Source organism: Capricornis sumatraensis, chromosome 19 (assembly GCF_032405125.1).
Source record: "Capricornis sumatraensis isolate serow.1 chromosome 19, serow.2, whole genome shotgun sequence".
NCBI lineage: Eukaryota > Metazoa > Chordata > Mammalia > Artiodactyla > Bovidae > Capricornis > Capricornis sumatraensis.
Window position 1 is genome coordinate 34,016,087 of NC_091087.1, and position 143,208 is coordinate 34,159,294.

The 143,208-nt window shown below is 49.1% G+C and overlaps 2 protein-coding genes across 2 annotated transcripts in view; one reads left to right on the forward strand and one right to left on the reverse strand.

Annotated features, from left to right (window-relative positions):
- The first annotated feature begins 52,714 nt into the window (after positions 1-52,714).
- On the forward strand, positions 52,715-118,337 carry CEMIP (cell migration inducing hyaluronidase 1). Its single transcript, XM_068991321.1, has 28 exons — positions 52,715-52,808; positions 55,391-55,537; positions 56,051-56,189; positions 56,919-57,155; positions 61,384-61,563; positions 64,773-64,843; positions 65,604-65,699; positions 66,303-66,424; positions 72,251-72,383; positions 73,188-73,379; positions 80,421-80,596; positions 82,741-82,950; positions 89,183-89,388; positions 90,146-90,215; positions 91,540-91,668; positions 93,192-93,277; positions 94,293-94,424; positions 95,635-95,670; positions 95,751-95,906; positions 99,265-99,445; positions 100,708-100,923; positions 105,820-106,031; positions 107,222-107,407; positions 110,515-110,719; positions 110,905-110,991; positions 111,897-112,054; positions 115,762-115,862; positions 117,971-118,337. Exons 1-28 carry the CDS (start codon positions 52,715-52,717, stop codon positions 118,096-118,098), a joined length of 4,086 nt encoding a protein of 1,361 aa, XP_068847422.1. The 3' UTR covers positions 118,099-118,337.
- A 23,977-nt stretch (positions 118,338-142,314) lies between these two features.
- MESD (mesoderm development LRP chaperone) overlaps positions 142,315-143,208 on the reverse strand; it is a 10,321-nt gene continuing 9,427 nt past the window's right edge. The window contains exon 3 of the mRNA XM_068991083.1: positions 142,315-143,208. This exon is cut by the window's right edge and continues 2,249 nt beyond it. The gene's annotated coding sequence lies outside the window, so the exon portion shown is untranslated.

The following is a 143,208-nucleotide window of genomic DNA, read 5'->3' on the forward strand; positions in this document are numbered from 1 at the left end:
CCAGTGTTCTTGCCTGGAGAATCCCATGGACAGAGGAGCCTGGTGGGTCACAGTCCATAGAGTCACAAAGAGTTGGACACGACTTAGTGGCCTGACACTCGTGCACACACAGGGGTTTCACAGTGGCTGGTGTAGACATTGCATGCAGAGATTTCAGCCAAAGGGTGGCTTCCAAACTCCACTGCCTTGTGAGAATTCCAAAACTGGTCCAGCGCTTATAAAGGATCACCCTACGTCTCTCTTGTTGCTGTTGTTGTTCCATTACTAAGTCGTGTCTGACTCTTTGTGACCCCATGGACTGTAGCATGCCAGGCTCCCCTGTCCTTCACTGACTGCCAAAGTTTGCTCAAATTCATGTCTGTTGAGTTGGTGATGCCACCCAACCATCTCATCCTCTGTCTCCCCCTTCTCCTCTTGCCCTCAGTCTTTCTCAGCAACAGGGTCTTTTCCAATGAGATGGCTTTTTGTGTCAAGTAGCCCAAGTATTGAGCTTCAGCTTCAGTATCATTCCTTCCAGTGAATATTCAGGGTTGATTTCATTTAGGATTGACTGGTTTGATCTTACAGTCCAAGGGCCTCAAGAGTCTTCTCCAGCACCACAATTTAATAGCATCAATTCTACAGTGCCTAGTCCCAACTTAAAATGTCTTTCTCCAATAGTTCAGCCTCATGCGGGCATCTTCATTCCTCTTTGGTGACACTGGGCGAACATCTTTCTAGAGACCCAGAGAGAAAGCCATTTTCTGAGTTTCCACGGGCTCTCCAGAAAGGCTACTCAACAACTCACCCAGCCAGTTCTTTTCCAAAAATACCCACTTGTATTTTTTAAAAATGGAGGATTATATAATCCTTAAACCAGCCTCACCCATTTCCCTTCCTGCAAAGATGCCGTGGCTGTCACTGTGTGGTTAGGACCTCAGGAAGCTGTGGAGCAGCACTGGATCTGAAATCTGTGGCCTTGTGAGCCAAGAAGTTGCTCCCATTCCTGGCAGGATTGGGTCCTATTCAGAGTGATGGTCACTCTTAGTGATGGTCCCAGATTGCCAAGCTGGGTTCAACTCACTTTACGTTTGCTTTGTTCAGGAGGCTAGTGGCTGTGATTTAAAAGTCCTTTTTCATCTGAGTCTTTTGCCCTACCCATTTATGTCTTGCTCATGGCAGGATATGACCTAGAGTAGGAGCCGAGGTGAGAGTCCTCAAATTTATATTCACCGGAACCACTGAAACACTTTGTGTACATTCCCTGCTTCATTCTACAGGGGTTCCCCACTTCAGGGATCTAATGCCGGATGATCTGAGGCAGAGCTGATGTAATAATACTAGAAATAAAGGGCACAGTAACTGTAATGCACTTGCATCATCCCCAAACCATCCCCTCGCCCCCAGTCTGTGGAAAAATTGTCTTCCACGAAACTGGTCTCTGGTGCCAGAAAGGTTGGGGACCGCTGTTCTATAGCATTTATGACAAGAAACTGGGGCATGAGTCATTGAGACTGACCATCTAGATTTTTTGTCAGCCTATTTTATTATTTTACGAGGGAGAGAAAAGGATCTTACAGAGAGGGTGGGGAGGGGAAGAGAGGAATATTTATTGAGTGCTTACTATGTACTATTAATAGGTCTGTGCAAGGCACATCTGGTACATTATTCATTGAGCCTCATAACAGGCTCTGAGCTGTGGGTCTCAGTTATTCTCTTTGGCAGATGAGGAAACTGAGGTTCATCAAGTTGAATGACTTGGTCACATTAGAGCAAGGTCAGGATTCAGAGGCATGTCTAGGACCCTGGGCTGGGAGCCTAAGAACTGGATTGAGGACATCCCAAACTGCAGAGCATGGTGGTGCAGGAAGAGGGGAGCTTCCTCAAGCCTGTCTCTTACTGCTATTCATCCTTCCTTCTCTAAAGTCACAGCTACTCTGGACCTTTCCAGAAATCTTTGGAGCTGTGCAAAAACATGCCACTTATTTTTTCTGTACGTGTGTGTGGTGTGTGTATGTTCCTTGTCTCTGATTGATTTTCCTTTATTTAATCTGGAATTCTCTTGGACAGTGGTATTTCGTGGTAGCACTGTTCCCCAGACTGTGTCGGAGGAAAGTGGGCAGCCTGTTCCTTATAAATACGGTGAGTCACATGTCTCCCCCGCTGCCAAAAAAATTCATGCTGAACCCAAGTCCTCCTTCCTCTGGCCTGCATAAATTTCTCAAGGGCTGGCAGAACAGTGCAGCCTTTGTGTTCACAGATTCCCACATTCTCCCGGGGTCTTCTTATCTTGGAAACCTGATTTTCCAGGGGTCAGTGTTCTTTCCCAGGTCCACCCAAACCTCAGTTCTGACCACTTGACTCAGGGAGTAGTGGTGGATCTCAGCAAGGGACGTGGAGTTGGGAGGCCTGGCTAGGCCACTCACCAGCTGTGTGATCCTGAACAACTCCCTAAACTTTCTGAGCCTCAGTTTCCTCATCTGTAAAATAGGGTAATAATTGTTACCGAAGGCATAGGCTATGGAAACAGATAGGTCTGGCTTTGATTTCCAGGGACTTGAGAACTAGGTAACTTTGGGAAACTCTCACCCTTTTGCGAACTCAGTTTCCCCATTCATAGAGTGGAGATTGCAGTAGTACTTAACCCATTAGTTTGTTGCACACAGTAAATGAATTAAAACATGGGAACACTTAGGACAGTTGTTGGTGTCGGCAACGTTCAATGAATGTTGGACATTACAATTTTACTGTTGTTATTATCAACTTTACAAGGTTGTGCTGCTGCTAAGTCACTTCAGTCGTGTCCAACTCTGTGCGACCCCAGAGATGGCAGCCCACCAGGCTCCCCCGTCCCTGGGATTCTCCAGGCAAGAACACTGGGGTGGGTTGCCATTTCCTTCTCCAATGCATGAAAGTGAAAAGTGAAAGTGAAGTCACTCAGTTGTATCTGACTCTTAGTGACCCCATGGACTGCAACCTACCAGGCTCCTGCGTCCATGGGATTTTCCAGGCAAGAGTACTGGAGTGGGTTGCCATTGCCTTCTCCTTACAAGGTTGTAGTGAGATTCAAATAAGCTAATGATGTAAAAGTATCTGATACAGAATCTGGGGAGCTTCACAGGTGGTGCTAGTAGTAAAGAATCTGCCTGCCAGTTCAGGAGACCTAAGAGACTCAGGTTCAATCCCTAGGTCAGGAAGATATCCTGGAGGAGGAAATGACAACCCCCTCCAGTATTCTTGCCTGGAGAATTCCACAGGCAGAGGAGCCTGGTGGGCTACAGTCCATGGGGTCACAAAAAGTCGGACATGACTGCAACAACTTGGCATACATGCACACACAGAGTATGGAATACAAGATTTCCTTCAAAATAGTTAAATTAAGGACTTCCTGGTGGTCCAGTGGTTAAGACTTGGCACTTTCATTACCACAGCCCAGGTTTAATCCCTGGTGGGGGAACTAAGATCCTGCAAACCACAAGGCTCAGCCAAAAGAAAGAGTTGAATTAGGTCTTCAACATAAAGATGTAAAACCTTTGAAAAAGTTGGAAAAAAGCTGTTCAATTTCCAGAGTTCTATTCAGCCAGTTGGATGCCTACTGTTCCCTGAGCTCTGTGCTAATTACTCAGAACTTAGTGATAAACCTCGCCCATCCGCTGACCCCTTGGAGCCCATCCTCTCACAGGGAAACAGCCATTGACCATGACGGAGAATGGAGGTGGCTAGAGAGCATGGAAGGGAGAAGGCAATGGCACCCCACTCCAGTACTCTTGCCTGGAAAATCCCATGGACGCAGGAGCCTGGTGGGCTGCAGTCCATGAGGTCGCTAAGAGTCGGACACGACTGAGTGACTTCACTTTCGCTTCTCACTTTCATGCATTGGAGAAGGAAATGGCAACCCACTCCAGTGTTCTTGCCTGGAGAATCCCAGGGACAGGGGAGCCTCGTGGGCTGCCGTCTATGGGGTCGCACGGAGTCGGATACGACTGAAGCGACTTAGCAGCAGCAGCAGCAGCAGAGCATGGAAGACCATATTCTTTCTTCCCTGGCTTGTTGTATTCAGGAAGCTTGGTTTCTATTTTATTCCTAGTGGTTTCATACACTAGTGCTGTGTTGCGAGTGACCAGAAAGGTGAGCAGAGCCCAGATTATAAAGGGTCATGCTACCAAGTTATGACCCAGAAGAGACAGAGCCATGGAAAGAGTTGGAGCAAGAGAGGGTGTGGCACATTTGCTTCTTCTTTTTTTCTTTTTTTTTGTATTTGGCCGTACAGCCTGAGGGATCTTAGTTCCCTGACCAAGGATTGAACCCATGTCCCCTGCATTGGAAGCATGGCGTCTTAACCACTGGACTGCCAGGGAAGTTCTATCACATCTGCCTTTTAGAAAGACAACTATGGCAGCCACCTGGGTTGGATGGGAGAGAGTCAATAATGGTAGGGACCCCAACTTGGAAGTTTTTTTTTTCTGTCAACCAGGTAAAAATAACAAGGACTCAAAATAGACAAATTTGAGGGCTCTGTAAGAGATTAAGTTAACAGGTTTTATCCAAGAAGACAGGATGACAGGTCTTACTAAGGTGTGAGGCAGGGAAGTGAGAAGAGTGAACATGAAGTCTTGTGGGAAGAAGAAGGGCACTTATATCCCCATGGGTCTCCTTTCTTTCTATGGAACATCCTTTCATGGGCTCCCTTTGACATGACCATGGGTCATGGGACAGAATTGAGGCTGAGAGCAGAGAACTAACCTGAGGTGGAGCTCTGGGGTCCCCTGAGGGGGCCTCTGAGGGGAATCCCCAGGTGGACATTTCTGCTTCACCATGGGATTGGAAAGGCTACAAGTCAGGAGCTCTTGATAACTCTTGAGCTCGCTAGAGACCACCATGTTGGAAGACTGTCTGTTATTGGGCCCAAGGAAAGTGACTTAGCCAGTTTCCTTTTCCTCCTGGTTATTGTACCTTGAGACTCTGGTCTGGTAACTGGATCGTATTTTGTCCTCAAGTGGAAAACCAATAAATGTGTACTAACTTATCAACCTGTCTCTGATATGGGATGGGTCTGAGAGCCCCTTCAGAAGCATCTGGTTGGTGTTGGCAGATGCTTCTAGACATGGCTGACACTCGACACTCCCTGTACACAGCTGCCCTGCTCCGAGAGGCCCTTGATCAGCGCATCTCCCTTCAGTCCCAGAGCCGAGCCCAAGGCCTGGCTCCCCGAGCGGTTCCTGGCTGAGTACATGTACTTCCTTGCTGCCTGCTCCTGGGGCCACTGCCTCTGAGCCCTCGCAGGAAGTGAGGGTGATTGATGTTTGTAATGACCTCATGTTGTTTTGATGGTCTTCTCGTGTGTGTGGGCACAGCTCTGCCCCTTTCCAAACCAAACCCATTCTGAGCCAGGCTTCAGGTCTCTGAAACGGAGGCAAAGTTCCCTTTGACGTGGGTCTCGTGAGCCTCCTTTTAAGCTCCCTCTGACCAGCTCTTGTGGTGACTGTTTGTATGAGCCCCATGTCTCCATCCTCAGTTTTCCACTGGAAGAACAAAAGAGACGGTGGACACACACAGAGCAGAAAGCTCTGACCGACATTGGCAGAGTCAACACCGCATTTAAAAGAGCCACCTGCCCAGCAGTGAAGGCCGCTGCAAGGGAGCACAGTGTTTGTGGAAGCACAGCTGCTTGGCTAATGGTCCAGTTTACTTCCTCCTGCCTTGCTGTTTGTGGCATAAAGTGAGGACATTTCCAGTTTGAGAACATCCCTCCATGCCGCGCGGTGCCATCTGGTTTCTGTGCCTGTATCCACTTCCATCTGCCACCACACAGGGCACCTCGCTCCTCAGCTTTTCAAACAGATGGTCAGGAAGCAGAGCCAAGTATGGGAAATTGTCAAACCCAGAGAGAACATGGCGCTGAGAGTTGGGAGCGGGGGGTCCGGAATCCGGCCTTGGCTGGGCTGCCAGCTGATGGTGTGACTGCTGGAGACTTGTGTACCCTCCCTGGGCCTCCCCGATCTTGCGCATGAGAACAGCAACAACAAGAGCAAACCGCGAGCGCCCTTCTTGCACATGTTGGAATGGAAGAGAGCAGGATTCTGGGAAGGGAACTGGGGAAAGCAGTTTGTTTGAGTTCCTTGTTGAAGTGAGAGTGTGCCTGTGTTTACGCCCCTGGGGAGTGCCAGCCCGTGTGGTTTTCCAGACGTTTGTATGTGCTAATTCCCGTGGAGTTAAGTACAAGCCGTTCCATTGACGGCAGCCAGCTTCAGACACGCTTGGACTCCCCAGAGGATTGACCAGTAGCAAAGCATCTACCTGTATGAGGACCTTTGGAGATGATACCCTCAGCCAGGGGACTCCAACCTGCCATCCCAGGGCCAGAGTTACTCAGGACAGGGAAGGGATCTCAGGATCCCACTGGCAACCACAGAGGCCTCCTGATGGGGACCCTGCTTGATTTCTCAGTCCGAGGCTGACTCTCCAGGAAGCCCCCTTCTTGCCCTGCCCTCTTCTATAATACACACACACACACACACACACACACACACACACACCCCATCACCTGGGGTCTCATGTTCTGGGACTAGACGTGAGGACTTGCGAAATGTGGGTTAATCATAGCAGGCTTGATAATTATTAAGAGGAGACTTCCCTAGTGGTCCAGTGGTTAAGAATCCACCTTCCAAGGCAGGGACTTGGGTTCAATCCCTGGTCAGGGAACTAAGATCTCACATACCATGGAGCAAGTAAGCCCAAGTGTTGCAACTAGAGAAAGCTCACTTGCTGCAATGAAGACATAGCACAGCCAAAAAAGACAATAACAATAATTATTATAAAGAGAAGGATGGAACAACTGAGAGAGTAGCACTGAAACATACACAGAAGTGGCAACTTACTCCAGTATTCTTGCCTGGAAAATTCCATGGACAGAGGAGTCTGGTGGGCTGCAGTCCGTGGGGTCTCGAGATATGACTGACTGGCTGAGCACAAAATAGATAGGTGGGGGAATTTGCTGAATGATGCAAGGAGCTCAAACCCAGTGCTCTGTGACAACCTAGAGGGGAGGGATAGGGTGGGAGGTGCGAGGGAGGTTCAAGAGGGAGGGGACACATGTATTGTTATTGTTGTTCATTCACTAAATTGTGTCTGACTCTTTGCAACCCCATGGACTGCAGCCTGCCAGGCTTCCCTGTCCCTCACTATCTCCCCAAATTTGCCCAAGTTCATGTCCATTGAGTTGGTGATGCCATCTAACCATCTCATCCTTTGCCACCCTCGTCTCCTTTTGCTTTCAATTTTTCCCAGCTTCAGAGTCTTTTCCAATGAGTTAGCTGATCATGGCTGATTCATGTTGATGTATGGCAGAATCCAACACAACATTGTAAAGCAACTATCCTCCAGTTAAAAATAAACAAAACTAAGAACTCTACCAAAAAAAAAAAAAAAGAGCAAGAGAGAGAGGGAGATGATAAGGATGCTCGGTGAGTTGTGTATTTGGTCTGAGGTCAGATGGGGGAGCCTCCAGAGGGGAAATGACGAATACAAGAAAAAGACAGCTGACCCCCTTTGAACATCTCATACGTGCACAACCAGCAGGCCAGGTGTGGGAATTCTCACGTACACCTGGGTTGTGTCCTGACCTCATAGAGAAGGAAGGGCCTGGCTGATGAATGGTAGGGTTGAAATTCAACCCGCAGTGTGTAGACAGCAAGATTCTAGTGTAGACGTGACACAGCTGAGGCCGATGTGAGCATTGACTCGGCACACACTCCCTCCTGTTGGTCTTTCCTCTAGGCCTGGGGTAGCAATCAGGTGTCGTCCTTCAGTATCAACTCAGGGGAGGATTGTGACAGCACCTTCGTGGCCCCTGGGAAAGGGTGTGGTGTTTGATTAGTGATGTCTGCCTGGCACTGGAGAAGGGAAGTGAGTGATGTTTGCTTTACCTCCAGCAGATTCCAGTCAAGTGTCCCGGGCAGGAGTTCACGGTTCGGGCTCGGCTACCCCCTCCTGCTGGTGTTCTTCCTCCTCTTGCTCCCTCTCACCTATTCTTGGCCTCTGGAGGCACTAGGTCTTTTCTTGTTTGGGCCTCAGGCTCTCATCTTTGAAGTTTCCAGTGGAAACTGCTGGCAGGCAAGACACCTCTGTCCATTCTGGCTGGCCTCCCTGCTGTCTGCCGTCAAGAATCCTGTGGGTCATGCCGGTCCTCTCCTCCTCTCCCTGCTGGCACTTGGAGCCATCTGTGTCCCCGGCCATACATCTGGAATGGCTGCCCTCTGTTTGTGTTGGGGGCTGGGGAGGTGTCCGCACCAGCCTCTGCCTCCATCCTGTTCTGACATCAGCAGCCTGGCCAGCTTCCCTCCCCAGGGCGGCTCTTACCCAGTCTCACTTCACTGATTTATAACTTCATTAATAATGGGAAAGACCATTACTACATAGGAAGGACTCACTGTCTTTTTATTTTTTTGCTTTGGGCCATTCTAGGTCTTGGTTGCTGCGTGGGGGCTTTTCTGTTTGAGGCAAGTGGGGGCTAGCCTCTAGTTCTGGTGTTTGGGCTTCCCATTGCGATGGCTTCATTGCTGCAGAGCACAGGCTCCAGGGTGTGTGGACTTCAGTAGTCGTGGCACATGGGCTCACCCGCCGGGGCTCCCGGGCTCACCCGCTGGGGCTCCTGGGCTGTGGAGCACAGACTTAGCAGTTGTGGTGCACAGGCTTGGTTGCCCCGAGGCATGTGGGATCTTCCTGACTCTGGACCCAGCCCAGGTCCCCTGTGTTGGCACACAGGTTCTTAACCATTGGACCATCAAGCGAGTCCTCACTGTCTTTCATCTTTGATTCTTCTGACCTCTTTGAGCTTGCGGGAGGTGAGGGGGCACTTAACATTCTCAGTTCCTGTGTGGTGAGTAGACCGCATGGGACAGAGTGAATCAGCCCACCTGCCCCCAGTTCAGAAAGTGACCCCCCTGAACCTCTGGGAGAAGCAGGTTGGTCCTACCTGTGGGCCCAGCTTTCATCACTTAGGTTGGGACAAGTAGTGTTCTCTTCAGAACACTAGGAGCTGGTACCAGGGAGTCTGAGTGAAGTGGCCACTTCTTTCTCCATCTGGGTTTGTCACCATCAGCTAGAGGAGAAGAGAGGACCCATCAGCACCCCAAACTATTCTCATGGTTTACTTTATGGGCTGACATGATGAACGTGCGATGTGGCTTTGAGATCCCTCTGTGTTCCCAGTGGCAGATGAAGGCTGGTCACTGAGTGTCTGCTCTGTACTGTGTGGGCATTGATGGTGTTGCCATGCTGTGTGTGTGTGTGAGCTCATTAAATGGCTCTCACAACTAACTCAAGGTGGCATTCCCTTCTGTTGACAAATGAGGCAACTGAGGCTCTAAGAGTTAAGTGATATCCCAAGAACACCTGCCCAGGGAACATTCCTGAGCCAGGATGAAAATGCCAAATTCCTAACTACAAGGCCTAAGCTCTTTCTCTCACCCTCAGTAAAGCAGGCATCATTTTCTTCTTATTCTTGGAAATGTTCATAAGAATTTCCAGGAGAGGGCCGGGCTGGGAAGGCCTCTGTCTGACCCTCTGTTTAAACCACTCCAAGTGCTGAGAGTCGGCCAAGCCACTGCATAAATGGCCAGGGTTCAAACGAGTAAGCAAGGCCATCGTGCCTTCTCATTAATATCTAGGAAGAGAACAAAAGTAAGAGAGCTCACGTCTCCATCAGCCATTGCACGCTGGAGCCAAGCCACAGGTGTCACTCCGGTCAAGGCAAGACTCATGGCTGACCCTTAGGCTTAATGGCTCTTCTTCCACTTCAGAGCTTGCAGACAGTCCTCCCACGAGGCCTAGACACATTCTCACCACCCTGACCCTGTGGGCCGCCTGAGGGTGCATCCGTGCCTGTTGTCCCAGCCACTCAAACATCTATGATAAAAGCAGAGACCTGGCCTTCCTCCCTGCTGCTATGAAAGGCAGAGACTCACCTCTTAGATGTTCCTGCCCCCAGGTGTGTAAGTCATCACTTGTGAACTCCACAGTTTGCACGTCTTTCTTTTTCCCCAGGAATACCTTCCATCACTTTCGTCCTTCGACGGTGAACCAAGCACCTTTTGTGAGTGAGTTCAGGCAGCCTGTGTGTGGTGCGTGCTCGCGTACTCAGTGGTGTCTGACTCTGCGACCCCATGGACTGTAGCCGGCCAGGCTCCTCCATCCATGGGATTCCCCAGGCAGGAATACTGGAGTGAGTTGCCGTTCCCTTACCCCAGGGCTCTCCCTCACCCAGGGATAGGCCCCAAGTCTCTTGCATTGGCAAGCAGATTCTTTACCACTGAGACACCTGGGAAGCCTGCCTATGCATGGTAGGAAAATTAAAAATACATATGATCCCACCTTCAAAGAGGAAATTCTAACTTTATTTCACATAATAGCACACTTTTTCCAGATGCTTCAAATTCTGCATTATTTATAAAACTCATTTGCCATCGTTACCAGTTGGGTGTGTTTGTCATCTCCTTGGACTTGGGGAGAATACAGCTCTGCCCTCCTAAGGCCATTAGTGGGGAGTTGGCAATAAATGAAAGGAAACTGGATATAAACAGAGACCGCCGTATAGCCTGACACTTGTTAACCTGAAGACAGTGATCTGAGAACTTTAAAAAACTCTTAAAGTTTGGGATGGACATGTACACAGCTATTTTTAAAATGGATAACCAACAAGGACCTACTGTATAGCACAGGAAACTCTGCTCAATATTATGTAACTAAATGGGAAAAGAATTTGAAAAAGAATACTGCAGGTGCATGTTTGTGTGTATAAGTAAATCAGTCTGTTGTACAGTTGAAACTAACACAACATTACTGATCAATATTCTCCAATATAAAATAAAAAGTTTAAAGAAACTCTCGCTAGAAAAATCCCACTCAAATAACCAAACAAATTATAACAGGAAACATCATTTGCTCCTGAGAATTGGGGAGCATGCATTCTTATACCTGAGAGTTAGACAGGTTTTAACAAGATATAGTGGAGTTCCTCTCCATCCCCTCTACATGGCTGAATCTCTAAGCTGACAAGATTCATTTACTATCAGTCGACTTCTTGGCATTTCTACAATAAATCTAAATGGTCCCCATCTTTTCTTTCCTGTCTCTGAAAGGTTTGAACAAAGGTCTACACCATCTCTGTGAGAATGCAAAATAGATAGGACCAGTTGAGATGTTTGAATGGAAGGCATAAAAGAGAAAGGCATTATTGAAGGGCTTTTTTAAAAAGCATTTTGTGCAAAAAAAAAAAAAAGCACATTGACTTCCTCTAAGACTTCTTCAGAACACAGAGTACCAGAACCTGGAAGTTAAAGCTCTGGCCCAAGTCTCAAATTGTCCAAAATAAATAAGGCTATGAACAATGTGAATAATTCCATCACTGAGCTTGATTTGAAAGACTTATCTTGAACACTGGACTTTACTCTTTCAAGCCACCCTATAGCTAATCCCTGGTAATATGACTCCCCTTTTTGTATCGGCAAACATTTTTCTGAAAATGTACATCTATTCTCTCTAGCTCAGTGATGAATTTCACCTGTGAGGTTTCCTCAAAGCAGGGCATAGCAGAATTGGATCTGTTAGGAAAAGTAGCAGAAGCTTTGAGATGACAGGTGATGGTTTTCTGCTTTTATTTCTCCCAGACTGTGTTGCAGTTTCTATAATTACAAATATGTTTTCAGGATAGGTGACATCACCAAATGGGTCTCTATGGGAGTGGTCTTGGTAGACTCAAAAATGGCACCCATGTTTTGGTGCCAGCTGAATCTATATGATCTGGGAATTGGGTCGACATTTACTAGGTGGCTCAGTGGTAAAGAATCAGCCTGCCAGGGAAGGAGACATGGCTTAGATCTCTCGGTTGGGAAGATCCCCTGGAGAAGGAAAGGGCAACCCATTCCAGTATTCTCATCTGGGAAATCCCATGGACAGAAAAGCTTGTCGGGCTACTGTTTATGGAGTTGCAAAGAGCTGGACACAGCTGAGCAACTGAGCATGCATTCATGCATGCACTAGCGACTGCAATTTCAGTCTGGTTCTTGTTTCTTATTTAAAGAGGGCCGTGAGCCAGCCCGCCCTTTCTTCCTCCACAGGAAGTGGTTTATAAAATTAAAGCGGAGAATGGCCACTAGGAGTCCATGCCGGGGCCCCACAGCAGAGCCTACACTTCGAGCTAACGGAGGCATTCTCAAGCACAGCTCCTTCTCTGCTCTGCCAGCACCCTGCCTGCCCTGATGGATGCCTAAGCCATCTGCCTGGGAGCCCTCAGGCATGGAATCCTGAAATCTCTGGCATGGTCCCACATCCCTGACCTTCCCTTAGGTCTCAGAGGGACCTGTCCTTCCCACCTGGGCGCCTCCCTCCCCCTCCTCCATCTCCTGGATTCCTGGCGTCTGGACACCCTTGTGGAATTCCTCATCCTTCTCCAGCTGCTGCCTTCTTTCCACCGATGCATCGGGGAATGAGCAGCTGACCTCTGCCATTCTCAACTCCCCATCACCTCATCCCTCGTGACCTCCTGCTGTCCCATTCCTGCCTTCACTGCCTTACAGAGATTGTTTCAAGAGCCCCCAATGTATTTCATTCTTCTGGACTGCCCTGCCACCTTGGGCACACTTTAGACCAGCAGTTCTCGAACGCTGTTCTGTGGAACCCTAGGACTGACATAGATGTCTCAGGTGTTTGGAGGGAAGGCAGTAGCCAGCTGCCCCGAGATTCCACTTCAACCAGTGTACCTCCATTTTTACCTGTAATTACTGGGATCTTGTGAAGAGGTTATGAGATGGGCCATGCTGCTCATGCTCACAGATAAAGTTTGAAAACCACACTTCTGCCCACTTGAAATGCTCCTGTTTCTTTTCCCCAGGTAGACCCACCTGAAAGGCCCACCCTGAGGCACTGTATTGCAGGTGCAGGGGTTTCTGCAGGTTGACCAAACACCTCAGTTTGTGTTGGGTGTTTGTACGGAGTTTGGGAAGGCCAGCAGACCACCATTTCCTTGATGGAATTTCCCCAAATTCTACTGTTCATGAATCTCCTCTTGCAAATCTCCATCTGTTATCTTGTCTTGAGAGCCTCTTGGGAATTTAATGCATCTGACAGAGCATAGCACAGGGGCTGTGTGTTTGTGTCTACTTGTGTGTGCCTCTGGGTGTGCGTGCGTTCTTCCCATGGGTAGCCAGGCTCCAGAGTTCTGGCCACTTCTGACCTGGTTTTCGTGTTCTTAGGGGATTTAGGACAGTGCAGCACAGAAGCCTGTTTGTCTTACAGTTCCATGTGGGCCAGGTTTCTTGGTTTGGGCTGATGGCTGGCCACTTTCACATCCGCCTGTAGACTTTCTTTGTTCAATATTTCTATTTGTCATTTGCTCCAGATTTTGTAATTTAGTGCTTCCATCTGTTGGCAGCAAATCACGATTCAGTTTCCTGCAGTAATTACTGTAATCAGCGTGACGCACCAGCCCATAACTAACGCTGATCGTGACGCCCTTAATAGCCTGTACCCACAGCTTTTTGTGCCTTGTCAGGGTCGCAGTGTTAGAGCGATGCTGTAGGGAGGAGACTCCTCTTGCTCAGGGACCTCCCTGAAGTGTCGTTCTGGTTCTAGAGCTGTGATCCCCTGACCTCCCCGTGTGTCCATGGCTGAGGCCAGCCTGGGGGGCCCAGAACCTACCAGGGTCAGTCACTATCCCCTCCCTCCTGCCTAGAGGGCAGTGTGGGCAGGGAAGGGGCCCGTGGAGTTGCCTTATGGATGAATGTCTTTAGTTTCTTTTAGGAGATTCCTTACAGTTTATTTCTGCCATCTGTGAATTCTTTGGAAGGCTGTGTTAACTGGGAACACAATCATCTTAATTTTTTTTTCTTTTGGAAACTGATGTCTTTGTATTTGGGGCTTCCCCCAGGGCTCAGTGGTAAAGAGTCTGCCTGCCAAGCAGGAGACATGGATTCGATCCCTGGGTTGGGAAGATCCCCTAGAGAAGGAAATGGCAGCCAACACCAGTATTCTTGCCTGGGCAATCCCATGTATAGAAGAGCCTGGTGGGCTATAGTCCATGGGATCACAAGAGTCAGACATGACTGAGCACACCCCACCACACACACAATTTGTATTTATTTATTTTGTGACTGTACCACATGGTTCCCAGACCAAGGACTGAACCAGTGTCCCCTGCATTGCAAGGCAGATTCTTAACCACTGGACCATCAGGGGAGTCCCTGAGCTCTCTGGTGCTCGACTGCTTCACAGAGACCTGCACTTCTGGATGTCAAGAGGGTTGCATGTTAGGAAAGCTTGGTGGTGAGTGTCAGGTGTCCCTGGGTTGACTGCCAGCTCCAGCTTGCTATCCCTCCTCCTGGAGGGCCTCTGGGCACAGCTTTTGGCCACAGGGCTCTTCTGAGGGTTGCAGAGCCACATCCCTCCTTCCTGTAGCCTTCCCCATGATGCTCTGTTTACAGAACTTCCAAGGAAAGGTGGATTTAGAAACTGACTGACCATGAGGGTGAGACAGAGATAGATTCTGTTGCAAGCATTTCCCATTGACTGTCATTCAGATGAGTCCTATCGAGCATCACTTGCTCTGGCCCAAAGGGATGAGGGTATGTGTGCAAAAGCAGTTCTGGATGCCTAGCATATGCTGAACAGAAGGCCCTCTTCCAAGCAGGCCTGTTTGTTTTGCAAAATCAGGTTCAAAGATGATTATGCCCTTTCTGCATTTAGAAATATTTCAATGGGTGTGAACTGATGGCAGTCATGGTCCTGACTAATTCCCTCTTTGATCTAAGTTGCCTAAAATTTACCATATCAGACACTACTTCAGGTTTGGAAAGCATTGGTTTAAAGTAAAGCTTGCGGGGGGTTGGAGGGGTGCTTCTTGAGTAATGAAGCATTGTTATTTTCCAAAATGGGGATCTATTTGTGTTCAAAGATTCTGGTTCCTGAAAGTGGTCCCGATGAACCTGCTTGCAGGGTAGGAATAGAGACGAGGCTATAGAGAACAGCATGAAGACTGCAGGGGAGGAAGGGAAGGCGGGGTGAATTAGAAGATCAGAATCGACATACGCCCCACCATGTGTCAGATGGCTGGCGGGAGGCTGCTGCGTAGCACAGGGAGCTCAGCTCAGTGCCCTGTGATCACCGGGGGGGGTGGGGTGGGGGTGGAGTGGAAGTTCCAGAGGGAGGGGACGTATGTGTACATGCAGCTGACTCACTTCATTATATAGCAGAAGCGACACAGCATTATAGAGCAAGTATCCTCCAATTTGAAAAAGAAGGTTACGTTTCTTGGACTAAAAATTATTCTGGATCCGCAGTCCACCTCCACCCTCCTGCCTGCCCCCTCGTATCCCATCTATGGTATTCTTATTTTGGTCCACCGGATTATTGTGTGGCTAATCTAAATCCCCCCAGGTCACCATGTCTTTGCTCCTACTGTTCCCTCTGCCTGGAATGTCGTTTGTCAAGGTGGCTCCCTGATAAAATCCTGCTTGTATTGCAAGGCCTAGGCCAAGTGTTCTGAGCACCCCCGTCCCCAAGCAGAATGAACTGCTTCGTCCTCGTGTTCTTGTCACACCATCCACCCTTGTATTTGTCACTCTCTGTCGAGGTTGGTTGTGTTCTAGCCTGTCTCCTGCTTAGGGTGTCGGGTGGGATTATGTTGGCAAACATTCACTGATTCACTCACTAATCATATCCTGAGGTCCTTCTTTTTTAATTTATTTATTTTAATTGGAGGATAAATACTTTACAATGTTATGTTAGTTTCTGCTATTCATCGTAAATCAGCCATAGGTGTCTCCCCCGTCTTAAACCTCCGACCCGCCTCCCTCCGCATCCTACCCCGTCATGTTGTCACAGAGCACCGGGTTCGAGCCCCCTGTGTCATACAGCAACCTCCCATGGCTGTCTGTTTCACATACAGTGATGTGTATGTCTCAGTGTTACTCTGTCTGTTTGTCCCACCTGAGGTCCTTCTGAATGTCAGTCCCTGTGCTGGGCTCCTGGATTATAGAGAAGACCAAACCATTCAGCCCACCCTCGGAGAGTTCACAAACACAGCGAGACACCCTCAGTACACGCGGCATGCCTGGTGATACAGGTGGACCCAGGGTTAGGGCTGGAGTGGGCAATGCCATGGGAGACTTTAAGGAGAACACCACACCAGTGCTGAGTCTGGAAGGAGGAGCATTTTTCGGCAGATTGCCTCTCATCAGTGCCTAGCCCAAGCAGACAGGGTGGGAGCTCCGTCAGCACTGGCTCAGCTGTGACATTTATAGTGTCCTGGGTCTACATGAAGGCCAGGGCCCTGTGTGGCCACCCTCACCCTCCGGGGGTGGCCAGCCTGTGCTGGTCTTGCTCACAGAAGGGCCCAGTTTGTCTCAAGCATGTGGAATCTTCCAGGCTGTCTTTGGGTGGTCTGAACCTACAGTGTGTCCACAAATTCTGGAAACAAATCCTATTTGATTTTCTACAGATGGGAGATGTCCATGAAGACATTGTGCATGTTCTCTTGTGTCTCTAGAGTTTGTGGACACCCTGGATTTCTCTAGGGTTGCCTCAGTCCAAGGGACCCTGAACGTGGCACTATGTCCTTCACTGTCTCCCTTCTCCTGTCCCTTTCTCTCTGTCTCACCCTTGACTGCAACCAGTCTAGACAGATCAGAGTCTTGTCCCGACTGGAACATGGCATTTTTGTTTTCAAAAGAACATAATAAGAATCTAGGTGAAAATGGAAATATCTCCATGTTTATTTTTAAGTGTCTTTTTAAAGATGTTAAAGTCCCTTTGTTGGGAAACATCAAAGTAGATCCATGTATAACTTGGTTTGCTCATAAAAAGTGGCTCCTACTTGATATATTTAGGGAGAAGTGATTTTTCATATAAAGTTTTTCTCTATTTTTCTTTTCAAACCAAAAAGGGCTTGGAAAATGTCTCCACCCTGTCCACCACTGGTGTATTTTCCTGGCTTCACAATGCTGGTTCGGTCTTTCGTTTCCTGAGCTGAAGAGTTAAAGACGCTCGGCTTTGACCTTCAGTTCTGCTTCTCTCTTTCAAACGGAGAAAGCATCTTTTGGGGGCAGGTGTTAGTCATGGCAGGGAAAGGCAGGGTTTGGAAGAGCAGAAGAAGGACTTTCTCTGTGAGAAATGAAGGTACTGGTGAAGTGGTTTTCTGACATGTAGCTGTCTCTGCCAATTATTGTTCAGTTGCTCAGTTGCGTCCAGCTCCTCACGACCCCATGGACTGTAGCCCGCCAGGCTCCTCCATCCAAGGGATTTCCCAGGCAAGAATACTGGAGTGAGTTGCCATTTCCTTCTCCAGGGGATCTTCCCAATCCAGGGATCGAATCCACATTGCCTGTGTTGGCAGGTGGATTCTTTACCACTGAGCTACTGGAGAAGCCCTGACTCAGTGCTTCCACCATTCCTGCTTTCTCACCGTGCAAGCGTCCAAGCCCTTTCCCTTCCTTCTTTCCTCCTGGATATTCTGCCGGCCACTCCCCTCTTCTCCTCCCCTATCAAATCCAAAGGCACTCCATCCTGTATCAGGCAGAAAATTTTGGTCTGCTATCAGATTCCAAGCCCAAATTTTCATTTTCCAGCCAATAGGGTTTTTAGCAAAAGGCTGTTACCAGAATCATAGCACTAGGAAGTTCAGGTAGTCTTTTTATAACAAGCCAGACCAATAAGGTAGTACTGGAAGGACCAAGCAGAGAAGTGCTAGAAGGATTTCAGAGACCCTGGCTGCACTGAGCCCTATTCTTGTTGTTTCGTCACCAAGTCTTGTCTGACTCTTTTGTGACCCCATGCCTTATAGCCCACCAGGCTCCTCTGTCTATGGGATTCCCCAGGCAAGAATACTGGAGTGGGTTGCCATTTTCTCCTCCCTGGGATCTTCCTGACCCAGGGATGGAATCTGCATCTCCTGCATTGCAGGCGGATACTTTACTGCTAAGCCACCAGGGAAGCCCTGAGCCCTAGCCCACCAGGCTCCTCTGTCCATGGGATTCTTCAGGCAAGAATGCTGGAGAGGATTGCCATGCCCTCCTTCATATTCTAGAAAGGTTACTTCCAGTTTCTCCCATCCTAGTTCCCAGCCTGCAGAGCTGGCTGGGGAATCACCCTCCCTTTCTCTCGTGACAGACCCAGTCCAGAGGTCCCTTCCTATCTGCAATCCTCAGCTGAACATAGGCTAAGGGACGGGGTCTAGTCTGAGCTGGGGCGCACCCTGAGGCGCAGGTGGTAATGCTATAACCTCAGAGCAGCACCAGATTCTCCTGACAGCCTGGGTCCTCGGGGAATCTGACTCGCCCACAGGATTCGCTTTATAGAAACAACAGAACTAAATCAGATACTTTAGGATGCTGCCAACGGAGAGAGAATGTTGCTGCACAGGATTCCAGGCTCGCCAGGCTGATGGACAGATGTGTAGATGGAATGGACCGAGAGAGACGGGAGGTGTACAGATGACCAGTGATATTGTCTGGAATCAGGTCAGCAGAGGGATTCCCAGGCTCTCGGGAAAGAGGCATTCAAAACAGCAAGACCTGAAAGAATGCTGAGCTTCCCAGGTAGCTCAGTGGTAGAGAATCCGCCTGCCAATGCAGGAGGTGCAGGAAGAGTCAAGTTCAATCAGTGGGTCGGAAGAGTCCCTGGAAAAGAAAATGGCAACCCACTTCAGTGTTCTTGCCTGGAGAACCCATGGACACAGGAGCCCGATGGCTACTGTCCATGGAGTCGCACAGAGTTGGACACGACTGAACACATCCACATCATCTCTTTGGACATGAGGCAGGAATTCCCATTTTATAACGGAATACACTGAGGTTAAGATAAATTGGGCAACTTGCGAGTAACGGTCAGAGTGAGTGTTGGGTGCGGCCTGCCTGGCTGCAAGATGCATGCTCCCCACTCCTGCCCTGCTCTCTTGGGGCACCCAGAGTGGCCTGTGCAGCTTTGGTGCCCAGGTATGGGGGCTCTGCTCAAGGGTGTCTGGCACACATGGGCTGAGGCATCTTGACTTACAGCTGAGCCCTTGGAGTGGGGAAGGAGTGGAGGCTGCAGCTGGGGCTGTGGGGGTTGTGGGAGGAGGGGGGAGACGCAGCTGACGGGTGGAGGGGGCAGGGACGCTCACTCACACCCACTCAGGTAAGAGGTGCCCTGCCCAGGGGCCTGAATGCCATTTCTCCTCAGTCAGCAGGAACCGCATTCCATAGCACAGCAGTGCTCTGTTCAGAGGAGGCACAGTCAGAAGTCAAGGCTTATGTGCGTGTGTGCGTGCGTGTGTGTGTGTTTTCTAGGCAGGCCTGACTTAGTAATGAGTTAAGGAAAATAAAGAATCTGCCTGCAATCCAGGAGACCCAGGTTCAATCCCTGTGTTGGGAAGATCCCCTTGAGAAGGGCATGGCAACCCACTCCAGTATTCTTGCCTGGAGAATCCCATGGACAGAGGAGCCTGGCAGGATTCAGTCCATGGGGTTGCAAAGAGTTGGACACAACTGAGCAACAAGCACTTTCAAGGAAAATAAAATAAAAGGGTGGGGGGAGAATGAGTTAAGGACACAAAAAAAGGAAAGGGAAGCTTGTCTGTAACTGAGGGTGAGTTGAGTATGGAACTTGAGGAAACAAGCTTCTGAATAAGTCAAGTGCAACGTCGCTGGTGTCTTTCTGTCCTGCTTTTCATCCCTCATCCCTGCCCCAGACTTGGCCTGCAGGGGTCCCCGCACCTCCTTGGGCTGCAGAGCAGGCCAGACAGCCCCTGGCCTCCTGGGCGGCAGAGAGCGTGCAGGGCGCCAGGCCGCTGCAGACTGCAGAGTGGGGAGGGTGGCTGGGAGAGAGGCGTTTGGCTTTGTGGCTTCTGCAGCGTCTACGTGGGCTGGGGAGATCAGAGCTGGCTTGTGAAGTGCTCCCACTGCTCTAGGTCACTCACCCAGAACTGAGAAAGGGGACAAGGATGAGAGGCCTTGCTGTACTGGCAACTCTCCAAGCAGGACTCTGAAGGCAGGGAGCACACAGGAGAAAAGCTATTTCCCTTATACACCGCCACCCCTGTGGGCTGTGTGCAGCCACAGCACAGAGCCAGATGCCTGTGGAACGCACTCATTCAGCCGTGGTTCATTGGAACTTTTTAAAAAAATGATTGTATTTGTGTATTTATTTTTGGCTGCGCTGGTTTTTCATTGCTGCGTGGGTTTTTCTCTGCTTGTGGCAAGCTGGAGTATTCTCTAGCTGCGGTGCACAGGCCTCTCAGTGCGATGGTTCCTCTTGTTGTGGAGAAAGGGCTCTACGCCAGCCAGGCTTCAGTAGCCACGGCGCCAGGGCTCCACAGCACAGGCTCAGTAGTTGTGGCACACAGGCTTAGTTGCTCGGCGGCATGTGGGATCTTCCCGGATCAAGGATTGAACCCTTGTCTCCTGCTTTGGCAGGCGGATTCTTTACCACTGAGCCACTATGGAAGCCCCATCCAGGCTTTTTATTTGTCCAGGCATCATGCTAGAGACTTCACATGTATTTTCATTGCTTAAAAATTGAAGTATAGTTGATTTACTGCATTGTATTAGTTTCCAGTGCACCGTATAGTTATTCAACATTTTTGCAGATTGTCCTTCATTATAGGTCATTACAAGATAATGAGTATAATTCCTTGTGTTAAATAGTACAGTGTATCCTTGTTGGTTGTTTCACTCTTTCTTGCTGTTGTATTTAATTATTGGAGTATAGTTGCTTTACAACATCGAGTTGATTTCTGCTGAACAGCAAATATCACACTTGTTTTCATCCTTCATGATCACAGCAGCCCTGCCAGGTGGGCACTATGAATCCCACTTGACAGTTGAGGAAACAGAACTGTAAGAAGAGGGGTGGGGTTGGGTCCCAGGTCACACAGCTGGTAAGGATGGGGTCTGGATTTGAAACTGAATCTTTTCGAATTTCCTCCTCTCAAGGGTTGCTGAGGTCAGCAATGGAAGAGAAAATCGTAAACGCACAATTCTGGTAGGAGGTGGAAAGTGGAAAGGGGGGTGGGTTCAAAGTCGAGAGAGACTTCAGAGCGGATCAGAGGCTGGGGTCCAGAGGGCTGGTGCTCCCCAGGGTCCTGGAAGGGAAGCTTGGTTTGGAAATGCAATAGAAGGGGGAGGATGCCAGACAGAGAAAAAGTAGAGATGACCCAGATTCTCAGGTTCCACAGGTTGATGCAGGGGCTCTGGAACTGGTGAGCTGGAAGCAGGCAGACCCTCTGGGAGCAGTCGGACCTTTCCTGACCCTCTTCCAGGGCCCGGACCCCGCCGCAAGGCCTGTTGTCTCTGCCCTCTGCCTTGGTGCTTCCTCTAGGACTGTGGAAAGATAGTCATCTCTAAATATTTGTTTGGATTTTTTTCTGAAAGCTCCTTGAAGTGGGAATGAAATTTCTGGTGATTCTGAAATAGGCTACCCATCAGCAGGCCTGGTTCTGGCAGGATCCCCTAGTGGCCCCGGGAGGGACGTGGGCCATACCACTGGGACTGTTCGGGGCCCCAGCCTGGGGCCCTGGGCCCTGAAGCCCCTGAATGTTTGCCCAGGTGCCCTGGATGCAGCAGCCTGGGCCATGTGAGGGAACGCTAGGGGGTCCAGGCCAGGAAGCCAGAGGTGGTTTTGGTTACATTAGAAATACCAGCAGGTTTCCTGAAGTGGACAGAGTCCTGTGGTCAAGAAGCAGGCAGGCTCAGAGGCAGGCTGGCTCCCCACGGAGTGGCTGCCTCGCTTCCACTCCATTAGCTGACAAAGCTGCCCTCTGTCCCCACTGGCCACAAATGGAGGAGGACACAGCTTGTGGAAACAAGCTGCTAGCCCAGACGCCAGCCCAGCGTGGCTGCGAAGCCACTCCCTTCTCTTACGAGACAGGGAGAGACCATGCCCGCCGTGAAGGAGCAACTGTAGCTCAGTGCCAGCTGATCGTTGCCATGTGGGAATTTGGCCCCAAGTTGTCAGATTTTCCAGTAAAGCTGAACATCAAAACACTTGTGTGAAATTTCTCAATTTCTGAAATTCTTAATGATGATGCTATGCAGGCTGAACTACACCTCTGCAGGCCAGACTTGGTCCCTCAGCTGCCAATTAGTGTCCTCTGCTCTTGGCCTTGAGAATCCAAGTACTACCTAAGCAAAGGATCCCCACGCAGGTGATGGGATGAAGGTGAGATGGAGAGGTTTGAAGAGGGGCCTTAAAGTCCACAGGCAAGGAATGCACCATGCTGCCTTCATTCCCCCATAAGGGTAGTGTGTGCATGCTAAGTTGCTTCAGTCATTTCTGACTCTTTATGACCCCATGGACTATAGCCCACCAGGATCCTCTGTCCATAGGATTTTCTAGACAAGAATAGTGAAGTGGGTTGCCATTTCCTTCAGGAGATTTTCCAGGCCCAGGGATCAAAACTGAGTCTCTTGTATCTCCTGCATTGGCAAGCGGATTCTTTACCACTAGCACTACCTGGGAAGCCCCCAAAAAGGCCGAAACTGCTCCAATTCTTCTGCATCTGCCATCTTGGTGCAGTTATAGAGGCAGAAGAGGGGGAATGATTTTCAGAACTTGAACCTTGTTTCTCTTTCAGGCATTTCCAGTGGCACTTGGCCTGACCTTCTGTGGGTTTAGCTGATAAGGTCTGCCAATGAGGAGGCTCTTTTCTCGCTCACTGCTCCCTTCTGTCCACAGCTTACATCCCATAGGTCTTTTTGGCCACCAGAGCCCTCCCCCCAGGAGGACTGGCCAATGAGGAAGCTGCAAGGCTGGTGGTCAACCAATCAGAGCAGCTGGCAAGGTTGCTGGGAATTAAAGACAGTTCAGCTTAGGGGAAGAAAGCACAAGATTTAGAAATAGACAGAACTGGAGTCAACTCACAACTCTTCCTTTAATGAGCTGCATGATCTTGAGACATTTACCAAATCTTCCGGCAACTCTCTTCCTTCATCTGTAAAATGGGAATAGGAATTCCTCCCTGGAGGGGGTTAGATACAAAGATTATGGAAGATGCCTGGCACAGTACATGGCACATATGTTAACAGCTAATCTATATTTGCCATTGATCTTCTCTCTCTTTTTAATTTGTTTCTTTATGGCTGCTCTAAATCCTCATTGTTGCACGCAGGCTTTCTCTAGTTGTGGTGAGCAGGGGCAACTCTAGTTGCCGTGAGTAGGCTTCTCATTGCGGTGGCTTCTCGTTACAGAGCATGCGCTCTAGGGCGCATGGGTTCAGTAGTTGTGTCTATGGGTTTAGTTGCCCCGTGGCATGTGGGATCTTCTCAGACCAGGGACCGAATCAGTGTTCCCTGCATTGAAAGGTGGATTCCTAACCACTGGAGTTCCAGAGAAGTCTGTCATAGATCTTGATTGAATTTTTAACAGAAGATACAATGCCATGTTCTAAGCAACCAACTTAAAAACACAATTTTGGAACAAATAAGTTGGATACCATCTGCTCATGTTTTATAGATGTATTTCCATTTCATCTTTTACCTTCCTCTCTTTTAAATGAAACCATGGTGGCCTGAAAGGTAATAAATTATGCATAAAATATGCTTCCACTTTTCTCCTCTTCCTGCTTGGCCTCTCTCCACCCACCAGGACCTTTCCTCTGGTCTCCTATGTTCACTGACTCATCAGTCCAGCAAATATTTATTGAGTACATGTCTTGCTCCCTGCTCTCCAGGGGCCCATAGCCAGTGAGGGTGGCAGGTGGGCAGATGGATGATTGCAACCAGGGGTGGGTAGAGGGAAGTTCATGGTGCTGGAGGAGCCTGGGGCAGGGGGGACGTCCACCAGTCCCTGGAGTGAGGCTTGAGAGAAGATTGGGGCTGTGTAGGCAGGGACGGAGAAGAGATGGAGGCCGGAGACCTGCATAGGGAGGATGAAGGGGATGCACTGAATGCCACGGTGCCAGGGATGAGCAATGAGAAGAGCCAGGAGGAACCCTGGTTTCTGTTTAGACGCTTGGGTGGATACCACCAACTGGGCTTGAGAGCAGCAGAGGAAAAGTGTTGCCCTGAGAAGTGTTAAGTTAGATGCTGCAGGGTGGCCTTTGAAATGTTGGTGTTCAGTTCAGTTCAGTTCAGTCACTCAGCCGTGTGCAACTCTGCGACCCCATGAATCGCAGCACGCCAGGCCTCCCTGTCCATCACCAACTTTCGGAGTTCACTCAGACTCACGTCCATCGAGTCCGTGATGCCATCCAGCCATCTCATCCTCTGTCGTCCCCTTCTCCTCCTGCCCCCAATCCCTCCCAGCATCAGAGTCTTTAACAATAAGTCAACTCTTTGCATGAGGTGGCCAAAGTACTGGAGTTTCAGCTTCAGCATCATTCCCTCCAAAGAAATCCCAGGGCTGATCTCCTTCAGAATGGACTGGCTGGATCTCCTTGCAGTCCAAGGGACTCTCAAGAGTCTTCTCCAACACCACAGTTCAAAAGCATCAATTCTTCGGTGCTCAGCTTTCTTCACAGTCCAACTCTCACATCCATACATGACCACTGGAAAAACTATAGCCTTGACTAGACAGACCTTTGTTGGCAAAGTAATGTCTCTGCTTTTCAATATGCTATCCAGGTTGGTCATAACTTTTCTTCCAAGGAGTAAGAAGAATGGGAAAGACTAGAGATCTCTTCAAGAAAATTAGAGATACCAAGGGAACATTTCATGCAAAGATGGGCTCAATAAAGGACAGAAATGGTATGGACCTACCAGAAGCAGAAGATATTAAGAAGAGGTGGCAAGAATACACAGAAGAACTATACAAAAAAGATCTTCATGACCAAGATAATCACGATGGTGTGATCACTCATCTAGAGCCAGACATCCTGGAATGTGAAGTCAAGTGGGCCTTAGAAATCATCACTACGAACAAAGCTAGTGGAGGTGATGGAATTCCAATTGAGCCACTTCAAATCCTGAAAGATAATGCTGTGAAAGTGCTGCACTCAATATGACAGCAAATTTGGAAAACTCAGCAGGGGCCACAGGACTGGAAAAGGTCAGTTTTCATTCCAATCCCCAAGAAAGACAATGCCAAAGAATGCTCAAAACTACCGCACAATTGCACTCATCTCACATGCTAATAAAGTAATGCTCAAAATTCTCCAAGCCAGGCTTCAGCAATATGTGAACTGTGAACTTCCAGATGTTCAAGCTGGTTTTAGAAAAGGCAGAGGAACCAGAGATCAAATTGCCAACATGCGCTGGATCATGGAAAAAGCAAGAGAGTTCCAGAAAAACATCTATTTCTGCTTTATTGACTATCCCAGAGCCTTTGACTGTGTGGATCACAATAAACTGTGGAAAATTCTGAAAGAGATGGGAATACCAGACCACCTGACCTGCCTTTTGAGAAACCTATATGCAGGTCAGGAAGCAACAGTTAGAACTGGACATGGAACAACAGACTGGTTCCAAATAGGAAAAGGAGTACGTCAAGGCTGTATATTGTCACCCTGCTTATTTAACGTCTATGCTGAGTACATCATGAGAAACGCTGGGCTGGAAGAATCACAAGCTGGAATCAAGACTGCTGGGAGAAATATCAATAACCTCAGATATGCAGATGACACCACCTTTATGGCAGAAAGTGAAGAGGAACTAAAAAGCCTCTTAATGAAAGTGAAAGTGGAGAGCGAAAAAGTTGGCTTAAAGCTCAGCATTCAGAAAGCGAAGATCATGGCATCTGGTCCTATCACTTCCTGGGAAATAGATGGGGAAATAGTGGAAACAGTGTCAGACTTTATTTTTTGGGCTCCAAAATCACTGCAGATGGTGACTGCAGCCATGAAATTAAAAGACACTTACTCCTTGGAAGGAAAGTTATGTTGGTGTTAGGTAGAGTGATCTTGTTAGTGATAATAGGGAACCTGCTTTGTGCCAGAAAGCAAAGCAACTTCAATGGTCTCTCTTACTTCATCCTCACCATGGTCCCAGGAGAGCCAGATTCACTTTTTTGGTGACTATATAGTGAGATTCAGAAATATTAGATAATTGGGATTGACAGGTGTACACTACTATGCATAAAATAGATGACTAATGAGAGCCTACTCTGTAGCGTAAGGAACTCTACTCAGTGCTCTGTGGGTCCTTGAATGGGAGGGGAATCTGAAAAAGAGGGGGTATATATATACATACAGCTGATTCACTTTGCTGTGCAGCAGAAACTAACACGACATTGTACAGCAACTATGTGTGTGCTCGATCACTCAGTTGTGTCACTTTTTGGGACCCCATGGACTGTAGCCCACTCCACCGTAGGCTCCTCTGTCCATGGGATTTCCCAGGCAAGAATACTGGAGAGTGGGTTGCCATTTCCTTCTTCAGGGAATCTTCTCAGCCTAGGGACTGAACCTGTATCTCTTGAGTCTTCTGCATTAGCAGGTGGATTCTTTACCACCACACCATCTGAGAAGAAACTATATCCAATAAAAATTAACTAAAAAAAATGTGTATGGCTAGTATAAAGTCAGTGATGGTATTCACTTTCTCCTCAAAAATATATGTTTTTTAAAAAAATCTAAAATTCCTTATAGTCCCCTATCAGGTATACTGTGGTTTATGTTTTGGTCCCTCAAGTTAAATTACCAAGTTGTAAAGCAATTCTTCCTCATAGAGATCTATTTTCTTAAGAACAGCTTATAATAAATATTTTTAAAAGAAAAAAGAAAAAAAGAAATGTCATCAGCTGATCCAGGGTCACACAGTGAGGCACCAATGTGACTCTGACTCGAGAGCCCATCTTCCCACTCGTTCATGGATTTGTTCAACTGCCATTTACTGAGCACCTCCTGTGAGACTTCCCTGGGTGGCTCAGATGATAGAGAATCTGCCTGCAATGCAGGAGGCCCAGATTCAATCCCTGGGTCAGGAAGTTACCCCCAGAGAATGAAACAGCGACTCGCTCCAGTATTCTTGCCTGGAAAATCCCATGGACAGAGGAGCCTGGCTAGCTACAGTCCATGGGATTACAAAGAGTTGGGCATGACTGAGCGACTAACCCTTTCACTTTCCTATGAGACTGGTATATTTTGGTGCTCCGGGTATATCAGTCAAGGGTATCTGCCCTTCTGTGGGTCTTGCACGTGCCCCCTGTGCTGGGAGGTGGCTAGGCTGGGTGTGTAGACAATGCTTCTTCCAGGCTGGAGGCACAGTGGGTGTGCCTGGACGGTGGAGACAGCCCATCCTGCAGAGACTCTTACCCTGGGTCCCGTCTACCTGTCTCCTAGCATCCCCTCGGGGGCACACCAGGAAGGAAAGTTACACTGCTGGTGGCGTGGCCCTGGGAAGGTAAGAGACCTCCCCTTGTTCTACCCGGACGGGGAGAATCACGGGGAGGAATCAGACATGGCCCATGGCCTCCCAGTGAACCAGGGACAGAGCCAGTGAGAACGCAGCCCTGTGTTTGCCTGCCTTCCCCTGGTTCAGGTCACTGACTCTCCACGGGGGCCTGCCCAGGGGGGAGCCAACCTCACATGCTCCCCTCCGAGGAAGGCAGGGCCCCCCAAGGCTGCCACTAGCAACCACTTGGGCAGGTTAGAGCAACCCAAGCCGACCTCCCTGGTACCCACAGCCTGCTCACGAGCAGCTGGTCAGTGGGCGTGGACTTCCTGCTCGAGTGACCCCAGCCGCTGGTGTACTGCCTCCCTTCCTGGAGCTGAGCCGCAGCTGCCCGAGCCCCCCAGGCGGCCTGTACCCCCTCCCTAAAGGCTCTGGGTGTCTCAGGCAGAAGAGCTGGCAGGGCTCCCTCCAGAAGCAGAGGCCGGTAAATAAGCCAAATGCCAGGATGTAGGGGCAGGAGGGGGTGGCAACAGCTGCGGGACCCTCTTCCAGATTTAGCTAGGCCACCGCTCTGCCCGCTCCTTCCTCTCTGGGCTTTTTGGGTGGCCCTTGCCTCCACAGTGGGGGTGGAATCCTGAGACCCACCCCCAGAATGACTCATGGGCTGGGGCGGCCTGGAGAGGAATGTCTGCTCATTTCAGTGAAGGCTTTTTTTTTTTTTTTTAAAAAAAAAGCTAGTTGAACCTGAGCAGCTGCTCCATGATGGGCTGGGGCCAGATGAGGCTGCCCCTCACTTCCTGGGTCCCCACCTCCCCTTCAGGGTGTGCCAGCACCAGGGAGCTTACCTGGTGATAGCAGAGAGTTTGCGGGTGATGGAGGCTGATCTGGGAGCCTGGTGAGGCTGGGGTGAGGAGCCAGTCAAGGCTGGGCTGGACCAGTCCTGGTGCGGGAGCTGGGGAGACACCAGACCCAGCTGCCCTGGTAGGCAGGGCCCAGGGCCCCAGAACCATCACATACCACGTCCAGTGCCTATTTGTGCTTGAGAAAGAATGTCCACGTCAGCTAGTCCACAGTGTCCCAAAGATGAGCGATTTATGAAATGATTTCAAACATGGACAGACTTTAAAACATTTTTGTAGTAACGAGTGACCTGACAGTGATTTATTAGAGGATGAAGGTATTGTTTGAAGAGGAATAGATTTAAGATGTGTATTAAGCAAATATTGTGTTCCATCTGGTAAATGTGCTATGCTGTTGCCTCAGTCATGTCTGACTCTTTGTGACCCCACAGACTGTAGCCCGCCAGGCTCCTCTGTCCATGGAACTCTCCAGGCAAAGATACTGGAGGGGGTTGCTGTGCCCTCTCCGAGCAGATCTTCCCAACCCAGGGATCAAGCCCACGTCTCACATGTCTCTTGCACTGGCAGGCAGGTTCTTTACCACTAGCACCACCTGGGAAGCACCGGCTAGTATATAATTATTTCATAAAGAAAAAACCTCAGGGATAAATCAAAGAGGAAATGCCGGAAATGCTGATTGCCATCTTCTCTTTTCTCTGGTTATCTGGTCTTCTGGTCTCCATCCAGGGAAGACAGGTGTCTGAGTAATGTTGCTATGAATTTGACTTTGGTTCAGTGGGACCAGGCCAGCACTTATTCCAGCCTTCAAGAGTTCTGTGGTGACTTGAGCTGTCACCTGCAATGGGGCAGGTGAGCCATAATGAGATAGAAAGCCCTGTCCGTGAGGCAGCTCGAGTCACTGGGTGTGACAGGCAAGGCAGGATTAGAGCCAGGAATGTGGGAGAAGGCCGAGGTCATGGAGGCTCACGCAGCTGCACGCAGTGACAGGGGAGCCAAGAGACGTTCCAGGGCTGGCCCCTCCCGCTTCTGCCATTCAGATCTGGGTGAGCCCTTCCAAAACACCTCATCCCACCCATCCCATCAACAGCTCAGTCTGACCGCATCCTAGGTGGGCACGCCCTCCGCTACACCAACCCCACCCCGAAACCACTCCTGGAAGGTGACAGGCAGGTGCCTCCTCTCCCCGCCTGCTCAGTCTGCATCACCACACGATCTTCCTGCTTCGGGCCACAACACGTGGGATGAGGAAGGACGGTTGATGGAGCAGTTTTTGCCTAATCCTTTTGCAGTATCAGTGGGGGCCTCCCCCTCCCACCCACTCACGCACACAGTGGGTGGGGGACCCGCAGTCACGTGCTCACGTCGTCACTCATCCCGCCAGAAGCACGCTTCCCCTCCTCCTGGGGCAGGTCGCCTGCGTCTTGCAGGTCTGGCTGTCCTGAGGCTCTCCCTGCCCACCCCCTTGCCAGCCTACATTTGTCTGTACTTCTGTTGTTCTCCTTTGGAGCATCCCATGTTTTCACTTCACGTAACTATGTTGTTTGTTGTTATGCACTTGATTTTTGTGACTATTTGATATGTGTTGGTCACCCCAAGAGACTGAACTTCAAGAGGATTAGGATCAAGGCTGTTTTGTTGAATGTTGGTTCCCCAGTGCCTGGATCAGAGCTGGACTATTGAATGAATAAGAGAACAGATAAATGGATGACAGACTTGGAGTGAGACAAGTCGAGATTTGAATCTTCATTCAGCTCTTGCCTAGGTGAGGGCCTGTGAGCATCTCTCTGAGCCTCATCTCCATCTGTGCCTACAAACAGAAGCAAAATTGTTCACAGAGCTGTGCTGTTGAAAGCATTATAGTGATGCGTGCAAATCACATAAGCCAAGTCCAATTTCAAATTGTGATTCTTATGTAACAATGATTGACGGCTCTAGTGTTTAATGAGTACTCATAAGTGTCCCATGATTCACAGGCACTCTCTAGAGCATGCCCATCCCCATTTTATAGATTAGAATACTGAGGCTGACATGTCCAAAGACATATGGAGAGCAAGTGACAATGCCTAGTGACAATGCTGTTTTTTCTAACAGTTTTAATTGAGATTTTAATTTACATGCCATAAAATTCACCTGGGGCTTCCCAGGTGGTGCTAGTGGTAAAGCATCCACCTGCCAATGCAGGAGACATAAAGAGACTCTGGTTCTATTCCTGGGTTGGGAAGATCCCCTGGAGGAGGAAATGGTAATCCATTCCAGTATTCTTCTTGCCTGGCTAATCCCATGGACAGAGGAGCCTAGCAGGCCACAGTCCCTGGCTCCACAGGGTTGCAAAAGAGTCAGACAAGACTGAGAAACCATAAAATTCATTTTTTTTGAAGTGGATTGAGATGGCCAAAAAGTTCATTCAGGTTTTTTGTAACATCTTATGAAAAAAAAACCCGAATGGACTTTTTGACAAACCCAATAAAATTCAGTAGTATTTACTATATTGACAGAGCTATGTACCCATCATCACTACCACTAACTATTTTTTGAACATTTGGTCACCCCAGTTAGCAGAGACCCTCCCCATTAGCAGTCGCTCTCCACTGTGCCTCCCCAGCCTATAGCGACCAGAAGCAGAACCTCCTCTGTCTCTGTGGACTTGCCTGTTCTGCTGCACTGGGTTTTAGTGGCTGCACACAGAATCTTCCATCTTCCTTGGCGCATGAGGGATCTTTATGCTGTGGTGATTGAACTTTCAGCTGTAGCATGTGGGATTTAGTTCCCTGACCAGGGATCGAACCTGGGCCCCCTGCATTGGGAATGTGGATGTCCACCTGACCATCAGGAAAGTCCAAGAGTTTGTATATTTTTAAATGCCCCAGATGGTAATTATGTAGCTTTTGTGAACTAGTGACTAGTGAACTTCGGGCTGTGTGATTAAAACTACTATTATAAAACAAACCTGAGCCAACAGAAGGCTTCCCGGGGTGAGGCAGAGCCTGGGCACTCCAGCATCCCCAGCAGCAACTGAGGACCACTTTGGGAGGATCCAGTGAGCTGAGTGCCAAGGAATTGATGCTTTCAAACTGGGGTGCTGGAGAAGACTCTTGAGAGTCCCTTGGACAGCAAGGAGATCAAACCAGTCAATCCTAAGATATCAACCCTGAATATTCATTGGAAGGACTGATGTTGAAGCTGAAGCTCCAGTACTTTGGCCACCTGATGCGAAGAACTGACTCATTGGAAAAGACCTGATGCTGGGAAAGATCGAGGGCAGGAGGAGAAGGGGACAACAGAGGATGAGATGGTTGGATGGCATCACCGACTCAATGGACATGGGTTTGAGTAAACTACGGGAGATAGTGATGGACAGGGAGGCCTGGCATGCTGCAGTCCATGGGGTTGCAAAGAGTCAGACATGACTGAGCGGCTGAACAGCAACAATAAGAGAGCTGAGAAGCCACTCAAGGTAGCAATCAGGCTTGGCAGTATCAGCTAGTTCCTCCCTTTCCTCTCCAGCAAGATGCACATCCTCTGCAGTTGGTGGCTGTGTGGTAATGCTGGTTGCCAGGAGCAGCAGCTGGCAGTGCCACTGAGAAGACAGGTCCTACTCCATGTGCTCACAAAGACCCATTCAGAGCTCATCTCCCAGCATGTCAAAACTGCGGGCTTGTTCAGAGTGTTACAGAGTGATGGGATGCTGAAGCAGGATGTGAGTGCCAGCCAACCACGTGGCAGATGCTTATCAGCCAGTCTGCCTAGACCAGAGGGACCAGAAGCAGCAAGTGCAGATAATGAGCTGCAGAGAGGTATGGCTCCTCCTGAGAGGCTCTCCGTGATTTTCCTGAGATGGTGATATCACCCATGTAGAGCTCTCCAGCCTGTATCCCCACCTCCTGCAGGGACAAAGGGGACTTTAACCCCAAGAGGGGGGCTGCAGAGCTCTCCAAACAATGAACAGGATGATCTTCAGACCATTAAGAGGAAGGTGACCCGGATAAAAGAGAAAATGGATTATTTAGCAGAAAGTTTGGAAAAATCCTGTGAGAGTGGTCTGGGAGAGCTGACGGGGAAATCTCTGATTCTGGCCTCCAGTAGCCATGTGGCTTCCTCCTCCTCCGGCCTCATCATCTGGCCTCCACCAGCATTTTCCCTCCGAGAATCCTGGAGAAGGGGCTGATGAAAGAGATTTGGTTCCTGGGCAACCACCACTCAACTGTTCCTGCCCCCGTGCTCTCAGCTCTGACACCTTGGGTTGGCCTCACACAACCTGAGAGATACCTTGTAACACATTTACAGGCCTGTTGGCTCAGGAGCAGCTGGTGGGGAGGCAGAGGCCCCAGCCTGCCAAGACCTAAGCCCCCGGGGCCCGTTTCTCCTTGGCTGGGACTCACGCAGCAGCTGGCATTTCCAGGGAGGGAGATGAAGTTCTGTTCACATCCCCTGTGGGGGAGAATCTCTTCTGGGGTTACTCTTTCAGTGAGTATCTGTAAGAAAGGAAACCACCCCCTGATATTCCTGGAGAGGATCGGAGACCCCTTGGAGAGTCCCATCAGCCTGGGGCCGGTGGGAGCTGGCAGCTGCAGGTGGAGGGGAGGCAGGCACCTGAGCAAGCAGGTGGTGGGCCTGGCTGGCGGCCAGGTGCTGGCGGGTGGATTGCGGGCCCCACACACAGGCACCAGGGGGGGACTTCAAATGCTCTGACGGCTTTGCTGGCCCAAAGGGCACAGGCTGCCCATGGACGGGAAGGCGCTGGGGGGCGGGGAGCCTGGGCAGGAGGATAGGGTGGAGGAAGCTGCTGTGCAGAAACTGGTTTCCCAGCCTCTGAAAGTGGGGCCCACCCTGCAGTGTGGGGTGAACCCACCTCGGAGGGGACTGGACCCTGCAGGGTCACCCCCGCTGAAGCCTGCTCCCAGGGCTCTCACAGTTCGTGTGGCCCCCAGTGAGCTCACACACCTTCCCCCATGGCTTTGGGGGCCTTTTAAAACTATCTACAGCCCACACTGCTCTGCTGATCCCTGGATTTCCCCTCCTCCACACACACAGAGCTGCCCGGTGCACGTTATACTCGGCCGTGACGGCAGCTCCAATCCCGCAGGCTTTTCCAGGCAGCTAAGATATCTGCACACCCTTCTCTTGGTGGGGGTCCCACCCAGGCCATGAACCTCTGAGTCATCCCAGTCTCCTCCCTCTGGCTTACCCCCCCATCCCCCTGCACACAACAGGATGTTACCCACTCTGCCGGTGCCTGGCTTCCGTGCAGGCAGGAGCCAGATAATTCTGGTGGAGGAAGGTCACAAAGGATGTGGAGGGTGTCTCTTAATTGGAAAGTTGGGTTTGGTTAAGAGGAGTGAGCAAGAGTTTATCAGGAAGCAAGGCGTCAATTAGGGTCATTGGGAAGTCCTCAAAGTGAGGCAGAATGGAAATAGGCAGAAATAAGCAAGATAATATGAGTGAGTGGGGGTACTTCCCTGAAAGTCCAGTGGTTAAGATTCCATGCTGCCACTGCAGGGGGCATGGGCCTGATCCCTAGTTAGGGAACTAAGGGAAATAAGATTCTGTATGCCTTGCTGCTGGGCCAAAAAAGGACAGGGGAAAACACACACACACACACACACACACACACATCTGATTTGAGCTTCCTCTGTCATATAGCAATTTCCCACTGTCTATCTACTTTACACATGATAAAGCATGTGTTTCAGTGCTACTCTCTCAGTTCATCCCACCCTCTCCTTCCCCAACTGTGTCCAGAAGTCTGTTCTCTGTGTCTGTGTCTCCACTGCTGCCCTGCAAATAGCTTCATCAGTACCATCTTTCTAGAGTCCATATGTTTGCATTAATATATGATATTTGTTTTTATCTTTCTGACTTACTTCATTCTCTAGAACAGGCTCTAGGGTCATCCATCTCACTAGAACTGACTCAAATGCATTCCTTTTTATGGATAAATAATATTCCATTTATATATGTACCACAACTTAATCTATTCCTCTGTTGATGGACATCTAGGTTGCTTCCATGTCCTAGCTATTGTGAATGGTGCTTCAGTGAACATCGGGGTACTCTATGATAACCTAGAGGGATGGGATAGGGAGGGAGGTGGAGGGAGGTTCAGGAGGGAGGAGACATATGTATAACTGTAGCTGATTCATGATGATGCATGGCGGAAACCAACACACTATTGTAAAGCAACTATGTCCCAATTAAAAATGAAATTATATTCATATATATGAAGAATAAGTGGGAAAGGCATAGAAAGTATCAAGAGGTGAGGCTGTGAGCGGCAGCTGTTGACCACTTCATGAGGGGCCTCAGACATCAAAGGCTTTACAAGGGTGTAAAGTACAAGATGCCATAAGACTATTCTGGCAGCAGTGCAGTGGATGGATCAGAAGGAGGAAGAGGCTGGGGAGAGCAGGCTGGTCAGGAGGCCACTGTGAATGCTCAGAAAGGCAACACAGTGGTTCATGCCCATAATTGAAGAGATGATACTGATGTAAGAGGTCACTGCAGAATGTATTGTGGGCTGGGTGGGCCGCCGACCAAGACTGGGAGGAGGCAGTTTGCTGGGCAGGAAAAGGTGCTGGTCTGGGAATTCCCTGTGGTCCTCCCAAGGAAGCATCAGTTCCTTATGACAGTGGAGCGGGCAGAACAAAGGGCTTCCCTGGTGGTGCTAGTGGTAAAGAATCCGCCTGCCAATTCAGGAGACCCAGGTTCAATCCCTGGGTCAGAAAGATCCCCTGAAGAAGGAAATGGCATCCCACTCCAGTATTCTTGCCTGGAGAATCCCATGGACAGAGGAGCTTGGCAGGCTACAGCCCATGGGGTCGCAGATTCGGACATGACTGAAGCGACTTAGCATGCGCACACACAGCCAGAACAAAGACAATGGCTTGAAAACCAGACAGTTTGGACCCTGGAAGAGACATATCACTTACCCATTATGTGAATTTGGACAAATCACTCAACCTCTGGAATATGGGAAGGGGTGGGCTAGTTAGCAAGTAAGTAAACAGCCCAACGTCTGGCACATAGGAGACAGTGTGTCATTTGAATCAGAGTCAGAATCTTTGGGATTCAGTGGCTGTTTTCTATATTGATTTTTGGAAATTGGAGAGGTACAAATAATAACTAATAGCAGTAATGGAATTAGTCAAGTCTTGAGGAAGGCAGTTTATGTTTATGGCACCAGAAATGTTCTGACTGGCTTACGGTCATTTCCTCTGGCACCATCTTCCTTTGTACTGAAACATGTGTTAAAAAAAAAAATCTTTTGTCCCATTCAAGGAAGGGCCTGACTCCTCCGCTTTCATGTCATAGCATACTCTGAGGAGTATTCTCATTCCCTTCCTTTTACCTTTTTGTGCCAGGGCCCTGGAGAAGAGCCAGGCAAGGTGGTGCTTATCTCATTTGCAGTCCTCAAAGAGAGAGAAGACAAAGCGTGTGCTGTGCTAAGTGTCTGGAAGCTGTTTATTTGATTTTTGGCTTGTCTTTGTTCCAACATGAATTGAACTGTAAACAAGTGGGAGCAGCTCCTAGTAGGTGCTAAAATAGCTGAGCAGTGAAATGCCCCCAATGGCCCTCACTCACGTCTGCCATCTGCATGAATCTTGCTAAGCTCAATCCTGTCCAGTCCTGAGATAGAGACAAACAGGGGGCATTGCATCCTCTATCAATGCAAAGTCTTGGCCACCAGCAGTGGGGTTGTAGCAGCACAAGAGAGTCAATGGGAATAGGGTAGAAATACATGCAGAAAACTGTGTTGTCTGCAATATTCAAGGCCCATTTAAGACCTTAGGAGGGCAATGCCAGATTGCTCTTTTATGGGCTGACAAACTAAGACTCTTTTGTTGCAAGTAACAGAAATTAAGTTGAGCTAAATTTAGAAAAATGAAAAAAAAAATCAGAAGGGTTGGATTTCTTGTAAGGACACAGAGGGTGTCTGCTAGAATCAAAGGCAGATGTAAAGCCAAACCTCAAGAAGGGACTGGACGAAAAGAAAATGAACCAGCTTAGCTTTGGTCAGTTGTTGTCGCCCCGCCCCCTCCCCACTGGTCCAATCAGTCTGGTCTAGGACCTGGGACTTCTTTTTTTATAATATAAATAATTTTATTTATATATTTAGGATGTGGCAGATCTTTATGGGGCTTCCCTGGTCGCTCGGATGCTAAAGAATTCACCTACAATGCAGGAGATGCTGGTTTGATCCCTGGGTCGGGAAGATCCCCTGGAGAAGGGAATGGCAACCCACTGCAGTATTCTTGCCTGGAGAATTTCATGGACAGAAAAGCCTGGCGGGCTACAGCCCATAGGGTCGCAGAGAGTCAGACACGACTGAGCGACTAACGCTGTCACTCTCAGCTGGATCCTCGCTGCTGCTTGGGCTTTTCTCTAGCTGCAGAGAGTGGGGGCCTCTCTCTGGTTGCAGTGCACAGGCTTCTCATCGCCGTGGGTTCCCTTGTTGCGGAGCATGGGCACTGGGGCATGTGGGCCTCAGTAGTTGTGGCACATAATAGGGACTGGATGCATGGACAGGTTGACTCATATGAAATTACTATTTCTGAGGTTCAATATGGTTTAATAGCACCAGTTTTCTATTGTTCAACTGAACAGAGACACGTGTATGTTGAATTGCACTGGGACCTGGCTTTGAATCTTCATGATGGAACTTGGGGCAAATCGTGGGTTCCATGGGTGTGAAGGTCCTTCCTGACTCCAAAGTGCTGGAAATACAACTTCCAGGTTGAATCCTAGGGGCAACAGTCGGAGGCAAGAAGAAGCTTAGCCATCAGAGAGCTCTGGGTCAGATGCCAGCCAGGCATGACCCCTGCTTGTGCAGGCCCTGGGTGAGTCAGGTAAACCTGCCCTGAGTTGATAGCACCACCTCCTCTCTGAGCCAACTCCCTCCCATTTAATGGTGAAAAAGCAAGGGGTAACTTTTTCCAACTGAAGCTTCTGGAAGATCTTAGGCAGCACAGCCAAACTGGGCTGAACCCAGGCCAGCATCCTGGGCTGCAGCTCAGCTCAGCAGAGGAAACCAGAGCCTGAGGTGAGTGTTCTTCCTGGCTGGGAACCAGATGTGGGCAGCAGCTGAGGGCCCAGGGGACATGTCAGGCTCTGTGCAGTCCCTTCCCTTAAACTCCATCTTCAGTAGCATCCATCTGGCAAGAGGCCTGGGACTGACCCGCACGCATGCCCGGGGTCCTGACTTCCCAGGGCAAGACTCTCAGAAGCATTCCATCTGAAAGAGTGTCCGCTGTTTTCAGCAGATATGAATCAGTCACTGTTCTGCCCTTTCTGAGAGCACAGCTAGGAATGGAGGGTAGATTTTACAGCATGCTAAGTGAAGAGCAGGGGCTCGCCGAAGCTCTTTGTGTACATTCTGTCTCTTAATTCTCTCAAAACCTCCTTTAGATAGGAGGGGCTAACAGCCTTGTGTGCTGGAAAGGAATCTTAGCCTAGAGCACTGAGCAGAGAGCATTTGAATGGGAAAGGGGAAAACGGGAAGAAGAGAAAATAATCCACAAGATACTATCATAAAATATTCTTAAGCCACTCCACGGTTAAAAAGAAACCACAGAAATTTCCCAGAATTTCAGAGCCCCTTAGTGGATGGTAAGCCTTCCCTTGTGGCTCAGACAGTAACGAATCTGCGTGCAATTCAGGAGACCTGGGTTCAATGGTTGGATTGAGAAGATCCCCTGGAGAAGGGAATGGCAACCCATTCCAGTATTCTTGCCTGGGAAATCTCATGGACAGAGGAACCTGGCAGGGAACAGTCCATGGGGTCGCAGAGAGTCAGACACAACTGAGCAACTAATGCTTTCAGCAGTCATAAGAACTGAACTATAGATTCATGTAACAGTGTGAATGAACCCCAGAGGTGTTGGAAAAAAAGGTTCACCTGAAAGACTGCATCTTGGATAATTCGTTTTATATGATCTTCTAGAACAGGCAAAACAAATCTGTGGTTGGGTTCTGATATTTCTCTGCTAGAGCAGTGGTTGCCTCTTGCGAAAGGGAATTAACTTGCACAAGGCACAAGAGAACTTTCTAGGGGAATGGTAATGTTCTGTACCTTAGCAGGTGCTTGGGTGATGCGGGTATCTGCATTTGTCAAAACTCAGCAAACCTACACTTAAGGTTTGTGTGCTTCGTTAGATATAAACTTTACCTCAAAAGATTAAAAAAAGTAGATAAATATTGAGCTTTATTATTAATTAACTGCATGCTGAAGCAGTTGATGGGTAGTGTACCAGTGCTTACAATTTGCACTGAAATGAAACGAAACTATAAAAATAAGGTTGATTTCTTGGAGTATTACTTAGCTGTAAAAAAGAATGCATTTGAGTCAGTTGTAATGATGTGGATGAGCCTAGAACCTATTATACAGAGTGAAGTAAGTCAGAAAGAGAAAGATAAATATCATATTCTAACACATATATACAGAATCTAGAAAAATGGTACTGAAGAGTTTATTTACAGGGCAGCAATGCAGAAACAGACATAGAGAATAGACATGAATATGGGGAGAGGGGAGGAGAGGGTGAGGTGTATGGAAAGAATAACATGGAAACTTACTTACCACATGTAAAATAGATGGCCAGTGGAATTTGCTATATGGCTCAGAAAAATTAAGCAAGGGCTCTGTGTCAATCTAGAGGGGTGGGATGGGGAGGTAGATGGGAGGGAGGTTCCAAAGGGGGGGTACGTATGTATACCTATGGCTAATTCATGTTGAGGTTTGACAGGAAACAACAAAATTCTGTAAAGCAATACTCCTTCAATAAAAAGTAAATTAATTTTTAAAATAAGGCTGATTTCTGAATGGATAGAGGGATGATGAATAGATAGCTATGTGGTAAGGCAAACAGCAGCATCTTACTAGTAGCATTTAGGTCGTGGGTATGTTGCTGTTTGCTGTGAAATTCTTTCAACGTGGCTGTGTTTGAAATTTTTCATAGTAGTGTTGGGGAGATGCAATGATGTGGAGCCCTGGGGTCCCCTAGTGGTGAAGCAGAGGGGGTCCCCAGAGCTCAGAGCTTGTCCTAGAGCTCCTCCCAGCAGGCACCATCCACCATTTTTCCATCGTTATTCACCACTGTCACAGCTCCCATCTGGGACCCAGTTCTGAATAAGCACAAAAATACACATCTCCCTGGCTCTTCCTTTACAGAAAAAAAAACAAAACCAGAGGCCCAGAGAAGCCTTGCCCAAGTTCTCCCAGGACTGCTGATCTCTAGTCATTTCTCCACATCAGGTTTATCGGAGCCCGATTCCCCCCCCAAAGATCACAGGCTTTTGTTTCCTAGCCTGGAGCGTTGGATCACACCTGTATACAGGAATACAGGTAACCAGTCCCAGGCATGAGGGCTTAGTGACACATGGGGCAGTAAAACAAACCTGGGCTGGGACTCCGCCTGGCGTCAGCTCCCTTATGTGTATTTGAAGTCATAGGAAACCAGAGCAGTTTCTACAAATAAATAACCGAGGGAGAGACAAGCCCTCAGATCAAAGGAGGACTCTGGCCCAAACTTGAACCAAAACCAAGCATGCTCCCTCGACTCCGATCTGGCGGGCAGAGAGAGGAGTGGAGAAGGCCTATCGGCTGTGCAAACATTCCCCGTCTCTGCCCTTCCTGGGTTTGTGTGAGCCTGAGAACGGGAGCCGGGAGGAAGGCTGTGCTCTCTGAACTGCGGCCAGGCCCTGCCTCAGGACATTCCAGCCTGGCTTCCAGACACAGCAGGTGCCAGCACATTGGCCTCTTGTTGCGTCCAGACCTAGGGGCTCCCCTGTGGGCCCTCGCCAGTCTCAGGGCTCTCACATCAGCCCTCTGGGCCCCTGGCCCTTTGTGGAGACTTTCACAGCCCACCTCCCTTGTCCTAAGTCTGGTGGCCCTAATGGGCCACTAAATATTGGGCTTCCCCGGTGGCATAGTGGTGAAGAATCTGCCTGCGAAGCAAGAGATGTGGGTTCCATCCCTGAGTTGGGAAGATGTCCTAGAGGAGGGCATGGCAACCCACTCCAGGATTCTTGCTTGGAAAATCACATAGACAGAGAAGCCTGGTGGGCTATAGTCCATAGGATTACAAAGGGCTGGACACACCTAGCGACTAAACAACAACAATGAGAACCTACTGTACAGCGCGGGGAACTCTTCTCAGTGCTCTGGTGATTTAAATGGGAAGGAAATCCAAAAAGAGGGGATTATGCATACATGTAGCTGATCCACTTTGCTGTACAGCAGAGACTAACGCAACACTCTAAAGCAAGTATACTCCAGGGAAAGTTAAGTTTAAGAAAAGGGCAGAGGTTTCCATCAACTGTTGTTCTGCAAATAGTTGTGATTCTGGTGTGCCCATGAGAGGAGATTAACTCAGGGTCTTTGTAGTCTGCCCTCCTGGCTGACTCCATCTGGGCTTTAACTGAGACCCGAGGATTAGTGGAATGGAGGATAGCATTCCAAGGATTGCATGCAAAAAAGTCCTGGGGCAGGAAGGAAGCTTGGCATCTTCAGAGGAAATGATGAAGTGGCCATGGGGGCAGGCATGGAGCCTGGTGTGAGAGCATGTTGATGAGGAGGCTAGGCTGTGCGGGGCTGGACGAGGAGTTTGGACTTCATCCTACGTTCAGTCAGAGCCATTAGAGGGTTTTACACCAAAACATGTCATGCTTTGGCTCACTGGCTGGTCTGCGGGTGATGGACTGGGGTGGGGGTGGGGAGCAGGCTGCTAGGTGGTTCTTGTGGAATCCTACAGAAAAGTCCTGGACCGTGGCGGTGGCAGTGACTATCTTTTTTCCTAATGTGAGTCACCCTTCCTAGGGACACACAGGTTTACGGGGGAGGACATGCACAGTTGGAGAAAGGAAATCTTTTTTCCCAGAAAACTCATTTGAGGCCTCGTCGATGAAAATGGACATTTTATGAGAGCAAAGAGACTTGTAAGAATCAACCTTCATCTTGCCCTCCCCTTTGGGCTCTTTAGGATTGTTTTTCCATAGCAAATGTCAGAGACACAGCTCAAGTTGGCTTAACCAAAAAGGAACTTTATTGGCTCAGGTAGCTGAGAAGTCCGGGGACAGCACTAGCTTCAGGCAGAGTTGGATCTGGGCGCTCAAGGGCTGTCTCTCTCCAGGGCTAGGTTCTGCCTGCTCTGTGCAAGCTGCATTGTCAGGCAGGCTCTCCCTGCACTGGGGCCAGGATGGCTCCAGCAGTTCCAAGCTTGTCAGCCACGGTAGGATGAGAACCAGCCTTCCCATTAGTTCTTTGCCTCAGGTCGTGTGACCACCCCTGAACCAATCACAACAGCCAGGGAGCTGAGCATGTTCATTTGCCAGGCTGGGTCACATGTCTACCTAGGGAACCAGGGTGACTGAATCGGCCCCACTTGAACCACAGGGACTGAGAGTGAGGGAAGATGTAGTTCCCTTTAGGGGTTAGTGGTTGTTGTTCATCACTCAGTCATCTCCAACTCCTTGTCACCCCATGGACTATATTCCACAAGACTCCTCTGTCCTCCACTGTCTCCTGGAGTCTGCTCAAATTCATGTCCATTGAGTCAGTGATGCTATTTACCCATCTCATCCTCTGTCACCCCCTTCTCCTCCTGCCCTCAATCTTTACCTTCATTCATGGACCTAACATTCCCGGTTCCTATGCAATATTGTTTGTTTACAGCATCAGACTTGACTCTCAGCACCAGACACATCCCCACGTAGGCACTGTTTCTGCTTTGGCCCAGCCGCTTCATCTTTCTGAAGCTATTAGTAATTGCCTTCACTCCTCCCTAGTAGTATATTGGACACCTTCTGACTTGCGGGGAATTCATCTTCTGGTGTCATATCTTTTTGCCTTATCATACTGTCCATGGGTTCTCCAGGCAAGACTGCTGGAGTGGGTTGCCATTTCCCCCTCCCGTGGACCACGTTTTGTCAGAACTCTTCACTGTGATCCGTCCATCTTGGGTGGCTCTGCACAGCATGGCTTCTAGCTTCCCTGAGTTACACAAGCCCCTTTGCCACAACAAAGTTGTGATTCATGAAGGGGTCCCTGTACAGCAGGTCCTTTTTAAGCCAGCCCCACCTGATTGGATAATTGATGAAGCGCTGAGCCAGGCGGGCCCTGCTGTGACTAGAGGCGTCGTCTCTGTCCTAGGTGTGTGGTCTCCCACCATCCTCTGTCTTCCCCATTGAGCTCCAGCTCCTGACCTCATGCTCCACCCAGCGCCATCCCCCTGGGGGTCCCTCTGCCTGGATTCCTTCCAGAGCCCCTGCGCTGTCCCTTCCTTCAGGTGTCACCTTCTCAGTGAGAACATCCCTAACCATCCACATAAATTAGCAGCTTCTCCCCACCTCATCTGCTTGACTTTTCTCTATGGCTCTTGACACCATCAAACACATACAAGATGCTCTTATTTGCTCTTTATTCTCTCTCTGCTCCCACCCACCCTCAGTAGACTAAGCTCTAACCTAGCCCAGGGCAGGGTCTTCTCCTGAGTAGTTTCCTCTGTAGTCCAGCGTCTAGAACCAGCATGCAGGAGGCCTCAATAAATATGTGTTGGATTCATCCAACTCCAACAGAGTCCTCTGGGCAGCACTCTGATTCTCGCCCATCCCTCCCCTCCATCCCAGCCAGCAGCATTGTTACAAAATACTTGTGTTCCCCTGGCTCCTCTGCTCTGCCAGTGTCCCCTACCTCCGACCCCAGCTTTCAGGATAAAGTCCAGACTCCTGAACACCACTCCAAAGGTGCTTCAGGTCTCACGCTCTGTTTGTCTCTGCTGGACCTGGGCGCGGGCTGCACCCTCCCCCTTATTTAGCATGGATTTTCTGCTCTTTGAAACAAAGGTATTTGTGGGATCAAGCCAACACGTCTCCCTGTGGCGGATGGATAGGAGGGGGCCAGCAGATATCCCAGGAGGTGGTGGTGGTGGTGGTGGGGCTGGGGCATTTTCACAGGAATCTTTCTGGAGTCTCAGGCTCAAGTGGGCACATCTATGGGGCAACTGCAGGTCAGGAGAAGTGCCACACCAACTGCTGATGCTAGTATTTTAGGTTAAAAAACACAGCAGACGAAGTGTTTGTGGCTACAATCACTTATCCAGCTAGGGCAGTGGCCACCACCCACTGGGAAGGTGTGGAGCCCGCAGTCTGACACAGGCAGCTCCATGTTCTGACTCTGTCCTGGGAGAGGATCCCCTTTGAGGGTCGCTGGACTCTGTGATCAGGCTGCTCTGAGCACCACCTGACTTTCCAGCTGCCAGCCTCGGGGGTCCACAGGGCTCTGATGGCTGTACCTCGGGGCGTTTGCCCGGGACAGGGTGCGAAGGACCAAAGCCCCACAGCCAGGCAGCATCCCAGGCTCCCTGATTAGCTTTCCTTTGGCAAGGAGAGGAGAGTCAGCTGGTGGGGCTACTGTGCCTTCTGTGGTTTGTGACCTGCAAAGCCAGAGTTGGGACCCAGCTCAACTTGTCCTTGATGTGGCAGTTCCTGGCTTCCCAGGTGGCTCTACTGGTAAAGAATCCACCTGCCAATGCAGGAGACAAGGGTTCAATCCTTGGGTCAGGAAGATCCCCTGGAGAAGGAAATGGCAACATATTCCAGTATTCTTGCCTGGGAAATCCCATGGACTGGCAGGCAACAGTCCATGGCGTTGCAAAAGAGTCAGACACGACTTAGCAACTAAGTTACAATGACCTGTCCCCTCAAACTTACTTGCATCTACTGATGTATCTACTGATGTATGAGGACATGAAAGAGGCTGAGGAGGCTAGGGTGGGCTGGTGGAATGCACCCTGTCTTTCCAGGTGGGGATTGCGTATCTGTGGCCCCATCTGATGAACTGGTAAGACTGGATAGATGCCCAGTGGCAGGGAAGGGCAATCTTGGGAGGCTCCTGGGAGACCAGTCTTGTCATGGCAGAAAGCATTATGTGCCCTGCAGACTCAGTGTTGGGGCCAAAGGGACAAGGTAGAGGAGGGCCTAGCTGGCCTTGCAGGGTGCTTTCTCCCCACACCTGTACACCAGGACACTTGGGTTATTTATTTTGTTTTTTTTAATCTTTTGGCCATGCCACATGGCCTGTGGGATCTTACTTCCCCGACCAGGGATGGAACCCATACCCCCTGCATTGGTAGCCTGGAGTCTTAACCGCCAGACCACCAAGGAAGTCCTGGGTTATGTTTAGAGTAGGCACTGCCCTCTCCAGAGAGTTATGGGTTTGCTGGAAGGAGCCAGGATCCTTGGCTGCAGCCTCTGGGCACCTCAGGCAGTGGCAGAGGCAGGCTGGCCTTGGACTTGGTGAGTCTTGGGAGAAGCACCCATATCAGTAATCTGACTTCCTCTCTTCCTCCATAATCATAGGGTTAAAACCAGTTTCAACCAACAAGGACCTACTGTAGAGCACAGGGAACTCTGCTCAATGTCATATGGCAGCCTGGGCGAGAGGGGAGTTTGGGGGAGAATGGATACATGTATATGTATGGCTGAGTCCCTTTGCTGTTCACCTGAAACTATCACAACATTGTTAGTCAGCTATGCATGTCGCTTCAGTCATGTCTGATTCTTTGTAGCCCCATAGACTGTTGCCCACCGGCTCCTCTGTCCATGGGATTCTTCAGGCAAGAATAATGAAGTGGGTTGCCATGCCCTCCTCCAGGGGATCTTCCTAAACTGGGGACTGAACCTGTGTCTCTCAAGTCTCCTGCATTGGCAGGCGAGTTCTTTCACCACTAACACCACCTGGGAAGACCTTAATCAGCTATACTCCAATACAAAATAAAAAAGTTTTAAAAAAAGAAAACCAGTTTTAAGAGGGAAGTTACTCTTTTTTTCCTCAATTGAGGGCAAGCCTTAAAAGGATGTTTTGAAAAAGAGTTATAATTTTAAAACATATTGGCTTGTTCAGTGCCTCCAGTTTCTGCTTCAGCACTCCCACCTGTTTTTTCAGAGAGCATTGGACACAGAGCCCAAAGTCACAGAGCAGGCAAACGGCCAAGTGGGTTGTTCCTCCAGCAATCCTGGGTAAACGCATTTGCTCATTGTCCGTGTCCATTGGGCAGCCACTGTGTGCTGGGTTGTAGGAAAGAAAAATGGGTTTATGTAGTGGCCACCTTTCAGGAGCTTGTAGCCCAGGGTGGAAGACATTGAGGTGCTCCAAAGATAGAAAGAGAGAATTTGAAGAAAGGTTTGATCAGTAAGCTGTGGATGAAGAGGAAGAAGCAATTGCTGTCGACTTTAGGGCCAGGGGCGAATTCCCTAGGGGAGGTAGACAGGGAATCTTAAACCGCCAGTCTCCGAAGGTCAAGTGTGGCATCTGGACGCATGGTGGTAGAGAAAAAACATTTTAGTCAAGGAATTAACAGAGCATGCTCGAGTCCATCAGGGGTCACAGGAAGCTGGTGTAACAGTCTGGGGCCAAGAGCAAGTCTGCTTTCTTCTTCTTCAGGTCTTAGTTGCAGCATGCAGAATCTTTAGTTGCAGCATGTGAACTCTGAGTTGTGGCATGTGGGATCTAGTTCCCGGACCAGGGATCCAACCCAGGCTCCCTGCAGTGGGAGTGGGGAAACTTAGCCACTGGAGCCCCAGGGGAGTCCCGCACAGATCTGCTTTGAGTACTATTTCCTTCTCCCCCTTTGCCACCTTCCCAAAAGACCCCCTCACCCCACAGATGTTGTGTCTTCATCCATGGAATCTTTCAGAAGAGTGGTAATTTAATACTGGGGAGTGTCAATAAGTCATCTTTTATTTATTTATTTTTGTCTTCCTCCTCTTCCCTTTTGGGAGCTCTGTTTTGCTTGAATCTGAGCCATAAGCCAAGCCCTTGTGAAATAAAACATGAACCAAACTACCAACCTAAAGGACTTTCTCCTCCTGGGTCTCAGAGGAGGCAGCCATCTCCCCTACCTCACCAACAATCTTAAAAAAAAAAAAAATTACTTATTTGGCTGCGCTGGGTCTTAGTTGGCACTCAGGGTCTTAAGTTGTGACATGAGAACTCTAAGTTGCATGTGTGGGGTCTTAATTCCCCAACCGAGGACTAAACCCGCACCCCCTGCACTGGAAGGCAGATTCTTAACCACTGGACTAACAGGGAAGTCCCTCTAATAAGAAAGCTATTTCAGAACCCAAGACTCTGGCCTGCCGTGTCTGCCACACTTCACATTGTCCAGGCAGAACTTTTGCCCAGAGCCCAGGGTGGGGTGTCCACTAGGTCATATTTGCATTTTTCCCCCAGCTCCATAAATATGCCACTCCACTGGGCATGAGTTTCCTGTGTAAAGTCCTTTGTGTCGAGCTTTTGAGAAAGCATTTTTGTGTAGCGGTACCTCTCAGGGAATGGCATAGCGCTACCCATCTGTCAGTGAAAGAGGTAAAAATCCCATTTAGTAAGTCAGGCCAATGATTGGCTGCATCAGGCATTGAACAGAAACTAGACAGGGATGATGGTGATAAACTGACATATGGCAGCTCACAGTCCAGCAGACCACTCACTGTCCCAGTATCTCTCCATCCGTCTAGTACCCTTGAAAGGAAGCTGCAAGGATTCCCCCATTTTATAGCTGAGGAAATGGAGGCTTGATGGTGAAATGAATGGTGACGTTCACCCACAACTCCTAAATGGGAGATCTGAGGCTGAAATTTGGATCTTGTCACACAGCCTGCATGCTTAGCCAAGGCACTGTCAAGCATTCCTGAGGTTGACACTTAACTGGTGGTTGACAAGTGTCTCTGGACTGAGTTGATCCTCTGAACTTGTGGTTCTTGAGCAACATCAGAATCCCTGGAGGGCTTGTTAAAACACAGATGGCTGGCCCACCCCTGGAGTTTGAATCAGTCGGTCAGTAGGTCTGCAGTGGGGCTGAGAATCTGAGGTTCTAAAAGGTGGAGTCCAGGATGCCACTATAAAAACTGTTGCTCTGAACCGTCTCAAAGCTCGCTGTAGTTTGGTCTGCTAAACCACTCTAAGTACCGAGGCTCTAAACTGGAGGTTTCTGTGATGATGGAAGTGTAGTGGATCCATGCACCCAACATGGTTGCTCTTGTTTAGTAGCTAAGTCGTGTCTGACTCTCTTTGCGACCTCATGGACTGTAGCCTACCAGGCTCCTCTGTTTATGGGATTCTTCAGGCAAAAATCCTGGAGTGGGTTGCCATTTGCTCCTCCAGGGGATCTTCCTGACCCAGGGATCAAACCCCCCTATCCTGCCTCTCCTGCAGTAGCTGGCAGATTCTTTACCTCTCTCTCGGTAGCCACTAGCTACCAGTGGTGATCAAACTCTTAAAAGTGCCTAGTGTGACCGAGGAACTGAGTCTTAACTGTATCTGATTTTAATTGAAATGTCCATAGCCACACATGACTTGCGGCTAGTGTACTGGACACCCTAGCTCTAAACCAAAGGGCAAGTTAGGTATGTCAGTGTGGCCCAGTTGTTTACTCCAGTGTTTAATCTCCAATAAGTCATCAAGGAACTCTTCATTAGGGAACATCTGGTTGGCAGAAGAGTCAGGCTTATCATTTAGACTGCGATGCCTGATGCAGAGGGTAATGGGACCTCAGGATCCCTGTGGGGGCAGGGATCTCACTTCCTTTTCTGCCAGGACCAGTGCAGTGCCCACTTGTGGGATGCATAGACCGTGTGTTACATGAACAGGAGGGGAGACTGGCTACAGACCTGCCTTCCTACCTGCTGTGATGGTGGAAGGCTTTGACGCTACCAGCCCCGGTGGCCAATTTGGTGATGAGATGAGAGGACCCGACAGGATTTGTTCAGATATTCTTGGGGGTGAGAGTGATCTGTGATGGTGAAGTTCTCTCATCACATGACACTCTCCTCCTTGGCTCTGCAGGTGGCCCCCCACTGGGGATTTCCCCTCTCAGAGGAGGTATTTTGTTTGGGGAAGATAATTTTAAGACTTTATGGAAGTATAAAGGGTTCCTGAGGCAAGTGTTTACTATCCAAACTGTGACTGAAAGCAATGCCCCAGTTGAAACAGGGGCTGAACCAGAAACGTGCCCAGTCTTGCCTTTCCCTTTCCACCCAAATAAGCAGGGTGGCCGGGAAGGTGGCGTGTGCCCCGTAATTTGGAGTCAGATGGCAGTTCTCTGATTCATTTACTGCTCCTGATTATAAGCTTCTGCACTGTAGGTCTCAGTTTACTCACCTGTAAAATGGGAGGGTGGGACTGCACGAGATCCCTGCTACTCAAAGCATGGCCCACAGCCCAACAGCAGAGGCAGCCTCACTTGGGAGCTGGTTGGAAATGCAGAGTCAGATCCCACCCCAAACCCATGGAATGAGAATCCGCATTTTAACAAATTCTCCACATGGTTCAGGTGCACAGCCAACGGCTAACTGGAAAGGGTCTCTGATCCCGTCAGCTCCTACACTCTGTGAGCCTGATGCTAACTGGCAAGTCTCTTGGTGGTGGTGGTAGTTTAGATGCTAAGTCATGTCTGACTCTTTGTGACACCATGGACTGTAGCCCACCAGGCTCCTCTGTCCATGGGATTCTCCAGGCAAGAATGCTGGAGCAGGTTACCGTTTCCTTCTCCAGGGGATCTTCCCAATCCAGGGATCAAATCCAGTCTCCTGCATTGCAGGCAGATTGTTTACCATCTGAACCACCAGGGAAACCCTCCTGGTTATGGGTACTATTATTGTTCCCATTTTAAAAATGAGACAGCTAAGGCCCAGAGAGGTTGAACGACTTGTCTAAGGTCAAGTGGCTGTTGAGAGCTGGAACTCAGACCAGGTTCTCAGAGTTCATCTCCCAGGCTTTCTCCCTTGGTAGCAAGCATCCTTCACACCAGCAGCTCCCACAACTTGCGTACTGACCACAGGTCAGGCCCAGAGCTTTATCATCCTCTATAGAGCCTCTCGTTTGATCTTCAAGCGAGGATCAAAATGACCTTGGAGTTTAAGAGGCATTATTTCAGTTTTACAGGTTAAAAAAAGCAAGGCCTGAGTGGTCAACTGGTTTTCCTGATGTTGAGCTGCAGGGCTGGCCTGGAGGCCTCTGGGGCCTGTGCTCCAGGTCCCCACAGTGTCCTGCTGCTCTGAGCCGAGCCTGGGTTTGTGGAAAATGGGACTTGCCTTGTTGCAGATGTGACAGAGTGACGGCTGTCCCTGTGCTGTCCCACTGCCCAAAGCAGCTTCCGGGTCCCCCTGCAGCCCTACCACACCGCGCACACACACTCTCTCCCACTCCCCACCCCTCAGCGCTTACACTGAGCCAACCCCACCTCCTTCTCCCCCCTCTCTTCCTGGTAATCCCTGAAGAGGGTTTGGCTTCTGCAGGCTGCAGGCTCTGCAGGCAGCAAGGGCCCGCCTCCCCCTGGGGCGGGGATGCTGTGGGGCGTGGACCTGCTAATGCTGCTCCTCTGGGGGTTCAGGGGCCTCGGTGAAGGCTTGAATAACCCTGTGCTCCTCTTCTCCTTCAGGTGATGGCTTCTACTACCCCAGGGCAGCTGGAGGAAGAGCAGAGCCCCCACCCCGGCTGTGTGATGGCAGCGAGGAGAGGCAGAGACAGCCAGGGGCAGACGACGCCCTGCCCCTCTGCTTTCCTGGGAAGCCTGGCAGACACTCAGAGCTACAGCTGGATGGAGTGGGGGTGCCGAGCTTCTGGAAAACGTTAGCTTGTTATTGTGAAGCCTTGTGAAGCAAAGTGTCCTGGAGTTCCAGTCGTTCCTCCTGCACACGACTCTACCCGAGGGGCTCACCGTGCCCTGCAAGGAAGGGGCCAGCTCACAACCAGCAGGACCCAGCCAGGCTCCAGCCAGCAGCTCCCCGAGGAAGCTTCTAGCATTGTTATCCAACTTGCGTGCTTCCCAGGCCTTCTGCGGCTGGGCACCGTTTCCAGACCATATCTTGCCAGCTGGAGAAGCTGAGTCCAGTTCCCGCTGCCAGAGAGCTTTCAGTGGCCAAGTGGAAAAGCTGTCCTCCTCCCCTGGGGAAGAAGTCCCAAGTGAAATTCGAGAACATTTGGGATGCATATCAACAGGACCTTTCTCCATGTTTCTGTGCTCAGGGCCCTGGAAGCCACTCGGGGGGCACAAAAGCCCGGAGGACCCACCCACCCCTCCCCGGGCAATGTGGGGTCATGAGCTCTTTGAGTCAGGGGGGTGCAGTTCTCTCTGCCTCCAGTGCCTCAGACAGCAGATCTGTTTCATGTTAGGAGAAAGATTTTGAGCATTATCCTGCCAGGTGGAATTGTTTTTACATTCATCCTGAAACTGACAATTTTTGTCTCTGAAATGACCTAGGCTGTAATCAGAAGGTGTCAGGGCCACAAGTCCCTGTATCCCAACCTTCCACTCTGCATATGGGGAGTCAAGGCCCAGAGAAGCACATGCCTGGGTGAGGGTCACCCAGCAGTTAAGGTGGGAGGAGTGCCCACATCCAGATTGCCTCCCATCCCCCAGACATCACCCTGCTCAGTGCTGGCCACATTCCTCTCCTAGCTCATGGCCCGAAGTTGAGGTTCATGAAGCCCCAGGATGGCTTGGGGCTTCTTAGCAGCAAAGAACAAGTCAGTTCTGGTTTTGCTGAACAGATGGAAGCTCGAGAGCTGGGCCCTGACTTTCCCTGAGGACCACAAGACTAGAAAGGCACCATTCGATGCCCCACTCCAGCGGCTCTGTTGAGACGACTAGAATGGGTCCTGTTGTTCTCTCCAGGTCAGGCCAGGGCCAGGCACGGTGCCTGCCAGGAGGACACCGTGGACATTGATGCTGAGAGCATTGTGCCTCCCTCCCCAGCCTCCCCAGCGCACCTGTGTGGGAAGGACCAGGCACAAGGCCAGGGCGTTCTGTTTCAGACCCTCCTGCCTACTCCGACTCACTGAACTCACACAAAGCACTTCACCTGGAGCTGGGAGGTCAGGGATGATCAGATTTATCCCTGAGCTGGTTCAGAGGCAGGAGCCTGTGTGGCATGAAAGATATCTGGCCCATTCCTCCATGTGGGAGACTATCTGTTTGTTTTCAGGCTCTGGGGAGGATCTGAGGACATGGGCAGGGGAGCCGGAGCAGGCTGCTCTCCCAGCCTCGTTTACATACTCTAGTGTGCAACAGAGTACCCGAGGACAGAGATCTTTCTCCAAAAGCGTTATATTCTGAAAGGGACATCAGGCATCTTTTTTTTTTTTTTGTTAAGCTCCTGTCTTGAGGATTACCTAGACAAATTCCCACAGTCAGCTTCTGTCTGAGTAAAAGGAAAAAAAAAAAAAGTGGCTTTCATAAAATAGAAATGAAATAAAATTAGTTTAATTCTGTCACACAGAAAAATAAATCCAGAGTCTAGGGCTGTTTCAATTCTCCATGGGGTCGGAGCCTGGTTTCTTACTCTCTGCTTTACCATCTTCAGCACATAGCTCCAACTACCTACGTGGCCAAAGATAGCTGCTAAAGATCTAGCCATCATATCCATATTCCAGCCAGCAGGAAGGGGTGGGGGGCATGGAGAAAGGCTTCCCACCTTCTGTGAGGACATATCCTGGAATTCATACACTGTACTTTTGCCATATTGGCTAAAACAATTCCAGAGACTGAGGAAGGTAGCCTTTATTCTAGGTGGCTGTGTGCCCAGATAAAACACAGGGATTCTTTTCCAGGGAAAATGGATATTAGGGGACAATTAACTATCTCTGCCCTGCCTTCCTCTTGGATGGATAATATTAAAAGGGTTTATAATACACAGGCATCCTATTTAAGATCTCAATATTATCATCAAGACTTGTTTTAGAAGCACAGACTAACATTCAGTCAGTTCAGTTCAGTCACTCAGTCACGTCCAACTCTTTGCAACCCCATGGACTGCAGCATGCCAGGCTTCCCAGGCTTCCCCTATCATCAGCTCCCGGAGTTTACTCAAACTCACGTCCCTTGAGTTGGTGATGCCATCCAACCATCTCATCCTCTGTTGTCCCCTTCTCCTCCTGCCTTCAATCTTTCCCAGTATCAGGGTATTTTCCAATGAGTCAGTTCTTCGCACCAGGTGGCCAAAATATTGGAATTTCAGCTTCAGCATCAGTCCTTCCAATGAATATTTAGGACTGATTACCTTTAGGATGAACTGGTTGGATCTCCTTGCAGTCTAAGGGACTCTCAACATTAGGAATCAGCTAGTCCACAGCCTCATTTTTCAGATTAGGAAACTGAAGCCCAGAGAGGTTAATCAAATCAGCTGCGATCACACAGGAAGTTAATGGCATCTATTTTCTAGCATATATTCAGTGGGAGTGGTTTTTGGTTTTCTCTGTTTTTTAACTTAAGAAGAAGGAAAAATAAAGCTTTGTTCTGGAGGGTAGCGAGCTCAAGCACCAAGGATGAAATTCCATCCATCACTGGGTCTCTGAGCTGCAGGACACAGGCAGGAAGTTGATGACAGGGCTGGCATGCCCCGATCTGCCCAATCCTGAGTCATGGCAGCTGAGGACTCAGCACTGGCCGGCTGGAGGGTGCTCGTGCTGGCATGGCCTCTGTGTGCACGTGCCCTGTGTGTCTCTGTGTGTGTCTGCCCCATATACTGACTCCAGCCTGGTAAGCTTGCAGGTCTGACTTGGTGTGCTCCTGTTTCAGGGAGCACTCTGCCAGGATGGCAGCTGCTCACAGGACGGACGTCTCCTTTAGGGTGATGCTGACCATTGGTTGGTTCATCCTGGCCCACTTTCCTGGTGTGGCATCCACAGGTAAGCCACAGTATCTGGGCCTTTGCCTGTCAACAAAGAAGGTGTAGCCACTTCTGGAAGCAAGGGGCTGGGGGCCGGGAGCAGGAGCCTTGGGGGCAGGGGCAGGGCCGTGGGGTTCTGGCCTGACCCTGCTAACTCAATGACCCTGGGCAGGTCTTATCCTGTGCTTTGGTTTCATCAGGCAGCCTTTGGGATTTCAAATTCAGTGTCTACAGGTGCCAGGCACATGATGCAAAGCAGTGAAGCTGGCCAGGTAGAGATGTGGTCACCTGTAGAATGCAGGCCCCTGTTAAGGAACTCACCCTTTTCAGTCCTGGCCAATGGCCCCCACATGGGAAAAGGGGGGCACCTATTTCAGGGTCTATTGAATTTTTAAGAGAAGCCAGAAATATAGACTTTGTATAAAAGCTCTCTGCTTTTTAAAGGATGGCAACCAATTGAAAATTTATCAAACACTCGGGGTGGGGTGGAACAGACAAAAAACACACAACTGCCAGCCAGCCTGCTGTCTGGGAGCCACCTGACCTTCATGTTCCCTTCCTGATTTGCCATAAGATCTGGTGCATTAAGAACCCATGGCAGATTCATGTTGATGTATGGCAAAACCAATACAATATTGTAAAGTAAAAAGATAAAATAAAATCTGAAAAAAAAAGATACAGTGCATAAGATCATGGGCTTCCCTGGTAGTTCAGACAGTAAAGAACCTGCCTGCGATGCAGGAGACCCAGGTTCGATCCCTGGATCGGTAAGATCCCCTAGAGAAGAGAATGGCAACCCATTCCAGCATTCTTGCCTGAAGAATCCCGTGGACAGAGGAGCCTGGTGGGCTACATTCCATGGGGTGGCAGTCTGACTAGACTGAAGTGACTTAGCATGCACACGCACCTCCCCGCTCCTCCATCCCCTCCCCAGTTATTTAAAAATCGACTGTTTCAGGCTCACAACTTAATTCCTAGTGAGAGGAAAAAAAAGAGTACATTGAGGCTTGTTCACTGAGCAAGCATTCTCATCTCGTTTTGCCTGTGGCCTCTTCTGATCCCTTTCCCTCTGGGCTTTCCCCTGCTGTCCAGGGAGAGTCTCTGTTTCTGAGACAGCCTTCTCTGCTCACTGTGCACGGTACCCCACTGGGGTGTAGATCCTCCTGAGCAGTGGAAGGAGGGACTCCTCCCAGTGCTTCTATTTGCGGTGCAACACCCACCACGGGCGCTTTGAGTTCAGCTAAACATCCAGCCTCACGAGGCTACCGCAGGCCGTGCTTATGCTTGCGTGTTCACTTCCTTCAGTCGAGTCCGACTCTTTATGGCTTTATGGGCTGTAGCCTGCCAGGTTCCTCTGTCCATGGGACTCTCCAAGCAAGAATACTGGACTGAGTTGCCATGCCCTTCCTCCAGGGGATCTTCTGGACCCAGGGGTCGAATGCATGTCTCCTGCATTGCAGGCAGCTTCTTTACTGCTGAGCCACCAGGGAATCCTGCAGGCCATGCTGAGCATCAGGCTAAATTTGAAGGGTTTAGGACAGAAACACCACCTGCCATTGGTGTTTCATCAGGCACTCCTCTTTCATGGGAGTGGTCTTAGTAACATCCCACGAGCCTCCCAGAAGTTATCTTCTTTGGTTTCCCAGATAACAGCTCCTTAGGTGAGAGGAAACAAGGCCATCATTGGACAGGCATGGAATTGCCCCATCAGAGCCAGTATCTCGTATAGCAACTCCATAGATGTAACTTTCAGGGTTGCCATGTGGGATGTGCCCAGTTATCAGAGTCCCTTCACTCAGGGAAGCCCATAGTAAGACATCTTCAGCAGGATCATTATAAATATAATAACTGTGTGTGTGCACAGTCACTCACTCATGACTCTTCATAGCCCCCTTGACTGTAGCCTGCCAGGCTCTTCTGTCCATGGGATTCTCCAGGCAAGAAGACTGAAGTGGGTTGTCATTTCCTTCCCCAGGGGATCTTCCCAATCCAGAGACTGAACATGCATTTCTTGTATCTCCTGCATTGGTAGGCAGATTCTTTACCACTGTGCCTCATAGTTCCTGGTTTAGATGCCACTGACTAATCAGGGGTCACTTTTGTTATAATTAATGTTGCTTGGTAGCACCATTTATAGAATGCCATCTTTCTCAGGTTTCCAGGGAAACAGGGAGAGCAAATTAACTAAAAGTCAAATTCTCATGCAGAGGGGAAAGGACTTTGTCAACTTTTCAAACATTCTTTCCAGGGGAAAGGATGCCTTGGAATACAAATAATCTAGGTATATCACTGTCTAACTTTAAATCCTGGAATATCTTGAGGAGTCATCTGGTCTACCCTTCATTTGATAAAGGGAAAAACTGAGCCCAGAAGAAGGAAGTTCACCGAAAATGCGTGATGAACTAATGATGGGCATGGGCTAAATCCCAGGCCTCCTATGTCAGGGGTCCTCTTTTCTCTCTAAGGCCCTGCTTTTAGCTCTAGCAGGGAGGAGGCCAGAGCCATGAAAGTGCATGATAGCTCCTCCCACCCCATGATCTGTGCCGTCCTTGCTGGGGAGGCTGGTGGATGGTGGCAGTGACACCTCTCTGTGCTTGGCAGGGTCAGCTGAGTGCCCTGATCAGTGGCCTGAGTTGCAACCCTGGAATCCTGGCCATGATCCAGCCCACTATGTGTATATAGGCCAGGGCAGAGCACTGTTGCTTGCCTCTTCTGCCACGGTCTACTCCATCCGCATCTCAGAGGGAGGTAAGACAATCTCCTTCCCCCAGTACTCCCCGTCCCATCTCTCTGGTCTGCTGCCTCTGAGCCCAGCAGATAGATGCAGGTTGCCATAACTTTAGATGGACAAAACAAATGTCACATACTTGGAGCTCAGGTCAGAGCATCTGGTTGTTGGAGATAACCATCAACTCTGAGCACTTAAGGAATGCCTTGTCAGAGTCCAATCTTAATGAAACAAGCATTTATAGAGGAAACTCCTTATTGGTGCTCTGAGCAGTTCTGCTTATCTGACTTTCAGATGCTTACTCATTGAAGGCAGGGCACACAGTGAAGGCAACAAACCAAGCAGGCAATATTTACCCATCCCAAGACAGAGGAAAGTGAACATCATAAGCATAGCAAACATAGACGTGCATGAAGGAGGCCTTCTTACCTGCCTGGAGGAGATGGGGGCTCAGGAGGTCTGCCCGTCTCTCTGCTAGAATCTCATCACTAACACTTGTGTTCTTCAACCTCACTCCATTCCTACCTCTTCAGGAAAGCTAGTCATTAAAGACCAAGATGAGGCCATTGTTTTGCGTACCCGGCACATCCTGATTGACAGCGGAGGAGAGCTGCATGCTGGGAGTGCCCTCTGCCCTTTCCAGGGCAATTTCAGCATCGTTCTGTATGGAAGGTGGGTAGACGGTCCCCACGCTACTGTGGGTACCATGCCACCCTTGGATCTGATGCGGGGGAGATTGTCCAGAGAAGAGAGGAAGGTGAGACAGCAAGCCTTTAGTGTAAGAAAGGAATTATCATTACATCCTGCCCGATCACAATCACGAGCAAGACAGACACTGGCAATTTCGGTGAGTTGGAGAGGTACACGAGGTATTTTATTTACTGTGGCTCAGGTCTGGACTTAAGTTACAAAAACCCCTGCCAGCCTTTCAGCTGCTTTCTAATCATGTCATGGCTCAGGGAGTCTCCGTGGATGTTTATTAATAGGCTCTGATGGACAAGATAAAGAAAAATTCCAGGCAGTATTTGCCTCTGGCTGTGCTCCATCACCAAGCAATTGAGAGTTCTCAGAAGTGGTAGCCAAGAATACACAGGGTATGCAGTAGTTGTCCAGGTGATTCCACGTCTGATATGGACCAAATATAATGCACTTAGACCTGGAAAGAAGTGCCAACATGTTGACTATTGATGAGTATTTCTGCTTGGCCTGTTGGACTCATTTTGTTCCGGCTTGGGACTGTCTTGGTTGCTCATACTATGTCCACTGATCTTGGGCGGTCACCAGGTGTGAATGGTTCTACGGTGGCCACAGTGGGAGTCAGCAGCAGTGCCATCCCCTCTGGGCTCAGCAGCCACTAAACAGAGATGTTGGTCAACCACAGAGAGCCGTTTTCTCTCACAGGGCTGATGATGGCATTCAGCTAGACCCCTACTTTGGCCTCAAGTATATTGGTGTTGACAGAGGAGGTACCCTTGAGTTGCATGGACAGAGGAAGCTCTCCTGGACGTTTCTGAACAAGACTCTTCACCCTGGTGGCCTGGAAGAGGGAGGCTATTTTTTTGAAAGGAGCTGGGGTCACCGTGGAGTCATTGTCCATGTCATCGACCCCAAATCAGGAACAGTCATCCATTCTGACAGGTAAGGTTTGCCTTCACATCAACATATTCATTCATTCAGCACACACCTACTGGATGTGTGTCCTAGCCAGAGGCCACTCAGAGTGCTGAGCCATAAGCAAAACAGAAATCCTTGATCTCAAGGAGTTAGGTCTCTCCTTCCCAAGGCATCTTCCTTGTGAAGCAGAACTGAACAGGAACAGGCACATTCACACACACGTATGAACATGTACACACAGCATAGTTTCAGGCTGGGATCATCGGTAGTTAGGGGAAGACATAGGTGGTGCAGAGTAACTCAGGAAGGTCATCTTACATCACGTGGTCAGGGAGCCTAGTGTAAACAAGAGACATTTGAGCCGAGGACTTTGGGGTGAGGCTGAGTCCGGGAGTGATTGCTTAAGACTGAGAGCAGTAAGTGCAAAGGGCCAGGGCTGAGAAAGTGCGTGATGTTCTCATAGGACGGAAGGGCCAGCAGAGAGGTGGGAGGGCAGAGAGTGGTGGAAACGACATGCAATGACGTCGGAGTTTCAGGCAGAGGCAGGTGTGCGGCCTGGGAGGCCCAGTGAGGAGGTGGGTTTTATTCTTAGTAGAATGCAAAGCCACCGAAGTACTTTAAGAAAAAAATGATCTGATTTAGCTATAACTATGGAGAAGGAAATGGCAACCCACTCCAGTATTCTTGCCTAGAGAATTCCATGGACAGAGGAGCCTGGCAGGCTATAGTCCCTGGGGTTGTAAGAGTCGGACACAACTTAGTGAGTGAACCACCACATTTACATTATCCCCTCCCTCTTGAGCCTCTCTCCTACCTCCCCCATCCCACCCCTCTAGGTCATCACAGAGCACCGCACTGACCTCTGGCGCTACATAGCAGCTTCCCACTAGCTATCTGTTTACAGATGGGAGTATATATACGTCATCCCACCTTCTCCTTCCCCATTCTCTACATCTGCATCTCTATTCCTGTCCTCCAAATAAGCTCATCAGTACCATTCTTCTAGATTCCTTATATATACATTAACATATACTTATGGCTGATTTGCATTTTTGTACAGCAGAAATGAACACAACTTTGTAAAGCAATTATCCACCAATTAAAAATTTGCAAAATTAAATAAATAAAAAAGAAGTAAAAAAATAAAGGATACCTTCTAACTTGAAAGAATCGGCTGCTCTGTAGAGAGTGGATTGTTTGCAGAGAGCTAAAGTAAAGCTCAGGACTTCCCTGGTGTCTCAGGGGTAAAGAATCTGCCTGCCAATGCAGGTGACCCGTGTTTGATCCCTAGTCTGGGAAGATCCCACATGCCACAGAGCAGCTAAGCCCTTGCACCACAGCTACTGAGTCTTGCTGTAGAGCCCGGGAGCTGCAACAACGCAGCCCATGTGCTTCAACTACTGAAGCCCGAGTGCCCTGGAGCCTGTGCTCAACAGCAAGAGAAGCCCCTGCAACGAGAAGCCATGCACTGCAATGAAGAGTAGCCCCCTGCTCCCTGCAAATAGCAAAACGCCCATGCAGTAACGTAGACCCAGCACAGCCAAAAATAAATACATAAAATTATTTTTTTAAAAAGTAAAGCTAGCAGAGTTGGTTCAGAGGCTTCCACATGGTCTGGGCAAAGGATGTCACTAGTGAGGATTCAGGTAGAAGCAGCCGGCGATAGAAGTGGACGGACTGGAGAGGCATTCAGGAGGTAGAAACAGCAAGTCTCTCCCTCCTGTCCTCTCTCCGAGCTTGGGTGTGAGCTGGTAGACCCTGCAGAGGCTGGGCCTGACCAGTAAGCTCCCAGGGCTTCTTGTCCAGACCCAGCAGAGGCCAGTCCAGGCCACTTGGAGAGAAAGAGACATGAGGAAGGGCGCAGCTGGAGTGGGCAAGCAGACACAGCTGTCCTGGTGCTGCTGGAGGATGGGGATGTTGAATTTCTCAAAAACAGGGCAGGAGCCACGAGCATCCACAGGAAGGCAGCAAGAGCTGGCTGTGATGTGGTGTAGGCTGGCCCATTCACCTTGCCCTCCAGTGAATATCAGTAACAACAAACAGTCACTGGACTTTGTGCAAAACCCTGTGTTAACCGCTTTCTCCACGATATAGAACTGAATCTTCGTCAATGCCCTGGGAGGTGATTCTATTGTTATACAGATGAGAGCACTGAGGTTGAGTGAGGCTAAATTTGCTCAGAGACTTCCCTGGTGGCTCAGATGGTAAAAAAAAAAAAATCTGCCTGCAATGCAGGAAATGTGGGTTTGACTCCTAGGTTGGGAAGATCCTCTGGAGGAGGAAGTGGCTACCTACTCCAGTATTTTTGCCTGGAGAATCCCTTGGATAGAGGAGCTCAGCATCACAAGGCTTGGAAGTGTTGGAGCTGGGATTCAAACCCAGATCTGCCCAGATCCTGAGTCACTAAATTGCCCCCATGGGTCCCCTGGTGACAGCCACCAGCTTGGCCTGGGGTGGAGCAATCCTCAGCCCAGGGGTAAGGCAACCAGGATGCACTTGATTGGCACAGAGGCTATCAGAGAGCTCCCTTCGGAGGAGAGAGAGTGGTCTACTCCATTGTGCTCTGACTCCTGGCTGGTGCTTCTTTCTTAAGCATTTTATTAGATTACACTCAATTTATTCTTATTTTAGTTTTGAGTATTAACTTTTGTAGTCGCTTTACAATCTTGTGTTGGTTTCTGCTGCGAAGCAAAGTAGATCAGTGATACGTATACATGTATCTCCTCATTTTTGGACTTCCTTCCCATTTAGGTCAGCACAGCACGGAGTAGAGCTCTCTGTGCTGCACAGTAGGCTCTCATTCGTCATCTAGTCTATACATTGTGGTGCATGTGTGACAATCCCAGTCTCCCAGTTCGTCCCACCCCTTTTCCCCCCTTGGTGTCCATATATGAGTTCTCTACATCCGTGTCTCTATTTCTGTTTTGCAAATAGGTTCATCTGTACCATTTTTCTAGATTCCACATATCAGTGATATAATATGATATTTGTTTTTTTCTCTCTGACTTACTTCACTCTGAATGACAGTCTCTAGGTCCATCCACATCTCTGCAACGGGTGTTGTTTTGCTCCTTTTTATGGCTGAGTAATATTCCATTGTGTATATGTACCACATTTTATCCATTCCTTTGTGGATAGACATTGAGGTTGCTTCCGTGTCCTGACTATTGTAAGTAGTGCTGCAAGAACACTGGGGCACGTGCATTCTCTTGAACTCTGGTTTTCTTCAGATATACTGCTGCTTCTTAAGTAGTACAATACGGATTACTCATGGCAGCCAATCAAATTGAATTCATCATTGAAGTGGATAATGAGATATTATACCAATAGCTGGTGTGGAGATTCCAAAGTCAGGATGCCTGCCCCTTCCTTGTCTCCTTTGGGTAAAGTATGAGTCAGTGGGCTCAAGAATCTGACAGCTAAAGGTGTCTGAGTAAAGAGATTAGTAAACACTAAACACACACGGAAATGCAGGCTATGGTCACTTGAGACCTGGTCACCTGGAGGTTACTTGCATAAAGTTACTTGGAGAAATAAGAACTTAGATCAGCTCTGGGGAGGTAGTAAGCATTTGACTGGCTGAAGAGAAGTTTAGAATGATAGAGTGAAGGCAGGAGTGGGCTTGTGGTATGATTATGAGACCCTGAGATATGTTAGGATTGTAGCAGACGTTTCATAGGAAAGGTCAGTGGAGAAGGAAGGGGCCTAGGTGGGGTCAGACCAGGTTACGGAAACAATTAAAAGTAAGTTTGACGACCCCTGAGCACCCACGCATCCCCTCACCCACATCCCCTAACTCCCTGTGTTTCCCTTTTCTCAAATCTTGGCTATTCACGCTGGTTTATTTTTCTAGATTCCTTGTAGAACTATTTTGCTTGTTAAGTTCCAAGACAAATTCTTTTGGAATTTTCATTGCCATTGTACAAAATCTTTATGCTTAGTAAGTATGCTTTATATTTAGAGTTGGGATCATGACAAAATTTTATCTTTCCTTTGTAAATTCTTGTCACCTGTGGTGTAAGTTTTTTGAGATCTCCATTTCATAGCTGCTTTATATGTATGAGGATGGATTATCTTTGACAAGTCTTAGATGATTTTTTTTTCTTTGCTGTAATAAAAGCTCTTTTCTTTAAAAATCATGACTCGAGATTTTGGATGGCATGTTAGCTGTCTTACCACAGGTAGGTGCTTAGAGCTCTCTTTTTGCACTGCTGTTAGGACTATTAATATCTCCTCTCCCTGCCCCTTTCAGATTTGACACCTATAGATCCAAGAAAGAGAGTGAGCGTCTGGCCCAGTATTTAAATGCCGTTCCTAATGGCAGGATCCTTTCTGTTGCTGTGAACGATGAAGGCTCTCGAAACTTGGATGATGTGGCCAGAAAGGCGATGACCAAACTGGGCAGCAAACACTTCCTACACCTTGGATTCAGGTATCCGTCATCACTTCCATCACTTCCCCGGGCTCCAGAACACTAAAGCAACGCTAGCCCAGACAGACTTTACCTAACTTCCTTCCTGGTTTCCCCAGGGCCACGTGACCCTCAAGGGTGACCCTGGAGGATGCAGGCACACACATCCATCTGCATTGGATATATTACGACTTGTTTTTAAAGGGAACCTAGTTTTTCTTACAAGCATATTCCACTCTTCAAACTTCAAACTCTCTGGTATATAAACTCATTCATTCAGTCAGTCACTTACTAAATATTAATTGAGTATCTACTGAAGGTAAGAGCTGTGCCTCAGATGTACAATGAATGGTCATCTTCCTTTCCTTTGGTGAAAGGATCATAACGTGCCTCAGGGGGTTGGCAGACATCTGTTTAGAGACTATATGAATTGCCTGCCTCTGCCCTGCCAAGACCCTCCCAGCAGAAGGGGTACTTTGATGTGCTCCAGAGCGAGTTTTGTTTGCCTGGGTTTGCAGCGTCATGCCTGATTCTGGAGGTGCGCACGCTTTGGCATGAAGATAAATGCGTTATGGTTTAGCCAACAGTAGCCACACCTTTGAATCGTGTTGAATCAGATCTCGGTTTAGCGGAAAGTTGAGATCATCTTCCCCATGGCTGTTGGAGATAGAGACGCCCTGTCCTTTGGCTCTGCAGATGATGGGCAAGATGGGGGCAGGCCAGAGGCTCTCCTGGGCTCTGAGCAGAGCAATTTTACTGACTGGGTGGAGTAGGGCTCCAGGTTCCAGGGTGCATTTTCCACCTGCCCACGGGCAACTCCCTCTGGAGGATTTGGGCAGGAAACTTGGGCAGCCAAAGATGACAATGACACTGTAGTATTGCAAAGCTCCTTTGTTGATAAAAACTGAGGGCATTGCTATTTCATCGTCATATAAGCCAAAAGGCCAGTTTGTTAATCTACACCAAGAGGTAGAACCACAAAGAGACTGGCTACACATGGCCTCAGCAGAAGAAGGGCCAAGATCTGGCATCCAATTTGTCCTGAATCTTGAGTCTGGGCTGGACCTCCTCTTCGGTGATGGCACGCAAGTGACTCACCCTCTCTTTGAACTGTCCCCATGATGTGTAAAATGGGATATTTCAGGAGTCAGCTCAGAGGACTCTGGGGAAGGTAAAGGTGATGATATGAGCAAAGTATTTGCCACTGTGGGTAGCATAGAGTAAAACTCAATGAACATTAGCAACTCTTCTCAAGAGCCATGGGAAGGATTGTCGTTGTTCAGTCGCTCAGTTGTATCCGACTCTTTGTGACCCTATGGACTGCAGCACGCCGGGCTCCTCTATCCATGGGATTGTCTAGGCAAGAATACTGGAGTGGGTTGCCATTTCCTCCTCTAGGGGGTCTTTCTCATCTAGTGACTGAAACTGCATCTCCTATATCTCCTGCCTTGCAGGAAGGTTCTTTCCCTGCTGAGCCACCAGGGAAGCCCCAATGTATGACATAGGTTGTATCAATTCAGTGAGGGAGAGTGTGTTTGTTCAGTAAACATATTTGGGTATTATTACTTTTTTAAAAAGAGATCAGTGTCAGAGACAGGGAAACAAGCTTTGGGGATGCTAAATGTGCCTCCAGCTCTTGATCTATCTGTTGATTTGAGTTGGTGGTGTAGGAATAATTGGAAAAGTGGAGGAGAGGCATGTGGGTCCTCTCTAGACATCCATGTGATCTGAAGCTGATATTTTCCCTTTTCTGTTGCTTATCTTCCTTCCCTGTCTTCCGCTATCTGCTGGAGTTTGCTCAAACTCATGCCCATTGAGTTGGTGATGCCATCCAACCATCTCATCCTCTGTTGCCTCCTTCTCCTCCTGCCCTCAATCTTTCCCAGCATCGGGGTCTTTTCCAATGAGTCGGCTCTTTGCATCAGGAGGCCAAAGTATTGGAGTTTCAGCATCAGCCCTCCCAGTGAATATTCAGGGTTGATTTCCTTTAGGATCGACTGGTTTGATCTCCTTGGGACTCTCAAGAGTCTTCTCCAACACCATAGTTTGAAGGCATTAATTCTTCAGTGCTTAGGATGGATGCTCTTAATATGTTCTATGAGTAAAAGAGATACATAGGCAGGAATTACATTGTTACCCTTCATTTGTATATAGACCCACTTTGAATGACAAACTCAGAGCACTTAAATTCAGCAGAAGATCTGAAACTTAGGCCCATCGTAAGTTCGTTCATCCAGAAAGTGATTACTGAGCAGAAATTGAAATAAAGCACCAGGAAGGGACTAGTCATACTGAGTTCTTGCAGGAAGTCATGAGGTCTTGCCAGAAGTCTTGAGCTCCCAAGGGAAGGCAGACATAAAAGAATTGATGATGGTGTATGAAAGAACAAGAAAGGGAAGGAAGAGAGATGAACTTGGCAAGGTGGGCACAGGATGGCCTTTTGCTCAGTGCCAAGAAGCTTGCTCTTTATCCAGGTCAGTAGGCATTGAAACATTTTTAAGCAAGTGTGACACAGTCTAATCCCCAACCTCAATGAACCCCAACCTTTGATCTGAAGATGAGATCAAAACAAAAATAATCAAACAAATATGAGCTATTGATAGCTCATAGTAAGAGAGAGGCTGGCTTAGGTATTAGAGGTTGGATAAAGATCGATAAGAAAACCTCCCTGCCTTAGAGCAGTGCACATTTCAATGGAGAGAAGAAGAGTGTATGACTTTCCAAAATCAGACCCTTCTTTTTCCTCCTTCGCTCTTCATGAAAAAAACGCATCTGTTTCCTTCCCAAGGCCCAGTGCCGATTGCTCGGGACTCAGACATATCTTCCCAGTTTTCCTCGAGCTTGACTTGGGAGAGAAATAACCTTTCTCCCTTGGAGCATGTCTCCTTATTTTCCTGAAGGACTCAGAACTCTTGCTTCAGGACCTCATTGAGCCTGGCAAGTGGTATGTGGGTCTATGGGCTTGTTTGTTTATGATTCATGCCCCATCTACTGCCAGAATGGAGTTGCAGAGGCTCAGGATCCACAAACATCAGGCTAGTCAGATGGCCTTTCAAATGGTTAGGAAAGCCAGGGCTTGCTGAGAAAGGCTCTTGTTCTTTTGGAAAAGGGAAGCCCAGCCCAGGAACTCATTTCCCCAAATAGCCTCACTATGACACTATGTTAACTCTGCTTCCAGTACAGGCTCAGACCGGTGAAAACTTTACTTTTTGTTGTTGTCTTTTTTTCAGACACCCTTGGAGTTTCCTAACTGTGAAAGGAAATCCCTCTTCTTCCGTTGAAGACCACATCGAGTATCATGGTAATAAACGGTGAAAGGCCATTCCCCTCTGGGTTTTTCTGACCACTAGGCTCAGGGGCTTTTTGAACCACTCTCCTCCCAGATAGTGCAGTGGTAGAGAATCTGCCTGCCAATACAGGAGACATAAGAGACACAGGTTTGATCCCTGGGCTGGGAAGATCCCTTGGAGGAAGGCATACCAACCCACTCCAGTATTCTTACCTGGAGAATCCCATAGACAGGGCAGGCTGGCGAACTACAGTCCATGGGATCGCAAAGAGTTGGACATGACCAAATACACCCCCTTCTCCTTCCCCAGAATATGGCTGATCCATCTCCCAACACACTGTTGAGTGACTAGCTGCTTAATGGCCAGGTTACATGAGTGGCAAAAGTCCATACTGGTTTAAGGCTGATCACTAAGATAATGTTTACATTTGCAAAGAGATCGTCATCTGTTTACTCCCAAACAAGTGACACAGGAACGATGAGAACTGGGTCAGAACCAGCAGAAGTAATATTTTGATCTAAAAAGATGCTTTGAGGACTGCACTGGCAGTCTAGTGGTTAGTGGTCTGTGCTTTCACTGCAGGGGGCATGGGTTCCATCCCTGGTTAGGAAACTAAGATCCCACATGCTATGCCTTGTGGCCAAAAAAAAAAAGCAAGATGAAGAAGTTCAAGATCTACGTGTGCAGGGGGCTTTCTCTGCCTTAGCATCACATCTTTCCTAATTCGGGGGTCTGTGTGGTTGCTGATGCCTCCGATCTCCTCTTTGATAGGACACCACGGCTCTGCTGCTGCCCGGGTGTTCAAACTCTTCCGGACAGAGCATGGTGAGCTTTTCAACGTCTCCTCATCCAGCGAGTGGGTTCAAGGTGAGAAGCTTGGGACCCCTTGGTAAAATTCCACAGCGGGATAAAAAGTCGGGACTTTGCAGAAGGAGAATTTTTCTTTCCACCAGTAAGACCGCTTGATGGCCTCAGTGTCAACTCAGTTGGCAGCTGAGAGCGGTCTTTAATCTGGGCTCAGTAGGGAATAACCCAGAGGGATGTGCCCTTTCACGGAATGCCTCTTCTGTGCCAGGCGATGGCACTGACAGGGGATGCAGACAGCAGTAGGACCGGCCTTCAAGGAACTCACACACGGGGACATGGGGGGTGGTGTGGAAAGCAACACTCTTCATGAGCACCCTCAGACAATGGGTTCCTGGCTGGATCTCATCTTTCTCCTTTTGGCAGTAATGAAGAATAGCTGTTGCTTTTATAAAATAAGATAGTCAGTAAGAGGCACTTGCAACGAAAAGGTGGGGGAGGCGGGGAGGTTGGCAGATGGATTACAGGCCTCTGGGAGCCAGCCTGGTGAGAGTCTGGACTTCTGGTATTTGATTCCCACTGGGCCGAGGGTACTCGGAGGCTGCGCCCAGCATGGCCAGTCTCAGCACCCTGCTTGCCTGACCCTGATCTTTGCTTTCTGCCTAGATGTGGAGTGGACAGAGTGGTTCGAACATGACCAAGTATCTTACACGAAAGGTGGAGAGAAAATTTCAGACCTCGGGGTGACTCACCCAGGGAAAATCTGCAATCGCCCCATTGATATACAGGTAACCAAGAAGTTATCAAGGCTTTGTCTTGAAGAAGATGCTGTAGGTCACAAACTCTCTTACTGTCTGAGTGGTGTGAGTCTCATGGCCCTCCTGTGATGTCGGTAATGCCGGAGAGTAGCGTTCTCGTTTTAAAGACTGACCTGGAAGCTGATTGTCTGCTGATTGTCCATGACTTTCAAAGCCAGGATTCAGATTCTCTTCTGGGTCCTGCTAAAGAGTTCCTTTTCTGTCTCCTCAGCCTGAATCTTCAGCCATGGGTGAGGGTGCCCAGTGGGGGGAGTGAGTGTATGACCTTCTCGGCTTCATGCACCCATTCATTTCTTTGGGGGCTTCAGGTTCACAGGGTGTAGCTGGAATTCAAGTGCAGGCTGAGACCAGCCCAGGTGGAGAACACCTACAGTCTTGTTCTCCACTTACTGAAAGTCAGCCTTCACAGAATGGACAGTATTTGCTTGGGATCTTCACTTAGAGTTAACTCTGTTCAAAGGGGACCGGGGCTTCCCAGGTGGTGCTAGGAGTAAAGAACACACCTGCCAAGGCAGGAGATGCAAAGATGTGGCTTCAGCCCCTGAATCAGAAAGATCGCCTAGATTAAGAAATGGCAACCCATTACAGGATTCTTTCTGAAGAATCTCATGAACAGAGGAGCCTGGCAGGCTACAGTTCAGGAGGTCACAAAGAGTCAGACACAACTGAGCGACCGAGCAAAGAGGACCTAGGCTTTCTCAGCTGGCTCCATCAGGAAAGTGTGGCACAACTCAGTGGCTCAGCTGGTGAACCTGAGAGCTCAAAGGAGAATAGGAAAGACAGAGACATAGGCAAGAAAATGGAGTTTATTTCCTTATGCCTGGTCTCCTTCCAAAACAAGATTTGGGGCCACTTAAATGTCTGATAGAGAATTTGACTTCCCAGATGCCTCAGTGGTAAAGAATCCTCCTGACAATGCAGGAAACGCAAGAGATAAGGGTTAGATCCCTGGGTTGGGAAGAACCCTTGGGGGAGGGCATGGCGACCCACTCCAGTATTCTTGTCTGGAGAATCCCACGGACAGAGGAGCCTGACAGGCTACAGTCCACAGGGTTGCAAAGTGTCCAACATAACTGCGTGCACGCACACACACACACACATACACACACACACACACACACGAGAATTTAGAAGACCGTCTCTGCCCATTTTATCTTCTATCAGCCAATAAAAATAGAAACATTTGTACCATTTTTTCTCAGATTATCTAACCTTAGGTCCCAGGTCATCTGACTATTTTCACTCCTCCATATCCCTCCCACCCTCAAGGCTTGACTTCTGCCCTCTGCCTTGCAATACAGGGGGACCGCAGGACAAGGGCCACTTTTCCAAGAGAGGATGGTCAGTTCTGCGGTTAGCAAAGGCCAGGGAAACCTTTCTCATTGTTTGGCCAAGGCTGTCCGTTCATATGGCTCCAGCGTGGTTGAGAAGGATTTACCCAGATTCCATTACACGTTATAGACTCTTCTCAGGTCCAAGAGAATCAAAAAGCGCTGACTCCCCCAAAGCACATACTTCTCAGATTTAACTTTATTTTTTTTCTTGCAACCCTGCACGTTCCAGCTCTAATTCTGAGAGAGCCCCAATTGGATTCCTCCAGTTCACTTGGCTACAGGAAGTCCAGTCCTATACCAGGGCTGCTCCCTCCCCAAGCATTTCTGGAAATCCTCAAGGAATGTGTCCATGCTCTGCAAATCCCTCCCAGTGTTTGCTCTGCCAGCTGTCTGGCTCCAGACCACTGTTGTTGAGAAGACCACTTCTCCATGCCAGGAAAATAGCTTTCCTTAGGCATTTCTTACTCTCAGGAACTTTGATCCGAGCTGATATGGACTCTTCCCAGAGAGTGTCAAAGCACCACTAATCCCAGGCTCAAACAGTCTGTAAAACTTTACTGAAGGCTTGGAGAGAGCAGAGGAAACCAGTGAAAATATATGTATTTTTCCCATATGTCATACATGTAATAGTATATGACTGCTCACGTCCCAGGTGGCTCAGTGGTAAAGAATCTACCTGCACTGCAGAAGATTCAGGTTCTATCCCTGGATCAGGAAGATCTCCTGAAGAAGGAAATGACAACCCATTCCAGTGTTCTTGCCTGGAAAATCCCATGGGCAGAGGAGCCTGGTGGGCTATAGTCAGAGGGGTTGAAAAGAGTCAAACATGACTTAGTGACTAAACAACAACATGACTGCTCACCAACTCAATAATCCCAGACCTTCCATGGGGACCCAACCCCGTACTCTGTAACCACTAGGCTGCCAGCACACTGCAGGGCCCATTTACTCTGCTGAACAGCAGAAACTAACACAGCATAGTAAAGCAACTATACTCCAATACAAATTAAGAAATAAAGAAACAGGAAGTACTCTATCCTGAAAATGTCAGGCTCACCTCCTTTCTCGCCATCAACCCATTTCTTTATAGTCATCAGAGGTAATGAGGTAGAGGATACTCTGGGTTTTTCTGAAGTCAAAAAAGCAAAACCAGGCTTATGCTATATTTACCACAGGTGAGAGAAGCAAGATTTCATTCTCTTTATCAACAGAGCGTGAGACACATCTGCCAGGAGCTAAATGCCCAAGATAATTAACCCACCAGAGAGACTGAGACAAAACTGAGATGCCCAGGTGCCTATTTTTGCCACCATGGGAAATCACAGGTTACTGAGGTCACTTGCCACCTCTGATCACCCCGAGGGCCCCACACAAGGGGTCCCTGGGATACCTGCTGTCAAATCCTTTGGAGGGGAGGGGGTGTTAGGACATTGTCACCTGGGCAGGATGGTGAGTTGGAAAGAAAAAGGAAATAGTTAAGACCAGCACAGTTGACCTCAACTCAAGGAAAGTTTTTCAACATCTGATCATTTGTGATTCTGCAAAGTCAAACCCAAAAACCATAGTCCCCAGTTCCCATGTCCTCACCCTTCTGATGGTTCTCCTGGGCTGAAATCTCCTTGCTTCCCACCTTCTCTGTTAAAACTCACCCGCCTTTCAAGGCCTGTGGAACCTAATGGACTCACATGTCCTTTGGGACCTGTGAGGTGCCCAAAACACCAAATTTAAGGTGGCATTGCCTCCCAGGTGCCAACTCTGCACTCACGTGACCCTGGAGAGTGAGTGCTGCCTTAAATGTTGCACCCTGGGTTCCTCACTAGCAATCTTGGCCATATCTGTCAGTCAAGCTATTTAATTTAGTGTCTCAATTTCCTCCTAAGCAAAAATGGAGATAATAATTGTTCCTTCATGGGATTATTTTGTGGATTTAATGCAGCAATACATGAAGCTTCTGACCTACAGCGAGTGCCTATAATTTTCTTTTATTATTTTAAAATTATTTGTTTATATTATTATTTATTATGATATTGCTTGTTTAGTCACTAACTTGTGTCTGACTCTTTTGTGACACCAAGGACTGTAGCCTGCCAGACTCTTCTGTCCATGGGATTTCCCAGGCAAGAATACTGTTGTGGGTTACCATTTCCTTCTCTAGGGGATCTTCCCGGACCAGGGATCAAACCTGTATCGCCTGCATTGGCAGGCGGATTCTTTACCACTGAGCCACCAGGGAAGCCTATGACATTGCTAGTTATTTTATAATTATTATCAAGAATAACAATCACATTGTGTCTACTTAAAGTGAAGATCAAGTTCACTGAACAGTGGGAGAGCCCTTTTTACTCTCCTTATCCAAAACTGAGGTCATTCTTATGATTTAAAAGAGAGAAAAAGAAAAACAATAAAATTGAATAGAGGTTTTCTTGAAATTTTTATTGGATGTTGTACCTTAAAAAATGTCCAGCTCCCCTGGATGATGTTTTTAGGCTCAGTTCTCAATATTCAGGGATGTCCTACTGAAAAACATGCTGGCCTCAAGGGGAAAGATCTGGGAGTCAGAGGAGTGGGCTTGACAGTCAGGTGACCTTGAACTTGCACCTAAATCCCTGTGAGCCTTCCTGATTTCCTCTAAGGGCAAGTCAGCAGTGCCTGCCTCTCTGCTGCAGGAACCACCCCAGATAAGGGCTGTGAGCGTGTTGCCTGCAGGAAAGGCCTGAATTTTTATTCTGGCTAAACTCACATTTCCACAGCTCTCCTCCCAAACCACAGACAACGGATATCTGCTGGGTTCAAAACAATGTTTCCTAAAAGCTCCCCCCGCCCTTTTTTAGATGGACTATACTTCGCTTTCCTATTTGCCCAGCCCTGGTCCCTTTGGTCTTTGTGCCGAAAAGGACAACAGCTGCGGCCCTTGCTCTAAATTGCAAGTCTCTGATGACAGCCACCGTCGTGGTACAGACACACCCCAGCCCCAGGGTGAGCCCCAGCTGGCAGGGACCGTGCCCTCCTTTGAACCCACTCCTAAGATTCTCTACCTGGCCTTCGAGCTGCCATCAGCTGAGACTCTGCTGTGTGCCTGGCCCTGGATTGGATGCTGAGATCAGGGAAGAAGCAATACCTGGCCCTTCCAGAGCCTATCACCCCCCTGATAGGAGACAGACACTGAACGCAGGACAGTAGGGACAGCAGCGCAAGGGACTGCGAGGCACCACACACCTACCCAGCGTGCATCTATCACTGGATGAGTCCAGATTCAGACTCTGGCCCTGCCTCTTACCAGCTGTGTGACGCTGGGCAATTACCCAACCTCTCTGAGCATGTTTCCAACCAGCATCAACCTCATAGACCTCAGCGCCAGGAAGATTGAATGCAATAATGTATGGAACTTAGGGACTTCCCTGGTGACCCCCTGTGGTTAAGATTCTGCACTTCCAAGGCAGGGGGTGAGGGTTCATTCCCTCGTCAGGGAACGAAGATTTCATGTGGTGCACAGTGAGGCCAAAAAATAAAAAACAAATTGAAAAAAAATGTATGGAGCTCCATAACTACAAAAGGGGTTCTCAAACTTAACTTCCCATTGGAATCACTTGGGGCAGCCTTTCAAAGTTTTCATGTCCAGATTGTACCCTAGACACAATCAAATCCAAGACTCTGAGGATGGGGCCTGAGCATGAGCTTTTTTTTTTTTTTGGTGGCTGCACTGGGTCTTGGCTGCTGCATCAGCTTTGTCTAGTTGCAGTGAGTGGGAGCTACTCTAGTCGTGGTGTGCAGGCTACTCATTTTGGTGGCTTCTCTTGCTGCCAAGCACAGGTTCTAGGCACTCGGCTTTCAGTAGTTGCAGCCCATGGGCTCAGTGGTTGCATTTCACCGCCTCCAGAGCACAGACTCAGCAGTTGTGGTGCACAGTCTTAGTTGCTCTGAGGCATGTGGGATCTTCCCAAACCAGGGATCAAACCTGTGTCCCCTGCATGGGCTGGAGGATTCTTGACCACTGGATCACCAGAGAAGTCCCAGCAAGAGTATTTTTTAAAGACTCCCCACAGGATATGGAGTCACATTTGGGCACCAGCAGGCTGATCCAATGAGTCTTCAGTAAATGTTGGCCACTGTGGACATACTGGTGGAGGAGACTGGTACAAGTTGTAGAAAGCAGCCCGCCCAGCTCTTAAAAGAGCATGTGGTGGTGATAAACATTCTGTAAACCGTTCCCCAGTATAGTTACTCACTGGTTTGGATACCAAATATGGTGGGACCCCAGGCAAGATGTTTATCCACCCTGTGACTTCATGCTGCCCTTCTTATAACAGAATAGAGAAGGAAATGTTAGAATAATGGTCTAAAGCCATTGTAAATAAGTTTCGCAGCAGCAATTTTAGACTTGTGAGTATATGTTTGTAACATTAATCATCACCTTCCTTCTTTACAAAGAGAAATGACTTTGTAATTTCTGTGCCATGCCCAGGCCACTACATTGGATGGAGTCAACCTCACCACTGAGGTTGTCTACAAAAGAGGCCAGGATTACAGGTTTGTGTGCTACGACCGGGGCCAAGCCTGCCAGAGCTACCGTGTGCGATTCCTGTGTGGAAAGCCTGGTAAGCAGCCCCTTACTGGGGACACTCTTGCCTCCGTGGCTCGGTTCCTCCAGCTGGCAGCTATGCACTGCGAGTTTGGATGGTGGGGTCAGCCGCCTCTGGGTATCTCAGTGACATGGTGCTCCTGCCAAGTTCTCGATGGAGAGCCCTTCTATGACACAGGAACCGTGGGAGGGTCCTCAGAGTTGGCAGGAGCCAGTAGAGCCCCACCCTGCCCATACGCCTTTCAGGAAGGGGAAGGGCCTATTCAAGGCAACCAGTGTGCCGTGGACGGAGCTGACCTTCCTGCAGCCCGCCCCCGCCTCCCCAGAGATACGCAGCCCATGGCCTCTCTGGATGCTATTATTTTAAACCCAGTTCCCGAGGTGCTTGTTAGCAAGGGTTGGAAATGGTCGGTTTCTTCTCGAGGGCACTTGGCCATCTCCAGAAGGCAGTCATTAGCGATGGGAGTTTTTTGGAAGAGAAGGCTGACAGCTACTGTAAATAATAGTTGAGAGAAACTATATTTGTTTTACATCTTTTGCAAAGTGGGTGTGGAGAGACAGCCCCATTTAACTCCAGCTAAGGAGTTAGTGGAAAATTCCCCTGCCCGGAGCTAATGAATGGCTCTTTTCTGGTAGGGCTTTTTGATGACTTCAAATAAAAAAAAAAAACCCATACCAAGACTGGTTCGGGGCGAGCCTGGTGATTTGGGTTTTGGATAGGCAAACCTGGCATTTACTGATTTAGGGAGGGTAAGGAAAGTGGTGGAAGTTTACCAGGAGCAAAGGTTTATCTCTCAGTCTCTCCTGTTTTGGGTTATAGTGAGGCCCAAACTCACCGTCACCATCGACACCAATGTGAACAGCACCATCCTGCATCTGGAAGACAATGTACAGTCATGGAAGCCTGGGGACACCCTGGTTGTTGCCAGTACCGATTACTCCATGTACCAGGCAGAAGAGTTCCAGGTGCTCCCCTGCAGAACCTGTGCCCCCAACCAGGTCAAAGTAGCAGGTAGGACATTTGCTTACCCCTTCCTAGGCTAGATGAAACTGAAAATTGCTAGGCTTAAAGTTGACTGAAATAAAAACAAATTTGTATTAGTCAGCTATAGCCATGATAATGCTACATAACAACAACAACAACAAAAAACATTTCTTAAAATTTCATGGCAAACTTTTATTTCTTACTAATGCATCTACAGGCTATATGGGGTTCAGCTTTTCTAGACTAAACTTGGCTCCAAGGGTTGGGTTTGGGTCAGTTCCATGTGACTCTCATTCTTCCCAAAGACATATTATTATTCATGGTGGAGAAGTGAACCGAATCAAGGAGGACTCCTAAGGCCTGCCTGAGCTCCAAACTTGAACCGTCTCACACCTACCTTCCAATAGATCATATGGTCCAGCTCAACATGAATGGGGAGCTCTATTTCTCCCATTAAGACAGAGGGGAGGGAGTGAATATTTGTTAGCAATAATTTAACTTACCACAAAAATGTAAATATCTTCTTTCTCTACCTTTTACATTTCCTTTTTCTTGACTTAAATGCCCTTGTTATTTATGTTATGTGAGGTTACTGGAATTATAGATGGTTAGAAGTAAAAAGAGTGCTGTCCAAATGGCTCAGTGGTAAAGAATCCGCTTACCAATTCAGGAGATGAGGGTTTGATTCCTGGGTCAGGAAGATCTCCTGGAGGAGAAAATGGCAACCCATCTAGTATTCTTGCATGGGAAATCCCATGAACAGAGGAGCCTGGTGGGCTACAGTCCATGAGATCACAAAGAGGTGGACACAACTTAGTGACTAAACAACAACAAAGATGTAAAAAGAGACCTTGTTTATAGTCCAGGTCAATTATTCTTTGGGGAGGGGAGTCATGTATTGATTAGAGTTGTTGGTTGTAAGTGACAGAATCCAATTCGACTACCTTAAACAACATAGGAATTGATTGGGAAACTATTCAACTTAGAGAGCTAAATAGAAGCTGGGCAGTCACACTGCAAACAAGGACCAGAAATAGGGCAGCTTCGGGGGTCTGGGGTGCAGGAATGCATGGGCAGCCTCCTTAAGGCATCACTATTTGCATGTCCTGGGACATGATGCTTGAAAGTTACCTTCTAGGGAGACAGCATTGATTCGGTTGATGACTCACATGCTCACCCTCTGGCTAGGACACCATCATTAACTGTCCTGATGGATACAGTCACTCCCCAGAGGAAAATTGAGATGTATTTGCAGAGAAAGGAAAATCAATACCAGGCATTAAAAATATCAGCTGCTATATGTGGAACCTAAAAAACTGGTACAAATGGACTTATCTACAAAACAGAAATAGAGTCACTGGTGTAGAGAACAAGCTTGTGGTTTCCAGGGGCTAAAGAGCAGGAGGGATTAATTGGGAGATTGGGCTTGACACATACATACTACTGTGTATAAAATAGATAACTGATAAGCACCTACCATACAGCACAGGAAACTCTACTCAGTCCTCGGTAATGGCCTATATGGAAAGGAATTTTAAAAAGAGGGGATGCACTTTGTTGTACAGCAGAAATTAACATACCACTGTAAATCCACTATAACCCAATAAATCTTTTTTAACTATATCAGCTGCCACAGGACCATTGTACCTAAAGAAGTATTAGAATCTAGGGGTAGCAGAATACTATGGATTGAGAAAGTATAACCAACATATGGAAAGTATCTATTATCTTAGAAACAAAACTACAAAAAGTAAAATTCGACACAGCCTTTTTGGCTAGTGGGAGTGTGCTTGAGAAAGAATTTGGGGGCTTTCTTCTAAGTGCAATGGCTTCTTAGACTTCCTAGCACCCCACTTACAGGATGGCCCCGAGGGAAGCAGTTCCTAGTAAGTGCCAGACCTTTGGGCCCTCCTTGGATGCCCTGTGTCTCCCGAGGACAGTAGAGGCAGACAGGCCTTCTGGGACGTCAGGTGTCCTCTGGGACGCTTGGCAGGAGTGGCATTCAGACGTTTGAGCTTTGTCACTGCCCTCTGTGCAGTGACCCTGATTCTGGGGCTGCCTTTGTGGCTTCTAGGGAGGTGAAAGCTTGCCTTTGAGGCCCAGCCTTCAGGGAGAGAGAATAAGGAGCACCGCTGGAAGAGGCCCTGGTCTGTTCACACCAGCCCCGATCTGCACCTCAGTGCTGGGCACCTCCAGGCCTGGAGGGAGATTCCAACGTGAACAGGACCTAACAGGGCAGCGGGTAGTGCCATGAGTGACCTTGAGAAAGGGAACCGTGTGATATGAGGGCACTTCTGCCTCGCCCCAGAGCATGGTTCAGGGGTAAATGATCGAGCATGGCAGTGTTTGACCAGTGGTTCTAGGGGCTTCTAGAAGACTGTTCAGGCTGGACAGAGTGTGAGATGGTGCTGCTCTGGGTCCTGGGAGGACCAAGGAGGAAAGAGTGAGTAGAGAGGAGTATACCCCCCACGGCAGACCCTCCAAGCTCCTTTGGTTCATGACTGCCCATGTCTGTATCTCCAAGTCCCACAACCCAGCCTCCCCTGTGCCCCCTTAAGCAAGGGTGGGACCATCTTGCTCAGAAGCTTTAGGGCTTTTGTGAAAACAGCACCCCCAGTGAGAAAAGTCCCAGGGAAGGGTATCTGTAAAGTGTGTGTATGTGTCTGCCTGTCTGTCCTGGGGAGGCCCTCATTTCTCCTCTTCAGCTCCAAGCCCATCCTCTGGCTGTCCATCCCCCAGTGACGTGGAGCGGGGACTCCAGCTGCTTCGCTCTTTTCCAGAATGGCACCGCCACCCGGTTGCCGTTCCATGTCCTCCTCCCAGGCTGGCTGCAGAGCGGGACGCAGCCTTCCTGACTCCTCCTTCCTCACTGCCCCCAGATTCCAGTAAACAGGCCTTTTTGCATTTTAAGGCTTTTCTGATGGGAAACAGATGGGGATAACAAAGTCATGAAAACGTGTGAATCATCTAAAAAGAAAAAATATTTCCAAGTTTTGCCAACCACAGTGCGATTCTCAACACCTCCTGACATGGCAATGGGAAATGTCTTCAATTTTCTACCCTGTTTTCATTCTCCACTTCCCACTTTGCTTGTAACCACCCAATATCACACTCACACACTTTTAAGTAATACTACTGTTTTCACTCTCCATGATAACATAAAAAAGGTGGAGGCTACTGTTTTCTCCATGACCCAGATGAAGAAACATCTTCTTCATTTCTTCATGAAAATTAAATGTCTAGACTAACGCTTTCCGCTATGTTAGCCACCAACCACTTATGGCTAAATAAATGTAACTAAAATTAATTTTAAAAAGGAAATTCCATTCCTCAGTCATACTAGCCAGATTTTAAGAGTTCAGTGACCACCTGGGGCCAGTAGATGACACGGAGTAGAGCATGCCCTTCATCTCAGAACTTTCTGGGGATTGCTGCTGTTGTAGACCCAGCAAGTCTGCTTGGAGGATATGAGCCAAGATTCAGACTCAGAGCTCTCAAGTTCAAAGGCTACGTGTTCTCTCAGCATCCTCACTCAAAGATGACTAGACAGGAGGCGGAATCTAGGGCACTCTATAGCTTAAATCTGCCTCTCAGGGACCCTCCAGCCCAAGCCTCTCTGGGCTTGTTCCCATGGTCTGAGAAGGGCAGGCCCCACTGCCCCCTCCCCCAGAATCCCTGGATCATGTTAGGTCAGGAACCACATGCACAGGGTGGAAGATCCTCGATGTTCGCTTTTCTCTTGAGCCCAGTGTCCTGTGCCATGACTGCACTGTGGAGAGGGGGCACTGTAGAACCTGGCCAGCCGTAGTGTGAGCACTCAGAAAGGTCAGAGTTTTATTCCTGTGTGGGTCCCTCTGCACCCCACGCCTTTCCCACCCCTCATCTGTGCTCACAGCCCTTCTGGATTATTTGAGACAAATCCAGCTTGGCCATGCCTGCCCGCTTTACCCCACACCCCCAGCCCAACCGGTCCACCCCAGCTCTCAATACCCCCTTCCTTAGACCTTCCTGTATCAGAGCTTAGAGAAGGAAGGGAGGGTGGGTGGAGGCCGGCTGGGAGAATTCTGCAGACAGGACAGGATGCTGAGAAAGCAGAGTGCACAGCTTCCCTGGCATCGCGGCCTGGGAGCGGCCTGTGAACACAGCAGCAGGGCAGATAAAGCAGCCGTGAGGTCTGTCAGAGCCCTGATAGGGAGCCCCACGGCAGGTGGGGGAGGAGGCGGTGGGACTGGAGAGTTCTCCCAGCTCTCAGTCTGTCTTCCCACCTCTGCTCCCAGGACTCTAATCAACACAGCGCCTCCATCCACCTGGAAGTGCCCCCTACCCCTGGCTGCTTTCCCTCCTCCACCCCTCCACCCCAGCCTATGGAATGGAGAAAGCTCCCATCATAAGTGTGAAGCCAATGGTGGGAGCCCTCGGGTCAAGCCTTTGCTTGGGGATAGCTGCACGTGTCCTAGCCCCCTAGCATGTGCCCAGGGCTGTTCCGGGCACATTCCCTGGATTAATTCATTTCACAGCTATCTCTACCTTTTGAGATATATGCTATGATTGTCTCCATTGTATAGATAGAGTCTGAGGTTCAGGGAGCTTAAATGACGTGTTCAGGGATCCACAGCTGATGTTGAGGACGGTCGGGGAAGACTTCACTGAAAAGGAGCTAGATCTTGAGGAACAAAGTGATTTGCTCCATGGACAACGGGAGGAGGCTGTCCTGGCCAGAGAGAGCAGCTTAGGTGAAATCTCTAAGATGTAAAAAAGCAGAGGCTTGCTATGGGTAGGATGGGTGGTGGGGTCTGGCTGGAGCAGAAAGGGCTGTGAGGGAGTGAGTGATGGTGGATAAGCCCACAAGAGTCTGGGTTTTACTCTGTCCATCCTGCGGGCAGTTGGGCAGGGTGCTGTGCTCCTTGGAGCCGTGTGCGAATATTACCTTGGCAACAAAAGGGACTTGGTTGATGTCCTTAAGGCTCATGAGATGGGAGGTGAGCCTGGATTATCTGGGTGGGCTAGGTGAAATCAAAAGGGTCCTTAAGTATTTATTTATTTGCTTTGGCTGTGCTGGGTCTTCGTTGCTGCCTGAGCTTTGCTCTGGTTGTGGCGAGCAGGGCAGCTCTCTAGTTGCAGTTGCGATGCATGAGCTTCTTATTGTGGGGGCTTCTCTTGTGGAGCGTGGGCTCTCGGGTGTGTGGGCTTCAGTAGTTACAGCACTTGGGCTCAGTAGTTGTGGTTCCCCCGCCTCTGGAGCACAGGCTCAGTAGGTGTGAAACATGGGCTTAGCTGGTCCGCAGCATGTGGCATCTTCCCCAGGCCAGAGCTTGAACCCACGTCTCTTGCATTGGAGGTGGATTCTTTACCACCGAGCCACCAGGGAAGCCCAAAATGTTCCTGAAAAGAGAGGTATAGGAAGGTCAGAGTCAGAAGGCAGGAGGAGAAGTGGTTGAGGATGAGATGATTGAATGACATCACCGACTCAATGGGCATGAACTTGAGCAAACTCCAGGAGATAGTGAAGGACAGGGAAGCCTGGCGTGTTGCAGTCCAGGGGCTCACAAAGAATCAGACACGATCGAGCGACTGAACAACAACCCAGGAACACTGACCACTGTCTGGATCTGCAAAATGCCAGGAGCGAACTCTCCCTGGAGCCTCCCAACAGAACCAGCACTGTCGACTTCTGACTGTAACCTGGTGGAATGGATTTTGAGCTTCTGAACTCCAGGACTGTCAGACATTTCTGTTGTCTTTGGACTTCCCTGAAGATCCGGTGGTTAAGGCTCCGTGCTGCCGCTGCAGGGGGCATGAGTTTCATCCCTGGTTGGGGGACTAAGATCCCACATGCCACATGGCATGACCAAAAAAGAATAAGAAATTTCTGTTGTCTTAAACCACTAAATTTGTGGTCAGTTGTTACTATAGCTGGAGGAGGCGAATACCAATTCCAAAGGGAATATTTTCTCAGCTTTGCCAGACACTGGTCTCGCATCTTGAACTGAGATGCTTCAAAGAAACCACCACCTCCCTGAGTCTGCAGAAATCCAAGGCAATAAACATCCTCTGAAAAAGTGCAGACCCACCCACGGGATGTAAGCTAGGTGAAGGACTGGACAGAGGAGCCAGCCCTCCCCGGGGCTGAGAGGGCAGGGTGAGGTCACTGTCGGCGGGTGCTCCTCGGGGCTCAGTGCAGCCACAGCCTTTGTATGTGGGCACCAGTGGTATCGAGGGGCCGAGCTCTGTGCCCTGCTGCTCTAGTCAAGGTCACAGTGAAAGCCAAGCGGTGTCCGTGGTATGGTTCGGGCTGCAAATCAGCACAAGAGACTGTTGCCGTCTATAATTACATCCTCAGAAGAAAGAGGCAGCACCTAGGAGCCAGGTCAGCAGTCTCAGGGACGAGCTGAATTTAAAGGCAGCCTGTTGTTTTTGTTGTTGTTCAGTCTCTCGGTCTGGTCCAACTCTGCAGCCCCATGGACTGCAGCACGCTAGGCTTCCCTTTATCGAAGTGGCTTTGAAGAGGGGATTCGTCTTGTGTCCATAAGAAACCCAACTGGTAGGCAGTCTACGGCGTGAGTTCTGTGGGATCATCCAGAGCCCAGGTTTCTTCCCTCTGGTTGCTGTACCATTTCCAGGGTATATTCTCACACAGGCAAGGCTGGCCCACCACCAGTGCCCACATCCCAGCCCCGGGGGATAGCGGGAGCCGCCTGCAGGGTACACGCGTCTCCTCTTCTCATCCTCTGACCACGCTGACCTGCGGGGAGGCTAGGGAGTATGGTTGTCCCGGGGGGTCTTGTGTCAGCTAACATAGAAGTTTCTAGTACTGACAAGCAGAAAGGGGGTAGGAATTAGGGGACAAATAGCCATGTCTGCCATGGGCTTCAGACATGAGTGTTCACGGCTGGCTCTTCATCCAGGCAAGTAATTTCATCTCCCTGGGCTTCACTCTTCTATAAAATGGGGCTCAGGGTCCTGGACAACCCCAGGTACCACAGAAGCAGTGGAAGCCCCTGGTGGGTCCTGGCACAGTGGATACAGGCAGCACCTCTGATGCTCCCTGCTTCCCTTCTTCTGCCCTAGGCAAGCCAATGTACCTGCACATCGGGGAGGAGATCGATGGTGTGGACATGCGTGCCGAGGTGGGACTCCTGAGCCGGAACATCGTGGTGATGGGGGAGATGGAGGATGAGTGCTACCCCTACAGCAACCACCTCTGCAACTTCTTTGACTTCGACACCTTTGGGGGCCACATCAAGGTACGACAGATCTACCTTGCAGAGTCCGTCAACCCAACCAGGAGGATTTGCACAATGCCATCCTGGGGGCAGGGGTGCTTGGCAGGGAAGGGATTGGGAGGCAAGGGGTAGGATCAAGAGAGGGGTACCCTCTGGAAGCGGGAGGAGGCTTGTGTATCATCCACTGGGGTGCAGTTTCATCTGTCAGTGCTTGGGGCTGAGAGAGACGATGAGGAACACCCACTCCCCAGGTCTGTGGCACCCATCACACTGTGCTTCCTGCCTTCATGGTTCCCATTTTCAATCATGGCTTTCATTCCCTTTCTTCGTTAGTTAGCCCTGAGGACTTCCTAAAAGAAGAGGCATTTAACTCACACAAAGTCACATTTATAATAGATCCTTCCCAGGTGGTGCTAGTGGTAAAGAACCTGCCTGCCAGTGCAGGAGACAAAAGAGACTCAGGTTTGATCCCTGGGCTGGGAAGATCCCCTAGAGGAGGATATGGCGACCTACTCCAGTGCTCTTGCCTGGGTAATCCCATGGACAGAGGAGCCGCAAAGAGCCGGACACAACTGAAGCAACTTAGCACACACACACACTGTTAAAATACGGAGAGAGTGATAAGCAAGGGAGAACTAGAAGTTCTAGCTTCACATTTACCTGTGAGTTTCCCAGTAGAGACTCAAGACCAAGGCAGAGATGATGAGCTACAGGGGTTCTCATTGCGCAACAAAGAAAAATGGTATCAATTCACTGGAGCTCATGTTTTCCTAGCATTCAGCTCGTAGGGGAATTTTCTGTAGCATCTCTCTATAAGGTGCCTATACCTGGCATATTGAATATCCTAAGACATGCCAGCCTCCTTCATGAAGCCATTGCTTCCAGTGATTTGAGGTTAAAACTGGTAGAATAACAGTATACCCTCGGGTTTTGTAAAAATAATTCTTTTGAAGCTAAATTCATATGCTCTAAGGATAAGACTTTTTTAGTAATCTAACAGAAAGGAATAATTGAGTGAAACAGTTCATCATCGAGTCCCTGCTGACATAAGTAAGACAATTTTCTTTTTGTCGCAGGGGTCTATATAATAAGATTTCTAGCATCTCCAGCCCCTGCTCATTAAATTCAAGCAGTACATCCCAGTCACTGCACCCTCCAATACCACTTCTACATATTTCTGATCAGTGTCTGGGGAGGAGAGGGGGCAGGGGTGGTAGTATAAAATCGTTAGAGAGATTAAAGCAAAAATAGCAGGTTTATGTCACTCACGCTGCTACAATCCTGTTTCCCATCTTGAGAGTGAATCCCTGAGTGACCAGAGCACTCCTTCCCACTTTGCCCAAACTAGACCCAGAATCATTCTTAACGCAGCTCTCCAGGGCAGCCACTGCTAGAGTCGGCATTTCCATGGGCACCTGTTTTTGGAAGGAATGGTTAGCATGTCCTGAAGTCATTCTTCCCTAGTAGAAGTTAGCAGAGCTCAACCTGGGGCAGGAATTGTGTTTGAACTGTGCTTTCATGGTGAGTTCCTGGAGTACAGACATTCATTGCGATCAAGTGGGTCCTTTGAAATGTGTAGCAATGGCTCTGAGTGTACTATGTCATAAGCGTGTGGAACACCCTACAGCTCTCACACACACTACTGGAGTCACGGGCTGATGAAGACCCCAAGCTCAGCTTCCCCTTCCCCCAGCCAGGAGAGGGCCTCAGATGGTGGACCACAACCTGGGCTCTTACTGCCCCAGGGTCCATCCTCTCTTGGGCTCCCTAACCCTCCTAGGGCATGCTTCTTGCTAGCATCCCCCAGGTTATCTCAGGGTCACCCCTTTCTCATAATGCTCAGTAGCTTAGGAGGCAGGAAAAGAAGGTTGAGTCAAACACCAGACACCGCACATTCCCGCTGCACCTCTTGATCCCACACAGTCCGTTGCCCTGCTCATCACAATATTATCAGCAGCACCCTGTCTCCAGTGAGGTAGGAAGAGTCAGACATCTCAACCCATTTGCAGAGAATGTCTTTTGATGAACTGAGTCCCTGAGGTGGGTCTCAGTGAAACATTCTGAGGACAACACGTGTATGTGCATTTCTGAAATGTGGGCACCAGCGAGGGGGATCAGGGAGCAACCCCATGGACCCCTTCTGACTCTGGGCTCTGCTCTCCCAGTTTGCACTGGGATTCAAGGCCGCACACCTGGAGGGCGTGGAGCTGAAGCACATGGGCCAGCAGCTGATTGGTCAGTACCCAATTCACTTCCACCTGGCAGGCGACGTGGATGAAAAGGGAGGCTACGACCCACCCACGTATGTCAAGGATCTCTCCATCCACCACACGTTCTCCCGCTGTGTCACTGTCCACGGCTCCAATGGCTTGTTGGTAAGCACTTCCTTCCCGGGGCAGCAAGGGATCCAGAGCCCCTTCATCTCCTTCATTTCCCTCCCTGAGGCCAATCTGCTTACTGCTGGGCCCAGGGATCGTTAGCAATGGTGGGATGTTTTAGATCTAGTCACTTGGTCCAGGGCTGTTGGGGGTGGAACCATCCTTGGCTCAAATTTGAGAACGATATCGATTGAGAAGAGGTAACACACCAGAAAAGGAGAAAATAAGGGTGTATCCTTGCTAAAGAGCACCAAGCTACAGAGATGGGTGAGCACTCAGTGGTCACAGGGAGGCTAGCTCTTCTGCTCCTTGGTTTGCCTCAGGATCATTCCATGACTGTGCGTCATGATGAATCTGCTTAACTGCAAATGAGGCAGGGGTCATGCCAAGCCTGCCTGACAGGCTTGCAGTGGCAGCAGGACTGGGCCCTTTCCCTTTTTCTTCTGTTGAACCAAGTGTCTTCAGAGCAATAAGCACTGGGGGAAATGCCTTCATTAGTTGGTGTGTGTGTGTGTGTGGCTTGTCTTGATTTGCACAGATAACTTTTACACTCAATTGATCCTTCTTTAAGTGAGCTCAGCTTACATCCTCCATAATTTTAAAGCTGGACATTACAAAATGGCACCCTGCATGCTGAGTCCAGTTTGTGTTTTGTTTGGCTTGTATCACGTTTAGAGAAACATTTGATAATTTTACATGAAATGGAACTTTCTTTCAGTGGACCAAACTCACATCCTCTGTGAACTTTTAAACCGGATGTCACAAAATGGCACCCAGCAAACTGAACCCAGTGGCCAGACGTGTTTTGTTTGGCTTAAGTGTTTAAAGAAACATTTGAATGAGTTTTCATCACTTGAAAATGGAGAGATTTCACATAAAGTCTTGGATTCTTGGCTTCCTTTGAGAAGTGGGCTGAACTGGCAACACTAGACCCACATTCCTGCCTGGCCACAATGGACTGGGGCAAAGTCATAGCACCCCCACCCCAAGGTGGGCTTTGCTCTGGTTTACACCATGCCCACCACTTCCTAGTACATTATAGTAGATTCTCCTAGCAGGGGCACTCATCAGTATAAAGGGGACAGCGTGGGTTTGGGGGCATAGTCTAGAAAGGCTTGGTCCACAGGTGTTGAGCTAGGGACCTTGGGCAAGTTGCTCACCCTCTCTAAGTCTCCTGTGGGAAACAGGCTCACGTGGAGTGGGGGGTGGTCAGAGCATGGAAAGTGCTGTGGGTGGGGCTTGGAGGGCTGTTCTCAGGGGCTTCTGTCAGGGCAGTGCTGCAAGGGGGCATCTCCATGGAGACGAAAACTGTGGAGAAGCCGGGGAAGTGGGATCTTCCTGAATTAGGAATCAAGCTCGTGGCTCATGCACTGGCAGGCAGATTCGTAACCACTGGACCACCAGGGAAGTCCCTTACTCATTTCTTGATTCATGAGCTGCTCTCATCTCTCCTTCCCTCCTGAGCCCACATGAGGAAAACAGACCCTTGGCCCTGTTTTCCCCCAAAGGTTCAGGGGCTAGGGCTTCTCCTGGCAGAGTGGGAAGGAGATGGGCCGAGGGGGCGGGGGGGGGGGGGGTGTGGTGCGGAGTGTGCATCACAGATCAGTGCAGACATCAGCTGGAAATGGAGAGACTGGTTTTTCTTCTCAAGCCCTCCCTCCCTCTACCTGGATGTGGGGGTCCTGCAGTGCCCTTCCCCACCTGTCCTGGGCCACCTTAGAGACTCACTCTTTTCCTCATTAGGCAGAATGATTGAGTTCTTGGTTTCCTTTTCCAACTTATATTTGCATTTTCATTTTTTTTAATTTAAATTTATTTATTTTAATTGGAGGCTAATTACTTTACAATATTGTATTGGTTTTGCCATACATCAACATGAATCCCCCACGGGTGTAGCTCATTAACACAGACTGCAAAACAAATCACCGCCTACTCCTAAGCTCTTTTCCTTAGCAGCTCAAAAAAAGAGGAGGCAGAAATGGCAGAAGCTCAGAAATTACAGTCTTCCTTTTAATAAGTTCATACTTAAGGCCAAGTTTCTCACTAAGACGAATTATATCATACTCACCCTAGAAGGCAGAATCAGGTATACAGTTCACTTCTGTTTGTATTTGTTTTATATTTTAAATTGCTTTTTATTGGTGTATAGTTGCTTTACAATGTTGTGTTAGTTTCTGCTATACAGCAAAGTGAATCAGCTATACATACACATATATCCCCTCTGTTTTGAATTTCCTTCTCCTTTAGATCACCACAGAGCACTGAGTAGAGTTCCCTGAGCTATGCAGCAGGTTCTCATTAGTTATCTGGTTTTTAAAATTAATTGATTTATTTTAATTGCAGGATAATTGCTGTACAATATTGTGACAGCTTTTGCCGTATATCAGCATGAATCTGTTTTACACAGGGTAGTATTTATTTGTCAGTCCCAGTCTCCCAGTGCATCCCATCCCCTCCCCCGTTCGTATTTGTCCCAGTCATTTCCTTTTCACGCTGTGTGCAGGCTGCAGGAGGAAGTCCTCGTAGTTGGGGTGACCCTAAGCCCTGATTTGCATCGAACAGTTCTGGTTTATAGCTGTTGTCCCTAAACTGATTACTAATAAATAATAGTTAATAGCAGTTATGTTAATATAATTATCAACTTAATAATTATTAATTATATTTAATAGTTAATAGTCAATTGATATTAATAGTTCCCACTTTCATTCTCAAAAATGTCCTGGTTGAGACAATAAACTACATGGGTCGCTCTAACTGAAGCAGGTCCTAAGAGCTGAGGAATTTTACCCCTCAAAATCTCATGCCTAGACTCCACTTTACAACAGTTGAAGACTGAAAACGGCTTTCAGGAATCACTTTCATGATCTCAGTCATGAGGGAAGCTATCCAGAAGAACACAGGGAAAATGCAGTTTGGGCAAGAGAATGGCCAGGAGTGCACACATTGCTTCCAGATAGCAAACATGAGGATTCGGTGGGTACACCACATGTCCATGTGTGTGTGTCTGTTTATCCAGCTCCTCTCTGTCTATCTGAGAGCCCTTTGGACTTCAAGGAGATCAAACCAGTCAATCCTAAAGGAAATCAACCTGGATGCTCCCTGGAAGGGCTGATGCTGAAGCTGAAGCTGAAGCTCCAGTACTTTAACCACCTGAAGCAAAGAGCTGACTCACTGAAAAAGACCCTGGTGCAGGGAAGATTGAGGGCAGGAAGAGAAGGGGGTGACAGAAGATGAGGTGGTTGGATGGCATCGCTGACTCAATGAACATGAGTTTGAGTGAAGGACAGGGAAACCTGGCATGCTGCAGCCCACGGGGTCACAGACTCAGACACGACTGAGAGACTGAACAGCAACATCTGTCTACCCACCTACATATCTGTCATCTGTCTATATGCACCCATCTCAAGCCGTATCACAGTTCAAGGGTCTTAATTCTAGGAACTGTTCTAAGGAAGAGCTGTCATCCAGTGTTAGGGCTGGAAGGGATTTCAGAAGTCTCCCTAAGGACACTCGCAAATCACACAGCAAGTCTGTGGTGAAGCCAAACTTGAACTTGAGTCTTCCACTCCCAGCCCAGGGCTTTTCTACCTTATCACGCTGCTCTCTTGACTCTATATGCTACTTCACCCCACTCCTAAAGAGAAGAAAGAAACACAACACAAGACAGGAGCGTTTTTCCTCTGGTGCTGTTGAGAACTGGTTCGTACACAAAGTTTAGATCAGACAGATGGAGAAGCCAAGTCTCCATCCGTCCTTGCAAGAGAAGGGACTTGGGCAACTTTCTAAGTCTCGGTGTCATTGGTTGAAAGGGAATAGTAGTTTGGATGAGGATTGAATGAGATAATATATGTAAAGCATTTCACACCCAGCAAATAGGAGTTATTTTTATTCCTTTCAATAAGGATTTTTCTCTCCAGAGCACAACTCAAAAGGAGGGAATTTCTTTTTCAGCCATTTGTTAGAATAAGAATGTATTCATTATTCACTTGGATTCAGAGAATGACAACCAAAGTATGATCCAGACAATGGGCAACTGGGTGCATGGGATTTAAAAGAGGAACTGTGGGCAGCAGGCAGGAGGCCCGGGTCTGAACATGGCTCCACCGCCCTCCTCTGGGCCTCAGTGTCCTTCTCTGTTAAGTGAAGGCATTGAACTTGCTCTCAGATGTCCCTGCCAGGACGAGCAACCCATGCTTTCTCACCTCTTCCTCCCAGGCTTGTCTGCCCAGGCTATTTATAAGAAACTTTCATTGCTCACTAGGAGGAAAGGAAGCAGTCCCATTGCGTGACCTTGGTATTGGCTAAAATGCTTATTGAGGGACTGAATAGCATTCAAGATCACGCCCTTGCCTAGTATCAAAGATCAAGGGGGTGATACTTGTTTGAGAGAACAGAGAGCTTGCCTGGCACAGGGCAGCTGTGCTTGTGACCCACCCCTACGGGTGGATGGACACAGTTAGAAAACTGGGGTTTCAGCCCTGGTTTCACACATGTGGGTTGCATGACCTTGGGCAAATCATTCGACCTTTCTGAGTCTCATTTTCTTCATCTCTAAAAGAAAAAATATCATTATTGAATTATGTAAGATTTCAGCAAGGTTAAAAGGTATAAGCGCCCAGGCCAGTGCTGGGACATGAAGGGTCCTAGTTCTAGCGCAGGGCTGCATGGGAGTTGGGGGAGTAGGTAAGATTTGTCATAGAAGAGACTTCGGAGGGAAGTGGGGTGTTTACCCTGGATTAGTGCTTCTCAGACAGGGGCAATTTTGTCACTTCCCTTTCCCAATGGAATTGTTGTTTAGTCTCTAAGTCGTGTTCGACTCTTTTTGACCCCTTGGACTGTGGCCCGTCTGGCTCCTCTGTCCATGGGATTCTCCAGGCAAGAATACTGGAGTCGGTTGCCATTTTCTTCTCCAGGGGATCTTCCCAATGCAGGGATCAAACCCATGTCTTCTGCATTGCAGGCAGATTCTGTACCATCTGAATCACTGGGGAAGCCTATCCCAATAGGATACTTGGAAATGAATGTCTGGAGATATTTATGGTTGTCACAGCTGAAAAGGTTCTGCTGGCATCTAGTGGGTAGGGGCCAGTGATGTTGCTGAACATCCCATAATATACAGGATTACCTCTTGAATGGTAGCAGTGCTAGAGGGGGAGTTGTTTGGGGGTGATAGATGAATTTTTTCCAGGGCCTGTTGCAGCATCAGGTTGAATGATGTCATAGGGGAGCAAGAGTTTCCCTGGTTGGGTGACGTCATTGGGCAGTCAGGACCCAGGGACAGGGATGGAGATGGAAGAGCTCAGTCAAGGTAGTGAGGTGCTTCTTGCCATCCTCACACCCCACTGTGGACAGGGCACCTTGGGAGGTAGCCAGCATCTCGTCTGGGCCATTCAACTGAACCAGGGGGCCCATTTGTCAGGGATGTTGGTGAGCAGAGTCAAGAAGGTACAGCTCTGCCCAGAGGCCCTCTGAGGAGCCTCTAACTCTCAGATCAATGAGTTCATTGAGATTCAGACCCAGAGGGGCCTTGGAGATCCTGGAGCTGGACTCCTTCATTGTGAAGTGGGGAGAGTGTGCTGGAGAGAGCTTGAAAGACTTGTCTGAGAGACTGTACCCCAGGCCTCTCCATGTTTTCAAGTGGTTTCTAGGCTTAGCTCCCCAACTCCGTGATTCCAAGAAGGATATTGAAGAGCTGGAGTTTGCAACCCTTTCTGGCTTTCTCAAATGAGGCTTGATATGGATTGTGGGCTTCAAAGCAGGCTTGGGTCTATGGGTGAGGGCAGAGTGAGGAGCCAGTCTTCCTACAATAAGCCCACCTGGCCTGGCTCAGGTACTGTCCCCAGGTGGCACTCTCCCCACCGCCCTTTCTGGGGGACCTCTTGGTGAAATCCTCTAAGTCCTCGTAAGCAGTGTACTCGCTGTGTCCTCACCAGGTTAGCTCACAGGACCTCGTCCACAGTCTCCTCGTGGGCCCATTCTAACATCTCGTCCTTTTCCGCACCCCGGGAAGCCTCAGTCATAATACCCCCAGCTGCAAGGGACTTTAAAGTCTGGCTCTATCGCCCTGTCCCATCCTCCCCAGGCCCAACACCCATGTCTGGTCCATTTTCAAATGCCCAGTGCCCCTCTCAGAGCCTGGTGGCGCCTGAGGCTGTGCGTGTGTGTGGAATGGATGAATGAGCAAATGAGTGGTGATGCTGCGTAACCTGTCCCGTCTTGACCCCGGCAGGTCAAGGATGTTGTAGGCTATAACTCTTTGGGCCACTGCTTCTTCACGGAAGACGGGCCAGAAGAGCGCAACACTTTTGACCACTGTCTCGGCCTCCTCGTCAAGTCTGGAACCCTCCTCCCCTCTGACCGTGACAGCAAGATGTGCAAGACGATCACGGAGGACTCCTACCCGGGGTACATCCCCAAGCCCCGGCAGGACTGCAAGTAAGCATCTCCCTCATGCGACTTCCCACCCAGCCTCTGACTCCTCAGTCCTGGGCTCCTATGTGGCTCAGACCTTGCAGCCTTAACCACTTGAGGCTCTCAGCTGCTCAGGCACAGTGTGTTTTCTATTCTCCCTTCTTACTGGGCCTCATGGGCATCGGTCTTGTCCAGAGAGACCACTGGTCTCATCCTTGGGTTTTTCCGGGTGACACACAGGGCTCCTTTGAGGAGAGGAAGCAGGCTGCCACCTCGGCACCCACAGCCTGTACACATGGGTACCAGCTGCCAAGTGTGCTTCTGGACATGAGAGTCAGGACAAAGTCCGAGACAGAAATAGTCAGAGAGATAGAGAGAGTCAGACAGAGACAGAGACAGTCAGAGAGACAGAGAAACAGAGCTTCCTATGCGATCACCCTTCTGAGTCCAGGGTCTCTCCCTTAGAAACAGCCACTTTCCTGGGTTCCCCTTATTTCCACTTATTCTAGGATCCATCTCAGATTTAACCCACAGACTTGCTTCTACCATCAAGAGCCAGACCTCATTCAAATTCTGAGCATGTTAGGGGTGTAAATGCATACCACTTTAATGAGAAAATTAGGCTTCAGATCAACAAATCAAGGGCTTCTCAAATCACTGCTAAGAGGCTCCTCGAAGCTTCATTAGAGCCCTTGACCTGGGGCACCCCTCCAACCCGGCGGCAGAACGGGAGCCGGTGGCCCTCCGTCTGATGCCGCTCCATCTCTGCCCCTGTCCACAGTGCTGTGTCCACCTTCTGGATGGCCAATCCCAACAACAACCTCATAAACTGTGCTGCTGCAGGATCCGAGGTGAGCAGAAACGTCCCTGCCTTGGGTGGGGCTGGGGTAGAGGAGACGGCCAGGTCCAGCGTATAGAATATGCATGCCTTGAGCCCCAGTCTAGACATCTACACAGACAGGAGCCGGGTGAGGAGGGAAGGGCCAGCTTGGGAGGCAGATGGACTTGGTTTTCTTTTTCTGTTTTTGGCTTCAGCGGGTCTTCATTGCCGTGCACGGACTTTCTCTAGCTGTGATGTGAGGGCTTCTCATTACAGTGACTTCTCTTATTGCGGAGCACAGGCTCTAGATAGTTGTGGCACAGAGGTTTAGTTGCCCTGAAGCATGTGGGATCTTAGCTCCCAGACCAGGAATCAAATCTGTGTCTCCTGCATTGGCAGGCGGATTCTTAACCACTGGACCACCAGGGAAGTCCACGGGGACTCGGTTTTAAGTGATGCCTCTGGCCCTTTGTCACACTGATAATCGTAGCTAATGTGATCAATAACTCATTGTTAGATGCCTGGCATATCAGTGTTCTAAGCTCCAATAATTTAAAATTGTTTTCACACTTTAATAACAATTTAAAATAATTTAAAATTTTAATAATTAAAAAATTATTTTGTGTTGCTGTGTGTGCAAGTTTATTTATTTGTATTTATTTTTGGCCACACCATGCAGCATGTGGGATCTTAATTACCCATCCAAGAATTGGATCTGTGCTCCCTGCACTGGGACCGTGGAGTCTTAACCTCTGAACCACCAGGGAAATCCCATAAACTCCAGTAATTTATCAACCTTGTATCAACCCTATGAGATTTGTGCTATGACCTACCAGCTGATGGGGAGGAAGGTCAGGCAGGGACAGGCAGAGGGTCCAAATACGGCATTCTGTCTACCCTGCCTGCTTCTCACCCAGCCCTCTGTGCTGCTCACCTTCCTGGGGGTCCTGAGCAGGTCAACTGCTGTTTCTGGGCCTCAGCTTCCATGTCTGCAGAATAAAAGGGAAAAGCTAAGAAAAAAGCTCAGGCGACCCTTGTGTTCTGTGTTGGGAGAGGGGGTAGTGATGGACCCCAAGGTAGCTCTGAAATCCAGCCATTTGCCTCCCATGGCTGAGACAGTAGGACCCCACGAAATGTTTTAACAGTCAGGATGGAACTCCCACACCCTCATACCCCGCCTGCCCACAAAATATATTTGCCTCATACTTTTCACTGTTTCCTGCAGGTGTGTTTGGGGTGGGGCCATTTGGGTGATAACACTAGGCTCACCCCAAGTCTGGGCCATACAGTTACCCCCACAAGAAGCTCCCTGGCGCTGAATTCTGTGCCTTTCCCCCTGTGTCCTCCTCCACCAGGAAACTGGATTCTGGTTCATTTTTCACCATGTCCCGACGGGCCCCTCGGCCGGCATGTACTCCCCGGGTTATTCAGAGCACATTCCACTGGGGAAATTCCTTAACAACCGAGCACACTCCAACTACCGGGTAAGAGCTCCCAGACTGCGCCTCCCCGCCAGCCCATTGGTCAGGCTTCCCAGGCCCGCACAGGGTTAGAGCCCGAACTGCCACCGCTGACAGCCGGGAGCAAGTGCATTCCTAGCCTTGGACTTGAAGGACACAGAGCGGCCTTCTGTGGCCTCCCAGGTCCTGGCTGTCCTTAGCAAGGCTCTCCTGTGGCTGTTCCTGCCTTGGCCTCCACCTGGCAACTGGTCGGAGCCAAAAGGAGAGGCAGGAAGCACCATCATTCAGGCTGCTCCTCCTGGCGGCCCCTGCTTGGGACACCTGAGTTTGACTTTGCAGTGCACGTGGTGGGGATGGGAGCTGTGGTGGGAAAGAGGGGCTGTGGAGAGACAACTGTTGGCCACTTGTCATGAGCCCTTCCTCGAGAAGCCTCCCCATGAGCGGGGGCTGGGCCACACAGAACCGTGATGTTTGGGGAGGTTGGAAAGGAGAGGAATACTCGAGGGAGGACGGTAGCCAGGACTCCTGGGCACAGAGGGAGGGACGGGCCCTGAGGAAGGTGGCAGGGAGGGAAGGGGACAAGAAGACCCTCGAGCTGGATGGATTCTGAGGCCTGAGCCAGGGAGGAGCCTGCGCATGGTGCTGGCGCCCAGTGAGCCCTGACCCCATGTCACCGTGTGAGGCCTCTGCCCCCAGCTCTTCCCCTGGCCTGTCTTACTTGGTCCTCACAGCAGGACCTCAGTGTCATCAGCCCATCTTACAGAGGCTGCAACTGAAGCCCCAGAGGTGATGGGATTTACCCAAGGTCACACTCATGAGGGAAGTGCTGAGGATGGAGCCCCACTTCTGACTCATTCACCTCCCCACCGCTTAATTACATGCTAGCTGAAGATCACAGTAGCCAGCGTCTTCAGTTATAAAGAGGAGATGATGTATTCAAACCTTCCTAACAGGCCGAGGGAATCAAGCCCTAAATAGACTGAACAGAGCTACCCTGAACAGTCTTGTTCAGTTGCCCAGACTCACGCTCTCCTGTGGCTGACAAAGTGGACACCTTGGGGGCCAAATAAGAAAGTGAGATTTTTTCCCTTGAGTCAGGCAAAAACAGACAAAACTGGGGGAGGATCAAAGACCCCTGCTCCAAGGTAAAGACAAAGCTTAAGCTCAGCATTTTCTTTGCATCATTGCAGACACATTTCCCAAGACAGCCTATCTATTGTCTTTAATTTGGAACCTGGGCTTATAACTGCCCAAAGCAGTGTGAGTTCTGGTAATGGACTTAGCTGTATGTCCTTGGACAAAATACTTAACCCCATCTAAACCTCAGCATCCTCATCTATACCAACACCTTATTCCAGATTTGACTTGAGCCGTGCAGAGCAATCCGTGTTCTTCACCTCCCTCACTGCAGAACCCCCTATCTCTATTAATACATTCTGAGAGCAAAGCTGGTTTTACTGGAGCATTCAAGAGTACACCGTGAGGCTGGGTGTGAGAAGATGCCTGCAGCCCGCAATAATGTGTCCCTTAATGTCCCCTCTCCCCAGGCTGGCATGATCATAGACAACGGGGTCAAAACCACCCAGGCTTCTGCCAAGGACAAGCGGCCCTTCCTCTCCATCATCTCTGCCAGGTAATCAACCCTGGGGAGTCCATGCACTCCATGGGGGCCTCTGGACTCAGCCCTACTCCCTTCATCCACTCATCCATTCATCCTTCAAGTATCTTTTGGCACGTTCTGTGTCCTGGGCATGGAGCTAGCTGCTGGGGGTACTTTATGGGAAAAACTGAGTGGGGCCAAATCCGAGTCAGGGTTGAGGCCTTAGCAGTTGTAAGGAAAAAGAAATTTCAAGAGGTTTCCAGAAAAATCAGCAAAATCCAATACCTGTTTTTTAATAAGTTAACAGGGCTGGGATAGAAAAGGTGAAGAGAAAAGAAAAGAAGGGAGGAATTTTGCCATCAATTTAATAGGAAGAAACATTGAGGTTGTACCTATACATACATCTGGAGTGCAGCCCAAGGCCAGGAGCTGCTTTTAAAATGTGCTGTCCAAACCTCCAGGTAGATAGGAAAATCTGTACCCTTTGAACAGACCAAGGTGCTTGCTCTCTGTCAAGAGTAGGCAACACCAGTGGCATGATCCTCCCAGTGGAAGATTTTTGCTGGCCTGGATGTCAGGAACATCCAGGCTCAGTGCTCCATTTGGTGGCTAAGATGTAGCAGCCCAGAAAAGGCACGAGGTCAAGGTTACTCTCTGGGGTATAGAGAGCAGGGCATCTCAGACTCCCCTTCCCAGTCTGCATCAAGTGCCAGGGTTAGGACTGGCTGTCTGAACTTTCTCCGGGGCTTTGACCCCACTTTGGGGCCAGGGTTGAGGGGAGCGGTCCTCAATGGTAATGATGAACAAGAGAAGTGACATGTCTGTAGGCTGCATGGGGCTGGTGCCTGAAGAGAAGACCTCTGACATTGGTGTCAGGCTCAGAAAGCTCATTGCAGAGCCCAGGATGGGCAGGTTGATTGCTCTTTAGCCTGAGTCTTCTGGGCACCAAGAGCAGAGAGAAGCTCACCACCACACAGAAGGGCAGTCAGTTCAAGAGTACCTCTTCCCCAACAACTCAGTCACCTGTGCCTCCCACGGTGTGTTCCAGATACAGCCCCCACCAGGACGCCGACCCACTGAAGCCCCGGGAGCCAGCCATCATCAAACACTTCACCGCCTACAAGAACCAAGATCACGGGGCCTGGCTGCGTGGCGGGGACGTGTGGTTGGACAGCTGCAAGTGAGTGAGGCATGGGCAAAGTATGGAGACCGCGTTCCTCCCCACCTCCCCAGGGTGAGAGACAGACGTGAGCAAGACAGAGGGGTCCAGGCAGACCAGCGTTTGACCTTCTGGCTGCCCAGCCAGGCAGGGACATGGAAGAGCAGTGGGCAGTGACCCAGAAAGCCTGCTAGAGGCAGCTTGTGGCTTCTGTCCACCATGTCAGTGGCTGTGGGTCATGACTGCCCCCAAATAGTCACTGGGCTTGGCTCTAGGTCACAAAGTCATTCATATCACCAGTCAGCAGAAGGAAGGAAAAGGAAACCAGCACTTTCTAGGCACTTCCTGTGTGCTGGATCCTTAGTCGCATTTATTTCTTACCCTGTTTCTCAGAGACATAAATCCTCATCTCCGTCTTAGACATGGTACACTGAGGCTCTGTTGAGTGAATTTCCTGCAAGGTGAGCAGTTGAACTGGAACTTGAAATAGCAGCACATCAGACTCCAAGCCCAGAGGAAGAAGACAGGGAACCCCAAGCTCTGATAGAAGGTCCCCGTGGACAGCTATGGCCACATTGGACAAAAACCAGAGGGACAGGCAGCTGAGCTGGGGTTTCCTCTAAAGGAGAAATGGAAAATGTCCTCCTGGTGTGCCTTTGGTGTTAAAAGTGGGAGACCATGGACTATCCTTGTGTTCCAGGGGTTAAGAATCTGCTTTGCAATGCATGGGACATGGATTTGATCCCTAATCAGGGAACTAAGATCCCACATGCCACTTGGCAAAACAGAAGGGACACCAGAAGCTATACGTGGGAAATAAGTGTATTTCCCCATTTTATTGTGATTGATTTAAAGGAGACATGGGCTTCCCAGGTGGCGCTAGTGGTAATGAACCCACCTGCCAATGCAGGAGACTTGAGAGATGCAGATTTGATCCCTGGGTCAGAAAGGTCCCCTGGAGGAGAGCATGGCTACCCACTCCAATATTCTTGCCCGGAGAATCCCATGGACAGAGGAGGCCAGCAGGCTGCAGTCCCTGGGATCACAAAGAGTCGGATATAGCTGAGCGTGTGAACACACACACACATCCAGAGGAGAAGGAAGTACAATGAGGGCCTCACTGAAAATGCGCATGTGGGACATTGAATAGGCTTAGATGCATGATAGCGCCTCTCTTTTATGTGTGTTAAGTCTGAGATGCTCTTGTCTGACTGTCTGCTCTTGTCCCCAGGTTTGCTGACAATGGCATTGGCCTAACCTTGGCCAGGTAAGAGCAGTGGTCATCGCCCCTGACACCTATGGGATGCTATCTCCGGACATCTCATCTCAGACACCTTCTCTCTGCAGTGGTGGAACCTTCCCCTATGATGACGGCTCCAAGCAGGAGATCAAGAACAGCTTGTTTGTCGGCGAGAGTGGCAATGTTGGCACAGAGATGATGGACAACAGGATCTGGGGTCCTGGTGGCTTGGACCACAGTGGAAGGACCCTCCCCATAGGCCAGTAGGTTTGCAAGCGCAGCAGCTTCCTTGTTCTACCTGTTGTTGTTCAGTCATGAAGTTGTGTCTGATTCTTTGTGACCTCATGTACTGCAGCATGCCAGCACTCCCTATCTCCTGGAGTTTGCTCAAACTCACGTCCATTGAGTTGGTGATGCCATCCAACCATCTCATTCCCTGTCGCCCCCTTCTCCTTCTGCCTTCAGTCTTTCCCAGCATCAAGGTCTTTTTCCAGTGAATCAACTCTTCATGTCAGGTGGCCAAAGTATTGGAGCTGCAGCTTCAGTATCAGTCCTTCCAATGAATATTCAGGGTTGATTTTCTTTAAGACTGACTGACTTGATCTCCCTGCTGTCCAAGGGACTTGTGGCTTACCTTAAATGACAGCAGTGGAAGGAAAGATGCTAGTAAGTGGTCTCTACCTATTGACTGTGAATTCCTCTTTTCTCTACTGGTCAGAGAAATCATGGAAACAATTGCAATTAACCAGCAGAGGGGTGAAATCTAGAATGAGAGAGAGAAGTCAAAAAACTGTGTTGAAAGGGCGTCAACAGCAGGGCACAGCTGTCAAAACATATAATGTGGTTCTGAGCCACATCCATGGGAATTTAGGGCCTAGGATGGGTGACCCTGGCTTCCTTTCTCCTTGGACAGCCCACTCACTTGGAGCATCTCACCCACCCCTGACAGTGGTGTGAGGATAGTCAGCCCTAAGCACTTGAAGGGGAGTAACTCAGAGGGCGACGCAGCCCACAGTCACATCGCATAGAGCTAGGGATCTTCAAGAGAAGATGGGACCAGACTTAGGGGAACAGCATGGAAGATGCTGTCACAGAATCTGCCATGCACTTAGAAGATGAAACCCACCCTATGTGTGCCTAAGAGTCAGCACTGGTTTTGTGTGGGAAAGAATTTTCTAGCCATCAGGTCTGTTAAACAGCAGAGTAGCGCGGCTGTCCTGGGGAGGGTGTCAGAGGCTCTCTATTGCTGGATGATAACCAGGTGGTGGGGGCCAGGGCCGGGGGGGGGGGTGACTTGGAGAGGTGATGAGCTAGCAGAGCAGAGGGACTTGCTTAATTCCTCGGAAAACTCCAGGCTGAGTCAGCGGTGAGGATGGTGTTTCTGCTCAGACGTGAATTCAAGCCAGAGAGCGAGCCGCTAAGCCACAAGCAGCAGAGGGCTAAGATTGGCCCTTTCTGCCTTGCCCCCAAGCCTTCTCCTCTTTCTCAAGAATTTATCCTTCCTGCTCCTACAGGTGGGACCCAGGCCTAAGCCCCCAGCCCTAGAGGGATGGGAATCTTAGAAAAGATTGTGAGGACAGACCCACAGTCTCCTTGGGCATGAGCGATCTAGAAGCCCTTGTTTCTGTCTAGCCTAAGCTATGTAGCAATCCCTTCAGATCATTTTTACGAGCAACTCTGGGTCTGCGTATTTGGGTTTCCACACCGAGGGTTCCCAGCCTTGCAGGGCCAGAATGTCCTGATGACTTCCAGAGGTGAGTTTGTTTATGGAAGCCTGACAGCTTGGTCAGACTCAGGCAGGTTCCTCCAACTGCGTTTGAGAGCAGGAGCCCAGGACTACGCAGACTGAATCATGGGGGATCCCTCCTATATAGGCCTGGGTTGGGGTCCCAGCGTAAAGTAAGCACATAGTTTAAATATAGAGCTAGTCAGAACGGGCTGCCCCTAAAATACCTTAAATGGAAAGATGCACGGAGCTGCTCCATGAGAACACGATTCAGGGCGATGATATTAATCAATTACAAACAGAGAGATACAGAAATACCAGAAGTCCTTGGCACACAGTGTCCTGAAGGCGCGTTGCCAAGACTGGCTTGACCAGGCCCTTCCTCAGGGGAACATGTCTGGATGAGGGGAGCCCAGCTCTGGAGATGGGGACAGCTGAAATGTGGCCACTCCCCATGGACACACCCCCTTTTCTGCTTTGTTTTCCTTGCTCTGCCCTTCCTTCTTTATGTTTACCATGGAAAGAGAGGGTCCTGGCCCAAAGTAGTTGTTGCTATTGTCAGGTCGCTCAGTCATGTCCAACTCTTTGCAGCCCCATGGACCATAGCCCGCCAGCCTCCTCTGTCCATGGGATTTCTCAGGCAAGAACACTGGAGTATGTTGCCATTCCCTTCTCCAGGGGATCTTTCCCTCCCAGGGATCGAACCCAAGTCTCCTGCATTAGCGTGTGGATTATTTACCACTGAGCCACCAGGGAAGACCCCCTGAAGTAGAGATACCAGTAAAAGCATAAAACTCAGGCTTGAAGAATGAGCACGTCTAGATTCAGGGCCAGGCCCAAGATGGATCAGCTCAGCCATCATAGGCCTGTGTTTTCCACACCCTGTTCAGGAGTCTGTGGCAAAGGAGAGCGGCATCTTGTGTCCCCCTGCTGGACCCGAGGCAGAATTTCTGAGTCACTAGTTCTCCCGCAGGCCCTCCTACCTCCAGCTCCCAGCCTTTTGCCTCTTACTCCATCTTTCCCTGCCTCCTGGGTACCAGGGCTTTCTTGAGGTCCTCTGCCAATTCACAGGCTTGCCCTCCCCGTGGGTCCTGCCCTCTCTTCTAAGTGCTTGAAACATCACATTGAAGTTACTCTTCCGTTTCACTATACCTTCCGTTCCGTGTCCTCCCTCTCCGTTGTTTCCCAAACCCAGCACACTGTCCATCGAAAGGCTTACTCACAGAGAGGAAACTCATCTGGGGCTTAATCTAATTAAATTGTTATAGCAACTAAGACTCAAGACTAAGGGGATAATGACTAATGGCTGTACTCTCCTGAGGGACATGATATTGATATTGGCACTCTCCAAGAATATTCACCATATTTATCCAATGACTCTTGATAGGATGGAAAGATTTGGGGAAATGTCTGTTCAGAACATCCCCCAAACCTCAAGCCAGCAATTAGACACCCATCCATCCATCGAATAATTCATCCAGCAGTCATTTATTCACGTGTACCAGTGGCTCAACAGTGAAGAGTCTGCCTGGCCATGCAGGAGATGTGGGTTCCATGCCTGGGTCAGGAAGATCCCATGGAGGAGGGATGGCCCCCCATTCCAGTATTCTTGCCTGGAGAACCCCATGGACAAAGGAGCCTGGCAGCCGATATAGTCCATGGGGTCATAAAGAGTCGGGCACAACTGAGCACAGATGCATGCATACTGCATCCGCAAATGCTTTCTTAGTGAATGAATTATTGAGTCAATCATGTTGTGTTATAGGGGCAGTTTTGGGAGGTGGAGTAGGAATGAGGAATGATTTACCCATCATTACCATCCACCTTGGAGGGCGCAACAACATGGCGGCCCAACATGGCCATCAGCCTGACAGCTGACTCCCTTCACTCCACAGGAATTTTCCCATCCGAGGCATTCAGTTTTATGATGGCCCCATCAACATCCAGAACTGCACTTTCCGCAAGTTCGCAGCCCTGGAGGGCCGGCACACCAGCGCCCTGGCCTTCCGTCTGAACAACGCCTGGCAGAGCTGCCCCCACAACAACGTCACCAACATCGCCTTTGAGGATGTCCCGGTGAGTGGGCCTCCCCCCTGACCCGGGGCAGGCTCCCAGCAAACCCAGACTTGGCCAGTGATTCACGAGTCCCCGGGGGCCTGGAGTCTGAGCTGTTGCCACCACCACAGGGGTTGAACATCCTCCTCCAAGCAGGTCAGGCCACGTCTCAGGTCTGTCTGCAGCCAAATTGGAAAAGTACAAGCGGAGGTTGCCCCACAGGTCAAGTCTGGGTGAATGCCCGCCTGCCCTCAGCCCGCGCAAAACCCACCCAAGCCTTGCCAGGAACTTTCCGCTGCCCTCAGAGTTCTGAGGCTCTGTTCCTCCAAGGCTCTTGGGTTCAACCTCTACAGTCTGGTGACTGGGCCACTTCAGTTGGCACAATTAATTTAAAAAAAAAAAAAAACCAGCAGTTTCCAAAGGAATCTTTGCAGAAGAAGCTCTGTTTAATTTCTCCTGGAGACTGAAACATAAACAGGGCCCTCCTAGCCCTGGACGGCAGCAAATTAGGAGCCGGGGCTGAGGTGGTCAGGATGGAGGGCTGCCCCTGAGACGGGCAGGTCCAGGGCTCCAGGTACATTTTCTCTGGGTTACAGCATTCCCCGACCTGCCCCCTCCTTCTCCCCCTGCTCCTGCTCTTTGCCTGTCTGCCCAGATCCTGGCAGCTGAGGGAAAAGATGTGAAACTCAAGTTACTTAATTTCTTTACTCAGGCCATTGGAGGCCTGAAAGAGTTCAGTCATGGAACTCTCCAAGGGCTCATGCTGAAAGACTGCCTTCCTACAACAGTGTACACTCACCCACACACACACGCACACACTCACATACACAGCCTCGCTCACACATATCCCCCTGACGTGTGTGTGTGTTTGTTATGTATATATATGTAATACTTTCTCGTGCGAACACTCACCACCACCTCAACCTCATTTCCTCTCTGTCTCTGTCACACACACTCCTCTGCCCGCCTCCCCACCCCCTGCAGTCTTTGCAGCCACGTGCCATAGCACTCTCTGGGGCTGCACACAGCAGCCAGCCCTCCAGTGAGTAGAGGCCAAAACCGCGTGCTGGGCCGGAGGGCCGAAGCACAGCAGACATTTGGCTGTCTTTCTGGCTCGGTCTGAAGTGTCAGCCATGCAGTTTCCTGAACTGCCCCTGAGCCTCTCTGCATCGGCTGGTTGGTAGCATCAGCAGAAATGGGGAACTTCACCCTGGTCCGCCGATGGCCACTACCCCCCACCCTCCACCTTCTGGTCTAGCCTCACTTTCCTGGTTTCTGTTCAGATTACTTCCAGAGTTTTCTTCGGGGAGCCCGGGCCCTGGTTCAACCAGCTGGACATGGACGGGGATAAGACATCGGTGTTCCACGATGTGGATGGCTCTGTGTCCGAGTACCCCGGCTCCTACCTCACCAAGGACGACAACTGGCTGGTCCGGCACCCAGACTGCATCAACGTTCCCGACTGGAGAGGTGCCGTTTGCAGCGGGCGCTATGCACAGGTGGGTGAGGATGCGGGGTGCGCCTCCTCGGGGTCACTGTCATCTACTCGTGGGACCAGCATTGAGCCAGGCCTTCTTCTTTTTGAAAGAATCGTTTAATTTATTTGTCTGCCTTTGGCTGTGCTGGGCCTCTGTTGCTGCACAGCCTTTTCTCTCTAGTTGCGGCGAGCAAGGGCCGCCCCTCGTTGCGGTGCCAGGCTTCTCACTGTGGCGGCTTCTCTCGCTGCGGAGCACGGGCTCTAGAGTGCAGGCTTCAGTGGTTGTGGCGCACGGGCTTAGTTCTTGTGGGATATTCCCGGACCAGGGATCAAACCTGTGTCCCCTGCATTGTCAGGCAGTCCTTTACCATTGAGCCACCAGGAAAGCCCATGGGCTTCTTCTTTATTCTTTTTTAAAAAATTTTATTATAGTTACTTTACAATGTTGTCTTAGTTTCTGCTGTACAGCAGAGTGAATCGGCTATGCGTATACATATGGCCCCTCTTTTTTAGAGTTTCTTCCCATTTTAGTCACTGCAGAGCATCAAATAGAGCTCCCTGTGCTCACAGTAGGTTCTCAATAGTTATCTATTTTATACATAGTGTATATATGTCAATCCCACTCTCCCAATTCATCACCAGAAAAATCTACAAACGGTAAATGCTGAAGAGGGTGTGGAGGAAAGGGACCCTCTTACTCTGTTGGTGGAAATATAAATTGGTACAGCCGTCACAGAGAACAAAAAACTAAAAACAGAACTACTGTACAACCCAGAAGTCCCAGTCCTGGGCATATGAGTGGAGAAAACCATAATTCAAAAAGATACATGCACCACAATGTTCATTACAGCACTCTTTACAATAGTCAGGACAGGGAAGCAATCCAAGTGTCCATCGACAGGGGAATGGATAAAGATGTGGTGCACATACACAAGAAAATAAGAGTCATAAAAAGGCATGAGATTGTGCCATTCTTTATCCTTTTTACTTTTTCTCCCCACCCAATAGAATTTTCAAAAATCCCAAATGAAAACACTTTGTAAGCAGAGGTCAGGCTCCTGCACTTCCTGTGTGACCTCGGGCAAGTTACCTAAACTCTTGAAGCCTCTGTTTTCTTATATGTAAAATCAGGATAATAGTTGAACTCTCTTAGTGAGCATGTAAGTGCCTCACCAGTCCTCTCCACCAGAAATACAGGCACATGAGCTCAAATGTTCCAGGAGTTACATTAAAAAGGAAAAATAAACGAGTAAAATCTATTTTAATAATAGACTCTATTTAACTCAATATATTCAAAATGCTATCATCTCAACATGTAATCAGCATAAAAAATCATTAATGAGGCATTTTACATTCATTTTTTTCCTGTGCCAAGTCTTCAAAATTCTCTGCATATTTGATGCTTGTAGCCCATTTAGTTTGCATTCAAAGTTTCTACAGTTAAAGTCAAAGCTAGTCCTACCAAAAACAATAAAGCTGTGTTTCAGGGAAAACTCTCTTACACCACTTTTGAAATTTTAATTAATTAAAATGAAATTTAAGATCTGGGGCCTCAGCCACACTGCCCACATTTCCAGTACCCAGTGGCCACATGGGCAGTAGGCAAGGAAAGTACCCGGAATGTGAAAATATTGGTGACTATATTGATGTTATGCAGAGGAATAACCAGGACTGGATAAGCAAAAGAAACGAGTCTCCAAGGAGACAAAGAGCTGTAAGATGCGGAGGGTGGTGAGCCGGGGGGCCCCAGTAGGGGTAGGAACATGTAGGAATGAGGACGTCTTCCCCATCACCCCCCAGGCAGGCAGTTTTCACCACTGTGGACGTCAGCATCCAGGGTGGGCATTAGCAGGGAGCTAAAGGGGGACTCCCTAGAGGTCCGGCGGTGAACACTCTGCACTCTCACTGCCAAGGGCCCGGGTTCATTCCCTGGTCGGGGAACTAAAATCAAAAAAGAAAAGAAAGAAAAGTGCTAAAGGTGGTAAGGTGGTTTGACATCTGGGAAGAGACAGAGCTGGGAGCCAGAGAAAGGGCCATGGTGGGGCAGGGTGGGCCCCTGGGGGCAGGGCTGTGCTGGGAATAGATTCCAGCAGAGGCAAGAGGGGCTGACATTAGCAGGAGAAGGGAACAGAGGAAGAAGGGGCCAGGGTCAGAGAGGTCCAGGGTGTTTCTTTCCACAGTAGAAGGGGAGGTGATGCACTGAAGGGGTAGAGAGTGGGCCTGAGCCAGGGGGTCTGCAGAGAGCAATCAGGCTGGAAAGAGTTGCCACAAAGACTGGGAAATGCTGACAGAGGCATGTGGAAGGAGTGCCAGGCCATGCTACAAACCCAGTGGAGACGGCTGATGGAGCCTGGAGGGGCACCCCTCTCCCCATGCGAGACTTCCTCAGGCCCACCCCAGTGCTCTGCAAGGGAGGCGGACCCATGGAATGGTCCAGGCCGAGGGGCTGCTGTGTGTGTGGGCAGGACAAGGCGTCTGACGCTCTGGGAGTGAGCAGGTGACGTCATGGTCCAGGGCAGCTCAGAAGGGAAGTGTGGTCGGAAGGGAGCTGATGGACGGGAGTCATGACCCACATAATTAAAGGGTGACCAGACCCTTATGCCTTGCAGCCGCACTTTGAAAGTGAGAGCATCCCTGATTCAGGGCCGAGACATCCCGTGTGGAGGGAGCCTTGATCTTGAGCTTCCTTCCCACCCTTTCTTACTGATACGTTGCTCATCTTCTGCGGAAAAGGGCTGACCAAGCTTGGAGGTTATCAGAATTCACTACCGGTTAATTATTATTAATATTCTCCTTTCCAGAGAGGGTGGGATGTATTGAGAGAGTAGTGCTGAAACATATACGCTACCATATGTAAAACAGATAGCCAGTGGGAATTTGCATTTTATGCAGGGAGCTCCACCTGGTACTCTGTGACAGCCTAGAGGGGAGGGGTAGGGTGGGACATGGGAGGGAGGTTTAAGAGAGAGGGGACATACGTATACCTATGGCTGATCCATACTGATGTATGACAGAAATCATCACAATATCATAAAGCAATTATCCTCCAATTAAAAATAAATTAAAATATAAAAGGATGGGAAAAGAACATGTAAACACTAAAAAATAATAATGATAATATCCTTCCTTCAATTTACAGCTTACCACAGGCTTTAAGATGCAATACCTTTAAACACTTAGACTCATGACAACTCCATGTTAGGGCAGGGTTGAAGTTCCTCTTCCCATTTTACATGTGATACAAGCAGAAAGGAAGAGAACTCCTTCTTTCCAAAGGCACAACGTTACTGAATCTTGATGTGATGTTTTCTCTCGGCCACAGCCACAGGGATGTCACCTGACGAATATGGGACAGATCCTAAAAGAGGACACGGTGCTTTATTTTGCTTATTTCTTGGCTGTACTGGACCTTTGTTGCAGCGTGCAGTCTTTCTCTAGTTGTGCACAGGGGCTCCTCTAGTTGCAGAGCACGGCTCTAGAGCATGAAGGCTGGGTGGCTGTGGGGCATTGGCTTAGTAGTTCTGTGTCATGTGGGATTTTATTTCCCCAGTATGGGACTGGACCTGTATCACCTGCATTGGAAGGTAGATTCTTAGCCACTGGGCCACCAGGGGAGTTCTGGATGCGGTGTTGCTTGTTTTTTAGTGGATTTTAAAAATTGAAGTATATAGTTGATTTGGGGGCTTCTCAGGTGGCTCAGGGAGAAGGAAATGGCAACCCACTCCAGTATTCTTGCATGGGATATCCCATGGACAGAGGAGGCTGGTGGGCTACAGTCCATAGGGTCGCGAGAGTCAGATATAATTTAACGACTAAATCACTACTACCCACCAGATGGCTCAGTGATTAAAAAATATATATATGCCTACCAGTGCAGGAGACTCGGATTCAATCCCTAGATCGGGAAGATCCCCTGGAGAAGGAACTAGCAACCTACTCCAGTATTCTTGTCTGGGAAATCCCATGGACAGAGGAGCCTGGTGGGCTACAGTCCATGGGGTCACAAAAGAGTTCAACACAATTCAGTGACTAAACAACAACATAGTTGAATTACAAGGTTGTGCCAATCTCTGCAGTAAAGTGACTCAGTTATACTCATATATACTTTCTTTTCAGGTTCTCTTTTCCGTTATGGCTTATCACAGGCTATTGAATCTAGTTTCCTGGGCTGTACATGGGGACCCTCTTGTTTATCCATTCTAAATACCATAGTTTGCATCTACCAACCCCAGACTCCCAATCCATCCTTCTCCCTCCTCCCTCCCCCTTTTGGCAGCCACAAGTCTTTTCTCTATCAGGACATGGTGTTTTAAACCAAGGGTGGCTCAAAGCAGTCAGGCTCTTCTGTCCCTTGGATTAAGTGGCTAACAGTCTTACTTGCATGTTTGCCTCTGAAATGAGACACCACTGGTCGCCTGATGTGTGCCAATAGCCACAGGGACCGGCCACTCGAGCCAGACACCAGGATGAGAGGGAGAAGTCGGCCACATGCCAGGCTCTTTCTCAAATGCAGACAGGACAGTAGCTGGTTACAGGGGAGTTACTTCTGCAGCAAAAGTGTGAAAATCCTCTCTCCCCTCCTCCTTCTTCCTGATCCCCCTGACTTCCCCCCCAATTTGCTCTCTGCCAATTAAGCAGACACCCCTCCCAAGTTCCCACTGGTCTCCCCTCAACAGAGCACTTTTTTGAAGATGAATGGAGAACATTGGCTGGCTTGCACAGAACAGCTAGGGCCGCATTCACCAGCAGAAAGAGATGCCCCCTTATTTGGCCTCCTCTCATTCAAGCTTTCTAAAAAGGGCTCTGTGAAGAGCAAGTGCTTGTGAAAGTGTACTCTGTGCTCAGATGTTAACCAGATGCTCCCGGGATGACCCCTTGTAATTGCCCCGTTGTGTGTTTCCTTTTTGGGCTCTAAAAGATGTACATTCAGGCCTACAAGACCAATAATCTGCGGATGAAGATCATCAAGAATGACTTCCCCAACCACCCTCTCTACCTGGAGGGGGCCCTGACCAGGAGCACACACTACCAGCAGTACCAGCCAGTCATCACCCTGCAGAAGGGCTACACCATCCACTGGGACCAGACCGCCCCCTCTGAGCTCACCATCTGGCTCATCAACTTCAACAAGTGAGTAGGGGGCCTCATAGGAGCAAGGTGACCTGGGGACAGCTGCCCTGGCTCCGCTCAAAGCTGTGGTGATAACAGGGCCTCGTTTCAAAGTCCTGGGCTTACTGCTCACAGAATCCCAGGCTAGCCCACGTCACCCCTTCACGAGGGTGCAGCTAGAGGGCTTGACATCATCTAGTGGTTAAGAGGCAGAAGACCCGGGCTGAGGCCCTGTTCCACGCATGGATGGCCTCACACAGGTTCTGACCCTCGGAACCTCAGTTCCTTCTTCATCTAGGAGATGAGCCTACATAGTGTGACTTTGCAGAGTTGTAGTGAGGATGGAGTGTGAGAGTGTACGGCAGGCATTGCACCCAGCACCTGGCTTATGAAGTGCTCGATGCATGGCAAAAATCCCAGGCATTCTCGTTTTACAGAGACGAGACTCTGTGAGGTGAAGGGGTGAAGCTGAGGGCATCTGGAGAGGGCTTCATGTATTTGTTTATGTCACGTATCTTCTGTGCATGAACATCATTAACTTGGCACAGTATTCCCGTGAGACAGATATTTATCAGATGCAGAAAAGAAGACCCAGAGAGCTGAGATGGGCCCCACAATCAGGCTGAACCAGGAAGGAGCTGAATCCAGATCTTACCGACCCTGGTTTTTTTACTCCGGCCCTGTTGAAGTGAAAAAGTGAAAGTGTTAGTCACTGAGTCATGTCCGACTCTTTGCAGCCCACTGGACTGTGGCCCACCAGGCTTCTCTGTCCATGGAATTCTCCAGGCAAGAATACTGGAGTGGGTGGCCAGTCCCTTCTCCAGGGGATCTTCTTGACCCAGGGATTGAACCCAGCTCTCCTGCATTGCAGACAGATTCTTTACCATCTGAGCCACTAGGGAAGCTCCTAGCCCTGCTGGAAGAAGGTCTTTTCATCTTTCCTAGCCAGTGTTCCACATGGAACACACAGTGCAGACCCTGGGACACCCCACTGGCCCATGGCCATCATCCACTCATCATTTCTCCCTCTGTCCTTGAACACTGTGTGACCCAGTCATGACCAACAGCAAGTGTTCTTTCAAAACTCCACACTGAAAAGTGGACATGCCATTCGGTGGAGAATGCTTGGGTCTTCGTCCAGTGCACACCAAAGAGGCCCCGTGGCTGGGACACCCTTACTCGTCACCTGATGACTGTCCTTCCGGTTCTAGGGGTGACTGGATCCGAGTCGGACTCTGCTACCCCCGGGGCACCACCTTCTCCATCCTCTCGGACGTCCACAATCGCCTGCTGAAGCAGACATCCAAGACAGGCATCTTCGTGAAGACCTCGCAGATGGACAAAGTGGAGCAAAGCCACCCTGGCCGCAGCCACTACTACTGGGACGAGGACGCAGGGTGAGGAGCCCTCTCAGGTTGTCCCCTAGGCTTTCCAGTGATCCCAGACCCACCGTGCAGTGGGTAACCTAATAATCTTTCCCAGGCACTTCTGATCTCAGGCAGATTGTACCATCCACTGGTTGTTTTTAAAGCTGTGAGGCTGTGGGAGGAAAATAAGCATGCTCTTAATATACACAAGGATTATAGGGAATCCACCTATTTCAGGAGAAACAATGTGAAACAGTGAATCTTAGAACTGAGAAAATGTGGCACGTGACCTCAACTCCTTACACCCCAGCTGGAGCAGATGATATCATCCTTGATTCAGAAATAAGGAGAGGAGGCACAGGGTGAAGGGTAACGACTTGTTCAGAGAACCTAGCATGAACTCGGTGCAGCTGGTCTTGAGCACATATCTCTCTGCACCTCCACGTCCTCCCCTTTTTGCTGAACTGCATTCAGTAGGGACATCATGGGGACAGAGTCCCTGTTCCTGGAGACAGGGAGCTAGGAGGTCACCTTCCCTAGAGAGAGAGAGTTTTACTCTGACATCTTAAGAATGCTGACATGTCTGCAGAGCGATGAGCCTGTTGTTAGCCAACTCTCCAGGGTAAAAGATTGTTTCATATTCATTTTTTCCATTCTTTTTTTTTTTAAATATTTTTATTTATTTATTTGGCCGCTCTGGGTCTTAGCTGTGGCTCATGGCATCTTTAGTTGAGACATGCAAACTCTTAGTTGCAGCATGTGGGATCTAGTTCTCTGACCAAAGGGGATACAACCCAGGCCCCCTGCACTGAGAGCCAAGAGTCTTAGTCACTGGACCATCAGGGAAATTGCTGTACTTTTTTTTCTATCCTTGAATTGAAATCAACATTTAGGAAATAGAGGATGCTTAGAAATATCTATAAAGATAGGGCTTTATCAATTTGATTAAAGGGAAATTCAGATTTGAAAGTCAGAAGTGTAAGTAAAAATGCTGGGGTCTAGAGAGGCAGCATAGAGCACCGCTTCCCCACATCAGTTCTAAACCAGTGGTGGGGCAGACAGGACAGCAGGTGAAGAGGGACCTGTCTCACTGATGACAGAGCTGATGACATCTCAGTGATGTCCCACAGATGTCTCACTGGTGAGCAGAGCTTCCCAATACTGGGTGCCTCTACCCAGCCCTAGGCTACTTATTTCATGAGGGTGGCCATGCAATGACATTGAAACCAGCGTTGTGATTCATAAGTAGCCCCGAGTGAGCCGCCACTCAATGCTGGAGTCGTTTTTCTATAAGCTTTGAAAAGGTAACTAATTTTTTTTGTTCATTCTTACCTGAAAACTCTTCATTTGACTATATGACTTTTGAAAAACAAAATAGCACACCAAGATAAAAGATGAAAAAAGAGTTCAAATAACTCAGCTATGAAGCTCCTAGTCCAGTGGAGGAGAAAAGCTTGCCTGGGGAACCCTGGCGATGACGGGAGACTCATCTGACGTCCCAGGGGAAAGCCTGTTTTTCAAGAAGTCAGCATACTCTTTGATATTCCGATGCCTATGCCAAAATATTAAAGGAAGGCATCCCATGTTCATATGACTGTGGTATTTGTGAATAAAACTCATTCCTTTTTGGTACCCGTGGAGATTATAGCATGGTCTTTAGGGTTTAGGACCTGGGTAACGTTCATGCCTGTAGTAATATTCATGAAGATAACAAATGCCATAGGAAATAACTTCCAAGTGACGTGTAAATAATAAGGAGCAGATTCCCTGATGGCTGAGTGGTTAAGAATCTGTCTACCAATGCAAGAGACTTGGGTAAAACCTCTGGGTCAGGAAGATCCCCTGGAGAAGGAAGTGGCAATACCCACTCCAGTATTCTTGCCTCAGAAATCCCATGGACAGAGGAGCCTGGTGGGCTACAGTCCTTGGAGCACAAAGAGTCAGACATGACTTAGTGACTAAACAACAGGGGACACGGGGGCGCAGACCAGAGCCTCCCCCATCCCACCCCGTTGGCTGACCTATATACCACACCCAGCAGCCAAATGAGCCACTCCACTTTCCCCGGGAAGACATCAGTGAGGGGACAGGATGGGCCCAGGAGTGTTTAGAAGACTCCCTCCATATGAAAACTAGAGAAAGAATTAAATATCCCTCATACAACCGCAGAAACTATTATGATTTTAAAAATGTAAATAAGGTGAAGTCTTCCTTGCACCATCTATGCGTAATATCTTCTTTTAGGATCATGAGAATTGCTTTGTTCCAGAGGTGTGAACTTTTCAAATGTAAACTGCCACTAAACAAGTTGAACCTTTTTTGATGAAAAATTTTTTTAGTTTACGGTTTTCCCCTTAGAGCAGATTCTGCTGCTTAATTTACCCTTTTTATTGGCTGCTTAGCTCATCATTATACCTATTGATTATCACACTGGGCTTTAATTCAGTGACAGCCTCAGGGACGAGCTCGGTTGTAAGATGCTTGTTTCCTGTGTAGAAAGCCAAATTCTTAGGCTTTTTGAATTCTTAGGGCTGTTTTCCATGATCTTTCTGCCTGACAAATGTGTTACTCTTTCTTACGTTCTGAGCACCTGCCTTCAATGGCTACCTTCTATTCTGCTATGCCCTAGGACACCTGATAACCAGCTTGTTATAACTGGAGAAGTGTCAAGTTAGGAAGCCAGAAAGCATTCTCCTCACCAGGCACAGGGTGGGGATAAAATGCCAGCGCTGCTCCTTTTGTGCTGTGTGGTCCTGGCAAGTTGCTTCACTTCTCTGAGCCATTGAGATGTGAGAAATGGGATAGCAGTGCTTGCCAGACTAGATTGTCTGAGGGTTGAATGAGATAATATGTCCATTGATGGCATGTGTCTAGCAGAGCAGAGAGTACGTGCTCAGAAAATGAAAACTGTCAGTATTAGCTTTTTCCTCAATGCATTTTTTTTTTTCATTTCTCCAACCACGTACGACCTCGTGGAGGTGGGCGGGGGGGGGGGTCCTCCTCCATTCTGTGGGGCCTACTGGGTCTAGCACTGTGGCCAGCACAGAGTGCGGAGGCAGAGGGAGGAAGAAAGTGGGTGAGGGGAGGAGGAAGATGTGGATACCAAAGAGAACCGCCCGCTCTGCTTCTGTGTGCAGGCTGCTTTTCCTGAAGCTGAAAGCTCAGAATGAGAGAGAGAAGTTTGCCTTCTGTTCTGTGAAGGGCTGTGAAAGGATAAAGATTAAAGCTCTGATCCCAAAGAACGCAGGCATCAGCGACTGCACAGCCACGGCCTACCCCAAGTTCACGGAGAAGGCCATCGTGGACGTGCCCATGCCCAAGAAGCTCTTTGGTTCTCTGCTGGTGAGTGGCCGACAGCCAGCAGAGCCCCAAGCCCCTCAGGGTCTTCTCCGGACCTCTGCTCCCCTCTTTAAACCCTTTCCCATGGCTGAGGGGTTACAGGGAAGTGAGGGGGCCAACCAGCCCTCGAGCTGGACGCTGGACTCCCCGAACCTGACACCCGCCCTGGGTTTTTGTTTTTTCTCTAGAAGACAAAGGACCACTTCCTGGAGGTGAAGATGGAGAGTGCCAAGCAGCGCTTCTTCCACCTGCTGAACGACCTGGCGTACATCCAAGTAAGCCTCCGTCCCTGTGCCCGGGGCATCTCTGCTCACCGAGACCTCGTGTCAGTGCCTAGGGCTGTGGTTGCCAGTGACTGCCAGCCAGGTGGCTGAAGACAACAGAACCTTCCCCGCATAGTTCACAAGCTGGATGCCCGACAACCACGGGGCTGCCAGGATTGTTTCCTCCTGCAGGTGCTGAGGGCGAGTCCTTCCCTGGCTTCCTCCAGCTTCTGCAGCCACCAGCAGCCTGGACGCCCCCCTTCCCAGCTCACAGCTGCATTCCCCCAGCCTCTGCCCCTGTCCTCATGTGGTCTTCTCCCCCATGTGACTGAGTTTCAGACCACCCTCTTCCTTGTCCTTATAAGGACATCTGCCTTTGGATATAGGGCCCATCCGAAATCCAGGATGACCTCATCTTGAGATCGTTAACTTAATTACATCTGCAAAGGCCCTTGCTCCAAATACAGTCACTCCCAAAGGTTGCAGTAAATGTGTCTTTTTGCGGGGAGGCCATCCCAGGTGGCTCAGTGAACCTGCCTCCCAATGCAAGAGACACAAGTTTGATCCCTGGGTTGGGAAGATCCCCTGGAGGAGGAAATGACAACCCACTCTAGTATTCCCACTCTTGCCTGGGAAATCCCATGGATAGAGGAGCCTGGTGGGCTACAGGCCATGTGGTCAGGAAGAGTCAGACATGACTGAGCAACTGAGCATGCACACATACACACACACACACACACACATCCTTCAGCCACTACGCAGGGCTGCAGGAACTGACTGAAGTGGGTTTTATGCTTTGAACAGCTGCACTGGCACCCTCTGCCTTAAGAGCCTACGTGGGACCCAGGTGGGCAGGAGAGCCTCAGGGACCCCCTCCCGACCTCCACGTCACACTCTGTGTTGCCTGTCATCTGCAGGTGGACGGGAAGAAGTACCCCAGCTTCGAAGACGGCATCCAGGTGGTGGTGATCGACGGGAAGCACGGGCAGGTACTGAACCACACCGGCTTCAGGAACGCCATCCTGCAGGGCATCCCCTGGCAGCTCTTCAATTACCTGGCGACCATCCCTGACAAGTGAGTCTGGCCGAGGCCCCCTCCCTGTCCCTGGGGCCTGCATCACAGTCCAGGCTGAGGAAGCTTAGGGAGCCTCCACGCACTGTCCACGGCTTCCTGGGTGGCTCATTGGTAAAGAATCTGCCTGGCAATGCAGGAGACACGAGTTCAGTTCGTGGGTCAGGAAGATCCCCTGAAGAAGAAAATGGCAATCCAGTCCAGTATTCTTGCCTGGAGAATTCCATGGACAGAGGAGCCTGGCGGGCTACAGTCCATAGGGTTGCAAACAGTCAGACAAAACTGAGCGACTAAACAATAACAATAGCCGTCTGCCCATCCATGATGGGAGCAGGCCAGGAAGCCTCCCTACCTGGTGCCTCTGAGATGGGAGCCCGGGGCCACTGGGAATGTAGGTCAGGCCGAGTCTACCAGCTACACATGGGAAGCCTGCCCCGGCCCTCCGCCCCCACCCGGCACACTCTCCCAGCGTGAGCTCATCCCCGCCCGCACTCACTGCAATCCAAATGTTGGTGGCTGCCAAGCCTCTCCAGCCCCTGTCTCCTTCCTAAATGCCAGATATTTTTATCCAATGGCCACTTGGACTCTGCCACCCAAATGTCCCCTATGGAACTGAATTCTCATCATTTTTTTTTTTTAATCCTCTAAACCAGCCACCCCTCTTGGCCACATTTTGGTGAAATCGTCATCTCCCATCCAGGCAACTAGCTACACCAGAGTCCAGGCATCACATTTGGTTCTGGTCTTTCTCTCGTTTTGACATCACCACACTCAGTAACCACACCTGTTGCCGGCCTGCACCGTGGCTCCCCTGCTCATTATCCCATGACATCCTCTGCATCGCCTCCAGTCTGCCACCCACACTGTCAGCACAGTGACCCAAGAGACTCCCTCGCCCAGCCTCTCCCACGTGAATCTACCCACCATACATGCGGGGGGGCATTAAGCTTCTTAAACACAGGTGTCCCCTGTCCCCTTTCCTAGGGGTAATTTCTCTGCCACCTTCCAAAACTAACTCACATGTCACCTGTTTGGTGAGGTCTCTTCTGATCCAACCAAAAGTTTCTACCCATCCCTGCCCCCACAGAGGACCAGTGGATGTATCTGCTCCCTCATCTAGGGTCTGGATTTTTATTTTTTTAAAGCCTTTTATTTTATATTAGCAAAGAGCCAATTAAGTGTTGTGATAGTTTCAGATGGACAGCAAAGGGACTGAGCTGCACACATACATGTATCCATTCTCCCCCAAACTCCCCTCCCATCTGGGCTGCCACATAACTCTGAGCAGAGTTCCATGTGCTATACAGTAGGTCTTGCTGGTTATCCATTTTAAATACAGCAGTACGGGGATCATATCCAAATTGTATTTTCATTTCTGATATAATGGAGAATTCACTCCAAAGGCACAACCTGGACTATCAGGCAGTCTAAGTGCTTCATGTGGTACCTGTCATCCAGGAGGTGCTTGGAAAATATTTACTGATGAAAACAAACGTGCTTCCCAGATGCTATATGAGGGCCTGACTTGAACTGGACGCTCTGTGAGATTCCAAAGACAGGGGTGGTGCTTGACCACCTTTGGTCATGAGCTTCTTCAGCATCATGTTTTCACATGCAGATTCATACCGAAGTAGATTAGCTGACTTGGGGAAAAAGAGGATCATCTAGAGATTTTTAGTTTTCTTGCCTTTTGGGGCCAGAGGACTTTTCCTGGAAATGAAATAGGATGCAGAAGCCTAGAATAAGAAATGGAAATGTAGGAACTTCCCTGGTGGTCCGAATGGTTAAGAATCTGCCTTGCAATGCAGGAGACGGAGGTTTGATCCCTGATCAGGAACTGAGGTGCTGCAGAGCAACTAAGCTCCAGTGTGTTGCAACTTCTGAGCCCAAGCAAATAAAAACAAAAAGAAAGAAAGAAAGAAATCTCAATGCAGAGCTGCTCTGTTAAAAACCAGGGGTGAGAGGCATGGGGTCTCCCCATCCAGGGCTCCTCTCAGCCCCTGCTGCAGCCCCAGTGCACCTTGCTGGGGACAGCCCTCACCAAGTACCTGCTCTGAAGCACGCCCTGGGTTGGCACTGGGTACCCAGGCAAGAACCGGGTACCCCCCAGATCTCAGGGAGAGCAGCAAGGGTTGAAGGAATAACGCAAGGCAGGTCCTGCCCCACTGTCCCCGCAGGTCCCAGCCAGGTGGCCCCACCTTCTCACCCCACCCACAGGGCCACCCCAGCCCCAGGGCCCCAGAGAAAGGAGGACGCAACCACTCACACCAGAACTTTCCGGGATGGCTTCCGGGGGCTGCCTCTGTCAGCACCCCTTGGGAGCCTCGTGTTGACAGGTGTGGGGCTCAGTGGGCATGAGAAGCTCAGGCCAGGCAGAGAAGAGCCCCTGAAGAGTACAGGCAGCTTCTGGTGCTGCCAGGAGGCCGGGGCACATGAGTAGCTCCATCTGTCTCCCACCCTACTCCCAGAGGGCATGCTCTTCATTTGAGTCCAGCCCAGCAAGGAGGCTTAACTGAGCCAAAGGGGTGTTAGCTTCGTTTCTGAATGGGAGCGACGGGGACAGTCTCCTGGGAACAGAGCCTGGATCCAGAATCCAGAGTCAAGGGTGTTGGCAACGCACTGCCCTCCTCCCCGCCAGCCCTCTGTGATCCAGAGGAGCCAGGGTGGCCCAGTTCCCCTCTTCTCTGCTCTTCCCACACACGAGCTCTTTACATTTTGACAGCTGTCTTTCTGCTCGCTATGGGACATGTATAGGGGTAACAACGGCTTCCAGAGTCCTATACAGTTTTTCCATGTCTGGACTGCGGTCTGTGGTTACAGGATTCCTCTGAGAGGAAAACTAGAAGGCCCAGTGGGCCCTGCCCTGCTTCTGTTCCTGGGGGAGGTGTGCATTTCCTGCTGTCTGGCTCAGCAGGCTGCGTGGACCCCCACAATGGCCGTTCTCCAGCACTTTGGCCTGATCGCACCCAGGCCAGGGGACTAGAGATCTCAGCTCCTCAGCAGAACTCTTGCAAGTCAAGTGCTCCGGTCTGGGCAGCCCCAGGCCTGCTCCTCCTCCCATCCCAGGCATGGCTCCCCTTCGGCAGGTCATCCTAGCTATTGGCTTGGCCAAAGAATTAAATCAGGTTTTTCCATTCTTTTTGTTCAACCGAGCGCTTAGTAACCACATGCCTTCATCTCCCCATTTGTAGCATGGAACAGTCACACTGTCCTGCCTGAGTGGAGACAGGGGGCATGAACTTGAGGGGTTGACCCTCCCCTGAGTACAGGGTGACTCAACACTCTGCTTTGTCCATCACCACATTTCCACTGGGTCCTACACAATCCTTGTACCTTCAGGTTAAGAAATGCACACAGAAGTCATTTGTGTGCCAGGCTCTGGCGTGGGTGCTGGTCCCCGATGGTGGGCTCTGTGTGCCAGCTTTGTCCTCCTTGAGGACAGCCATGGATCAGCAGTGAGCTGAGAGCAGGCTCAGAGAGAAGATCACAGGCACCAACTGCAGCCAGACGTGTGGGAGGGTGTTCAGGATGTCGGTCATCACATGGAAAGAGCCGGTCAGCTCGACACACAATCCTGCTCTCCCCCAGTCCCTGGCAGGGCTCTGGGCACTGCTGACTCAGGTCCTACCAGCCGCCATACAGCATCCCTGCCCGGAAACCCCTGATCCCACTTTGTTATCCAGCCCTCTCATGTGTCCTTTCTGGCTCAGTTCCATAGTTCTCATGGCATCAAAGGGAAGATATATCTCCAGAGGCCCATGGACCAGAGTGCTGGAAAAACTCGGGGCACACAAGGGGCTCAAACTGAAAGGTAAGGGTTCTTCCATCGACCCTGAGTTTGGATGCCCGGGCCTCCTGCTGAGGCCAGAACACTTCCCCCCAAACCTGATGTGACCTCAGAATCTTTAACACAAGCAGCAGTCCACAGTTGTGCAGGGCAAGAGGCTCCCTGGTCACCGTCCCTGCCCTGCAGCAATACCATTCTAACACGTGATCAGACACCGAAGGAAATTGATAGAGTCATTTACCCATCGACTCAGCAAGTGGCCCTTTTAATCCACAAAAGTAACAGCAGAAAGGGCTTCCCTGGTGGCTCAGTGTAAAGAACCCGCCTGCCAATGCAGGAGACATGAGTTCCATCCCTGGGTCAGGAAGATCCCCTGGAGGAGAAACTGGCAACCCACTCCAGTATCCTTGACTGGAAAATTCCCTGGACAGAGAAGCCTGGTGAGATACAGTCCATGTGGTCACAGAGAGTCGGACACGACTTAGTGAATGAAAACCAACAATCCATGGGGCTCAGTTTGACCCTCCTGCCTCAGTTCCTGCTGCCTGGATCTGCCAGAGTCACTACCTCTGCCCCAGCTTTCCTGCCAACGGCCAGCATTTGTACAGTCCTTTGCAGCTGGCAAAGCTCTCATTTGAGAATATATATGGCTTGTCCAACGTCACACAGCTCTTCTGCCATAAAGCCTGGCACAGGCCCCTCAGGGAGGAAGCCAACCAGGACAGAAATGCCAGCATTTCATCACCATCATCACAGACTGTGTGATGAGACAGTCCTTGGGGAGGCTGAGAGAGGAGGCCAAGCAACCTTCCTGATAATAATGTCCACTGTATTGGGTTGGCCAAATGTTCATTTGGGTTTTCCATACAAAGTTATAGAGCATCGTATTTGTTTCTGGTTTTTTTTTTTTTTTTTTGTAACAGAAAAACGTGAATGAACTTTTTGACCAACTCAATAGTTATCATGTAAATACCCAGCCTTGTGCCTTGCTGAACATCCTATTCATTGTTATTCATTAATAACATACATGACAGGTACTGTGATTTCCATTTAAGGTAGAGCCGCTCAAGAATTAGTCATTTAAGATTAGAATTTGGATCCTAATATTCTAACTCAAAGCCAGTCATCCTTAGCAGCCAGGCCATCCTGACTGCAAAACACATCAAAGCTAGCAGCCTGTCATATGGGAAGCTTATCCCAGGCCTCTCGCAGAGAAAATTCAGAAACAATGAAAGTCCTTCCAGTGAGCCAAAAGAGAAAACAAGGAAAAGAGAAGCGTCTTCCCTAGCCCAGTACTGAAAGCATCTGCCTTAAATTAGGATCCTGGGACTTCCCCAGTGGTCTAGTGGTTAAGAATCTGCCTTCCAATACCGGGGGTGCAGGTTCAATCCCTGGTCAGGGAAAAAAGATCTCACATGCTAGATGACTGGGCAAAAAAAAAAAAAAAATCAATTAATTAAGACCCTGTTGCCAAAAACTGATGAACATAAAGGTGACGTTGCTCAGTCAAGGGACACTTTCCCAGGGGTGATGCATGTGTACAGCTTACCAGGCGAGGCCATTCCCCAGTGTCAACGTGGATACCCACATCCCTCGGGCGGGGCCGAGCTCTGAGCTGTGGGACAGAGGGCCCCACGTGGGGCTTGGGATTCTAGAGCTCTGGCCGGGCCACACCATCTACTCAGGGCCCCTGGGCAAATTTCTCTGCTGCTCAGAACTTTCTTCTAAAGCCACGGGATATTGGAGCCAGGGCAGAGATCTTGTAGTTGACTGCCATTACTAGACAGGTGGGGACACAGGGCTTCAGAGAGGAGCAGGCACTTGCTGCTAATTGTAGGGTCAGCTTGATGGCGACTGGTTTCTTGGGGGGGGGTCCCCTGCCTAGAGCAGAGCCAGCACTTCACACAGGTGGCTGGAGGCTCAGGTGAGACCCTGTGTGCCCCGTACAGACCAACACCAGGCACCACTGGTAACATGGCACAAAGCTCTCCCGGGAAAGCACAGTCCAGTGCAGCTAGAGGAGGGGGAGCCTGGTGGGGGCCAGGGAACGGCAATGGGGAACCCCAGAAGGCAGTGGGTACATAGCCATTCTCTCGTGAAGTTTATGCTTAGGCGACTTTACTGCTTTGCAGAGAAAATGGTATTCGTCGGCTTCAAAGGCAGCTTCCGGCCCACCTGGGTGACCCTGGACACTGAGGACCACCATGCCAAAATCTTCCAAGTGGTGCCCATCCCGGTGGTGAGGAAGAAGAAGCTGTGAGGACCGCCGCCACCCCGTGCACCCCCACAGTGGACCCTGACACTGGAGTCTGGGCGGCAGCCCGGGGCAGCAAGGCCGGTTCCCACAGCCCCGGTCTGGCAGCTGCCGGGGAAGGCCACGTGTCAGCCCTGATGGGCCAGGGGGAGGCTTCTGAGCCCCCTGGTGCTGCTGCCCGCCCCCCTCAAGTGTCTACCTGCAGCCCCAGGGCCATGTGGGCTGATGCTGCGAACCTTCTCCTCCCTGCAGCCTCCCAGGGGCCTCTCTGTCTGTGCCTCTGCAGTGGGGGCTGTGGGGACCACAGGGAGCCCTGGGCTCTACTGGCAAAAAAGGTCCCCTTTGGCAGGAGTTCTGCTCCAGCTGGGAGGAAACCTGGGGGTGGGAGGGCAGGGTCACTCACAGATCTCCATGCTCTCCAGCTCAGTGTTAGGGTGGGAGGTGCAGGAAGGATCCTCATTCCTGTAGGCGGGACCTGACCTCCACCGGGTTCAGAGCTCAGGCGTAGACAGAGCCCACCAAGATGGAACCAGCTGCCCTCGGGGAGGATGAGCCTGCCTCCGGAGGAGGTCAGCCTCTCAGGAGACTTGGTGCCCAGGCCATGAGCTGGACTAGGTGACTTTTAAAGGCCCTTTCAGTTCTGAGAGTCCAGAAGTCTGTGGCTTCTCATGTTGTGTCCGGAGTCCAGCGGTAGGCGAGAACATTCTTCTCAGCCGACATCCATGATGCTGGGCGCTCCGGGCAGACAGGATGGAGGCGTGAGAAGCAAGGCCCAGGGTGAGGGGCTTGGCTGTCTGGTGCAACAGACGGTCAGTGTAAGTGCCTTCTGATGCTAGGCAGAGAATCCTGAGAGGGCTCAAATGGGGGCCGTGCCAGTTCCCAGGAACTGTGCTCAGGTGGGTCTGGAAGCTTCTTGCAGGAGAGGCCCTGGGCTCATAGGGTTGAAGGGCAGGGGGCTTATGGGTGGCAGGGACGGGGCAGCCTCTAGAGCATTCAGAGGCTGAGCCCTTCCTGCCGAAGCTGGATGACTTCAAGGTGGCCCATTGCCCTGGACTCGCTGCCCCCCCCTCCCCCCCCGTAGCAGAGAAGCGTGCATCAGAGGGAGGGCTGGTGGGCCCCTGACACCCAGAGTGTGGGCCAGCCGGCCCCACCTATGGCTCCAAGAGGCTGGAGTCAAGTCGAGAAGGGTGGGCTCCTCCATGGGGGGCCCATCTGCTCCTCACTGGGGAGCCCCCAAGAAGCGCTCACACCTCAGGGCGCCTGGGCTTTCGGAGCCAGAAAGGGCCTTAGGAGACACCTAGTCCAAAGCCTTGGTTGTAGAGATGGGACGATGAGACTCCAAGAAGGGAAGAACCACACGGCCAGAACAGGGCCAGGACGGGAGCCCCCACTCCCTACACTCACTGCCACACCACGCTGCCTCAACTGCCGGCGGAGGGGCCAGGCGCTCCTGAAGGACAAGCCCGCTAGAAGGGAGAAAAGATGAGACTAGAGAGTTGTTGGGCAGGACTGTTTCTGCCCTGGGCCCCTCACCGTGCACACAAGGGCTCCCTCCTGTGGGCTCTGGAGGCCCTGCAGCCTCCACTTAGCTCAAACTTACCTGCCCTCCGGAGGGGCGCCCAGCCACCGCAATAACTGCACTGGTGCTATCTGCATCTGCAGGTCCGCAGGCGCGCCCAGCAGACAGTGTCAGGCCACCCTGACACATCTTTGGAGAGCTGGCTATGTGGATCTCCAGGGTCCGTCCACCCCAGGCCCTCTTGGAGAACTGCCCACCTTGGAGAGCCAGGAGAGTTCTGGAAAAGGAAAACTCTGTCTGTGGTTTATACTCTCTCGTGAGACCCCAGGGTCACCCTGGGTCTCATGATGACCGTGTCTGTCCCTTCTCCTGCCCCAACCACAAACTCCTTCCCTTCTTGTCCTCGTCTGTTCAGCTGCACCCAGTGAGGCTCAGCCTTAAGTCCACCCCCCACTCCCAGGGTGAGCCAGTCACCAAAGAGGTTTTTCCCACTAAACAAGTCTTTCCGCTGCTAGGGGGTGACGGTGGGACTCTGCCTGTAAGGACACGGCAGCTTCAGAGGCCTGAGTCCCTGCAGGGACCTCTTCCAGGAAGATCAGAGGCCGTGGGGAGGAGAGTTCAGATGACCTCATGTTCTTTTCGTCTACAGTCCTGTTGAGTTTTCCTAAACTCTTAACGCAAGGGTCTCACACTGTGAACCACTTAGGGTGCGATCACTTCCGATGGCCAGGAATATTAACTGTCTTTGGTTCAGTTCATGGAAAGAAAATATCTATTTGAAAATCCTCAGAGTTGTACATTTGTCAAACAGCACAAATAATGTTCCTTCCAAAACCATTCACCAAGAGCCTGTGTCTGGGCATGTTCTTGGTAGCACAAATTTTCTTACTGCTTAGAAAATTGTTCTTGTTGTTCTTTCTGTTTGGAAGCCTCAAGATGAGTTAGGCCTTTAAAAAAAAAACAAAACACTCCTCTGAAATGCTTGTCTTTTTCCTGTTGCCGAAATAGCTGGTCCTTTTTCGGGAATCAGATGTATAGTGTGTTTTGTATGTAAATGTTTCTCGTAGGCGTCACTATGAACAAAGATATATTTTCTATTTATTTATTCTATTATGCACTTCGAGAAATTGTTGTCGGAGAAATGAAGAATCGTCTTAAATGTCTTATTTGGGTATGTCCTTCGGACCGCTTGAAAGGGGTGTGTGTACCCAGGGCCTTCTGCTTGCAGCAGACATCGGCTCTGGTTTGGAAAATCTTGCTGTACTGTAGTAAACGTAAAAAGGATGTCATCCACCTGACTGCTTGTTTATTTTCCATTAAAGTGGGTCTCACCTTGAGCCAGAGAGCTATGGAAAATAAGACAGGAAATTACCCTTTGCCGCGCTGGCCGCTCACTTCGAAGAATCAGTCATGTGTCCTACCTCATTCTGTCCACAAGGGGGCGCTCAGGAGAGCAGGTGGAGAAGGTCCTAGGAGAGGAAAGCTGCCGTTCATGTGGCTGGCACATCCATGCTGGACTGTGTCCTCCTTACTCCTAAGCATCAGAAAGCTGTCAAGGCAGCACCCTCCCTGGGGGAAAGCCAGAGGTTAGTGGAGTCTGGACTTGAAGCAAGCCTGTTTCTTCCTCATGGGTACAGTTTGGGCAGAGGCCAAACACGATGTCTGGGGAGAACATGGAGACTGAGGTGGAGAGATAGGTCCAACTCAAGCTGCCAGACGAGGCGGGTGGCGAAGCAGGTTAGAGGGGAGCCCTAGGCAGAGGTGAGAGAGGCTTGGGGGTCTGGGGAGGAGAAAGTGAGAAGCTTAGAATGGGGTGAGTGGGAGGGTCCTACAACTGTGCTGTGCAGTAAGGCAGCCACTGGCCACATAGAGCCACCTACGCTGAGATTAATCACAATGAAATACAATTGAAAATTCAGTTCCTTGGTCACACTGACCTATCTGAAGCACTCAGTAGTCCATATGTCTGCATGTGTACATGCTAAGTCGCTTTAGTCAACTCCAACTCTGCAGCCCCATGAACTATTGTCCATGAGGCTCCTCTGCCCATGGGATCTGCCAGGCAAGAATGCTGGGGTGGGTTGCCATTCCCTTCTCCAGGGGGTCCTCCCGACCCAGGGATTCAACCCATGTCTCCTGCACTGGCGGGCAGGTTCTTCACCAGTAGCACCATCTGGGAGGCCCAGTCCATATGTCTAGTGGTTACCATACTGGTCAAGGAATATATAAAACATTTCCATCAACAAAGAAGGTTCTTTTCTTAATGATTTCCAGAAAGCTTTAGGGGCCCGTACACTGGACTTTTAAAAATCTATGCTCCTAATGTGTGTGTGTGTGTGTGTGTGTGTGTGTGTGTGTTCAGTCCACTTAAAGGGGCTAGCACCAGATTGGTGCTATCAAGCTGTCAAGTCATCCCTTGGTATCCATAGGGGACTGATTCTAGGATCCCTTTGGACACCAAAATCGGAGGATGCTCAAATCCCTCATAGTCTGCTCTCTATTTCTGTGGGGTTTGTGTCCCAGAATTCAACCAACCTATGATCGTGTAGTGTTTTCCATCCGCAGTTGGTTCAATCAGTGAATGCAGAAACCTGCATATGTGGAGGGCCAGCTGTCCTTCTGGCAAAGCAGCCTGAGCACCCTAGGTCAGTGTGAGTGAAAGGTCCATGGCCCCTGCCCTCGAGAAACTTCACCTGGGGAAGCTGGGAGAGTGCATCTGTCCACTCACTTGACAACTAGTTCTGAGCATCTGCTCAGTGCCAGACACGGCCCAAAGAAGAACATCAAAGACCTCCATGGAGGACTTCCCTGGTGGCCAGTGGTTAAAAATCCACCTGCCAGTGCATGGGACAAGGGTTCGATCCCCGGTCCAGGAAGATTACACATGCTCAGGGAAACTAAGCCCGTGTACCACCACCACTGAGCCCACACCCTAAAGCCCGTGCTCTGCACAAGAGAAAGCCCGTGCGGCAGGGAAGACCCAGCACAGCCAAACATAATCGATTAATTAACTTTAAAACATAAATAAAAGGGAAGAAATAACACTAAATGGGGGGAAAAAAAGACCCTAGTGGAGACCCTGCAGTCCCCACACCCAGTGAGTGGTGAGGCAGAGAGCTCTGAGGGAGGAGAGGTTCTCAGCTGGAGTGGTCAGGGGTCCATTAGCATGGATGGGACTGGAGGCAGTCTGGGGGTCAAGGTCAGATGAGGAATGGGGCCCTTTCATAAGAGGCACAGCCTGGGTGCTGGGAAAGGAACCAGAGGTGTGGGCTTGAAGACGGCTGGGCGTAAACCAGAGAGCGACCGTGAGAGGGAAGGCGGGCCAGCCAGACACGGGCAGTTTGCAGGGACCCCGAGGTCTGACGATGGGAGGGGGTCCCTGGTGACTCCTCAGCCGGCAGTTTGGCTGCTTGGGTAAGTGCACAGTGCACCGGTTTGGTTAGTGAAGTAGAAAAGGCATTTGGGAGGACTGAGAGAGCAGGCTCAAAGGAAGCAACAGGAGACTGCAGCCAGCTCAGTGCAGAGAGCAAGGAGCAGGAGATACCCTAGAGTGCAGACAGAGGGTGGATGTGGGGCCCCTTCACCAGGGGCCCAGAGGGGAGTCACTGCCAGGTGTTAGGTGACAAGGCGACCACACCTGGCCCCGTCTACATGGAGAAAGCCACAAAAACATGGAAGCAAGCTAAGTGTCCATAGGCAGAGGAATGGCTAAAGATGCAGAACACACACACAAGGCTTCAGTGCTGGCTGAAGGGTAAAGAATCTGCCCACAAAGAAGGAGACGTGGTTTTGATTCCTGGGGAGGAGAGCATGGCAACCCACTCCAGTATTTCTGCCTGAAGAATCCCATGGACAGAGGACCCTGGTGGGCTACAGTCCACAGGATGGCAAAGAGCTGGACATGACTGAAGTGACTGAGCATGCATGTGTGTACAGTACATATACACACTGGACTACTACTCAGCCATGAAAAAGAATGAAATAATGTCATTTGCAGCAACACGGGTAGATTTAGAGATTGTCATACTAAGTGAACTAAGTCAGAAAAAAAGACAAATCTTATGTGATACCACTCATATGTGGAATCTAAAAAAATAGTATGAGTGAACTTATTTACAAAACAGACTCTTAGACATAGAAAACAAATCTATGGTTACCAAGGGGGAATCAGGGGAGGGATAAATTGGGAGTTTTGGGTTAACACATGGACACTAGTGTAGATAAAATAAATGACAAGGATTTACTGTATAGCACATGGAACTATATTCAATATCCTGTAACAAACTAAAATGGAAAATAATTTTTTTAATATAGATATATACATATAAACACATTACTTTGCTGTACAACTGAAACAGAGTTGTTTCAGTTGTGTCCAAGTCTTTTTGACCACGTGGACTGTAGCCCGCCAAGCTCCTCTGTCCGTGGGATTCTCCAAGCAAGAATGCTGGAGTGGGCTGTCATGCCTTTCTCCAGGATCTTCCCGACTCAGGGGCTGAACCCACATCTCACAGCTCCTGCACTAGCAGGTAGGTTCTTACCACTAGCGCCACCTGGGATCAACTATCATTTAAAAAAAAAAAAAGAACGGAGGATAGGAAATTCAGAAGAGTAGAGTGTGCTCTGGGAGCTCCCCTCTCCTAAGGGCTCACCCCTAAGCCAAGTGAGGGGGGCAAGGGAGCCCCTTGTAGGGGACTGGAAGTATCCGGAGGAAGAGAAGATGGACGTTTCACTTCCCAGCTGGTGCTTACTGAGACCTTAGGCTCGTGGGGCACCGGCTGCTGCCGGAGCTGGGAAGGAGAGTTCCCTGGTGTCTCACCGCCCCATCATTTAGGAGAGAAGAGGCCAGAGGTGTCTCTGCTCTTGCCCTGGGTGATATAAGGTGAATACAGGCTGGAGCTGCCCTGTGTTCCCAGGAGAACACCCAGCAGTCTCTGGAGAAATGCCCCTCCACTCATTGGCTGGGCGAGGATGCCTGAGGTTTCCACGCCTCAGGAGCTCATTGTGGAGGGACTTCCCGGTAGTCCAGTGGCTAAGACTCCACGTTCCCAATGCAGGGGGTGCCAGTTCAATCCCTGGTCAGGGAACTAAGATCCCATAAGCTGTATGGCCCCAAATATTAATTATTAAAAACTGTGGAGCACAAGTAAGTGAGCTTGAAGGAAGCCTGCCCCACACAGGTGTCTGCCCAGGTGAAGGGATACCTGGCAGAGGCTATAGGCATCCTCAAAGGGAGAGCAGAAAGAGCAAGGGGTGCCACCTGTGTTCAACTGGGAGACGCATTGCTCAGATCAAAGTGTGCAAGTGAGCATCGGGCAAGAATCCAGAAGACTGTCCCAGGCCAAAGAGCCATACCACCTGCCACAACAGAGGACACTTAAGGCCAGTTTGCAATGGCACAAGTTATTGAAGACTTTTTACCCCTCTTCCTCAAATCCTCCCCTCTCTGTGCCCCAAACCATGCTGGCGGGCATGGGGAGCCTTGGGAAAAGAGGAGTGGGAAGCAAGGCAGAAAAGAGAAAAAGAAGAGCCCCATGTCTCCATCCCCATCTCCCCTGCACCGGCTCCAAGACAGAGCCCAGATGCGACGGTCTGAGGCCTGGGACCCTTCACTGCAGTGTTTGCACTTGGACACACTCCTCCTCCAACAACTAAATACAAAGAAACTGAACATGAGCAGTTGGGGCAAATTCTGGGCCCCAAAGATACAAAGAGACCAAAAAACCCAACTGCCACTTTTGTAGTGCCTAGAGCAAAAGCAAGGTACTGGGCATGCCCCTGCACACACAGCGCCACTTAAGGGGTGGGCAAACCATGGAAGTCACCCTCCAGCCTGACCCCGGACCCACTCTGCCCTCACCCCAGCATGTAAGGAACAAGCTCGCCCCACCTCAGGGAGCAAGGAAAACTTCTGTTTGTTCTCGCTCCCTTTGATACAGCAGGGACCCCAGTAAAGCCTCACCTGAATCTCCTGTCTGGTCTCTAGTCAGTTGTTATTGATTAAGGAGGCCAAGAACTGCAGTCCATAACACAAGTAGGGTGAGAGCAGTGTGTGCGAGTAAACTTGCTTTAAACTGCAGGAAGGGAAAGCGCTGGTTTGTAGCTTTTGCTGGTGTCCATTGTATAAATACATTCATCACAGCCAGTTTCCAGCTACAGGGGTTTCATGGCCAGATCCCAAGATTCCTGTCTATTAACCACTGGCTGTGCAAGCTGGTACTAGCTGGCTTCCTTGCAGGCTGAAGGCTGAGTCAACAGAGGGGAATTGAAACAGTGCTGAGAAAAAAGATACAGCTCTGCTAGACTGTATCCTTCCAGATCAGCTCCCTCAACAAAACCATTACACACAGCAGGAAGGGAAGAATATAAGGACCACACTCCCCTGGAAGTATCTTGTCAACTCCCTTAAAAGACAGAAGCTGCTAAAAGAGAATTTTGCTCCTTTGTGCATTTTAAACATCTTTCCCCTCTTCCCACTCCAAAGGGGAAACAGCGTAGCATCTGGTTGCTATGCTATGAAGTTAGGGATGAAGAATGTTCTCCTAAGAAAAATGCCAAAGGCAAAATCATCAAGTTTGGTTCATAGGATGACATAAAATTATTAAAACGTAAAATTCTAAATCATCTTGAAAACTGATAAATTGAGGAAATGAGTTTAAAATCTATCCAGGTAAAAAGTGAGTAACTTTGGATGTGCTGGGTATCCTTGGTTTGCACCCAAGTTTATTTCCATGCCCTGCTTAAATGGACCATTAGCAGTTCTGTGGTCCTTTGCCTTCCTGTTGGTTCAGAGGCTCCTTTGGGAGGGAGGGAAGTGCTGTGTCTGGGAGTTCATTGCAGGGCTCCCTCCTGGCCGATGTCTCAGGGTCAGCTGTTCCCCTCTAAGGAAGACAGGGCTTCAGTCAGGGTACCTCTATAAGCCACTGTCTGCCTGGGTCCCAGAGACTGCTCTGGCTCCTGGTGTCTCTATGCCAGGGGTGGTAACTGCTCCCCATGTTCACAAGCACAAGATTATGGCCCTGCTCCTTTCAGGGTCCCTAAACTCTATTCACCTAATTTACAAATGTTCCCTTCATTTAACACATTGGTATTGTGCCATCTGCTGATACTTTCCACATAAGGTACTCTTTTTTAATATTTGTCTTTATTTATTTGGCTGCACCAGGTCTTAGCTGTGGCATGCAGGATCTTTGCTCTTCTTTGCGGCATGCGGGATATTTATCTGTGGCGTGTGAGCTCTTAGTTGCAGCACGTGGGATCCTGGTCCCTACCAGGGTTTGAACCCAGGCCCCGTGCTTTGGGAGCATGAAGTCTTAGCCACTGGACCACCAGGAAAGTCCTATATATGAGACACTCTTTGAAAGCAATAAAAGGAAGTCAGGGAACACCAAAATGAAAATAGGAAGGGGTCAGCTCACAAAAAAATAAATAGGAAATAAATATATGTATTAATATTTTAAAATTTTCAACCTCATTGGTAATTACAAGATGCAAATCAAAACAACAAGATAATCACTTGCCATCTGATGAGATGGATGAAATCTGATGAGATGGATGAAACTGGAGCCGATTATACAGAGTGAAGTAAGCCAGAAAGAAAAACACTAATACAGTATACTAACACATATATATGGAATTTAGAAAGATAGCAATGACGACCCTGTATGCAAGACAGGAAAAAAGACACAGCGGTGTATAACGGACTTTTGGACTCAGAGGGAGAGGGAGAGGGTGGGATGACTTGGGAGAATGGCATTCTATCATGTATACTATCATGTAAGAATTGAATCGCCAGTCTATGTCTGACGCAGGATACAGCATGCCTGGGGCTGGTGCATGGGGATCACCCACAGAGATGTTATGGGGAGGGAGGTGGGAGGGGGTTTCATGTTTGGGAACACATGTAAGAATTAAAGATTTTAAAATTAAATAAAAAAAATTAATTAAAAAAAAATAATCACTTGCCAAACTGAAAATATTTTAAGAATGATACAAGGCAAGAAGAAGCAGACATTCTTGAAAGTAAAAGTGAAAGTTGCTCAGTCATGTCCAACTCTTTGCAACCCCATGGACTATACAGTCCATCGAATCCCCCAGGCCAGAATACTGGAATGGGGAGCTGTTCCCTTCTCCAGGGGATCTTCCCAACCCAGGGATCAAACCCAGGTTTCCTGCATTGCAGGCAGATTTTTTACCAGCTGAGCCACCAGGGAAGGGAAGCCCTTAGACATTCTTCAGTTCAGTTCAGTCGCTCAGTCGTGTCCAACTCTGTGATGATCCCATGGACTGCAGCACGCCAGGCTTCCCTGGCATGCTTCACCAACTCCCAGAGCTTGCTCAGACTCACGTCCATCAAGTCGGTGATCCCATTCAACCATCTCATCCTCTGTCATCCCTTTCTCCTCCCGCCTTCAATCTTTCCCAGCATCAGGGTCTTTTCAACTGAGTCAGTTCTTCGTATCGGATGGCCAAAGTATTGAAGTTTCAGCTTCAGCATCAGTCCTTCCAATGAATATTCAAGACTGATTTCCTTGAGGATGGACTGGTTGGATCTCCTTGCCGTCCAAGGGACTCTCAAGAGTATTCTCCAACACCACAGTTCAAAAGCATCAATTCTTCTGCACTCAGCTTTCTTTATAGTCCAACTCTCACATCCATACACAACTACTGGAAAAACCATAGCTTTGACTAGACAGACCTTTGTCAGCAAAGTAAGGTCTCTGCTTTTTAATATGCTGTCTAGGTTGGTCATAGCTTTTCTTCCAAGGAGCAAGTGTCTTTTAATTTCATGGCTAAGACATTCTTAGATGATGATAGAAAAGTAGGTTGGTGCAAGCATTCTATAAAGCAATTCTGTATTATGTAAAAATGATTTGAAAATGTGGGTAGACTTAAGCTCCAAAAGTCTGTCCAAGAATTTATCCTTGAGAAAGAGCTTACAGTAGTGCACAGGATTTGTGACAAGGATATTTACTGCAGCATTTTATAGGATAATGAAAACTCTGTAAAAATCTAAATAGTCAGCAATCAGACTGGCTACATTGAGATATAGTCCCTTTCCCAAAACGAAGATTAAAAATGACTATTGAAATGTTGGTAAATATGAATACTGAGTGGTAAGGAATGGGAATTTTTCACTCTAATTATGTGTGTGTGTGTGTGTGTACATTTAAAATATTTCCAAGATAAAAAAACTTCTGGGGCTTCCCTGGTGGCTCAGTGGTAAAGAATCTGCCTGCCAGTGGAGGAGACACAGGTTCGATCCCTGACCTGGGAAGATCCCACATGCTGCAGAGTGACTAAGTCCATGCTTCACAACTACCAAGCCTGTGCCCTCGAGCCCGGGAACCGAAACTAATGAAGCCTGCACGCCCTACAGTCCAAGCTCTGCAGTGAGAGAAGCCACCAAATAAGAAGTCTGAGCACCGTAACTAGAGAGTAAGCCCCACTTTCCACAACTAGGGAAAGCCCACGCAGCAACAAAGACCCAGCACAGCCAAAAGTAAATAAATAAACAAAATTATAATTTAAAAAACTTTCGAAAATGGGAAATAACTATTTAGAAAAAATAACTACTTAGCATTATGGATCAAGAGTCTTAAAAGCACTCCCTTTCATTGACCTACTAATTATTTACTTGGGAATGTAACCTAAGGAAACAAAGCTGAGGTATAAAGATGTTCCTTTCAGCATTATTTACAATCATTTGACATGTTCAAAGAACCTAAATGTTTGACTTCACAGGAATGACTGAATAAATTAAGGTCTCGTTTGATGGACTGTTACACCTCATTGAAATGATATTTACAAGGAGTTTGTAATAACAAAGTGCTCATTTGAAAATTCTATTACAAAATCCTTGTGGGTTCTGGAAGTCACAGAATATTACAGGCTAATCGCCCTGGAGCTCTGTTGGCCTGGTATTGTGCACATTAGAGATGTTCACACACGCACACCTATTTAGCCTTGCCACTCCACTAAGCCCACGCTCCTGTTTCTTCCTGATGGCCCCGCTGCTCTTCAGCTTTTGTACCTCCTCTTCCCTCTTCTTCTCCCTCCTGATTCTGCCTCCCAAAATTCCAAGGAACTAGCTTGCAATAGCAACGTCCTCCTGAGTGGCTGGTTCCCTTGGTTAAACTCCTTTGGCGAGTGCTATCTGGTCCAATTAAGGTACAGAGAGGTGATCTATTCTAGCCTGGGGCATACACTGATTTAAATTAGAAGTAGGAGGGACTTCCCTGATGGTCCTCTGGCTAAGACTCTGTGCTCCCAAAGCAGAGGGTCCATGTTCAATCCCTGGTCAAGGAACTAGATCCCACAGGATTCAACCAAAAGATTTCATGTGCTGCAACAAGAACTGGCACAGCCAAAATATTAATTAATTAATTTAAAAATAAAATAAAATTAGAAGTATGAGCCCAAGAGCAGAAAACATCATCCTTGTCCGTGAGACTCTAAAAGAGGAGCAAAGGTCTCAGGGAATTTGTAAGGACGCTTCTATCCTAAGGGTTCAGGGACCTCCTTGGGACTGGAATGAATTCCTCTAGTCCTGTTTCTTCCAGATGTCAGTGTGTGGATTCCAGGCCTGGCAGAACTTGTCACCTCTGTTTACAGAAGAGGTGAGGCCCAGGGACATCAAATTGACCCTCAAGGTCATCCACCGTGGACTTCAGCAGGAGACTGGATCAAAGAGGCCTCAGTGTTTCCAGGCCCATCACGAAGCCTCGCTCCCCACAAGGGAGAATGCCGCTGGCCAGCAGGCCGGCAGATGCAAAGCAGGCCAGATGTCCCTGGGATTCCTGACATTCCAGAAGGGCAGCCCTCCTTGCTGCCCAACTCCAGGCCCCAGATTCATGGGCTCAGAAACCTCACCTTGGAAACTTAGGCAGACTTCTCGGAAAGGAAAAAATATTGCTCTGAGTGTGCTAGGGCCCAGAGCTGCTGCTGCTGCCGCCTAGTTGCTCAGTTGTATCCAGTTCTTTGCAACCCCTCCTCTGTCCAAGGCAATCTCCAGGCAAGAACGCTGGAGTCGGCTGCCATTGCCTCCTCCAGAGGATCTTCCTGCCCCAGGGATTGAACCTGGGTCTCCTGCATTGCAGGCAAATTCTCTACCATCTGAGCCACCAAACAGGAAACAGTCAATTCACATAAAAAATATATAAATGGGGGACATCCCTAGTGGCCCAGTGGCTAAGACTCCACGTTTCCAATGTAGAGGGCCTACGTTCAATCCCTGATCAGGGTACTAGATCCCACATACCACAAATAAGACCCAGTGCAGCTAAATAAATAAATAACTAAAAACATATATATTTGGGAAATAAATGCGTGTCTAAAAGTTCAGCCTTGCACGGTGATGACCCAGAGAGATGTTATGGGAAGGGAGGTGGGAGGGGGGTTCACGTTTGGGAACGCATGTACACCCGTGGTGGATTCATGTCAATGTATGGCAAAACCAATACAGTATTGTAAAGTAAAATAAAAAAAAAAAAAGAAAAAGAAAAACTTCATAAATTAAAAAAAAAAAAGTTCAGCCTCATTGGTAATTATAAGATGTAAACTGAAACGACAGATCGTATCAATCACTTATCAAACTGAAAACACTGTAAAGAACCCTACAAGGCAAGAAAGAAATGGGCACTCTTAGATGACAATAGCAAAGTAACTTGGTGCAAGTTATCTGTAAAGCAATTTCAAATTGTGTAAAAGTGATTTGAAAATGTGTGCAGACTTTGGCTCCAAAGTTAGCATGTATAGAATGCTATATTAAGTGCTTCACATGGATTCGCTCATTTCATCCTCACAGCACTCCCGTGAGGTAGGAGCTTTTATTAGTGCCCATAGGCTTAGGTGAGGTGCTTAGATGATGCACCCAAGATGATACAGCTCATAAAACACAGGACAAGGCCACCCAGCTCCAGGGCTGTGCTCTAGGGGTCTCAAGTTCAGTTCAGTTCAGTCGCTCAGTCGTGTCCAACTCTTTGAGACCCCATGAATCACAGCATTCCAGGCCTCCCTGTCCATCACCATCTCCCAGAGTTCACTCAAACTCACGTTCATCAAGTCAGTGATGCCATCCAGCCATCTCATCCTCTGTCATCCCCTTTTCCTCCTGCCCCCAATCCCTCCCAGCATCAGTCTTTTCCAATGAGTCAACTCTTCACATGAGGTGGCCAAAGTACTGGAGTTTCAGCTTCAGCATCATTACTTCTGAAGAAATCCCGGGGCTGATCTCCTTTAGAATGGACTGGTTGGATCTCCTTGCAGTCCAAGGGACTCTCAAGAGTATTCTCCAACACCACAGTTCAAAAGCATCAATTCTTCGGCACTCAGCTTTCTTCACAGTCCAACTCTCACATCCATATGTGACCACTGGAAAAACAAGTGGTGCCTTGACTAGACAGACCTTTGTTGGCAAAGTAATGTCTCTGCTTTTGAATATGCTATCTAGGTTGGTCATAACTTTCCTTCCAAGGAGTAAGCGTCTTTTAATTTCACAGCTGCAGTCACCATCTGCAGTGATTTTGGAGCCCCCCAAAATAAAGTCTGACACTGTTTCCACTGTTTCCCCATCTATTTGCCATTAAGTGATAAGACCAGATGCCATGATCTTCGTTTTCTGAATGTTGAGCCTCAAGTCAACTTTTTCACTCTCCTCTTTCACTTTCATCAAGAGGCTTTTTAGTTCCTCTTCACTTTCTGCCATAAGGGTGGTGTCATCTGCATATCTGAAGTTATTGATATTTCTCCTGGCAATCTTGATTCCAGCTTGTGCTTCTTCCAGCCCAGCATTTCTCATGACATACTCTGCATATAAGTTAAATCAGCAGGGTGACAATATACAGCCTTGATGTACTCCTCTTCCTATTTGGAACTCGAACTAACTGCTAATTACCTGCAACCTCAAAGCGTATGGAAAGTAAATGAAAGGAAGCATGTACAGAGCCTGCACACAGTGGGTGCTCAATAAATGGCAAGTGACCTTGAACATCTTTTCATGCCGTTTGTAAACACCAGGAGGGCAGGGGCCTTTGCTGCCTTGTTTACCTTCATACCCCTCTCCTGCACAGTTCCTGAAATCTGTAGGTGTTCAGCACATACTTGGTGAGCAGGGCAGTGATGAGGCCAGATGGACAGGGGAGCCCTCTGCCCAGGCAGAGCCCCATGATCTGTGTTCAAATCCTGGCTTTGTCATTTCCAAGCCGTGTGACCATGGGGAAAATACTTACCATCGCTGTGCTTCCATTTCCTTGTGTGTAAGATGGGGATGCTACTACACTGTCTACTACACAGGGTTGCCAGAAGGATGATGTAAATTAATTTATGTCGAACAGTGCACATGGATGGGATAATCCTTTAGGTTTCAAAGAGAAATTCGTAGAAGTGTGTGCATATTTTCACAAATATATGGCAAGCACAGATCGAGTGGCCTGCTCATTGAAATAATAGCTGGAATGGGCTTCCCTGGTGGTCCAATGTTAAGACCTCACCTTTCAATGCTGGGGATGCGGCTTTGAGCCCTGTTTGCGGCTAAGATCCCACACACCTCTAGGAAAAAACATAAAACAGGAGCAATATTGTAAGAATTTCTATAAAGACTTTAAAATGGAAAAAAGAGAAATAAATAAAATAATAGCTGAAAAATTCTGTCTGATGGATCCGCGGCAAGTCAGAGCTTTGAAGTGGCGGTCATGCACCACACCAGTCTCTGCTGCCCCCTAGTGGCCATATCCCTTAATTTTTTTGACTGTTTTCTTTCACAGGAAGACACTACAGTAATGCTACCGTCACTTCAGAGGGACCCCTGCTCTCCAGGATTCTGGCCAAACTCCAGCTTTGGCTTGGTTCTCTGGACGCTGAGGTGGAGACAATACACATTTCTTCTTCACTTGATAGGAGTTTTGTGAAAGAGGCAGAGCACTGGCTGGTTCTGAGATCCCAGGCAGACCCCCTCCCCTCTGCCCGGTCTCACCTGTGGACAGGCACCGCCCACACCGCCACTGCAGGGCAGGAGTGAGGCTCACCCGTGCTGATAACAGGAGGCCCGTGGACCCTCTCAAGTCCAAGACGTGTTTGCTGTAGTCATTACAACCACACCCTCCTCTGTTTCCCAGCTGAATTCAGCCACACTTGTTCTTCAGACTTTTCCTCCCCGATGTCCACCCTCAAGGAACCCCCAGGTGAAGAGCCGCAAAGGCCCCTCAGCTCCAAGCCCTGGCCTCCCCTAGGGTGGTCAACAAGTTACCTCACAGCGTCATCACAAGAAAGCATTTTTTTAATTAGCTTTCAGTTGAAGGATTAATTTCTATGTTCAATAAGAAGTGTGCACATTACAAAAAATCGGAGTTGAAAACAATTGGAAGGGAATACAAGTGCTTTTAGAATCCTAGAAGGCTAATTTTGGGACTTCATTTTAAGAATGAAATTCTAGGGGCTTCCTTGGTGGTCCAGCGGTTAAGAATCGGCTCTGCAATGCAGGGGACACATGCTCCATCCCTGTTCTGGGAAGATCCCACATGCTGTGGGGCAACTAAGCCCAAACCCCACAACCACTGAGCCCTCGGGCCCTAGAGCCTGTGCTCCACGAGAGAGGCCCACCCGCCAACTAGAGAAAAGCCTGCACAGCCAAAAACAGCTATTAATAACTAAATAAGTGTTAAAAAGGAATGGCTTTGTTATTTTTTAAAAATTAGATTATAACGTGCTATTGTAACAGAGATCCTGAAGCAGCATAAATACTTTTTTAAATAAAGTTTTTAAAAAAAACAATATCCATGAAAACAAAATTGGAGTTGACAAAGACTCCATCCTTAACCAAACTTTATTCAGGCACCTATGAACCCTCATCTCAACTAGCCCTCAACCTTGGCCTGTTGAGCTTAGTTTTAGCAAAGAATCTTCCCAAGTCAGGTTAATTCCCCACCCTTGAAAAGAGTATGTCTTGGGTCAGTCTTTAGTAAGACTCCTGTGAAGACGGTTAAGCAAGAATCACCTTACCCCTGCTAGCTAATCTAACTTTCCATCCACTCACCCTCTCACTCTGTTCTTTGACTAAAAATTCCCAGTTGTCATTACTCTATTTCCTTACCTTTTGGCTGTCCCATGCAAGACACGCAGGATCCTAGTTCCCTGACCAGGGATCAGACCCGTACCCCTGGACCACCAGGGAAGCCCACTGTCACTGCACTCAGACTGGAGTTCACCCCCTTTCCCTTATCACAACGGTCTTAAATAACATCTCCCTAGCCATTTTTAACAAGTCTCAACTACAAAATTTTTCTTTGAGTACACCAATAGATTAAGAGGCATGCAAATTAAATTAATCAGTTCAGTTCATTTCAGTTACTCAGTCATGTCTGACTCTTTGCGACCCCATGGACTGCAGCACACCAGGTCTCCCTGTCCGTCACCAACTCCAGTAGTCCACCCAAACCCATGTCCATCTAGTCAGTAATGCCATCCAACCATCTCATCCTCTGTCATCCCCTTCTCCTCCTGCCCTCAATCTTTCCCAGCATCAGGGTCTTTTCAAATTAGTCAGCTCTTCACATCAGGTGGCCAAAGTATTGGAGTTTCAGCTTCAACATCATTCCTTCCAATGAACACCCAGGACTGATCTCCTTTAGGATGGACTGGTTGGATCTCCTTGCAGTCCAAGGGACTCTCAAGAGTCTTCTCCAACACCACAGTTCAAAAGCATCAATTCTTTGGCACTCAGCTTTCTTTATAGTCTAACTCTCACATCCATACATGACCACTGGAAAAACCATAGCCTTGACTAGATGGACCTTTGTTGACAAAGTAAGGTCTCTGCTTTTTAAAATGCTATCTAGGTTGGTCATAACTTTCCTTCCAAGGAGCAAGCGTCTTTTAATTTCATGGCTGCAGTCACCATCTGCAGTGATTTTGGAGCCCAAAAAATAAAGTCTGACACTGTTTCCACTGTTTCCCCATCTATTTCCCATGAAGTGATGGGACCAGATGCCATGATCTTCGTTTTCTGAATGTTGAGCCTCAAGCCAACTTTTTCACTCTCCTCTTTCACTTTCATCAAGAGGCTGTTTAGTTCTTCTTCACTTTCTGCTATAAGGGTGGTGTCATCTGCATGTCTGAGGTTATTGATATTTCTCCCAGCAATTTTGATTCCAGCTTGTGCTTCCTCCAGCCCAGTGTTTCTCATGATGTACTCTGCATATAAGTTAAATAAGCAGGGTGACAATATACAGCCTTGATGTACTCCTTTTCCTATTTGGAACCAATCTGTTGTTCCATGTCCAGTTCTAACTGTTGCTTCCTGACCTGGATATAGGTTTCTCAAGAGGCAGGTCAGGTGGTCTGGTATTCCCATCTCTTTCAGAATTTTCCACAGTTTATTGTGATCCGCACAGTCAAAGGCTTTGGCATAGTCAATAAAGCAGAAATAGATGTTTTTCTGGAACTCTCTTGCTTTTTCAATGATCCAGAGGATGTTGGCAATTAAATTAATATTTTATATCTATTGAACTATGCCTGGGGTGTAGGTGATCAATAACTATTTTTGAATGAATACAAGAATGAATTGAAAATAATGCCCACGAGAACCTGCTGTACAGCACAGGTAACTCTACTCAGTGCTCTGTGGTGGAAGGAAATCCAAACAAGAGGGGGTATGTGCATGTATATATATAGCTGGTTCACTTTGTTGTACAGCAGAAACTAACAAAACATAGTAAAGCAACTGTATACTCCAATTAAAAAAATAATGCCCAATTCTAGTAAGTTTTTGGCAAAATGGATGTCTGCTCGTATATGGCTGGCAATAGTGCAAACTGATATAATCCTTTGAAAGTAAAATAACAACATATAATAAAAAACATGTCCTTAATACTAAGGGAGTCATCTTAAGAAAGAAGAGAAACTAATTTCAATGAAACTGATGGTTGTAGGTAACTAAAAAGAACCCGAATAGTCAACAGTACAGGAATATGTAAACAGTATAGGAAGATGTACGGAGAAGGCAATGGCACCCCACTCCAGCACTCTTGCCTGGAAAATCCCATGGACAGAGGAGCCTGGTGGGCCACAGTCCATGGGGTCGCGAAGAGTGGGACACGACTGAGCAACTTCACTTTCACTTTTCACTTTCATGTATTGGAGAAGGAAATGGCAACCCACTCCAGCGTTCTTGCCTGGAGAATCCCAGGGACGGGGGAGCCTCATGGGCTGCTGTCTCTGGGGTCGCACAGAGTCGGACACGACTGAAGTGACTTAGCAGCAGCAGCAGCATAGGAAAATGTAAGGAGAGTGACGATACAGCACAGAGTGAAGGTCCCTATCTACTTCATTTCCTACCTTCTTTTTTTTAAAATTGGAGTTGTGTTTGGTTTCCGCTATTCAACAACATGAATCAGCCCCCGCCGCCCCATCCCACCCCTCTAGGCCATCATAGAGCTGAGCTCCCTGTGCTCTGCAGCAGCTCCCCACTAGCCATCTGTTTATGCGTGGTGGTGTACATGTTAGTCCTGTTTAGACAGATAAATGGAGAATAAAAAAAGGTTGAGTGAAAGATGACAGCAATTACAGAACCCTCTTCAAAGTGGCTCTACTTACTTATAGGGATCTAGAGCTCTCAGACGGAGAAGGAAATGGCACCCCATTCCAGTGTTCTTGCCTGGAGAATCCCAGGGACAGGGGAGCCTGGTGGGCTGCCGTTTATGGGGTCACACAGAGTCGGACACGACTGAAGTGACTTAGCAGCAGCAGCAGCAGCAGAGCTCTCAGAATCCAGGAACAAGCAGAATAATCAAGACCCGGGAGGTCAGAACCTCAAGCCAAGTCCAGAAACTTCACCAACAGAAGTTCTGAAACCTTCAGTCTAGCTGTCCACCCACTACTAATGACTCAGCTACCAAGTCATTTAGTCTCTGGCCAAGCGAGAGAGGATCTGATTTGGCAACCAGGTGGGTGGTGCCCTGGGTGAGATGCCCACCTCTAGTTCAAATGGCCACAACCGTGCAAGGGAGGCAGAACAAGGGAGCAGGGTCCTTCCTGTTGGCAGGGCAGCCTTGGGTTGAAGCAGATGCCCCAGAAGGGGATGTGGATCGTGAGACAGAGACTAGACACATGCCTTTGTAAGAAGTACATGCCTATGTACGTAGTCCCTCAGTCATCTCCAACTTTTTGTGACTCTGTGGACCGTAGCCCACCAGGCTCCTCTGTCCATGGGATTCTCCAGGCAAGAATACTGCAGTGGGTTGCCATTTCCTTCTCCTTGGGATCTTCCTGACCCAGGGATCGAACCCAAGTCTCTTGAATTTCTTGCAATGGTAGGTGGATTCTTTACCACTGCACCACCTGGGAAGCCCATTAGAAGTAGACTCACGCCTAACACTGAGATCTGGCCCAACTTTCTCTGCAGGAAAAGGATGCGACTGTTACCCAGCCACTGAAATGTTAAATGTGAAGACCACATAGACACAGGAAAACTTCATTATGATATAAGGCTAAGTGGAAAAAGCCAAAAACAAAAGTCTGTTTCTGCTATGATGACAGCTATGTGATTATACAGTTCAGAGTTAATAACCTTGAAAGGAAGCTTGGTCAGATGAACAGAGCTTGAAGAGCTGGGATGCTGTGCTGGTGTTTCAATTTCTTTCTTTTGTTAAAGCTTTTATTGTATATTGAAGTATAGCCGTTAAAGCATGCTGTGACAGTTTCAGGAGGAGTGACTCAGTCACACACACACATGTACCCAAGCCCCCCTCCCATCCAGGCTGCCACAGAACATGCAGCAGTTCCCTGTGCTGAACAGTAGGTCCTTGTTGGTTGTCCATTATGAAGTGAATTTCTTTCTTTCATAGAGATCTTGTGGGACCTCTATGATAAGGATTTCAAGTTTTACTCTGAGAGCATGAACCTGGGAAGTTAGGAAATATCAACTCTGAAAATATGAAGAAATACTGAGGCTTCCCTGGTGGTCCAGGGGTTAAGACATCAGGCTTCCACTGGAAGAGGGTGAAGGTTCAATCTCTTGCTGGGGAACTAAGATCCTGCATGTCACTTTGCACTGCCAAAAAATAGGGGGAAAAAAGAAGAAGAAAAAAATCCTAAGGACTGCTGGTTTAAAAGCCCAGATTGGACCCTACACTTGCACAGCCTCACTGTCTCACCCTCATCCTCACTCTGACTGGTCCGGTCTTTAACATTTTCATCATCAGGTTTTGTTTTCTTAACATTAACTTGATTTTTAAAATACAGCACTGAAATATTATTGCTTTTTACTGAGTTTTGGAATGCCTCTTACATCATGTGCCCCACTGCCCACGTCAAAAGCAGCTTTTGGCACATCCTTCCTCCTTCTGCAGGGGCAGGATAAACACGGTTATCAGAAAGAGGGGAGTGAGGCAAGGACCACTCAGCCTGACCCCTCCCCACAGAGGGCAGCCAGGGCTCCCGAGTCTGCTGCTGACTGGAGGAACTCTGAAGACTGGACAGGAAGAGTGGTTGCTTCTCTGACCCCCTCCAAGGTCTAGGACTTTGGGTAAGAATCACAGAAGGGCACAGCCTACTCGCCAAGCAAGGCCACCCACAGACTGAGTCCCTCCGCTTCCTGTTCGGTTATAGAAAAGCTGAGAAAAAGCAGGGCTCAGACCTTGAACTGCAGCGCCAGGAAGGCAGACAATGCTCTGATAAGGAGGGAAGGGAGTCAGGAGAATTCACTTAAGATAGATGCTCAGGACCAAGGTCTGGGAAAGGCCATGTCTATGAAGCACAAACAGGAGAGGAAAAAACAGACGTGGACTGTCTCCAAACAAGCTGCAACTAGGAAACAACCTCCACAGAGGAATATGCACACAAGCACAGAAAAATATTCCATTCTGGGGAAACAAACATAACACAAGGTGTAAATCAACTATACTTCTATAAAATTTAACAGTAAATAAAAAGCAAACATATGAAAAAAATGAGATGCAAAAATAAAGTTGGAAATTACTTGTATTAAAAAAAAACCACGAGTTGTAAAGACTCCATTTGGACTTCTTGAATTCACAGAGTATTTTTTAAAGTCTTTTTCTTTTGAATTGCTTTTTAAAATATTTATTTGGCTGTGCTGGGTCTTAGTTGTGGCATATGGGATCTTAATTCCCTGACTAGGTATGGAATGGGCTCCCCTGCATTGGCAGCACAAAGTCTTAGCTACTAGACCACCAAGGGAGTCCCTTGAATTCACAGAATTTAATAAACACTTGAATTCTAAAAAAAACAGCTCAATGAAATTGAAAATAGAATGAGATTTTAAAAAAATTTATGTCAGAGCTAAGAAAAAAATTGGTGCCCAAAATACCAATACAAATTGAAAATAAGTTAACCATAGAAAATTAATTTTTTCAAATGATGGGAGAAAAAAAAGCACCTAAATGTGCAATTGGAAATGACATGCCATATTCTAGGAGAATAAAAAAATACTTTGAAAAATCAAGGACTTCCCTGGTGGCCCAATGGTTAAGACTCCGTGTTCCCAATGCAGGGATCCGGGATCTGATCTGTAGTTAGGTAAGTGGGTCCCACATGCCACACCTAAGAGTTCACATGCCGAAACTAAAAGGGAAAAATGACCTCATATGCTGCAACTAACACCCGAAGCAATAAATAAATAATTTTTTTTAAAAAAAAGAAACATCAACCCTAGGACTTCTTAGCAAAATTACTGAATATTATCAATAGGAATGAGGCAGGATCTCCAGTATTTAATAGAAAGAACAGTCACTTTCAAGAGAAAAGATAACCCTGGCCTCAGAACACTCCAGTGGAGCCATGCACGTTACACACCTTGTCATCATGCAAATAACCCTCTTAAAGAAGAATCCAGAGACAGAAGGAAGTCAGAGAATTCCCCCAGCTTGATGAGAAGTTAACACACACTGAAAGTGTGAAAGTGTTAGTCGCTCCATCGTGTCCCACTCTTTGTGAGACCATGGACTGTAGGCTGCCAGGTTCCTCTCTCCATGGGATTCTCCAGGCAGGAACATTGGAGTGGTTTGCCATTTTCTTCTCCAGGGGATCTTCCTGACCGGGGGATCAAACCTGGGTCTCCTGCACTGCAGGCAGATTCTTTACCATCTTAGCCACCAGGGAAGAGGTTTAACAAGGTAAAGGAAACCACCAGAAGTATAAAAACTACAGTCTGATCATCAGAACCGAGGGAGGTAGAAGGAGGCCTATTAAGTTTCCATGTTTCATAGTTGACAGTCAGAGAGGCCATGTGATGGTATTAAAGCAAGAGACACGACAGCATGTTATTGTTCTGTTGCTCAGTCACATCTGGCTCTTTGTGACTCCATGGACTGCAGCACGCCAGGCTTCTGTCCTTCATTATCTCCAGGAGCTTGCTCAGACTCGTGTCCACTGAGCCAGAGATGCCATCCAACCATCTCATCCTCTGTCATCCCCTTCTCCTCCTGCCTCAATCTTCCCCAGCCTCAGGGTCTTTCCAATGAGTTGGCTCTTCACATCAGGTGGCCAAAGTATTGGAACTTCTGTTTCAGCATCAGTCCTTCCAATGAATATTCAGGGTGAAAACAAACATGCAGGAGTAAAAATGAGTTTATATATGTGCATGTGTATATGAATCATATATAATCCCACTCCCCACCTTAAATATGGCACTTCTCTTGTTCATGAATCTGCATGGCTTTTCTGGGAAGCTCCTCTCTGCTTCCTGCATCCCTGTGATGTCCTGAGGGCTGGGGCTATCTGAAGACTCACTTGCTCACTTGTGTGCACCTGGGCTATGAAGGCCCCAGGTGGGGCTGGACCAAGTGGGGCTCTCTGGGCATCTCTATCTCTGCGTGGCCTTTGCACATGGCCTCTCCAGTCTGGTGGCTTCAGGGGACCCAATGAAGATGTGGTTTCCAGTTTCTTAAAAAAAAAGTTTGTTTATATTTTTGGTTGTATGTGCTGGATCCTTGTTGCTGCTCGGGCTTTTCTCTGCTGCTGCTGATGCTGCTAAGTCGCTTCAGTCGTGTCCGACTCTGTGCGATCCCATAGACGGCAGCCCACCAGGCTCCTCCGTCCCTGGGATTCTGCAGGCAAGAACACTGGAGTGGGTTGCCACGGGCTGTTCTCTAGTTGCCACAAATGCGGACTCCTCTTGAGTTGCAGTGCACGGGCTTCTCATTGCAGTGGCTTCTCTTGTTGGGGAGCACGGGCTGTAGGCACATGGGCTTCAACAGTTGCACCACATGGGCTCAACAGTTGTGGCACCTGAGCTTAGGGCTTCGTGCCTCTGAGACATCTGGGATCTTCCCAGACCAGGGATCCAACCCACATCCGCTGCACTGGCAAGCGGATTTTCTGTTTTAACCACTGAGCCACCAGGGAAACCCTGGTTTTCACATCTTAATGGCAAGTATAATGGTCAGTGCTGCTTGGGTTTTGAGGTCTATTGCCAGCAAAGGTTAAGTTAACAATACCACTTTGGAGGGCCACTTCACCAATAACATACCAGAAGGTGAAAATTCGGTTGTTCCAGCAATTCCACTGCTAGGAGTCTGCCCCTCAGATTTAAGCACAAGTTTACCAAAGTATGTGGTAACATTTATTAAAATGTTCATGGCAGCATTTTTGTACAAACTAGTGAGACCCTGAAAACTCAGCGATCATTAGCAGGGGCTGTGCATGTAAATCGTAGGTCACACCTCACCACCACCCAGCTCACTGTACCACCTTTGACCTAGGCCTAAACCACTGAAATACCCTCCCAAACTGCCTCTCACCCCTATTCCTGTTGGCTTCCAATCAGTCCACCACTGCAAACCGGATGACCCCTCAATCTACCCCACCACAGCTAAAATCCTTTAGGCCTCTCCAATCTCCAGCAGACCCTGCACACCCCACACTCTTGCTCCAGGCTTCACCCTCATTACTGGGGTATGCATGGTCTGGGGCTTCCCAGGGAGGGGGTGGGGGGCAGGCTAGCCAGGGTGACAAGCTTTATTGCCTGAAGTAGTCCCATACCGTACCAACCACCTTGCAGAGGTAGATTTCCTTTTTTGAAAGTATTTCCTCAGTTGCTCCACATCTTAGCCATGGCATGTGGGATCTGGTTCCCTGATCAGGGATGGAACCCAGACCCCGTGCATTGGGAGTGCATGGGTCTTAGCCACTGGACCCCTGGGGAAGTCCCCAGAGGCAGATTCTCTAAGTGCATGGACCCCTCCTGCATAGGAATTTTCTAAATAAATCTTTGGTCATAATTCTCATTCATAAAGGTGTATTGTTTCTGAGAGATCCCACAAACTTGCCTAAGCTCAGAGCCCCCACAAACCTTCATCACTCACCGTCCAGCCTGGCCCTGTGCTGCGCCCCAGACTCTCCATCAGCCTTCCTGCTGTCCTTCCTGTCACTTCTAGCCACAGGGCCTTTGCATGGACTGTTTCCTCTGCCTGGTTACTCCCTCCTCCTGCCTGAGGTCCTCTCTGACTATCCCCAGATCCCTCCACGTCTTGGCACTGTTGATCCTTCCTGTTTCTAACAATTGCCGTGTCACTGTGTACAGGATTACCATTTGTCTTTCCCACCAAATCACTGTTTCACGGAAGCAGGGGCTGCGGGCACAC

Excerpts from the sequence above, each read along its gene's own strand:
- CEMIP (XM_068991321.1), top strand. The coding sequence starts at position 52,715 with ATGGCAGCTGCTCACAGGACGGACGTCTCCTTTAGGGTGATGCTGACC. Across the intron at positions 73,380-80,420 it reads CAACCAGGTCAAAGTAGCAG|GCAAGCCAATGTACCTGCAC; the intron begins GTAGGACATTTG and ends CTTCTGCCCTAG. Across the intron at positions 110,992-111,896 it reads ACGACCTGGCGTACATCCAA|GTGGACGGGAAGAAGTACCC; the intron begins GTAAGCCTCCGT and ends TGTCATCTGCAG.